The sequence below is a fragment of the Lithobates pipiens genome, unplaced genomic scaffold, assembly GCF_037356315.1.
Source record: "Lithobates pipiens isolate NorthernLeopardFrog02 unplaced genomic scaffold, aLitPip1_a1.2 Scaffold_8, whole genome shotgun sequence".
NCBI lineage: Eukaryota > Metazoa > Chordata > Amphibia > Anura > Ranidae > Lithobates > Lithobates pipiens.
The window spans coordinates 264,851,212-264,995,390 of NW_027507903.1; the positions used below are offsets into that span (position 1 = coordinate 264,851,212).

At 41.2% G+C, this 144,179-nt stretch overlaps 1 protein-coding gene across 1 annotated transcript; it reads left to right on the forward strand.

Annotated features, from left to right (window-relative positions):
• The first annotated feature begins 371 nt into the window (after positions 1-371).
• SLC6A15 (solute carrier family 6 member 15) lies at positions 372-87,181 on the forward strand. The gene is made up of 12 exons (XM_077471854.1): positions 372-475; positions 32,691-33,159; positions 39,779-39,936; positions 40,944-41,070; positions 45,184-45,365; positions 48,022-48,132; positions 64,881-65,122; positions 65,208-65,400; positions 69,329-69,521; positions 70,334-70,493; positions 76,363-76,525; positions 82,898-87,181. The coding sequence occupies exons 2-12, from the start codon at positions 32,871-32,873 to the stop codon at positions 83,273-83,275; spliced, it is 2,196 nt and encodes a 731-aa protein (XP_077327980.1). The 5' UTR covers positions 372-475; positions 32,691-32,870; the 3' UTR covers positions 83,276-87,181.
• The last annotated feature ends 56,998 nt before the right edge of the window (positions 87,182-144,179 follow it).

Here is a 144,179-nt window from a genome sequence, read left to right on the forward strand (position 1 = left end):
TTAAAATCAATATTAAAAAATACGCAGCCTCCCAGAGCCTTTCAGAGATGCGATTTCTGTGTATATACACCTTTCTGTACTGAACGGGTTAAAGTTTCCAAAGCTCAGTATATAAAATTATGTAAGCATAAACCTCCTTTATAATAACAAAAGAAGGTGTTTTTTTTTTTTTTTTTTTTTCTGTTGATTCCTCTTAACGTCATATTTTTATTAGATCATGGCAATAAGGCTGTAGATGTAAAGTGTATGGACCACTCCCTGGACCAGGATGATGCATACAGCTTGCTCCAGCTTGTACAGAGGTGGATTGGTATCAGACACACAGACTACAGTCTCCTCCCACCCATTCCTCCTCTTAACCCAGCTCTTGCATGTGCAAAGCCGTCATCATTACACAGTGTACACACAGCAGGCGTGCTCTCCCATCACATCACCGAGGGATCTTCAGCTTTTTTTTTTTTTTTTATGGCGAGAGGTAAGCAGCATTGATTGTGTCCTATCACTTAATTGATGTTTAGCTAATATTTGTGGTTAGCTGCGAAAAGGCATTTTTTTTTTTTTATTTTTTATTTTTTGTGTCTGGAAGGATGATGCTTGGTGCTTGCTTCTTCCAGCACAGCACCGCAGGCCTGTCTGATGCTCATGTGACTGTATACCTAGCTGGGCATAAATTATAACAGAGGATGGAGGATAGTGTGAGCCCAGGGCATGTGTGCGCCTCTTGGCATCGTGTTACACCACATATCAGCTTGCCAGTATCGGTGTAGACAGCATGCTTGGTATCTAAGGGGAAATAACACAGAGGCACACTTCCTTTATCCGTACAAATGAAAGATTTCCGCTGATAAGCCTCCAGCTCTGGTAATAGATCATATTATGCTGCTGAACACCTGCATTAAAAAGCACTGTGTATTTATATCTATAAAAAAAAATGGCAGTTAGTTGGCATATACTTATCTTTAGACATAGGTGAAGAATTTACAAATAAAATGAATGAACGTCGTAAAATGAATGTGTTAATTTCAGCCGGTTGTGTTTAGTAATACGCTTTCTCCCAATAAAAGATATATAATACCGGCAAGCAATTACGCTGCGTAATGTGTAAGAATCGCTCTTTACTGAGGGAGCGTGTGAAGGTCAGAACGCAGAAATGTGGTTAAATCTTGATGCCATTACCCCTTCGGATGGCCTTAAATCTCATTAGAATGATTCAGGACCTAATCTTATAAGCTGACAGGGCGGATGAAGGAATGAAGGTGGTGCTCCTGCTGCAACATCCACCTTCTTCATCTCCCAATAATTGGAATAAACGTACGCTAGTAAATGTCTTTTTATTTTCTTTGTCATGTGTGCGGTCATTTGGGAATGTAGGGAAGCTCGTAACAAGCATGCTCGGCACGGTGGCCATGCTTGTAGGTAGTGGATTTGTGTCCAAGGGCAGCCTGTGCCCCCCTTCCTCCATGTAAACTACGGTAGAGTAAAACCCAGCCTGGATGGTGCTGCACCGAGGCAGCTGTGTGCTTTGTAATACTCACAGCGCCCATCCCTCCTCCTACTTCTGTGAGTCTGTATTCTCTTCAATGACAAGGGTAGGCCTCTTTTATCTGGATTGCAACGCCCCGGATCATTGTATCCTTGTCATCTTTAAAACATGAACTCTGCTGCACTAGAACTTCAGCAGGTCAACATTTGCCTACTTAAAAAAAATAAAGAAACCTCTAAAATGGGGTTATTACATTTACTGTATTGCCTTGCCTAACTTGTTAAAATATGAATCATAAGTAAGAAGGAAAAGAAAGTTATGTTCTTGAAAATATAAAGAAATAATAGAGCTACTATAATTCATTCTTTTCCATCAGCTTTGTTTGTATTTCCAATGCTAAAGCTTTATTGGCTACAAAGGACCCAATTTCATATTGCTAGCAATTTTGCACAGCATGGGCTATTTTATCATTGCACAAGGTAAGTGTTATGATGTGTACACACGGCCGGACTTTTTGACAGCAAAGTTCAGACGGAACAAATCCGTCGGACAATTTGACCGTGTGTGGGCTTCATCGCACATTTGCTGTCTAAAAATCAGACGGACTTTAGATTTAGAACATGTTTCAAATCTTTCTGACTGACTCGAGTCTGGTCGGAAAATCCGTTCGTCTGTATGCTAGTCCGACGGACAAAAAACTACGCTAGGGCAGTTATTATAAAGTAATGGTCAAGTGCGGCGCTGTTAATGAAATATAGGTAAAGTGCTACAACCAATAAAAGACTATATGCAATAACAAAGTATCTGTATAAATATATACTGTGATAATCTAAATAAACAAAGAATCTGTGTAAATATAAACGGTGATAATCAAAATATGAATATAATTAAACAATAATAATGATATTGTGCAAATAATATAAAGTCCCACCTGTACACAGAAAATCCAAATAAGTGTTGGGGGGGCAGCTATTGGCTACTGGCAATGAACTTCCTTATTCTAGTCCGGTCATACGTCATCACGGTTGAATCTGTCGGACTTTGGTGTGATTGTGTGTGGCCAAGTCCGTTCATTCGGAAAGTCCGTCGGAAGTGTGTCAGGAAGACCGTCGGACCTAGTCTGCCAAAAAGTCCGGCCGTGTGTACATGGCATTAAACTCCACCGGGGTTGTCATCCATATACATACCTAACAAAAACAATGGGCATGGAATACACTGGGGGTAGGATTCTTAGAGATTACCCATCATTTTGTATAGACATCCTTTTAAAGCAGAGTTTTATCGAGGGGGGGGGGGGGGGGAATAAATAAATAACATTTCAGCAGCTACAAAAAGTGTAGCTGCTGACTCTTAATAATCGGACACTCACTTGTCCAGCTATGCGGGCATACAAATCCCATCTCCTCTCCCCCCTCCTTTTAGAGGCACTGGCACTCTTACTGTGGGCGCCCGGCTGTGGCTTCACAGCCGGGCATGCACTGCGCATGCGCGAGCCATGCTGTAAATGGCCAGGCACTCTTCTGGGACCTTTGACGTGTCCCAGAAGATTGCAGGGAGGAAGGGGGGAAAGGTGATCTTCCTTCCTGTGCTGCGGAGCCCCAGAGGAAGTTGGAGCTGGATCCGCTCCCTCCCCCCAAAAAAAAAAAAGCCAAATGTGACATGTCTGGGAAATCGCCTGCACTTAAAGCAGAAGTTCCATTTTTGGGTGGAACCCCGCTTTAAATCTCCATTCACACTTTGCAATTTTGGAATTGCGGACAGAATAACCACAGATCTGCCTGTGATTCCAAATCATGTGGCGATCGCTGTACAACAATGCGTGCTTGGGTGCCATTATCCCTTTAAAGCAGGGTTCCCACTTAAAAATAAAAAAAAATTAAAGTCAGCAGCTACAAATACTGCTGCTGCTGACTTTTAATATTTGGACACTTGCCTGTCCATGGGTCAAGTGTCCCAGATGATTGACAAGAGGGAGGAGGGAGAGGCGATCTCCCTTCCTGCGCCAAGGGAAGTGACTTCAGGAGGCAGACTACGAGGGACCCCCTAGCAACAGGCATTTAGAGGTGAGGAAATTTTTATTTATTTTTTTCTCCAAATGTTTAAAAAATAAAAATAAAAAAATTAAGCACGTTATTATTATCTTTTTGTGGTGGAACTCCACTTTAATGAAACCCCAAACGTGCTGCGATCATTACGTGACAGGACTGCACGCCAATTATAGCAAATCGCACATTTCAAAATTGTGTGTCACCCTAACAAGTGCAGGAGCTTCTTTTCGGGGGGACAAATTCGCACCACACTGCAGTACAAAACACATACGATGTTCGAGCAATGTGAATTCAGCCGTACAGATAGTATGGCTGAATTTGCATCGCATTTGGACCAAACTTACACAGGACCCTTTTTTTTGGTCCGCAGCAGAATCGGATTGTATGGGCGAATTTGCAGATGGCACTGCGATATGAAAACTGATTTGGGGTTGTGATTAATTTTTTAATTGACGCTCTCAGCAGTTTGCATAGGGCAATGTGAACTGCCGCCGGGAGACATGCAATGCGGGAACCCACAGTGGATTCGCAGGGTTCCTGCATCGCAGCAGTGTGACCCGAGCCTCAATCAGACTGAAAACTAATTCATTTGTAGGTGTATGCAATGTGAATACATATAACCATGCATTTTCTTCCTCAGTGCAAACTATTTGTTCTGTTCGTGGCAAGTGATGACTCAAGCCATACAGTACACACATATAATTAGAATTGATTAGACATCAATACACTAGGCTTAGCTGCATACATGATATACTGGAGTTTAGCAGCGTGTATGCCCTCTGGGGTTTTATGTCAGGTTCACTGTTGCCGTTGGATAATGCAGTTTGGCTAGACTATGAATCGCCCATCAACTTATTGACCACATTATCAGACATTGAACAAGTAGGTGAAGATGAGGAACTTTCACAAAACATTCAACTTTTAAGACTTTTTATAAGGAAAGTATTCTTAAAACAGAAAATGATTTTGTTTCTGCTTTTAAGAGGTTTCAGATGTAGTCTAACCAAAAATTGACCTGTCCGTAACTTTACAAGTCTGCAAGTATCAATAAAAAGCAAGTGTCAAGACTGATTAAATCTCTGCCTTTTGGCTTGTTCCACGCAGGCGTCAGTCTCTGAAAAGCATTCTGCGATGACTGGCTAACAAGCGGACAGGAGGTAATAATGTTGCATCCTGAACACCTATTTTTCGACACCAAGGGAGAATTTTCATTAAAATAAAATGCGGCATCTGCCATAGCTGTGCTTGCAGCACTGTTGAGGTATGGTTCCATTAACGTGCCATGTATAGGTAAAACTGACAGGGCAAACCGACATAAACATGCTAGTCTGAGCTGCCCAGCAGTAAGGTAAACAAAAGGCATGGGTGTCAATACAATGATGTGAGCCATGCTTGACTCCTGTTCAGTGATTTTGATTTAGCATAGGCTGGAATTATGTAATCTGCTGCAGGCAGTAAAAGCATTTCCCCACTCTCCTCTGAGTGACTAGCTTGCAACATTGTAATTTTGTAGTAAGTCACAAGGTGAGAGACTGCAGCGGGGGCTGATCTTTGCCAGAAATGTGTGATCTCAGCAAGGAATTACATGGCCATGTCATCTCTGAGCCAGCATCTCAGTCCAGCATGTAGATTTTGACCCTGGGTGATGCCTGAATAAATGAGGTGCTGCCTGCCTGGACAGAAAAGCAGATGAAAGTGTTGTTGAAGTAGTGTGATATCTTTGAGAGCTAATAAATACCTGGAAGTGTTACAATGACACATGGCTTGATTTATGCCACTTAAAATGATCATATACAGCAGGGGTCTCAAACCTTTCTAAACAAAGGGCCAGTTTACTACCCTTTAGACTTTAGGAGGGCCAGACTATGGTCAGTCAGAATAGAAAACTTTCCAGGCATTAGTTGAAGTGAACAGTGCCCCATCTTTGATAGTAGGGGCGAACTAGTGCCCCATTGGTGCCAGTGGCATGAATTATGTCCCATTTTTGGGGTCAGAAGGCAGAATAGTGTCTTACGTCAGTGGTATGCATAGTGCCTCGAGGGCCAGATAATGGCAGGCAAAGGGACGCAGTCTGGAGACCCCTGATATACAGTATATCTGATGTTAATTGCACTTTAATACAATCAGTGGCTTACAAACTGGGGGGGTGCCACACATCGGGGAGTGTCAGGCTGGTGTAGAAGCAACATTGGTATCTCGTGAAGACAGTATCCCCTGCTGCGACTGCAAAGCAAGCCAAGCCCAGAGCTGCTGCAGCCGAACACAGATGAGGTAAATTAACCCCTTACATGTTGAGTGATCGGCTGGAACATAGAGACACAGGCTGGGTGACAGGGGGCACAGGCTGGATAAGAGGGCGCACAGCGAGACACAGGCTGGTTGGGAGGAGGGGGCAGCAACAAGCTGTATCAGTGAGACGCAGGCTTCATCAGAGGGGACAGGGGCACAGGTTGGATGACGGGGACACAGGCTGTCGTCCAGCCTGTGCCCCCCTGTCGTCCAGCCCGTGTCCCCCTGTCCCTTCTGATGCAGATGCAGTTTGTTGCTGTGTCTTTCTGTGTCCCTCTGTCATCCCAGCATGTGTCTCAGTGTGTCTCTATGATCCAGCTAATCACTCGGCATGTAAGGGGTTAATTTATCTCAGCTGTGTTCAGCTGCAGCAGCTCTGGGGCCAGCTTGTCTTGCCTCAAATCGGCGCATGTGCATTTGCAGCAGGGGATACCATCTTTCACAGGATACCAATCTTGCTGCTACACCGGCACCACTTAGGGGTGTCAGGCAGGCTGGGACTGGCCATAGGGCACCCGGGCACTTGCCCAGTAGGTTGCTGGGCAGCTTCTGGGTCTGCTATCTGCAGGTGGAGCAGCAGCCATCCTTTAAAAAATAGTGCCACACGCCAACTTTGGAACTGCAGGCTGGTCGGGCAGAACTCAGAAGTTGGGTAGGCTTACAAGGGCTTGGACAGGGAGCAGGGCGCACAGTGATGTCACGGAGCGGCAGGACTCAGGAGTCAGTGTGGGCTGCTCTACCATTGGACTAACTGAGTGTTCAGTAGACATGTGCAGAGTAAAATATTTCGTTTCGGAATTTCGTTTTCGTCTGAAAACTTAATTTATTTAGTTACTCCCGAAATTAGTTTTTATTTATTTTGTTTTTCGTTCAAAAATTGCATTCGTCCGAAAATCCACATGAATTACGGTCGAATCTGTCTTTGAAGGCTTATGGTGTCTGTCGAATGTATAAAGAAGATTCGACGGAGCTAGTATATAGCATACTTTAGAACCCTATTAAAGTCTATGGGACTCCAACGTTCAAAATCTAAAGTGCTAATTTTAAAGGCTAATTTGCAAGTTACTGTCCTAAAAAGTGTTTGGGGACCCGGGTCCTGCCCCAGGGGACATGTATCAATGCAAAAAAAAGTTTTAAAAACGGCCGTTTTTTCGGGAGCAGTGATTTTAATAATGATTAAAGTGAAACAATAAAAGTGTAATATTCCTTTAAATTTCGTAGGGGGGGGTTGTCTATAGTATGCCTGTGAAGGGGCGCATGTTTCCCGTGCTTAGAATTGTCCCTGCACAAAGTGTCATTTATGCAGGAAAAAAAGTCCTTTTAAAATCACTCGCAGCTATAATGAATTGTCGGCTCCCGTAATACAGAGAACACTCATTGAAAGTCATTGATAAATAAATAAATAAATAAATAAATAAAAAAGCGTGGGGGTCCCCCAAATTCAATTACCAGGCCCTTCAGGTCTGGTATGGATATTAAGGAGAACCCTGCCTCAAATTTAAGAAAAAATTTGACGTGGGGTTCCCCCTAAATATCCATAACCAGACCCTTCAGGACTGGTATGGATATTCAGGGGAACCCCGCGTCAAATTAAAAAAAAATTGACGTGGGGTTCCCCCTAAAAATCCATACCAGACCCTTTATCCGAGCACGCAACCTGGCAGGCTGCAGGAAAAGAGGGGGGGACGAGAGAGCGGCCCCCCCTCCCTCCTGAACCGTACCAGGCCACATGCCCTCAACATTGGGAGGATGCTTTGGGGGTCCGTGACCCCTCAAAGCACCTTGTCCCCATGTTGATGAGGACAAGGGCCTCATCCCCACAACCCTGGCCGGTGGTTGTGGAGGTCTGCGGGCGGGGGGCTTATCAGAATCTGGAAGCCCCCTTTAACAAGGGGACCCCCAGATCCCGGCCCCCCCCTGTTTGAAATGGTAAGGGGGTACAAAAGTACCCCTACCATTTCACAAAGAAAGTGTAAAAAATGTTTAAATAAAACAAACGCACTTTTTAAAAATTCCTTTATTAAAAATAAAAAAAAAGATTCCAGCGGCGGTAATCCACTCTTGCTATCCAGCGACGGACGGTCATCTCTCCAGCGATGTCTAATGTCATCCAGCGCAGCGCAGCATCCTTCTTCTGTCTCCTCCACGGAGACACTGCAGGCATTCCGGCGGATGACGTTTCTTATATACGGAGGGCGGGGCCACCCGTCACCTGACCCCGCCCCCCTCTGACGCAAGGGGAAACCCGGGGTTCCCCGTGACGTATGGGTGACCCCGCCCCCCTCTGATGTAACGGAAACCTGCCTGTGTTACATCAGAGGGGTGCGGGTCACCCCTACGTCACAGGGAACCCCGGGTTTCCCCTTGCGTCAGAGGGGGGCGGGGTCAGGTGACGGGTGGCCCCGCCCTCCGTATATAAGAAACGTCACCCGCCGGAATCCTTGCAGTGTCTCCTCCACGGAGACAGAAGGACGGAGGATTCGCTGCGCTGGATGACATGAGACATCGCTGGAGAGATGATCGTCCGTCGCTGGATAGCAAGAGTGGATTACCGCCGCTGGAATCTTTTTTTTATTTTTTTATTTTTAATAAAGGAATTTTTAAAAAAGTGTGTTTGTTTTATTTAAACATTTTTTACACTTTCTTTGTGAAATGGTAGGGGTACTTTTGTACCCCCTTACCATTTCAAACAGGGGGGGGGGGCGGGATCTGGGGGTCCCCTTGTTAAAGGGGGCTTCCAGATTCTTATAAGCCCCCCGCCCGCAGACCTTCACAACCACCGGCCAGGGTTGTGGGGATGAGGCCCTTGTCCTCATCAACATGGGGACAAGGTGCTTTGAGGGGTCACGGACCCCCAAAGCATCCTCCCAATGTTGAGGGCATGTGGCCTGGTACGGTTCAGGAGGGAGGGGGGGCCGCTCTCTCGTCCCCCCCTCTTTTCCTGCGGCCTGCCAGGTTGCGTGCTCGGATAAAGGGTCTGGTATGGATTTTTAGGGGGAACCCCACGTCAAATTTTTTCTTAAATTTGAGGCAGGGTTCCCCTTAATATCCATACCAGACCTGAAGGGCCTGGTAATTGAATTTGGGGGACCCCCACGCTTTTTTTTAAATTTATTTATTTATCAATGACTTTCAATGAGTGTTCTCTGTATTACGGGAGCCGACAATTCATAATAGCTGCGAGTGATTTTAAAGGACTTTTTTTCCTGCATAAATGACACTTTGTGCAGGGACAATTCTAAGCACAGGAAACATGCGCCCCTTCACAGGCATACTATAGACAACCCCCCCCCCCTACGAAATTTAAAGGAATATTACACTTTTATTGTTTCACTTTAATCATTATTAAAATAACTGCTCCCGAAAAAACGGCCGTTTTTAAAACTTTTTTTTGCATTGATACATGTCCCCTGGGGCAGGACCCGGGTCCCCAAACACTTTTTAGGACAGTAACTTGCAGAATCTTTTCTCTCTGTCAAATCTTTTTTCTCTGTCGAATATTTTCTCTATATAATCTTGGACTAATAGAGGTAAGGTTAAGCACATTCGACCACAGGTTCTATAGACACAGATTGTTGTCAGAGTCATGTCGAATCTCCTATTCTATATCGAACTGTTGTAACAATGAAAACGAAAATAAAGCATTTATTTATGTCGGATCTTTCGTTTTTCGGATTTTGTGCTTTCGTTATCGTTTGTCAAAACGAAAACGAAAATAGCTGATATTCGGACGAAAATGCATTCGGACGAAAACGAATGCACATGTCTAGTGTTCGGCAGCTTTACCCTGGGCCCTGTCACACTGACCTTGAAAACCAACATCTGTGACGCAGACTGGGCTGGGGCAAGAAAATATCACATGTATATGTATACAAGAAAACTTCTAAATCAGAATTGATCTACAGAAGTTTTCTTCCCTGTGAGTTGAAACCTAATAATCCAGCGTAACATCAGAATGATCTTTTGTGAGAGACAGCCTGGAATGTCAATCTTTGACCATCTCTTTACAGTCTCTGACCATCTCCTGTATCATGTCTGCAGTCTGATCATCTCTTGTATCAAAATCTAAAGTTGGGGGGGTGCTTGTTGCCAGATATAGGATCCGCCCCGGGTGCCAAATGCTCTAGGTCTGCCCCTGAATACAAGTGTGAGGATTTTACATCTCACTAAATCCAGCCATAGAGGGTTCACATCTCGGCCTGTTCAGTAGGGACCGACCAAGATTTGAAGCATGCATGGGCAGGCTGATCATACCCAAATTGATTGATCTATCGACTTGGGTACAACTAGCCTGTTGGATTTTCCAAGGGCCGCTAGCAATAATCCCTGTATTTTCCCCCGGGAGGCACGGTTTCACCCACCCCCCCTACTTGAAGAACACAATGGCTCTGCAGAAGGCATTCTCTCATCAACCCTGACTGTGTTGATGGGGGGGAATCAAGAGATTTTCTTTTCTGTAATCCGTGGTTGCAGGAAAGAAAATCGCTTCATCTATGGCTGCCGTACGTTTTATTGGCATAAAGAATATTTTATACAGGCAGTCCTCAACTTACATACGACTTGTACTTAGGAACGGAGGCAGCAAGACGTCACGCTGGTCCCAGAAACCACCAGCCATCTTGTTGCTCACTACCTACTGCCACCTACTGTCCGGTAGGCCTGTCCACAATCCTACATCACTGCATGGCCAGTTAACCCTGCCCTATGCTTTTTTTATATTTATTTATTTTTTATTATTCTTTAAAGTCATTTTTAATAATCATACAGATGGTCCCCGAGTTACAAATATCCAACTTACATACAACTTCTACTTAAAAGAGAAGTATGGGTTCGGACTTTTTTTTTATTTATACTTATCTGGGTGGATGTTTTATCGCTCCGAATTTACCTAAGCCCGATCTCAATCCAGCGATGTGCACAAGACTCGAGGCTCTTTCGGGTCTCCCCCTAATGACTGGCTGAGATACAGCAGCAGGAGCCATTGGCTCCACTTGCTGTCAATCACAGCCAGCAGGGGCCGGACTGAGCCACACTCTGTCTTGTGGACACAGAGGCAGCTCAAGAGTGAGCAAGCACAAGTGCCCCCACAGCAAGCGGCTTGCTATTGGGGCACTCGGCAAGGGGGAGGGACCCAGATCGCTGGCTCATTTACAGAGGGAGTTATTCTATAGACAGACAGCCCTTTTATCAATCCTGCCACTGGTGATTTTAACAAATTGGTTATGGTAGGATCTCTAGCAGCATAATTCCTCATTAGACATCAGCCTAAAGCTGGCTAAAGCTGGCTATACATGTGTTCTTTTTTTTTTTTTTTTTTCTCATTCAGCCAGCTGACTGAATAGGAACAGTATCGCCAAAGCTTAATTGAACAAGGTTAAGTTAGAAGCTGATTGGCTACCATACACAGCCAACAAGGTTTTCCAGGATATCCCTTATACAGAAGTCAATCAAACGATCAACTCTTGTGCGGGGACGAACTCTCACCTACCAATTAGATTTTAGCTTGATTCTTGTATATAACTGTTGTTCATATTGTTCATTCATAGTGTATTCAGACATTTTAATTAAAACCATACTTTAAAACAAATTGGCTCTTTAAATATAGCCAGGGATACCAAACTATTTTGCAAATATAACCTCCTTAACTCCAGAAATTAGCTGATGTTTGTGCTGGGAATTGGATGCTAGTAGTTTGTGGTACGGGGCTTCATGGATTTAGCTCTCAAAAAAGTAATTCCGGTTCTCAGGGATAACATGTAAAGCTGGGTACACATGTAACGTTTTTTTTGTTCAACCTAGGGGGCTGTAATAATTAAGCTTTGTTAGTGCGGTGATCTCACCCACTGTACCTTTGTGCTCTGACAGGGGAACTGCCCCCCTGCCAGAACACACAGATCAGCACTTGCAGCCATTGGCTGCAAGCACTGATAGGATGCTGGTTTTCTAGCATGTCCCTTCAACAAAAGTCAGTAATAGACCAACTTCTGTCAGAAAGACCGCTGCACACACTGTCCGAATGTTGGCCTGTTTCTGTAGAAGAGACCGGAGCTGGCCAATATTAAATAATATTAAACCCTCATGTTTTTTCACCTTTAATGCAGCCTATCCTGTCACTGACCAGCTCCCCAGCCCCCGTTTTTACTCACCTGAGCCCCGTAATTCCAACACCAGAGATGCGCTCACCCTCTCTGCCTGTTGTCTTGGCTCTTGATTGGATAGATTGATGGCAGGGCAGCCATTGGCTCACGCTGCTGTCAATCAAATCCAATGACATGGGCGACGGGGCAAGGGCGAGTCCGGCATTCTGTCTATGGACGCAAATGTTGAACTCGGGAGCACGCCCGCATGGTTAGCCCCAGGAAGAGTGCTTCTCCTAGGTGGCTTCCCGACACAGTGAGGAGCTACTAGCGTCGTTGGGGGACCCAAAAAGACAAGGATCGGGGCCACTCTGTGCAAAATGAAATTGTACAATGGAGGTAAGTGTGATATGTTATTTCAAAAACAAAAAAAATGAGGGTTTAGTAACCCTTTAAGCCTGTGTGTACCCAACCTTACTGTTAAGCTGGCCATAGATGACTCAGTTAGTGGACTGATCAAAAAAAAGCTGAATGGATTTCCCCACCCACACAAGTGAAGTGGATGGAGGAATCCTCCACATTGTGATATTGTATTATGACAGCAAGAATCCTCCGCTGTCAGAATTCAATGATCAATGCTGCAACTCTAACCAAATGAAAATTTATCAACAGTCCCATTCAAGAGGAGTCGATGGTTAGGTCAACTCCTCTCAAATGGAAAGGCCATAGATGGATTTAAATTCATCTGATCCTTGCTGAACCAGACACCTTTTAAACCGTTTATGGGCAGCTTTAGAGTTGCGTTATGCTAAATTTAGGGTTAAGTGTTATGGTTAAGGGTCAAAGTTAGAGTCAACGTTTGTAGGGTTGAATGTTAGGATTGAACAGAACTATACTTTCAGCCTAGCAATGTGGCGTCCCACAGCTCTCCACCAGCCGCTGACATATTCAGATGGCCAGCTTCCGGGTCTCTATCGCTAGCCACTGTCACTGGCCGGGCCGAGATGACATCACTGATGCCCATGCACGGGAGTTCCATCAGCTTCAGCATTGCAGAATTTGTACAATGTGCTGCACATGTACTGTACAGGGGTGGACATGCAGGTAAAAAACATTTAAAGGTAGGAAAAGTAAAAAAAGGTTCACCCTGCAAGGCAATATCCTAATGTGTTGGTTGCATTACATTATAGCACATCATGAAAGACTTGCTTTAAAACAAAGCCCTCCAGTGGAGAGCTGTCACCGCTGCAGAGGCTTCCATCTTCACCTAGTCTTTTTTTTTTTTCTAGGTTCGTGGACTCCAGCCTTCTGACTAGGGATGGGCGAACAGTTTGGCCCAAGCATAAGTTCGGGCTGAACTTTCGTTGTTCGGTGAACAGCTGAACAATCGCGTCGTTCAACCGTTTGTTTGGCACCCCCGAACCGACCACAATGCATTGCAGCGCTGAACAGTACATTGCAAGCCCTGCTTGGCTAAAGCAGTGAAAGCTTCAGCCACTTAGGGTACAGAGCACCATCAGAGTCATGATTGGACACTGTTATCATGACTTTATCCAATCATGGCTCATTCCCGCTGCACAGTATAAAAGTATTCTTTCAATGGCAGCCATTTTCAGTGGGATTTTGGTGTGGAGAGAGAGCGATAGAACAGGGCTCTTTTCAGTGCTATTAGTGTGCTGTACTGTGCTGTTTTACTTAAATTTATCAGTGTAGAATATTAGTTTAGTGTCAATCTAGAGATAGTGTGAGTGTAGTGAGGAGGACTATCCTTCAGCTTTGCATAGTGTGCAGCTAGAGTAGGGACAGCTCAGATAGTTTCACTGTAGTGTAGTGAGACCATGTCATTTATATATACATTAGTGTAGAGCAGGGCGAGCTCATATAGTTTCAGTGTAGTGTAGTGAGACCGTGTCAGTAATCTTGACATTAGTGTATAGCTAGAGTAGGGACGGTTCAGATGGCGTCAGTAGTGACAGTCGAACTGTCTATTTGATCGCGTTACTGCCAGTTTAACGCTATTTGCTTCTGTGCGCATTACTGCCAGTTTAACACCAAATAGTTTTGTGCGTTACTGCCAGTTTAAAGCCATGTAGTTTTGTGCGTGTTAGTGCCAGTAAACGTGGTCCAGCAAGCATGAGCAGGGATGATATATTTTGTTTACAGCACACTGGGTAACGTTGCTTGAAACTCAAAAGGATGCAGGACAGGGCTCGGTGCTGCAGCTTGTTGTTCCCCCATGTCTCCATACAGCTGGTGGGGATGATGCCAGGCCTGTGAGCTCTACACTCTCCTCCTCCTCCACCTCCATGCCCGTCTCTGCAGAATTGTCCTATGAACATCAGGTACCCCTAAGCGTTCAAAGGGCTATTCCCAGAGTCGGGCTAAAAGGTGCCATGAAGTGCTTCAGCTGGTGTGGTTAGGGGACAGGAACCACACCAGAGCAGAGATTCTTGCAGCTCTGCAGGGACAGGCCCAGAGGTGGCTCACACCACGCCAGCTGGAGCCAGGAATGGTGGTGTCATATAATGGCTCAAACCTCCTGTCTGCCCTTAGACAGGGAAAGTTGACACATGTGCCATGCCTGTGCATCCAGTTGACACATGTGCTACGCATGTGCATCCAGCGTACTTTCAGAATGGGTATTCAGTGCTGCAGGAGGTTTCGTTACTGATCATAGAACGCATCTGTCCACAGACTCCGTGGACCGTTTGACTGTCCTGGATTACCAGCTATAAAGCCCCTGATGCCAATACCACTGATTAAGTCTTTTCGGGATGTGGAGTCTTTGCAGGACTTCGAGGATGTTCAATCAATTCATCTGGAAGAATGTTTTTGGTATAGGTTTCATGGGCACAATTAACACCCAAAGACCAATTTTTCTGCACATGTTTGACAGGTGCATATCATTGCAATTTTTTTACAGCAAGGCCAATTCTTGCTTTCATCAAGGGTACCTCTATAGGGTTATGGTTGGAAGGCGGCACCTACACAAATTTTTCTGCACCGATTACTTCAATCCAAAGTCAAAGCGACACCAGAATGTATCCAAAAAATCTTTAATCTTGTTCCAAATGCACTATATTGTGGACTCGTACACACTGGCTCCCCAGGTGTTGCTGAGCAAAATAAAGGCAGCTTGCAGGGAATTTTTTTTTTTTTGGCTTTATAAATGCAGCAGATTCTAGACATGATACAGACCTGCCACTTTACAGGTAGACTAAGGGGGACCCCCCCCCCCCCCGGCACTATATTGGAAGGAATTTTTAATTTTTATGCTTTCACTTTACAAATCAAAAATTCACTGCTCATATAAAAATGAAGTTTTTTATAAACTTTTTTTTTTTTTAATTGCTATATGTCCCCCAAGGCAGGACCCAGACCCCTTTTTAACCATTGTATGCCCAATTACTTGCATATAATCCTTGAAAATGGGCACTTTTATTTTTTTACATTCAGGTCCCATTGACTTTAATGGGGTTCATTATCTGGGTCCGAACTTTCACAGTGTTCGAAAGTTCTGGTGCTAACCAAACAGGGATCTGTTCGGCTTATCCCTACATCTGACTGGCGGAGCTGCGACACTCGGGGTATGCCATTCCTTCAGAGCACATACGCCGGTGACGTCACCAGCTGCTGCTTGCTAGACTATCTAGGAGATATTCATTTTACCTACAAGTAAGCTTTATTATAAGGTTACCTGTAAGTAAAAATAATAAAACAGAGTTTACTACCACTTTAATGCAGAAGAGACAATACAATAAAAATCCTGCTTGTTCGTCCATTTTTATGTTTCAGCATAAAGTCCTATTTTACCCTTTAGATTTAAAGTACAGAGTGGAGATGAATCAGAACACCTGTCAAGTTTCCACGGCTGTCTGTGCCCCATTAGTGAGATTCATCCTCTCTATTTGACTGGTTTTCTGTTATCATTGAAAGTAAAGGAAAACCCCAAATTTTGGGTTGTCCCCAGAAAAGTAATGGGGAAGATATAGTAAAATCCGATGTTCTATTAACACACCACCAATGAACACCCCTCTGCGCTTTATGGACAACTACCTGTTAGTTTTTATGAACACAATATAATATTAGCGATATAATCCCATATGAAGCTGCTGCTTCTTTTAATACAACATGTAAACTGGCAATATTTATGAAGAAAAAAAAAAAAAAAAAAAAGACAAGTCCTTTATAATACTGCAACAGCGCTTCCCATACACGTTCCAATATAAATTGTCAGTAGTTAAGACATGAACTGGTAAGAAAGATGTGTTTTATCGCTGTGCTGAAAAGCTTCCACCAAGGATCACCCTGTGCGATGGAATCTCCCCTTTGGGGATACACTCATCAAAACGCCAAGAAATCTGCACCTTTTAAGAGAATAATAATTCCTCCTTTCATCAGCTCTCACCATCCACCAGATGTCAGTATGCCATTTCAATAGGGCTCTTGTTCAGGGATGTGTTGGAGAAGGTGGATCTTCACATTCAGTTTGTCTAAGCCCACGTACACACGGTCGGAGATTTTGCCAACCAAATCCGTCAGATTTTGTCCGTCGGATTTAGTCCGACGGATTGTGTCCGAAACTGTTGCAAACACACGGTCGGGCCAAGTTGTCTGATTTAGCGGTTGCCAAGAACGCGGTGACGTAATTTCGTTACGATGGGACTACATTCAGGCTAGTAGCCAATAGCTTTGATGTAGGAATTTGATCTGAGCATGCGTGGCACTTGGTCCGATCAAGATTCGCTACACATGATCGGATTAGGTCCGACGGGCCCAGTTGGTCGGGAAATATTTCCAACATGTTGGAAAATTGGGTCCGACGGAGATTCGGACGGAATCAGTCCGATGCATACCACACACAGTCGGATTATCTGACGACACCGCCCGAAAAGACGCATTCCGACGGATTCTCCGACCATGTGTACGCGGCATAGGGGTACAATGGCCACCCTCCATCCAGCCATCACCATGGAACCAAACCAAGCTTTGTATATTATTTCAAGTTATACCATTCCAGCATATTGTAAAAGTTTAAAGCTTTGGCTTGCAACCTTGTCCCTATATCACCCTCTCCACATTGTGGCCATGAATTGCAAATGGGTAATGTGCACTTCAACAAACTCCACATTTAGATCACCACCTGTGTCTTTTGGACTGACTATCACCCTCTGTTTTACATCTTTTCTCATATGGGAATACCTTATGGAAGTTGTTCATAATAATTAATGACAGTAGCACTGCTATGATATAGATATATATGTATATGTGCCTATTGAGGTGCCTGCGGACGTTTACTATTTTTTATGTATCCAATTGTAGTTTAAACTGTGCTTACAAATGTATTTGAATTCAAAAGTGAATTGGTTGTAGAATAAATTATAATGTTTTTCAGTTTGGTGTAGGACATGCTGTATTGCAGTCCTTTATATAAAGCCTGCTTTTCGCAGTGACTGATTGTGTTACAATAAGGGTAATTGGCAGCAAGGCACAAACCAGACTGATGCAATGCATTGCTGGTGTTTCATGAGTTATACTGGTGCTGAAGTCTATCGTCTAGTAGCATCATCAGTATGCATCTCTTGTCAATGTATACAATCCAGTGTTTCTCAACCTTTTTTGCAGTCAAGGCACCCCATTCTAAAGTGTAAAAAATAAAATGAACGAATAGTTTTACATAACACAGCAACTTCCACACATGTAGTACATCCAACATTAGTAGTTATTTGTTTTCTCAAAGCAAATATACCTTTACACATTGCTACGGACTAGTATCCCAAAATTTCTCTGTTTCTCTCTCCCTCGCAAAGCTGAGGGGCAAAAAAGGATACTGTACAGGTGCCCACTATGCTCCTTATCAACTGGTGATGTCATTGGTTGTTAGGACACCAGTGGCCGACCTACATGGTACCCAAGGTTGTAATGATCCTAAAAAAAAACTGTGCCATTGTTTAGCCATGTGGACCGCCTGCCCACAATGTACTGCGGCCTGCACAGGTAAAGCGGCATACCCATACATCGCTGCCTGATCCCAGATTTGGGGTGCACGCATATGTATAATATGTATGCTTAGGAAGAGGTGGCACAGAGGTGCTGTTAGAAAGCCATGAGTGGGGGGGGGAGCCATCAGAGGTGCGGGCGATGGGGCTGTGAGGGGGGATCAGTGGGCACAAGTGGCTGCGTATGATGGGCACAAGTGGCTGCGTTTTGGTGGGAACAGTGAGGCTGCAATTGATGGGGGAGGGGGGGTTCAGTATTTTTTCAGTTTGTTTGTGACCCCCCAACATTTTGAGCACCAGCTGCCACTGGTATAGCATTATCACAGATCACTGTATTAATTTCTCTGGTGATGTCAGTGGCAGTTAGTCAGTTGCCCCCAGTGGCAGTCCCATTATAGGCTCATCGCCATTTAGACATGTGCAGAACGAAAAAATGGGTTTTGTTTTGTTTTGATTCGTCATTAAACAAATTTAACTAAACAAATTTATGTAAATCTATTTAATTCATTTTAGGAATTTGTTTAGTTTATTCGTATTTTTTTGGATCGATTTTTGAAATTTTCAAATCAATTTTAAATAGTTATCCAATTTCCAAAGAGAATAAAATAGAAAATAAAGGAATAGAAAAAAAAATAATACAATAGAAAAGAATATAATAGAAAATAAAAGAATATAATAGTAAAAGTAAAACAGAACAAAATAGGATAGAAAATAAAAGAACAGAATTGAATGTAATAGAACTGAGTGGAAAGGAATATAATAAAATAAAAAAAAGAATAGAATTAAATAGATCATAACCATCTTCTGAAATTTGAATAGAAAAGAATATAATTAAAAAATAGAATAGAAATAATATAACCATTTTCCAAAATTCTAATAGAATCAATTTGAATAGAAAAGAATAGAGTACAGTAGAGTAGAAAATTAACACAATAGTATAGAAAAAAAACAATATACTGAATATAACCACCTTCCTATTCTAATCTAATCTATTCTTTTCTATTGTATTCAAATTTGAATTGATTCTTTTTTAATTTTGGTAAATGGTTATATTCTTTCTATTCTATTTTATTGTATTCGTTTTCTATTATTTTCTTTTCTATTCAAACTTATTCTATACAAAATTTTAATTTCGGAAGATGGCTATATTTGTTTATACTTTTCTATTCTATTGTAATCTATTTTATTTTCTATTCAAATTGATTCTATTTGAATTTTGGGAAATGGATATATTATTTCTATTTTGTGAATTCTATTATTTTCCATTCTCTTTGAATTTCAGAAGATGATTATAATCTTTCTTGTAGCAGAAAGTAAAAAATTATGTTTTCTTTTCAAAGTTTTTTCAGTCTAAAGTCTAAAGCTTTATTTGTGCAAAACAAATTATATACATTTTGTTTGGGTACAGCGTTGCATGAGCACACAATTACCAGTTATAATAGCACAGTGCTAAAAATGGCCTTTTTATGCAGGGGGTAAAATCTTCCGGAGCTGAAGTGGTTAATGAAAAAAAAAGAAAGACCTGATCCATTCACTAGTTGACAATTTTGGGGTAATTTGGGGCAATTTTTAGGCATTTTGCCATACCAACCCGGAAGAACCCAAACAGCAACCTGGTTAAAAAAGGCGAATATAAATCCTTGACTGTTATACTTATGCATCATACTGCAAAAAGGATAATTACAAAACCATCACCAATTCACAATTTTATTTTTTTTTTTTTTAAAGAAGCACCATTATTTACATCAGGACCGTTCATCCAATAGACATGAGTTGCAGATTCTAGTTTGGTTGAAGTAAATGTGAACCCAATTATTTCTAAAATGGCATCATACGAAGAATACAGATTGATTAAAAAAAAAAAAAACATCCAGGTCTCCTTTTTTTTTTTTTTTTTTTTTTTTTTTTGAGTGTGGTGGATTGCGCAAATATCACTTCTTGTGATACAGTATACTTGGTTCAGGACTTGAAGCCCCATAAGGCCTTCCCACAAATGTCCACTGCTGTATAAGAGTAAAAGACAAATGGCTCCTTTAAGTTCTGCTTCCTAGTCTTCAGCGTTAAGATATTGGGCCAGTGTAGAGACCAAAGCTGGCCATACACCAGTAGAGGTGTGTGTGTGTGTGTGTGTGTGTGTGTGTGTGTGTGTGTGTGAAAAGTTTGATTTTTTTTGAAAATTTGTTAAATTTTCTAATATTTGGAGAGGTCAAATTCTCATTTTTCCCAACAGTGACAAAACAACCCAACTCATAAGAGCACAATGGAAAATATTTCTTGAACGAACAAAATTTTAATTGTGAATGTGGTTTTTAAACTTTTTTTTTTTTTTTTTTTTTTTTTTTTATGTATTTCTTTTTCATTTATATAACACTGACATATTCATCACCACTAGTAAGCCTTTGGAATTTAGCGGAAAACCAGAAATCTTGAGGAAGCCACACAAACACATGGAAAAATAAAATCCTTGCTGAGTTTGGTAATAAAATTCAAGACCCCACAGCTACAAGACAACAGAATTAACCACTGACAACATGCAGTCCAACCACTAAGCCTCACTGATTTTAATCCTTTCTGTGGTCTACAAGCGATTTAACTGCAGTTCATAAAGTCTTTTTTTTTATAAAAGACTATATAAGAGTTTACTCAGAACTTTGTTTTTGTCAGATATTCTTAGGAACCAGCTTCTATGTTCATAGTAAAAAAAGTTTAATCAGATTTAAATAAATGTCCATCAAAGTAATTTTTAAAGGGGTTTGAACCACTGCTGATTGTTTCTAAAGCCCACTGTAAAAAGGGGGCTGTGTAGAGTAATCAGTAAGTTTTAGATATAGTAAATAAAATTATTTTTTTTGTATACTGTGTGTTTTTTGATACCCAGAGTACAGTCAGTGTAAAAGGGCTCCCTTTACTTTGAAGGTCAGTGGAAAGGGGCTTCCTTAAAATGGTTGTAAACCCTTTCCAACCATTTTTACCTACAGGTAAGCCTAGATTAAGGCTTTACCTGTGGGTGCTCGAAATATCTCCTAAACCTACACGGTTTAGGAAATATTTGCAAAAGAGACGGGCACCGATGTCTACGGTGCATGCGCCATAGACAACGGCGCAGGCGCACTGTAGAAACATTTAGAAACGATGATCGTGCGCGCGCGAGTGACATCATCGTGGCTCCAGCCAATCACAAAAAAAGACGCTTCGTGGAGGCGAGGAAATTGGGGACATTGCAGGCTTCAGTGTCAGGAAGTGACACATAATGGGCTACTATGTGATGCATAAGTAGCCTATAGAGCTTTACCTTTGCAAAGAAACAGAGTAAGTAAAACCCATCAAGGTTTACTTCCTCTTTAAAATCAACATCTAGCTTAACCCCAACAACTCTTAAAAATGCCCCCTCCCCCTGTTTAACACCTATGCTTACTAAGTAAGAAAGATGTACATATTTACGTATTTTCAGGCCGCTGCAGTCCAGACATGCGCAGGGGACTGGAGGGAGTTTCGACAAAGGATGGACCATTAAAGTCTATGGGTAATGTCACCACTTCAGGCTTTACTAGTCATTGTTGGAGCTCTCTCCTGTCCCCTGTAGCCGCTGCTGGCTGACACAGGGGTGCTCATCTGACCAAACCAGATTGAGCTATAGATAGGTATATACATATTACTTACAGAGGTTAGTAAACATAGGTGTTTAGGATGGGTTGAGGGGATATTCTTTAAACTAGTTAGAGTTAAACTGGAATATCCATTTTAAAGATGAGGTCCAGCCTGTGTGAAAAAAAAAAAATAAGTCATCAGCTACAAATGCTGTAGCTGCTGACTTTTAATATTAGGGCACTTACCTGTCCATGTCAGCACCCCAGCCAATCTTCAGATTGACTCCAGGGTGCAGGAAGCCTTTCGGCTTCACAGCGGGTTCCCTACTGCTCATGTGCGAAGCACGCTTCACTTTCCAATCGGCCCAGCGGTGGGGGAAGAGGGGTGTGCCGAACCTTTTGGGCCATCGCCTGTCTCCAGAAGTGGGGAAGTGGATTCGTTAAAAACTGGTCCCGCGCATAAGCGAGCGTTCCACTTTTCGGTGGCATTCCACTTTAAACTTATGCTTTGCCAAAGAAGGCCCACCTTACATTGGTGGTCAATGTAATGCCTCTTTACATTGATGGTCGTCAGGAAGGATACACCGTTACACCTGGGTCAGTGGGGAAAAATGCTCCTTACATTGGCAGTCGGGGCTTGATTTTCCCATTACAGACAGCTAAAAATTGATGTCTAGTTTTTAGGGGATGAAAGGAGAGATTCCATTGGTTCCATATTGCTGGCTCTGCTGAGTGACATTGATGCCAGGACTATGAAGGTACCATCAGACCTGAAGTAAATCTAGCATTGTTACTGCTACAAAGAACCTCTAGCAGCCCCTGTGTTGAACCATAGGGTTAGGAAAAAAAAAAACCACACAAATTAATACAAGAGTTTCACTAGATAAACAATATATTAATGTAAATAATATATATATTGCACTTGTATACTGCACAAATAGAACGTATCTCCCACATGGATAGCCAGGAAAAAGTTGCCCATGGCATGTAGGAGATAAAACTTCCAGCCAGCAACTTCATTTAAACATAAATGCAAGCAAGCTGATTGGTGTTTACAGTACATGAACAGAAACATAACAAACTAATCATGTCTGAGGCTTCCTTCTCTTGGTTTTATGTTTGTGATGTACTGATGTAGTACTTACCCTGGGATACCAAACACGGAGCTGCAGGGAAAAGTTGCAAGTATCAACCCAGCCACATTCAAGGGTACCTCTTAAGTATTTTGTTATTAATTTTAGGCATCATCTAGTAAGCGCACACTTTTGTGTGTTTGTTTTATGGAACCTTAGTGCAAAAAAAAAAGTGGAGCTATATGGCATCAGAGCAACTCCTTGTGAGCTGCACTAAATGTAGAGAAATCATAATTAATATAAAATTCTTTAACTTGCACATGAGCTTTATGAAGGGTGTTATATTAAATAGTAGGCCAAAATGTAATCAATCTGTGCTAAGCCCTTGGCTGTGTTTACTGATTTAGGAAAAGCCTTCAAATTCCAACTGAAAATGGGACATTATTAATTCCCACAGAAGACATTAATGAAATAGCTAGCATATTGGCATTGTTATTATGATTGTTGTTGTTGTTATTCATAGAAGTGGTAGTAGTATAGTATTGGTATTTGAAGTAGAAGTAGTTGTGGTAGTAGCAGAAGTAGTGATATTAGTGAAAGCAGTGGTATAATATAAATAATACTAATATGTAATAATATGTACAGTATATGTTAGGTGCTGTGTAAATTGTGTTATAAGTACCTATAAATACATATTGATAATTATTATTATTACTTGCCAGTAGCTTACATGATGCTACAAAATATATCTAAAAGTCTAGAATATATTGTAAAGTAAAGCTCAGATGGAAGGTTAAAGAGCGTGGACCATCTAAAGGACAATATTAGCAAGGAATGCTTATAGTGAATAGTTAATACAAAAAAATAAATAAATAACTAGTAATAAATGGTTGATAAAACTCTGCCATGGAATGTAAGCATTGGCAGCACATTGCTATGACTACTGTAGAAGTCATATAAAATAATTAAGATGTTTTTGGTCTAATCCTCCAAAGATTGCTGTCACATGATGGGAACACCAGGACTGTTCCGTTTTTTTGGCAGGCTTCTCAGACAACTGTATCGATAGCTTTGAAGTTCTTTTTGGAAATGTCATGTGAATAAGATATTTTTGATTATTCAGAATACTTTGTCTTTTCAAATTATTTTCTCTTTTAAATCACTTTTGAAGCAGAAGATATGAGATGTGTGCTCATGTCAAAGGAAAAGTTTTGGTAAATGTTATAAAAGTATTAGGCTAATCTTCTATGAAGAACTGTGTTAAGGAATGTAGAGTGTAAAAACGTATAATAGTCTAACCAATTTTATTTGTATAATCCGTTTATAAACCACAGACGCAAAGTTTGGTCTTATGCACAATTGCTTTTTTATTGATCTGCTCTGTTTTTGCTTCACAGATGAAAGTGGATGGAGAGAAGAAATAAGCTCATATAGAGATCATTGACCTTAGACTCTATTCACATACATGATTATACCTTGAAATGCAGTGTTCCATCCTTTCCAGTAGTCCATCTTCACACTTGTATTCTCAGTCACTCTATGCTGTACATCCTATGTTCAAAATGGTACAGGAGTGTTTTGTGAAGTGTATTCAGGTTTTTTAAGCCTAATAGATGTGCCAGTAAATGCACATTACTCCTGTTTTAGCATGCATGTTTACATCTGAGGAAGCCTCTTCTCCTAAAGAATTGCTCTCCTCCCATTGCCCATCTCAGGAATCAAATTGTTGATGCTTTAAACATTGCAAACACATTTGTAAAACATCTAGTATATACCTGTAAAACCTCTAAAAAAAAAAAAAAAAAAAAAAAAAAAAAAAAGCTAAGACATTACCTGAAATACACTCTGCTCACTTGCGAATGCAGGCTTAGGGTTCTTACAAAAAGCCATCTACCATCAGATGAAATGTGTGCATGTTTAAATTTCCTCCTTTTTTCTTCTGCAATATCAGGACTTGATTTAAAAGTTCTTCTGAATAGAGGCTGCAGAGCTGTGACGTGTAAGCATTATTCTACTTCTGCCTGCAGCACAGACCTCCTGAACCGGAAGCACCCAAAGCTGGCTATACATTATAACATTTTCTTATTTATTTTTCTTTAGATTTACGATCAACTATGTAGTTCTAAGACCTGCCTTATTGCATACAAATTGAAAGTGTTTAGGTTTGACCTCATATTATGGGGTAAGGCGAAAGGAAAATTATTCAAGATAATTGTATAATGTATGGTCAGCCGAAGGCCACTTGACTTAAGTTTTTTTTTTTTTTTTAACAGTCCCACAATTCCTTGCCACACTTTACAGGATGTTTTTATCTTGTATATTTATGACCCTGACTAAGTCCTATAGCTGTGAAATGTAGGAAATCCTAGCAGAGGGAAAGTGTCTCAGACATTTGGCTGAAAATAGTTTTATATATAAGAATATACAGAAACAGATTTAAATAGAAGTATGAATAACACCTTAATAAGAAATGTAAACAGCTGGATAGCTTTGTGTTATGCTTAAGGTTATTTAGAAGCTCAGAGACAGTATGTGTTATCATCATGAATCCTAGTTCCAAGACTCATTCTCAGATAACCTAAATTAGGCTATATGGTGGGGGGGGGGGTGTTAAGTATAAATCTTTCACATGCAATCCTGTTGAATAGTAATAACACTAAATATTTCGATTTTTATTTTTGCAGAGGACCATTTATGGCTGGTCCTTTTTAAATAAATATAAAACATCAAGAAAAATTATAGTAAAATTACAGTGGAAGCCTACATGTAATTATTGGGTATGATCTGATTAAACACTTGGAAAATATTAAGGGTTGAATTTGCTTTGTGGTAAACCTGTGCTGAATGTATAGTTCTAAGGCAACGCATAAGGTTTAGCTACATCATGCTGTGGAAGAATTCAGCATATTCCACTACCTAAGATGTTCTAGAGTACGGGGGGTGTCCGATGAATAAAGGATTTATGCTTTTTTCACAATGAGAGAGTTAAAGTAAAATAATCCTCCCTAACCAAAATTACATTTGCTTTAATCCCAAGCTTGGAATTTACCAAGTAGTTATAAATATTCTGTGCAGTATGTTTTCATGATTACTGTAACGGCGTTAAAGCTGGTAAATGACTTTAAGAAGGTTTATGACTAGGTTCTCCATGTTTAACTTATATTGGGAATCCTGCTTCAAAATCATCTATGCTTTAACACTGAACATGCTTTATCTTCCTTTTATGTAACAATGAGAACTTGTGTCCTGCTTCTAGTTATATTCCATGATAGACTGACTCCATCCTTTAATATAGCTCAAACATTTATACTCCCATGTATGAGTGGGATTCCAGCTTATATTGACAGTAAAGGTTCGTTCACATGGATGGCCAGGGGTTGGTAAAAGCAAGAGGCCCCCCGGACCACCCACTTAAACAGAAATTCAGCCACTCAGTGCTATACCCATGGTGTGGTTGCAGCAAAAATCAGTCATGTTGCATTTAGTGGCCAGTACTGCTGTTTAACTTGACCCATTCATGTGAATGAGGCCAAGCCGCAACCGCCCTGCTGACCTACCGAGCAAATGTACAGAGAATATGCTGGATGTCCTAGGACTAAAAAAAATGGATTTTTGCATGCACACAATTAGATGATAGAAGTTAACACAACTTAACTTTACCCAAAGTGGGGGGCGTGACCGGATGTCAGGGTGAGAGGTTGCGGCGGGCTCAGACCTACCGCCCGCTCCAGCAGCTAATGCAGCCGAGGTAGAGTGGAGGAGGAGGAGGAAGGGAGAACCCAGGACATTGAGACGCTGAGACGACGGGACGCTGTGACGTGGTGACGCCGCAAAGTAACAGAGCGGCTGGTCAGCAGAGAGCGCAATAGCGGAGGAGTGTGGAGGCCGCCGTAGATAGCTCTCCCATAGAGGAACACCGATCCCTACGCAGAAAATCCCGGTGAGAGAGGGAAGAAAAGCGAAGGGAGGGATAGAGCACTATTCCCCCCCCCCCCCCCCCCGGTGGAAGAGACATCAGACCATAAGGTATGACCAGGAAAAGGGGGGTGGAGGAGGCGGCCGCACACAATGGGTCACAAACATTGCGCAGTGCTAAGGAGAAAGCGGGTCACTCGTCCGGGCCGACAGGCGCAGCTGCTGCAAATATAGCTTCTAAACTTGAGCGATATGCCCATACACCTAATCAGACTCCAAACCAAACACCTAAAAAGAATGTGCAAATGGGAGAGGGGCGGCAGCAGATTACAATGGCTGTACAAACAGCTGGAAGGAAGAGCCAGGGCTTGGTGACAAACATTGTCGGCAAGTTTAAATAAAACAGCAAACACAACAGCCCAACTAGACACCACAGTTGTAACAGGTGGAATATTGGGAGTACAGGAGTCCGTGAGCAATCTCTCCATAGAGAAGGGTGTTGAACAGCACTTTGAGATTGGTGTAGAAGGAGGAATTTTGATAAAAGGAAGAGAACCATCTTTAAAAGAAATTTTATCTGCGGTTAACACATGCAAATTATCATTGGATGAGGTATCAGATCAATTAAAACAGATAAGAGAAGATGTGTTAAACTTAAAAAACGAAGTACAGAAAGCTGCAGTTCGTATTACAGACCTGGAGGGGAGAGTCAGCCAGGTGGAGGATGATTTGTTTCCGTTAAAACAAGAGATGCAAGTGGTGAAGGGCCAGTTAAATGTGTGCATGGATAAAATGGACAATATGGAGAATATCATACGCAGAAAAAATATTAGAGTCTTAGGTCTCCCGGAGAAAAGTGAAGGCAATAGTCCTATTGAATTTATGGAAACATGGATAAAGGAAAAAGTGGGGAGCGAGAAGTTATCAAGAGTCTTTGCAATTGAAAAGGCGTATAGAATTCCGTTCAGGATGGTGGCAGGAAGAACCCAGCCCAGACCTATAATCATCCAATTATTGTCCTATAGAGATAAAATTGCCATCCTCCAAAGAGTAGGAGAACTGAGTAATCTTGAATATAATGGGATAAAGATCTCACTGTATCCGGATTTTTCCCCCGAACTACAGAGACAGAGAGCCAAGTTTATAGAGTGTAAAAGGAAATTGCAAAGTCTTAAAGTGAATTATGCACTACTCTATCCGGCAAAGTTGAGAGTATCAGCACTGGGGGAAACCGTATTCTTTAATAGTCCAGAAGAAGTTAAATTGTGGATGGAGAAAAATGAGTGCCAGCTTCAACAGAGGGGAATAATATAATATGAAAATAGAAAGAAAATAGACACCATTACCGGATGTTGATTTGGACTAAAAGGGGGAATGCTATTACTTTGCTCCCTTTTTTCTTTTTTTCTCCTCCCTCGGCTGCAAAAGGGAATATTTTTATGTCTTAGAAATAAGAGTAATAGGAGTGGGTTGGTAGGTTGGGTAGGTGGGAAGGATATATCACCTTGGGAGGCCATAACGGTCATTTTGGAAGCCCCTTAGAAGGGCCCCAAGTGGGGTATGGGGTGGGTGGGGAGGGGAAAGGGAAAGAAAAAAGGGATGGTGTGTTTGAATGGATGAATGATAGTGTGAGAAAGGAGGTTGAAGGGTTAAGAAAGGGAATTGGAAGGTACGGTAAAAGATTGTTATTAGCACAAAAAACACTTAAACACAGAGTGTATGAGTGGAATAGAAATAAAAATGGTGGTTGGCGAAAAGGTCACAAGAAAATGAAATTGAGTGAAGTACAAGGCAATAAATTGTTAAACGTTTATAAAATGTGTTAAAATGTGTACATGGAATATAGCAAATTCTAGAAATGAAATATGAGTGTGATCTAAATAGGGAGCACTGGAAAATAGTAGGGGGAAGACCATGGGTTAATGACACAGAGAGTGCACATAGAATGGAGAGCAGAAGTCTGACATTGTGACTTTGGGCTTAAGTATGGGAGTAAGAAGCAAAGTAGGGAATTTCACTAAAAGTGTAAAAATTTGTTCTTGGAACGTGCGGGGGGTGAAGGAACAGTTGAAGAGGCGTGCAATATTTTCTATGGGAAACACGGGGAATTATGGGATGCTCTGTTTGCAGGAGACCCACCTGGACCGAGATACAATTAGTGTGCTAAGACACAGGAAGTATAAGATACAATATCATTCTACGTACACCTCTTATTCAAGGGGAGTAAGTGTCCTGATAGATCCTGGGTCGGGTTTATCCTGCAGGCAGAGCAGCATAGATAATAAAGGGAGATATGTGTTTCTTTTTTGCGGTATAGAAAACCAAGTATGTGTGATTGCAAGTGTGTATATCCCACCACCATTTAATGCGGAAATATTAAATGAACTGTTGAAATTTATAATTGATAAGCCTGGAATCCCGGTTATAATAGCGGGGGATTTTAACATGATAATGGACCGGAAAATAGGTTCCCACAGAGGGCAGGTAGTAGGGAGGGACCCAGTGGGTTGCTATTCCAATTCTGTGAAGAAACAGGTTTTGTGGACATATGGAGAAGGTGGAACCCATTAAGGAAACAGTATTGCCATTCCAGGACGTACTCCACCTTGTCCAGGATCGATATGGTGCTATGTAATGAAGAAGCGCTGGGGATGGTGGAGAAGGTGGAGTACGAACCAAGGGGAATCTCAGACCATTCACCTGTAACTCTCTCAATGACAATAGGGAGAGGATGCAGTAGAAGGGAATGGAAAATAAATCCATTCTGGTTAGAATTAATGGATAACATGGAGGGGGTAAAAGCGAATTTAAAATAATTTTTGAGCTTAAATGTAGGTTCTACATCTTTGGGAATAATGTGGGATGCCCTGAAAGCCTTTCTAAGGGGGGAACTAATAAAAAAGATATCCCAGATTAAGAAAAATGGGACAGCTAAGGAAATAGAAGCAAAAGAGAAGATAAGGAGGTCAGAAGAAAGGTATTTAAGGTCCCCTTCAGAAGAGAGTTATAGAGATTGGGAGGAGAGTCAGGTAGACTATAAAAGACTTATATGGGAGAAAGAGGAGAAGAAAAGGCAGTTCCAGAAGCAGACCCTCTTTGGAGAAGGGGAGCAAGTGGGGAGGGTTTTATCATTAATTGCCAAATTAAATAGTTCATCCCCAATAATACCGGCGATCTTGGACAGGGAGGGAGGTATAAGGAAGTCAACATCTGAGATAGTGGAAGTGTTTAGAAAATATTACGAGGAATTATATAAAATCTCAAATCCCAATGTAGAAGGGGAAATGCAGGAATTTTTCGGGAAAATAACACTACCCAGTTTATCGGAGGAAGATAGGGAGGGTTTGGAGGCTCCATTGACTCTGGAGGAGTTGCAAAAAGTAACAGCAGAAATGATAAATCAGAAGGCCCCAGGTCCGGATGGACTACCGATTAGAGATTTATAAAAAATTTGGGGATATACTTTTACCTGCTCTCCTACAGGTGCTTAATGGGGCCTTTGAAGCAGGGAAGTTGCCGCCATCAATGATGGAAGCCACAGTGGTGGTCTTGGCAAAAGAAGGGAAAAATCAATTGGAGACTGCATCATATCGACCTATATCGTTACTGTGTTCAGATGTTAAGATTCTGGCAAAAGTACTTGCAACAAGGGTAAAAAATATAATTACAAAACTAGTACACCAGGACCAAACTGGGTTTATCCCAGGGCGGTCCACAAATATGAATGTGAGACGTGCCTATTTAAATATTCAGATTCCGTCAGAAAATGAAGGGAGCAGAGCAGTCATGTCCTTGGATGCGATGAAAGCCTTCGACAGTGTGGAATGGCATTATTTGAGGAAGGTGTTAACGGAATTCCAATTTGGGCCGAGATTTATGCATTGGATAAGAGTGCTGTATACAGGACCAAGGGCGAAAGTAAGGATAAATGGGGAATGCTCAGAGGGGTTCCACCTGGAGAGGGGGACAAGACAGGGGTGCCCTTTGTGGCCCCTGCTTTTCGCCCTCTCGGTGGAGCCTCTGGCCGTAGCCTTGAGAGAAGCGCAGGATATCAAGGGGTTTAAAAGGGGGAATGAAGAGGAAAAGGTCGCTATGTATGCAGATGACGTGCTACTGTTTTTGGGGGATACGGGGCCCTCATTGGTGGCGGCAATGACATTAATAAAAGAATTTGGATATTTTTCTGGACTTGTAATCAACTGGGAAAAATCAGTCCTCCTTCCAGTGGATCCCCTGAATACTCCATCGCCAGTACAGGTATCCCAAATTAAAATAGTTAAGCAAATGAAGTATTTGGGAGTTAACATGACGCCAGACCCGAGGCAGTACATAGCAGGGAATTTAGTACCACTTATGTCAAAATTAAAGCGGAAAATCAGAGTATGGAAGAACCTCCCCCTGTCAGTAGCTGGTAGGTGCAACTTAATAAAGATGGTATGGATGCCTCAAATATTGTATGTTATACAGAATTCACCAGTTTGGATTCCAAAATATTGGTTTAAAAAAATGGAAAGTTTGTTCAGAGAAGTAATATGGAAGAATGGAGTGGCAAGAATTAGTTTACAAGTATTACAGAGACCAAGGGAATTGGGAGGGTTGGCACTACCCAACATGAGATATTATTTTTTGGCTGCACAATTACAGTATATGAAAGGAGGTAATTTAGTAGTAATAGAGGAGAAGGGAGGTTGCCCCTTGGGGTGGGATACCCCACATGATACGGTTGTGGAAGCAGTGGAGGCCGATTCATTTAGGTCCAGATGCCCTACAGTTCAACTGATGGTCAAATGTTGGGAGGAGGTAAAAGTAATTTTGGGCTATAAAGGATATATGGAATTTTCCCCAATATGGGAAAATAAAAATTTAGAGGAAATTAAAAAAATGGGGAGATTAGTAGAATGGGATCGGAGGGGCGTCCACTTCTTGGCACAACTGTACAGGGATGGGAGGTTGAAAACATTCCAGGAACTAAGGGATTATTATGGGTTACCTGCCTATACCTTCTTCAATTATATACAAATAAAACATGCGTTAGAGGCACAATTCAGAGGAAGGGTTTTGGAGTGGAGCAAGATGCCAGTATTTAGGAGAATTATAAATAGTAATACATCGAAAGGAGTTATCTCAGATATTTATGGGTACCTAAAAAGAACAGAACAAGAAGGGGTGACAGAGGAAAAAAAAAAGGGTAAAATGGGAGGGAAACGTGGGCCCAATATCGGTTTAACAGTGGGAGAGGGTTTTGGCGCTGGGCGCGAAAGTTTCATTATCCCCATCACATATTATATCTCAAATGTATTTAATACATGGGGTATATTATACCCCCTTTAAGTTGTTTAGGTTTGGGAGTAGGCAAGATGCAGAATGTCCAAGATGTGGAGATCGAAGAGGGGATTTGATACACATGATCTGGCGATGCCCAAGATTATATAGATATTGGGAAGGAATAATAGGAAAAATAAATCAAGTGCTTGGGTTATCTTTAGAAGTAGAAGCCAAAATCTGTATAATGGGATTGATGGAAGAGGAGGAGGTCCTGGGGGATATCCAGATAGCTGTAATCAGATGCCTTTTTCAAGGGAGAAAACTAATCGCGTACAAATGGCAGAGGAGGGAAGCACCCACAGTAAAGGAATGGATGGAAGTAGTTAAAGACATAATAAAAAAGGAGGAATACATATATAGGAAAAGAGGTAATTATAGGAAATTTGTTAAAATTTGGGGAAAGTGGTGTGAATAGAGAGCAAGAGTGAAAGGGATGTAAGTGTTATGAATGAAGGAGAGAGTGAAAATGGGGAGGGGAGGAGGGAGGGAGAAAGGAAAAACCAGAATGTTTAATTTTGTATTTATTTATATTTTTTTAGATAAGTTGTTGTTTATAATGGGTATCTAATATAATTGGGTGGGGGGAATTGGAGGTGGAGAGGTTTGGAGGGGTGGAGGGATATGGGTGGGGGAAGGAAAAGAAATAAGTATGTTTGGGGAACTATTGAATGTATTTGTTCTATAGTTGTATATGTGAATTTAAATATATTAAATAAAATAAAAAGAAGATTTGAAATAAAAATAAAAAACTTTACCCAAAGTAAAGGTCACTTTACTAAGTGAGTAGCCTATAATTCTTTAGTAAATCGACCCCAATGCACTGCAAGAATATAGTTGTTGTTAAATATTTTCAAGATCTTTTTCAAAGTAATGAAATATATTCTTCTTTTCTAGGTTCCCAGTTACTATGGATCTCTAAAAAAAACATATTTTTGGTGACACTTTAGAACTGAAAGCAGCAGTGAACATTTTTACAACACTTCTTTACCAAAATTGACTTTGATAGAAAGTGGTTCTTGAGGACTTCAAATCTTAATATCTTAAGCAAACTCAGAAACTGTCTCATTACTTCAGATGCCTAAGAACAGTAAAGTAGCAAAGAGAGAGTTGGACGATGATGTTGTGGAATCAGTTAAAGATTTGTTATCCAATGAGGATTCATGTGAAGAAAATTTCAAAAAGAGCGAGTTAATGGTCCAAGATGAGATAGATAAAGACCAAGACATTGAAGAAGGCTCCGATATTGAAGATGAGAGACCTGCATGGAACAGCAAACTCCAGTACATTCTTGCACAAGTGGGATTTTCAGTTGGCTTGGGAAATGTGTGGAGATTCCCATATCTATGCCAGAAAAATGGAGGAGGTAAGAAACTGAGTTTGGGTTATTTTTTACTTAGCTTGCATATATATTTTATGAGGCACTGGCTGGCAAGATTGTGGATGGTGGAAACTGAAATTACGGTAATTGCTCTAGGGAGGAACAGTTCAATAATGTCAAGGCCATAGTGATTGAGAAATTATACTTTGGGCAATTAATTCCAATTGATTCCAGACCATTCATCTCTACAAGGGATGGCTTGGAACAAAGATAGCTATGCAAGAGTCACAAGATGATTTCTGCCTCTACAAAAAGACAGTCCAGAGCCCAAGCTAAGGAATTGTGATGAACTGTCACATGTTCACTGTTTGTTGGCAATATGTGTTTCCTCCCACATGTCTGAGAATAGAGACAGGGAAAAAGAGAGATTGGGTGGCAGTATTGTGGAAAATTAGATTGTCACCCAGGTATCTCACATGGTGAGGGGCTCCAGAGTTTATGGCTGTTTGTGAGCTCTAACAGTACTAAATACAATCAGTAAGAAAGAAGAGACATACGACAACAGATCATCGCCAAGGATCTATTCAATAATTACCATTAAACTGTTTGTGAGGGTCTCATTCTGTTATCTGGTGTTCCAAAAGTTACTCCTAATTTCTTATTTTAACTTCTCTCAATTGCATACAGCAAACCAGATTGGTCAGTTTCACAAGCACACATATTTAGCATAAATCATCCCCCTTAGCACAATCTTTTTGGAAGGAAAATTTAAGTATGTAAGTTCCCAACCTTTTTGGAGGGAAAAATAAGTATTCATGAAAGCATGGCCATCCTCATTGAATATCTTTTGGAGCGACCTTTTTGAAGTAGATATATGTAAAACAAAGAAATTTACGTCCCACTGTTCAGATAAATTAACCTGGTCCAAAATTGTCTGCAATAAGCCTTCTAACATACAGTATGACTGGTAAATAATAGATTACTTTTGGCAGGACAGCTTACATTTGGATGAACGCATTCTCAGCTATTTTCAGGGACATATAAGGACCCACATGGATACACCTTTAACTAAAATACACTCATTACAATATTTACATTTGTTACTGGAGATTTCAAATAAACTCATACTGTAACATCGCTCATGTGTAAAAAACAAACAAAAAAAAAACAAAAAAAAAAACGCCTTTTTGTTTAATTAAATCTTAAAGTGGTTGTTAACCCACAAGGTTAAATTTACATTATCCTCTCGGCTGATTCATATAATGTCCCCCCTGTGACTGTGCCTTATAAAAAAAAAAAAAAAAAAAACTGCAGCTATATCCCTTTTTACAGAGCACAGATCAGTGCTCACATGACCCGCTGGCTCTCAACTCTCTCTCCTACTGCAGTAGGCAGGGGCCAAGGATCCCCCGCTGACATCTTTCAGGAAGGAAGGAGGAGAGAGGTGGCACTGCCTGCTGCAGCTGTCATGCAAGAGGGGAGAGAGGCAGCAGGTCTCATGAGCATTGCTCTGTGCTCTGTAAACGGGTATATAGCTGCATTTATTTTATTTTTTTTAATATAAAGCACAGTCTCAGGGGGGACATTACATGAATCCACCAAGAGGGTATTGTAAATGTAACCCTAATTTGACCAGCAGGGGAGGGGGAGGGCACGGACAAAGGGGAGGGCAGAACCAGGTAGGATCAGCCAGGTATTTCAGGTGATACAGGAGGCCAAATGACACAGCACAAGCACTGTGCTTTATAACATGCTTTAAAGGAACAGGATCTTTATTTTTTCATTTTTTTTAGGTTAACAAACACTTTAATACACTTGGCCCTGAGGGAGATAAAGCCTCCATATATAGGTCCACACCTTACCTGGTAGCCAGACCTAATTATTAGTCTCAGATGTCTATAGGAATTTATAAATATGAGCTGACTGATGTCATGGACACTCTCTCTTGTTCTCTCTGCTGTGGTAGCCTGCTGCTAGTGATTGTAAAGGCTTATATATATATTTTTTTTAAATAACAAACATGTCATATTTACCTCCACTGTGCAGCTCGTTTGGCACAGAATGGCCCCGATCCTTGACTTCTGGGGTCCCTTGAGGGCTCTTCCACACTTCAGGTAAACCCCTAGGAGAAGCGCTCTCCCGGGGAGGTTACCTTGCGGGTGCGCTCCTGAGTTCTGCATTTGGCATCCATAGACACGCCTCACCCCTCCAGTGCCCGTGTCATTGGATTTGATTGACAGCAACTGGAGCCAATGGCTGTGCTGCTATCAATCTATCCAATCAAGAGCTGGGACCCCATGCAGAGAGGGACAGCATGTCTCTGACATGGGAATTATGGGGCTCAGGTAAGTAAAATGGGGGGGCTGAGGGTCTGTTGACTGCCAGATGTTTTTTCACCTTAATGCATAGGATGCACTAAGGTGAAAAAACATGACAGTTTACAACCCCTTTAAGTTAGTGGCTCAGATGGGCAAATTTGTTTGTTTTATGCTTTACTGTGCAAAGTCCTCCTGCATTAAAACTTTGTTTGCTGCATTACTGAATAGAAGTGCAGGACAAAGCTGCTTGGACTATTCCTGGATGTCGCTTTCTCATCCATGGTTAACTGCTGCCAGTACCGGTTACAATACATACAAATGTATAAACTTTGTTTTACAAAAAACATTTAACATGTGAAAAAAAGTTCTTAAAGCACTATAGGTTAGATAAAGATACAGCACAGCAGATAAGACTTGCTTCTTAGCCCCCTTTGTCCAGTTAAATTATTGTACTGAGCCATCTATGATGAGTCATTTAAGCACTCTTAATAAATGGGCTTCTTTCAGCAAAGCTGAAATATAATCAGGCTAAATATAGAAAAAGGAGACTAGAGCACCACTGCTGGCTGGATAGAGTATTGAATATTAATATGCTATATTATCATATTTACATGGCTAAAAAAAATGTATTTTTAAAAACTATTTGATAGTCCTGACCATAATAAAGAAAATATTTACAGGACTACTAAGCATTCCTTTTTAAAATCAAACATGCATATTGTAATCACTTATTCAAGCAGCAATATACAGTATCTCACAAAAGTGAGTACACCCCTCCCATTTTTGTGAATATTTTATTATATATTTTCATGAGACAATACTGAAAAAAATGACACTGTTACAATGTAAAGTAGTGAGTGTACAGCTTGTATAACAATGTAAATTTGCTGTCTCCTCAAAATAACTCAACACACAGCCATTAATGTATAAACCGCTGGCAACAAAAGTGAGTACACCCCTAAGTGAAAATGTCCAAATTGGGCCCAATTAGCCATTTTTCCCTCCTACAAGGTCTCAGGTGTGTTAAATTTGGTATTATCGCTCTCTCTCATACTGGTCACTGGAAGTTCAACATGTCAACTCGTGGCAAAGAACTCTCTTGGGATCTGAAAAAAATAATTTTTGCTCTACATAAAGATGGCCTAAGCTAAAAGAAGATTGCCAAGACCCTGAAACTTGGCTGCAGTACCGTGGCCAAGATCATACAGAGGTTTAACAGGCCTTGCCATGGTCAACCAAAAGTTGAGTGCATGTGCTCTGAGTCATATCCAGTGGTTGTCTTTGGGAAATAGATGTATGAGTGCTGCCAGCATTGCTGCAGAGGTTGAAGGGGTGGACAGTCAGCCAGCCAGTGCTCAGACACTGCACACTGCATTAAATTGGTCTGCATAGCTGTCGTCCCAGAAGGAAGCCTCTTCTAAAGATGATGCACAAGAAAGCCTGCAAATAGTTTACTTAAGGCAAGCAGACTAAGGACATGGATTACTGGAACCATGTCCTGTGGTCTCTTGAGACCAAGATAAACTTATTTGGTTCAGATGGTGTCAAGCGTGTGTGGCAGCAACCAGGGGAGGAGTACAAAGACAAGTATGTCTTGCCTACAGTCAAGCATGGTGGTGGGAGTATCATGGTCTGGGGCTGCATGAGTGCTGCCGGCACTGGGGAGCTACAGTTCATTGAGGGAATCATGAATGCCAACATGTAATGTGACATACTGAATCAGAGCATGATCCTCTCCCTTTGGAGACTGGGCCGCAGGGTAGAATTCCAATGACCCCAAACACCTCCAAGACGATCACTGCCTTGCTAAAGAAGCTGAGGGTAAAGGTGATGGACTGGCCAAGCATGTGTCCAGACCTAAACGCTATTGAGCATCTGTCGGGCATCCTTAATGGAAGGTGGAGGAGCACAAGGTCGCTAACATCCACCAGCTTTGTGATTTCACCATGGAATAGTGGAAGAGGACTCCTGTGGCAACCTGTGAAGCTCTGAGGAACTCCATGCCCAAGAGGTTTAAGGCAGTGCTGGAAAATAATGCTGGCCACACAAAATATTGACACTTTGGGCCCAATCTGGAAATTTTCACTTAGGGGTGTACTCACTTTTGTTGCCAGCAGTTTAGACATTGTGTTGTTACTCAATACTTTACAATGTAGCAAAGTGCCATTTCTTCAGGGTTATCACATGAAAAGATATAATAAAATATTTACAAAATGTGAAGGGTGTACTCACTTTTGTGAGATACTGTATATTGCCAGAAAAATGAGTCCATGCCAATACTTTAAAGCAATTACTGGCTAAAAAAATAAATATCCGCTGCTGTGGATGTTTAAAAGACAATTACTGCATAATTATAACTTGGTACACACGGGCCAAATGTCGGACCACATTGGCCGGTTCAATAGAAACTGGCCAGCATTCGGCCCCTGTTTTTAAAGTGGTATTCTGCCCCCCCCCCCAAAAAAAAGCCAGCAGCTACACATACTGCAGCTGCTGGCTTTTAACAATAGGAAACGTACCTGTCCTGGAGTCCAGCAATGTCAGCACCGCAGCTGATGTTTCCATCAGATGTCGGGTGCTGCCACTGCCATTGAGGGTAATGGTACCCGGCAGTGTAGCCTTACGGATCCATTCCGGGAACCTTACTGCAAATGTGCGAGGCCCCGTTCTTCTCTCCTACTAGCCTGGCTGACAGGGAGAGGAGGAGCGAAGAGGGAGGAGAGGGGAGCCCTGCGGTGATTTCACGGGCTGCAGTCCGGACTCCTGGAAGTGGGAACAGAATATCTGTCAGACAGGTATCCTGTCCCCCCTTCCCCCCCCCCCCCCCCCGAAAGTTGCCAATTGTGGCACCGGAGGGGGAGAGGAGACAAATGAGTGGAAGTTACACTTTTGGGTGGAACTCTGCTATAAGGGAGCTAGTACGACAGAAGTTGGCCGAAGGCTCGTGACCAAAAAAGGTCTGCCGACCAGCTCCCAGTGGCTGATGGCGCTGACCAGAGTGTTCTGGCAGGGGGGCCGTTCCCTTGTCAGAACACAATAGCTCAGCAGGGGAGATTGCTGTACTAACTTTAGATTATTAAAACCGCAGCTCCAACCTGAGCTGTCAGTTGTGTACAAGACTAAAGGCTCATAGAGACATGTACTGTTCAAGTACACAGCAACAGAAAAATTGCAAAAAGCCTCTGTACAGAAAATTGTCAGGGCCTCTATTCTACTCCACCGTGTTTAAGTCACATGGCAGTATTTTCATTGAAGCTTCTGTACTCATTCAGTATTCATTCAAAATAGCTCCAATAGATCAGATTTAGATATGCATAGAAACATTTGCCTCTGCATGCCTCTCTGATTTAATTTTACCTTGGTATAGAAGTGTGCCCTTAGAGCTAAGCCGTGACCAATTTCCATTTACCAGGATCATTGGAAGCACTTCATTGGTCATTAAGGACGTTCCTATTAAATGGGGAGCAGGCAGATGAGGTTGGTTGTCAGAAGTTGAAAATGTCAGACTCCTGGAACAAATTTAAAGTTTTGCTCAAAGGAAGGGGTTTCTGGCTTAAAGAGGAAGTAAACCCTGATGAGTTTACTTCCTCTTTAATTTCCTGCAAAGGCAAAGCATAATGGACTACTATGCATCGCATAGTAGCCCATTATGTGTCACTTACCTGACACAGGAGCCAGCGATGTCACCGCTGTCCCCTGTAGTCCGGCGCATCCATCTTTTCGGTGGGGTCTCGCAGCTCCGCCGCTGTCATTCGGCGGAGCAGCGATGACGTCACTCCCACGCATCTGCACGGGAGCCGACACGCGCAGCTCCGTTGTTGGCAATGCCGCGCTCAGTGCGCCTGCGCGCCGCTGTCTACGGCATATGCGCCGTAGACAGCGGTGCCTGTCTTCGGGCAAATATCTCCTAAACCGTATAGGTTTAGGAGATATTTCTTGGACCTACAGGTAAGCCTTAATCTAGGCTTACCTGTAGGTCACAGTGGTTTGTAAGGGTTTACAACCACTTTAAAGATATCCACTTTTAAGAATACGTTTTAATGATAAATCTGTAAACTAGATGAAAGGTTCAGTTAAATTCTTTTAGTATGGCGCACACATCCATAGTTTTTCTTTTATTATTAACGTAGTATTGTAGTTACTCAAATAAAATAAAAAAAAATCTGGTAAAAACTTAGTCTATATTCAGCTAATCAGTTATAAGGAAAATAAACTATACAATAGGATGGGTTCTTCTGGTGGGTATATTTGTAAAAAAATTGATAATTCTTTCTTGTCTTTTACATTAGCTATGACCTTTCAGGGACATAGATGAAGTTATATTAAACCTAATGTATTCATTTTAGGTGCATACCTGGTGCCATATTTAATCCTCCTTCTGGTTATCGGAATTCCACTGTTTTTCTTGGAGCTGTCTGTAGGACAGAGAATACGAAGAGGAAGTATTGGTGTTTGGAATTACATTAGCCCTAAAATGGGTGGAATTGGATTTTCAAGCTGTATTGTAAGTCATCATATGTGTATACTCCTTGCTAATATAGAACAGTATCAATTTTCATTCCAACATAGCTAAAGAATTTCATGATTTGTCTCATTTGACCATTTATCTGATCTTAAATTTTGATTCTTCTTTGGAGCTGGTGTTTTAAAGCCACCATTTAATAAAACCTCATCTTGTGCATCATTATGAAATGAAGGTCATTGCTTGCTAAAGTATAATTGCTTTCATTGGTAGCAGTAAGATACTTTTAAAATGTGTTGATTTTGTGTGATAACATGGTGTCAACATTAATTGATGTAAAAATATGTATCTGCTGTATTATTTGAATAGAAGCATCTGGCCAGTAGTTATTTTCCTGGAACTTATTTGCAAAAGCCATATGCTATGTAAATTGATTGTCACATGCATAAAGAACACGAGGAACTTGAAGCACAATCATTTATAAGAGCATATCAAATCTAAGAAGGGGACCATAATAAACTTTCTAAAACTAAAAATGAATACTTCTTTTGTTAAATGTTCATTTCTTTTAGATATAGTCTGAGTTGACTTAGTGTTGGCTTTTCTGTTTTCTTATCTCATCTACTACAAAAACCTGAGAAGTTAGATTTTTTTTGATTACCCACCCAGTATTAAAACCTATAACTGCATATCTAATGATTTATATTTCTAGAAGATATACAAATAGAATTAGAAATATTTTAAGCCAGATACAGGACAACAGTGCAGGCACTTGGTGGCCTCTGTATGTACAGAGCACTGCAGTTTGCAATTATTTTCACTTTCAATTTCACTAATGGCTAGTCTGATCCTCTTGTCTTCTATACTTTCTAACCATCAACATGATCAGCAGCCTTACTGTCCTTTCGCAGCTCAGCTCAGATATGCTCATTAAAAATTTAAACAAAACCTGTCATGAGAAGCATAGGGACTAAAATTGCTGGACTGTCTCAAAATACTGTTTGCCTGGCTTAATGATGACTCACTAGTTTTTTTTTTTTGTTTTACAGGTTTGTTTGTTTGTGGCACTTTACTACAATGTCATCATTGGATGGAGTCTGTTTTATTTTTCGCAGTCCTTCCAGCATCCGCTCCCCTGGGATCAGTGCCCTTTGGTGAAAAATGGTTCTAACACCTGTGAGCTTTTAATATAATACCTATTTATAATTTTAATTCGGATAAAGTAAAAATATAGTGACAGTAAAGTATATTAGGATTTTGATTTAATGTTTGAAGAGACATATTGTGCAAACAAAGTATTGCGTCCCAAAAGATTGGGGAACAGGGTAGTGCCTGACTGAACCCTCCAGCACAGTCCAATTAAGGGGCAGCTTGGTATCTAGATATTTTAGTTTTTAGTTTTTTTTTTTTGTTTTTTTTTTGTTTTTTTTGTTAGCTTTTTGCTTATTTACTGCTATTAGCCTTAAGCCTCTGTGAAAACATACTGATGGGTCCATATGAGAGGTAGTAATTTTAAGTGATCCTCGTGTTACCACTTTTTTAACCTAGGTGCTTCACCATGTATTATAATGAAAAGAGAACGCCTAATAACTTCTCAGCAAAGATGACCAAACTTATGCTGGCACGATTGTATTCATCTGTGTTTTGTTGCCAAAGGCAGCACTATAATGTTACACCATCCATTGTGCAAAGTCCAGCACTAGAGATAAGCGTATTAATTTACCTGATTTAGGATGCAAGTTGACTCTGACTCTCTGTGAAATCTTCAGCCAAGATGAGTTGACGACAGATGCACAGGAAGAGTCTTAAGGATATCTAGTAGTCATGGCACTCCCATGTTTTCTCTGTGTAGCAAAGAGCAGTTATTTATCTGCTGGAATGGCCTTTGGGCTTCTTGCACACTGGTTTAAAAATCGCTGCTTCTACAGCAGTTTTGTGTTTTGCCTGTAGAAGACGCTCAATGTTATCCTATGTGTCCATGAATATTAGTGATTACAGGCATATTTTGAATTCGGCATGTAGAGGCTGGAAAAAAAAAACCCTTCTTGTTTGTGTTTCTGATTGGAGCTTTCTGGCAGAAATTCACCTAAGCTCACTTACACTGTGTACAAAAATGCTCTATATAAGTTTTTTTTTTTTTTTAATTTGTTTTTCTGCCAAGGGAACTGGCTTTTTTTTTTAGTTTTTTTTTTTTTTAAGCCCAGTGTGCATGGAGCCCAAGGCCGGCCATACACGGTTTGAATGCTGTACCGGTCAAGATTCGAACTGTTAATGGGCAAGCTGAATGTACCAAGTTGATAGATCAATCACCTTGGATACAACCAACCTGCCAGATTCTCTTAAGATTATCACTAGTGGCTGCTATAGCTGCTAGCGATAATCTCTGTTTTCTGCCAAGCAGAACATTGCTCGGCAGGAGGGATTTGCCTGTCAGCACTGTCTGTGTTGATGTGGGAATCGTGTGGATTTCTTTCCTGTAACCTATGGTTGCAGCAAAGAAATGTGCACTGTGTATAGTCTGCCCAAGGCTGTAAGGGCTATGAATAACAAAATCTAGTCCTCTCCCAGGAGTAGATTAATTGGCTTATCACGGCCTATCCAGGCACTCTAAAATTAACCCTGTATACCTAACATAGTCTATCTGGGGCTGTAAAAAAAATACAGCTGTATTTTCTCAGCTACAAACTGGCAATACAGTTGAAGCTTAACAATTTAAATACATTTGTTTTATGATTATGGAGTAATTGTGTGCAGGAACGCTAAACCACAATGCTCAGCGGTGATGAAAAAGCATAGAATATGCATCAAGTCCTGAGATTCAATACATCATTTGATGTTGAAAAAAGCCTTGGGAGCTGAGGAAGGCAGAATAGTTAGATGGAAAATTACAGTAAAATGTTAATTTCCGGCTCTGCTGCCCTCTCTTCTGTGGCAGCTTCTATCCACAGCACTGATCCCAAGGAATGTACTGATCATGCTGACAGCTATTCTGCTACCTGTTTTTGATTTATACATATTTTATTTTACCATGAATCTTGTTCTTTAAGCAAGGTCCACTTACAGTATTTGGTGTACCCCACTACCCCACTTCAAACTGTTGCTGCAAAAAAAGGGGAAACACCTGTAGGGGGAAGTTTTCCTGGACTTACACCGAGTAAAGTTATAAACGCAACACTTTTGTGTTTGCCCCTATTTATCATGAGCTGAACTTAAAGATCTACGACTTTTTGTATGTACGGTACACAAAAGCCCTATTTCTCTCTAACAATGTTTACAAATCTGTCAACATCTGTGCAAGGCTACTTTCACACTGGGGTGGTGGCCTAGTTGCTAGTTTTAGCGGCGATTTACCACTGTTATAGAGACGCTTTTCAGCTGTTAGCTGGGTGCTTTTAACCCTTGTTAACAGCCGTTAACAAAGGGTTAAAAGCGCCGCTGCTGAAGTGCCCTTGGATCAGTTCAGACAGTGTTCGATGAAGAGTTAGGATGATGCCGAACCCATTAAAATCAATGGAAGGTGCATATGTCAAATAGAAAATGCCCATTTTCTGAGCTTATAGGCAAAGGCTTGTGAAGAAGATGGGCAGTGCTCTGGGGAACATGTACCAGTGCAAAACAATTCTTTACAAAATTCAGTTTGGCCGGGGCCAGTCATTTTGTAGCCACCCTGGCGGTATGATTATGTCAGATGTTTGCTTCTCAAAGCAGTACATTGTTTTACATAGAAATTTGGCCTAAAATTCTTAGGAATACCACACTTAAATCTGTCCAAACAAGAGTCTAGTAGACATCCCGGGTATAATAACGTTCGAAACACGAAATCGTAAATTATAATATAATAACTATAAATATAAAAAATAATGATATAATAATAATAAAATTTATTTCCCCAAGAATCACTATCGCTCAATTCTGCAAGTGATTCTAATTTGTTAGCGCTGTTTTCTAGCTGGTCTAAAACCACTTTTGATTCAAAGGGACACTTTTTGGTTGCCATGGGCAATCTCAAGTTTACAGGTAGAAAGAACTGTATATATAATATAAAACTGCATGTAGGGCACTGGACAAAGCACTAGAGGCAAACGGGATGTGAAATTATTTGATACACTAATGTAATCTGTAAGATCACAGTGTACTGTATGTGTTATGTTTAGTGTACATTTTGAATTTGCCACCGGGCTCGGCCCCATGAGTCGTGACACTTGCTGGAACGAAGCCTGGAACACAGAGCTTCGGGCGGAGGACAGAGCCCGCAGACACAGTGGGGGACATTGCAGGATCCTGGTGACAAGGTAAGTAAGCTGTACCAGGATTCTGCAATGCAATCCCAAGTGTCGCTCAGGGTTACCAATGGTACTGAAATGTAACTCCAGGCTACACTCGGGATTACCGCCAGGGAGGTTAAATTGCCCGTAAATGACATTTCCTTTCTGGCTTCTATTTTTTTTATAAAGCCATATAGACTTCTCCAAAGGAACTCCAAAATATTTGGGATCTATATGGGGGAAGAGTTGGGGATAGTAGTGACCTCATTGATAAAATATTGTTATGGCCATAACTGTTCAATGGCATTGCTCAAATATGGCCAGTGACCATGTTTGGGTGGTGATATCACTGTTGTTCCTGCCCTTTTGCTTAGGCCTGGTAATGGCGGCAGTTGCTAGGGATACAGTCATTGAAAGTGAGAAGCTGAGTATATATCATATATAGAAGTAGAATTTCTATGTATATGTATATGTATATGTATATGTATATGTGTGTGTGTGTGTGTGTGTATGAACAGATATATTTGAGCATCTATATGAACAGAAGCCAAACAGACACAGTTTGTTCTGAGCCTAATAGTGACATCACCCTCACCTAGGTACAAGCTAGGGTATGGTAAACATAATACCTAACGTTTTTTATTTTTCTCTTACAGATGTTGTTCACTTTTGTTTTTTGCAGCATTTTAAGATGGGGAAGAGGAATAAAAATAAGCAGTCCTTGCAAGTTTGGTCCTCAGAGAGAGGCTGCTAGGGCGATACCCTATCAAAACTTTGCTATGGGTCCTGATGGTTTATAGTTATGCCCCAAGTTAATGGGAAATGTTGAAAACCCTCTATATAAGTCTACAGTGCACCCTAGTTGCAATTGTTTTTTTTATTAAAAAACAAAACAAAAACAACTTACAGTATGTTTGTAGTGGTCAATTACACAGTAATTTTCTGTATATCAATACTTTAAATTAATGATGACTTTACTTTCATATTAGCTGTTAATTTCACAAGTGTTTTATTGTTCATTTAGTTGTTGAGCCGGAATGTGAGAAAAGTTCTGCAACTACTTATTACTGGTACAGAGAAGCCTTAAATATATCCAACTCAATCACAGAAGGTGGAGGACTGAACTGGAAAATGACTCTTTGTTTACTTGTCGCTTGGATATTTGTATGCCTTGCCATGATTAAAGGCATTCAGTCTTCTGGCAAGGTTTGTATATATTAGCATTTTAAATTACAAAGTATAACATAAACTGTGTATGAGAGAGAGGGAGAGAGAGATCAAATATTATATATATATATATATATATATATATATATATATATATATATATATATATATATATATATATATTATATTGTAGCACTTACCTCCGAAAGAGCAGCTGGTTTGATTGCTTGGGCTTACCGTTACCTTCTTCTCCTCGATTTGTGTCTAGGGGTTCCCGTGGTAGATGGCCCAGTAAATTCAGAGACTGATGACAGATCCGCATAAAGGGATTTTTATTTGCAAAAACGTAGTCAACGAACAGTCTCTTAAAATAGGATCAGAGGGTTAGGAAGAAAGTTCAGGTACTCGTAGTGTCAACGTCAATAATGAAGGACTTGCTTACTTTGACTAAATCCAGAGAGTAGCCATTCACAACTGGATATTCACAACTGGATGTTCACTCAAGTTGGATAGTCCCTCTCTCACAAGGCCTAGCAGCAAACAAGGTGCTTAATTCGGGAACAAGTCTCTGCCACAGACTTTTTTGTAGAACATGCAGGAAAGTAAAACTTGTAGAACACTCGTGCGATACCTGGATCTTTCAGCCAGTTTGACGATACCCACGAGACTGGATTCACTTAGGTACTTCAGCCCCACCAGGCTCTTGCTAAGAAGCCAACCCGTACGTGGCCTTCTTCTGAAGAGTCCTCCCCTGGATAGCTATGATAGCTATAGTTACTGGGCCTCTCCCCGAGCGGAGATGGCACCCAAAACACCTCAAAATCCTCTTTAGTTTCCTTGCCTCGGGCTAGCCAGCCCCGAGACATAAAGTCAGGTGGATCTGCACCCCAGGCCATAGCCTTCCTGGGGGCTGGTCAGGAAGACCAGGACCATGGAGTCAGAACATACTTCTGGACCGGAACCCTGAACCACGTGACATCCGCATCTTAAGTACCCTCTCCCAGAAAGCACAGCAAGAGTCACATTCCCACTAGGCAGGCTACAAGAGAAAGTAACATTAAAGCACCCAACCAGACTGTGGTTCCATGCCTGCCAGAAGAGACAGTGTCCCCTATGGCCAGGCTGGACATCCTATAGTCTGGTCAGACTGATGCTGAGGCCCAAATTTAGAACAATTGTACCCAAACCAAACTGCAGTTTAGGTTATATATATATATGAGATAGATAGAGAGATATATATATCTCCTGTTTCCCCGAAAATAAGACCTAGCGTGATTGTTGGTGATGGCTGCAATATAAAGCCCTACCCCCCAAATAAGATTTACAAGGACTTTAACTAGGGCTTATTTTTGGGGAAACAGGGTAGGGCTTATTTGGGGGGGGGGCAAGGCTTATATTATATTTTCAGGGAAACAGGATATATATATAGATATATATATATATATATAAATTTTTTTTGTTTTTTTTTAGGTAAAATGTACAAATTTTATATGCTGTATTTTAAAGCTGAGATTTGGTCTGCTTTATATTCTTTCTTTTTTTCCTTCCCCCTCTCATCAACATGGTACTGATATTATTAGGTAAAACATTTCTGTTTTTTCATCACATGCCTTATTTTGAACCCAGTGACATTCACGCTAGGTCACTGTGCTTCTCTATGCAATGCAGGCAAATCATGGGTGATATTAGGGGCCAGTAGGGTGCTGTAGATAGCTTCCTGAAATCAGGAAGCTGTGTTAACTCCCACATGTAATGCTTAGCCTCCAATAAATGAAAAGTGTGGGCAAGTGACAGTTCAGCAGGGAAGCAAAGTGCTAGATGATTCTGGGTGTCCCCTAGCCAGGAAAAGAGGCAGGCTCTCTCTTAGACCCCTTTCACACCACACCGCCCATAGTGTGGGCGGTAAAACACCGATATTTTTAGCGGCGTTTTACCGTCGGATTTGCGGCGCATTTCGGCCGCTAGCGGGGTGCTTTTACCCCCCGCTAGCGGCCAAGAAAGGGTTAAAACCGCCAGCAATACGCCGCAATAGCGGCGTTTTGCCAGCGGTATTGCAGCGCTGCCACATTGATTTCAATGGGGAGCAGTGGTGGAGAAGCGGTAAACACACCGCTCCTTCACCGCTCCAAAGAAGCTACTGGCAGGACTTTTCCCTGATGTCCTGCCAGCACACCGCTGTAGTGTGAAAGCCCTCGGGCTTTCACACTACAGACAATGGTGCAGCTTTTTTAGGGCGGATTGCAGGCGCTATTTCTAACGCTATAGCGCCTGCAGAACGCCCTGGTGTGAAAGGGGTCTTACTTGCTGCAGCTTCAAATGTACCCTCTGAAAAGCTAAGTGTGCATTGAAATTGGAATGAGCAATGTTATCACAAGAGAGAAGTCTGTAAAACTGTGCAAGAAGAAAGGTAAGGCTACAGTTCAGCTATGTGTATTTAAAATGATATGCTATTTGGGAAAGTATTTTAAACAAGATCAAGCAATAAACATACCAAATATATAGGCCCTTGCACTTGCATAGCTCTAAAGGAGATTGTACAGTCAGATTGTAATATGTTGTGAGCTTATTAATGATAGCCTATTAAGAAGCATGAGAATGTATATGTATCTATTGATCATTACTATACTTTCATACCTGTGAAATCTTGGCTTATATCTAGAGATTGTTCCATGTGTTTTTTTTTTTTCCCCCCAAGGTCATGTACTTCAGCTCTCTTTTTCCATATGTGGTCCTCACCTGTTTCCTTGTGCGGGCTTTGCTTTTGAATGGCTCCATTGATGGCATCCGTCACATGTTCACGCCAAATGTAAGAACTAAGAAATTCTATTTTAAATCAGACTAATCAAAATGTATTAAAACAATATACAGCAAAAATATAAAATGTTGTGTTAACACAATTTGTAATCATGTACACAAACTGTCTAAACATATGATTCACAATGAAATAATTAGTAGCTTTCTGATGGTATCTGCAAGTCGTTACTACTTAATGTTCTTCTTACGGAAGTCAGAACTCTAAAACCTGTTTTTTACTGTTATCAGTGAGGGCACTCTGCATACTGCTCTTTGCTGCATTAATCATTTATTGTCAATAGAACCTTATGTATAAACCCAATGCAGGATTACTGTGCGTTGTGGTGTGCTGCTTCAGAACAAATGGTGCAAATCCGATTTTTGGTCTGTTCTGGTGTGTTAGTAAAAAAATAATTTTTTGCACTTGGTATCTAAATAAATAAACTAGTAGAATGCAGCAAAGTGTCGGCTTGAAAATGCAACTGCAATCAAATGCTGAAACAAATAAGTTCACAATCTGGAAAAGATTTTAAGCCATCATCCTTCAATGAAAAGAGACCTAAAACTATATTTTTTTAAATTGTTAGCAAGTACAGTGAAACAAGGTGTCTTCCCTTTTAAGAAAGTGTATCCTCTTAGTGCACAACAGTTCACAAAGTCTGTAAAGAGACTGTGCAATCCAGTGCTTTACCCAACATCACACAACACCCAGTGGCCAGGTGTCTTACCAGATGGTAAGTACATGGTAACAGGGTCGTTTATGGTCTTGTCTAGGCAGTTGAGTTTAGAAGCATTTTTTCGAACTTAGAAAAATGGATTTAGGACAGGTGTCCTAAAGGCATTTGAAACGCATTTTTAGCGCCTTGAAACGTAAAAGTGTCAAGTTAAATCGTTCAGGAGAGGTTGTAAAAATGTCCCGTGTATATGAAGCATTAGATATTCGAACTAGCAACTCCAAACAAGCACTTAATCATGTAATCCTCAGTGTGGCAGCAGTATCACCCAGCTCATCCTTCCACCAATGGGATCATAAATATCCTTAGGGCGCATAAAAAAGGACAGAGACAAACTCCATAGTGTAATACTAATTTCAATGTGCATCATATTTATTTTGTATGAAAGGGTACTCTCACAAACAGCAAGGAATGCATGAGGCTAGAAAATGCTGCCCCCGCTTGGCAGTTGGCGGGCGAGATGATGTCAAACGCCAGGTCCCTCACTACACATTTATCCTATGTCAGACCTCATCAGGGGAACAGGAGCTCCTGTTACAATGCACATTTTAACAGTATTAAGCGATGGAGTTTGCCCTTTGTATCTTTTCTGCCTGTTTCTTAACTGGGTGTTTTTTTTTTTTTTATGCACCTTAAGAATATTTACAGTATGATCCTATTGGTGGAAGAATGAGCTGAATTGCACTGGATTGCACAGTTTTGTTACAGTCTCTTTACAGACTTTGTGAAGTGTTGTGCACTAAGAGGATACACTTACTTAAATATGAAGGTACCTTGTTTCACTGTAATAGCAAACAATTTTTTCTTATTTTTATGTCACTTTTCTAGTGTGAAGGAAGCCCTTTTATATAAATAGGCCATCCTTAATCAAACACACATTAACACAAAAAAAGATGCATGAACATGTGTGCATTAACGCAATGCACCAGAATGAACAAGTTCCAATTTGCCCTAAACTTGATTATTACGAATATTATTTTTAAAGTAAATTTAGCTTCTCATTCGCATAGCTAAGTGAAAATTCACTTTGCAAATCAACCCCATTATATCCACATTTTCATAGTGTTGGACAAGATTTCACGTGTAATGCCGCGTACACACGATCGGACATTCCGAAATCCTGGGATTTGTTTCCGATGGATGTTGGCTCAAACTTGTCTTGCATACACACGGTTGCACAAATGTTTGAAATTCCGATCGCCAAGAACACGATGACGTATAACACGTACGACAAGCCGAGAAAAATGAAGTTCAATAGCCAGTGCGGCTCTATTGCTTGATTCCGAGCATACGTGGAATTTCCAACAACGGATTTTGTTGTCGGAAAATTTGAGAACCAGCTCTCAAATTTTTGTTGTCGGAAATTCAGACAAAAAATGTCCAATGGAGCCTACACGCGGTCGGATTTTCCGACAACAAGCTCCTATCAAACATTTTTTGTCGGAAAATCTGTACGTGTGTACGGTGCATAACAATGCAGCATAGGTTGGACTTGATGGCCTTGTGTCTTTTTTCAACCTCACCTGCTATGTTGAAGATTTTTTTGGGGAAAAGACAAGGGGAATTCATACATGGAACATCATCATCATCAACCTCACCTGCTATGTATCTATACTATGTGAAACTTCCATAACTAGCATGTTTATCAGACTTAGCATTGTCTATATTACAGTGGACCTTTCATGAATATTGCTTCCCTGCCCACCAGTTATCAGCCAGATTTCAAGTAGAAAGACAATTAAACAAATCACGGCAGCCTATTACCAATAAATTCAACTGTTTTACTATTTTGACAGAAACTGTTGCTTGTAGAATGTCTCCAACAGTTCATTGCTTACATCTTTCTATCACTTGTCTCTCTCTTTTGTTTGTAAATTCTCATGAGCAGGGCCTTCGCACACCTCTTGTATTTAATTGTATTGTAACTGTACTGTTGCCATTCATAATATTAATACATAGTTTGTTATAGCCACCACCATTGGTTCTCGCATAGGGCTTGCTAAAATTGCAGTTTTACTCAGGCTAAAAAGAGCCACATAAAAATACAATACTTGTGCCCTTTTCTGCTGCCTTTTTTTAAAAATTACAATTCAAGTGTGTAGGTATTCTGTTTACAGTAAGAAAAAGAAACAAGAAGTATTCATAACTGGATGCAATATACATTTCTAATAATATTATCATGGCTTCTTTAAGAATCCTTGAAGATGTATTTTTATAGCAGTCATGATGAAGACATAATAGTATACAAACTGTTCTGCATTCAAGATAAATAACTGAGAAACGATAAATGGGTGACTGTGATGGAACCTTGACCTTCTCTGACAAAACTGATAATTGTGAGTTTATGACTAGTCTGACATATGAATTGCAAGCAAAACAATTTGGGCTTGCATTCCATTTTTTATTTTTGCATACAAAATGCTAATTTGTCATTTGTGAGTTTTAAATAATCCACTTTTATGGAAGCTCTTATGCCCCATACACGATCAGACTTTCCAATGACAAAACCATAGATTTTTGTTTGAAGGCTGTTGGCTCCAACTTGTCTTGCATACACACGGTCACACAAATGTTGGCCAACAATTACCAACTTGGTGACCCAAAGACGTACGATGAGCCGAGAAAAGAACAATAGCCAGTGCGGCTCCTTCTGCTTGATTCCGAACATGCATGAAATTTTGTGCGTCGGACTTGTGTACACGCGATCGGAAATTCTGACAACAATGTTTTGTTAGCGGAAAATTTGAGAACCTGTTTTTTTTAAACATTTGTTGGCAGAAAGTCCAACAGCAAATGTTCGATGGAACATACACATTAGAGGTCGACCGATATATCGGCCGATATTTGCAGTTTTTTTATTAATCAGCATCGGCCGATTGAGCTGATAAAAGGGCTGATTTAGAACTACAGCGCAACTTGTAAATGATTTCTGTAATAGAAGTCAGTGTAAGTTGCCTGAGTCTTCATAGAAGGGACTTGTCTCCTCTCTGGGCAGGCTGCCAAGAAAAGAACAAAAAGATACAATGTTTACACTTGAATGAATGAACTCATCTCTGTGTGTAGAGTTCTCAGTTTAACCATTTAAAGACAATCTTTTCTGACACTTGTTGCTTACAAGTAAAAATCCTGCATTTTCTGCCAGAAAATCACTTAGACCCCCAAAAAATTATATATTTTTTTAGCAGAGACCCTAGAGAATAAAATGGCGGTTGTTGCAATATTTTATGTCACACGGCATTTGCACAGAGGTCTTTCAAATGCAATTTTTTTGGGAAAAAAATACACTAAATGATTTAAAGAAAAAAAAAACTAAAAAACAGTAAAGTTAGCCCATTTTTTTTTTTCATCCAAAAGTTTTGACTACCTGTTTTTATTTTATAGGCTGCTTTCACACTGGAGTGGGCAGGCGTTGATGGTAAAATGCTGCTAGTTTTAGCAGCGCTTCACCATCATTTTAGCGGTGCTATTCGGCTGCTAGTGGGGCGCATATAATCCAGCTAGCGGCCGAAGAAGAGGTTAAATGCGCCCGTGAAGCACCGCTGCCAAATCGCATTGCATGCACTTCGGCAGTGGTGCCCATTAATATCAATGGGCAGGAGTGGTGGAGGAGGGGTATACACCACTCCAAACGTGCTGCTTGCAGGACTTTTTTTTAACATTCTGCCAGCGCAACGCCTCCGTGTGAAAGCACTATGCTTTCACACAGACTGCAGGGGAGCCATTTTGCAGGCACTTTTCAGGTGCTATTTTTAGCCCAAAAGCGCCTAAAAAAACGCCCCAGTGGGAAAGGTGTCTGTTAGGTTTTATGAGATGAAGGGGGATAAAAAAAATCGGCCTAACATATCGGCCCAAAAAAATCGGCATCATATATCGGCCGCCATGATTTCTAAATATCGGCATAGGCATCGGCCAGAGAAAAACCCATATCGGTCGACCTCTAATACACATGGCCGGACTTTCTGCCACCAAGCTTACATCCAACATTTGTTTTGGAAAATTCGGTCGTGTGTACATGTGTACAGGGCAGAAGACCTCATAATACCCCACCTGACAGTATACTTCCAGCTTTTATCACCAAGATGAAATGTTGGGTGGATAAAAAATTGCATTCAGATGACCACTTTAACAAGGGGGCCCCCAGATCCTACCCCCTATGTGAATGAGTAGGGGTAAAAAAAGTGTCAGACAAAAAAAACACATGCAGTTTTTAACAAATCCTTTATTGGCAGGACCAGTGGCGGGGGGAAAAATACCAAAATGCCAAAAATGCACCCCCCCCCCCCCCGGAAGCAGAGCAGGGGTCGGACCTAGTAGAAGTATTTGCAGCACACAAAAACATATGTGGTGGTTGCAGAGTGCACCAGTATTTACATTTGTGGTTGGTCATCACAATGATCACAAAGTACACAGTCAATTAGATTGCTTTGATGGCGCAGCTAATAATGAGTAAACTGGCTGTCTAAGCCCTTGTACACACAGTCTGAGAATCCGTCGGAATGTGTCCTATCGGACCGTGTCGTCGGATAATCCGACTGTGTGTGGTATGCATCGGACTCATTCCGTTGGAATATCCGTCGGACCCAATTTTCCAACATGTTGGAAATATTTCCCAACCAACTGGGCCGATCGGACATACTCTGATCATGTGTAGAGAATTTTGATCGGACCAAGTGCCACGCATGCTCAGATCAAATTCCTACATCAAAGCTATTGGCTACTAGCCTGAATGTAGTCCCATCGTAACAAAATTACGTCATCACGTTCTGAAAGATCGGATTTTTCGCCAACTTTGTTCGACCGTGTGTATGCAACAGTTTCGGACAAGATCCGACGGACAAGATCCGACGGATTTGGTTGTGGAAATCTCCGACCGTGTGTACAGGGGCTTGGGGTGATTTCTGAAGATTGTAAATGGTGCTCTAAAACTAGCTAAAGCTGATCTTGGTCCTGCTGGAAAACCTTGTTTGATCTGTGGGCTGCTGCACTGATCATTGTATTCTGACAGTGGAGGATCCTGCTGTCAGAGTACTATAGCACAGAGGGGGGGATATCTAAAACCAATACTTTCCTATACGATTTGAGATGAAACAAAATGAGTGGGCTCAAATCACACTGTAAAGAATCGCATGTGAGTTGAAAATTAATGTGGTGCGATTTCTGTCTGAATCAAATGCGGTTTCCCACACCACTGCTGTGTGAACCCAGGCTTGTCATAGTGACTTTAGTCTGGGTTCACACAGGAGTGGTGAGGGAAACCACCAATCGCACCACATTCCTGTTCAAATCACATGTGATTTTTTTTTTTTTTTTTTTATACAGTGCAGTTTGAGCCCACTCATTTTGTATGAGCTCAAATCGCACCACAAAGGTATCGACAATTGGTATCAGCAAGTACTTGAGCACAAGCATTGTTGGTACAAAAAAGATATTGGCACAACCCTAGTGTGTATCTAGCTTTAGACAATGTGTCAGGGTGTTTAATGGACTCAAAGACGAAGATCCTGGGCAAACTAATCTGCATAGATGAGAGTAAAGATAACGGAGAAAACATTTGTTATTACTCATGCACAAGAACACTAGACTGTGAGTATAGCATGCACTATACAATCTGATTGTACAATCTCTGCACAATCTCCTTTAAATTTACGTTGTATTATATGTGTATTATATGTATTATACGTTGTAATATATGGACAAACCTATACAATTAATTTAACATCTAGAGATCCCCGCTATAGCCGAATGATGGCTACAGCGCGGACCTGCTTTGCCGGGACTACGTCTATTGACGTCGTCCCGTGCACGAGCGGCCTGTGTGCCCCCTGAGGGGCGCGCGTGGCGCGATCTGTGATCAGCGAGTCTGAGACTCGTCTGATCACGGATCGGAGCAAGGGGTCGATCCCGACCCCTTACCATGTGATCAGCTGTCAGCCAACACAGCTGATCATGTGGCACAACAGAGCTGGTAATCGGCTATTATTCCTCCTCGCACTGACAGCGCGAGGAGAAAAAAAGCCGATCACTGGCGGACATGATCGGGACATCAGTCCCGATCACGCACGGCCAGCGTATCAGTGTCCACCTGCCCCCTGACAGTGCCACCTATGTAATAAAATAAGTGCCCCCCATCAGTGCCACCCATCAGTGCCCACAATCTGCCTCAACAGTGCTGCCACCCATCCGTGCCACCCATCCGTGCCACCCATCCATGCCCATCTTTGCCTATCAGTGCCACCTTATCTGTGCCCATCAGTACTGCCTTATCTGTGCCTATCGGTGCAGCCTATCAGTGCCCACCAGTGCCGCCTCATCAGCGCATTTCAATGAAGGAGAAAAATGACCTGTTTGCTAAATTTTATAACAAACTATGAAACATGATTTATTTTTATTTTTATTTTTTTGCATCTTTTTTTGTTTGTTTAGCAAAAAATAAAACTCCCAGCTGTAATTAAATACCACCAAAAGAAAGCTCTATTTGTGGGAAAAAAATAAAAATTTCATCTGGGTACAGTGTTGTATGACCGCGCAATTTGTCATTCAAAGTGCATCAGCGCTGAAAGCTGAAAATTGGTCTGGGCAGGAGGGGAGTTTAAGTGCCCAGTAAGCAAGTGGTTAAGTAGTATCCAATCGGGCAGGTATTTGTACTACATAGCTGGTGGTAGATCCAAAAGATATTGTACAATCAGATTGCATAATGTATAGTAAGTTGGAGGCTGGCCATAGATGTATTTTTTTTTTTTTTATCAGTCAGTGTCTGAAAAAAACTGAGTGGATCCCCCAATCCACACAACTAAGGTGGATGAGGGAATCCTTTCTGCTGAGATATCTATGTCAGTGCTGCAGATTGAAGGAAACGTTTCTGCTGAATTGAGAGAAGTTGATCATTAAACTGACTTCTCTTTAACAAGAATAACTATAGAAGGATTGAAACGTATCCCATTCCCTGCTGGACCAATTGAATTTCAATCCATCTATGGCCAGGTTTAGCAGCTCCTGTTGTTTTCTTATGCCTGGGGAGCTCACTAAGCCTCGATGTACAGGGGTTCTGTAGGGCACATTCACATGTGGTGCAGACGTGTGTCCTGTGCAGGGCTCTCTTTTATTAGTTTAGGGATGTACGGCATTGTGTGCATATCCCTGTGCCAGTGTCCTATTCAATTCTATTGGAATCCGCACCTGTATGTCATATTAGGATACAGAGGTTGTGTCCATGCAGCCTCATCTCCCAGTGCATATGAATGGGATGCTGACATGGGGATGTGCACAAAACCTAAACGTACCTACCAACTGTTCCTGATTTTGAAGGACTGTCCCTCCGTCCCCCCCCCTCATTTGTCCCTCATTTTTGCCAGGTCCATATAGGTGTATATAAAGTGCACTTTTTATCTTTCAAAAAGTTCTTCCCAGTGCTAAACCTTTCATCCAATTTATAAATTGCTGTATTTGTACATTTTAAAAGCCAATATAAAGGAATAGTAGTGGTAAAAAAAGGTCCTTGTGGATTAAATTAATCTTCTTCCTCCCTCTTCCTCCCTCTTCCTCCCTCTTCCTCCCTCTTCCTCCCTCTTCCTCCCTCTTCCTCCCTCTTCCTCCCTCTTCCTCCCTCTTCTTCCCTCTTCCTCCTTCCCTCATTCCCATCTTAAAATGTTGGGAGGTATGACTATGTAACCCCATGCTGATAAACTATAGCCCTGCATAGGGGACACATTTTTTGCACCCCTTGTGAATAGGCCCTTACTAAAAATAGAATGTGAAATAACAGCAATTAACAGTGATATGAAGCCTGAAAGTATGTTACTGTTGCCTGTTAACCTCAGCAGCACAGAGACAGAGGAGAGAACACCACTCAGTTTGGCTGTGCAGGTAGAGAGGAAGGGCACAGGAGGGGGCCACTATACAGAGGAAGAATAGGCTCTGGGGGAGCAATAACAGGAGGCTGGGGGGGGGGGGCAGAGGTGGTGATTTCCCACAGACATCGGGATAGTTACAGATAAAGCAGTAGATAAAGAAATGAGTGGAGAGGAAGGAGAGAAGCCGCTGTCCAGGAGAGGGAAAGTTGTATACATGTAGAATGAATCAGTAAGCACTGATAGCCGATGCCTGCCCAACCTCACGTGCCCGCCTGCTCCACTCTACTGTTACTGAAGGACAGAACTAGTACTGTGCAGACAGCAGAGGCGGATGTAGTGCTATGATCAACATGCGGGGGCAAAGCTGCTCTCTGCCTGCGTTACATTCAGGAGCATATTCTATCCTGGGAACGGTTGTACCCGGCAAACTGCGCCCTCTTCTCACATGAAATCATTCTGCCCAGGGCAGATGTCCCTCCCGCCCAACCCTAGTACTAGCCCTGCCCCCACCCCTTACCTATTTAAGAATGGATTAGCGAGCAGTTGGTAGCCTTTTTTCGAGTGCAGAACTTTTTTTTTGTGGAACCTGTAGTGTGGCAGGAGGAATGATTGACGAGGGATCTACATCAGGGGACATTGTTTTTTTATTTTTAATTAAACGCCTGTCTTTACACGCACAGTCAAGTTGCTCGACCCCAAACTCGCTCATCCATGTCTCTATGAACCTTGCTTTGTGCACTGGTCAAAATCATTTGGTGGAGGGGGGATTATGGTGTGGGGTTGTTTTTCAGGGGTTGGGCTTGGCCCCTCAGTTCCAGTGAAGGTGTCAGCATACCAAGACTTTTTGGACAATTTCATGCTCCCAACTCTGTGGAAACAGTTTGGAGATGGCCCCTTCCTGTTCCAACATGACTGAGCACCAGTGCACAAACAAGTATACAAGTAGACATAAAGACATGGACATGGCAAGTTTGGGGTGGAGGAACTTGACTGGCCTGCACAGAGTTCTGACCTCAAACCTTAAGGCCGCGTACACACGAGAGGATTGTCCGTCCAACTTGGTCCGCTGAAACGTGTTTCAGCGGACAATCCGCTCGTGTGTGGGCTTCAGCGGACTTTTTCAGCGGACAGTCTGGCGGACTAAGTCTTTCGGAATTTCCGTAATATTGTCTGTCCAAACTTGGTTTCAGCGGACAGTCGGCTCGTGAGTAGGCTAGTTCGACGGACTAAGTATGGCGCATGCTCAGAAAGGATTTACACGGCCGAAGGTTGCATTGCAGTGTATTGGACGTCGAATTTCTAGTCCCGTCGTACATGCCGTACACGTCATCGCGCAAGCTTTCAGCGGACTGTCTGTTTGTCGTGTGTGGTCAAGTCCGTTCATTCAAAAGTAGGACAGACTGTCTGTCGGATTGTCTGACGAACTTAGTTGGCCAGACAATCCGCCCGTGTGTACGCGGCCTAAGGAACACCTTTGGGATGAATTGGCATGGAGACTGTGAGCCACGCCTTCACGTTCATATCGGTGCTTCACATCTGTGCACATCAGACTTCACAAATGTGCTGTGGGAATGGTCAAACATTCCCATAGTCACACTCCTAAACCATGTGGACAGCCTTCCCAGAAGAGCTGAAGCTGTTATAGCTGCAAAGGGTGGGCCAACTCAATATTGAACCCTATGGACTAAGACTGGAATTTTATTAAAGTTCATGTGCATGTAAAGGCAGGTGTCCCAATACTTTTGCTAATATAGTGTATGTCAAGTCTGTATTCTTTCTGGAAATCTCTGAGCTCTATTGGAACCCATGAAAATATTATTACATAATTGACAATTTTTATCTAGCCATATTATATAAAAGTGAATGTGAGGATATATGGTGATTTTAGATTATTTCTTCTTTCTCCAGCTGCATTAGAAAAGTGAGAACAACACTCTTGTTGCTATGGACACCCTTCTTGCATTATTTTGCATGATAATAAAGTTAACTGCCTCTCTTATTTTACTGATATAACCTTTATAATTTCAGTGTTAGTCCAATTAAAGCTAATTGTTACATTTTTGGTAAATATCAGAAACAACATATAGTTTTATATCGCAAAAAAAACTCTATAGAAATGAATCAACACATCTAACGATAAATTCATCCATCAAAACAGAGTAAAAACAGCGCATAATATTATATTTACGTTTATAGACAATAACATTAGAGTGCAATAAATGATAAGATACTCCTCATTAAAGTTGTATAAATTCACAATATATATGTAGTCAGTGGATTCAAACGCTGTATCTCATTTTGTCCATCTTCAATTTTAAGTTATTAGCACTTGATGGTGAGATTTCAAATCTTACAGCAATTTAACATAGTTTGTTAATCTCTTGACATATATTGCACCATTGCCCGGAAAACACCTCCACGCGTGCACGCATACAAACACAAAAAAAAAAAACAGTGCTGGTGACAAGTCCCCCTTTGGTATTCCTCTTACCAGACTCGGCTGGTTTCACAGGCCTTATCAAGGATCCCTGTTGGATGTTAATTCAGGTTTCCTTCACCTTCGTATATCACACCGCTCGATCTCAGAAAGGGGGATAATCACAAAAAACGCATATAGTGTAATTCTATCACACAAAAAAAGATACTTTATTCAATTTAAAAACCATCAACTATTGCACTCGCAAACAACAAATCTTTCAAAGCATTGGTTCAAAGCACAGCTTGTTGGATCAGCTATGTTAAAGGATAGTCCTACCGCCCTCAGCAATAGATCACTCTCCGCTGATATCTCCCGGCTCGGACCCTTCTCCTCTGTCTCTCCTATCAGTCCTGCTGTGTTCAACTCGTATGGTTCCACCCTGACGCGTTTCGTCGTATTGACATCATCTGAGGGTGGGGCCATACGTTCCCATCACCTTTTTATACCGCTGGGGTGAATTTTATTATTAACCCTTCATAAACCATTAACATTTCTCTTTCTATATACCACTATACTGAGTGTGCCGCTCTAACATTCAGTAACACCAACAGGCTGTTCTAAGCATGTTCTAATCACCGCTACTATTTCTATATCTCGCTCACCCCCCCCCCCCCCTCCCTCTTTAGTGCATGTCATCTGCAAACGCAATCCCATTAATATTACACCTATAAAGAGAAAGTGTAAAAGTATAAAAACCCTATCCCAAAGACACTATCCCATTAATAATAATGATAATATTACGTCTATAAAAAGGAAGTATGGAAGGAGGATAAAATACATATATATTGTACAACAAACTGAGAACACTTAACAGTGCTCATCAGTGGATGGGATGATGAATATTACTCCCAAAACATCCCCTGCTTCTTCATTCTTAATAGGGGTCTCGCCGAGATTCATTTACATACCCAGTTCGCCGCTCCAGGTGCTATCCTTACAGTACTGATCTATTCAGCCTCGTATTGTCCTCAAACTGGCTGGTGTCTAGAGCCATCCCTCCTCGCTCGGTGGATGGCTCGGAGATCCCCACCTGTTGGCATATAAATGATCCTATGCCTATACCGTACCCCTTCCGATGGCCGGGCATGTACCTTATCCTCATGTGATCACACACTGCCCGATCTTAATCGTCAGTGAAAACTTCGCTATGTAATCATACACTGCTCGATCTTAATCGTCAGTTAAAACTTCACTATTGTAATCTGTTTTGTCCTAGATATAATTTTATCCATATTTAAGAGGACATATTTTATAAAAACCTATTTAAAATTATATCCTAAGAATGCTTAGTAAAAATCCATAAAACGGCATATACCACACCTCCCCAACTAACAGATCGGTCACAGACTAATCACATATTTATCTAGCTAAGGCTATTTAAATATACAGACTCTCTATTCTTGTATAAATAATAGAGTACATAAATACAAATACAGCGAGAATCTCAAATGGTATAATGAATAAGAGGGATAAAGAGATGCAATGAATAAAATTGCATAAAAATCACCATCATAAATAACACACATAAAATAAACCTGAAATCTCCAAGGTATATCCGTTATCTAGCATATTAATCTCTATATCTCACTACCCTATCTATACTCCTTTTCCTTACTTCAAAAATGACCATTTTAGGGGGCAAGAGAATAAATCATCTTAAATACGATTTTAACTATATTGACACATAACTTCTTATAAAATAGTATAAACCTAAAAAAATATATTATTATTATTTTAAAAATCACTGATAAAACAATTCACGTCTAATTCAACGTTCAATCCACTAGGCGTGAGGGTGTTCATTCGGTATATCCATTGGGATTCGTTCTTAGAAATTTCTCGGACCATATTTGATCCTCTCCAATTGGTGTACACCCTATCTACTCCCCAAAATTTTAGTAAAGATGGGTCTTGATTGTGGTGTTTCTTAAAATGCAGGGACACACTGTGATCTTTGTATCCTACTTCTATATTATACATATGTTCCGATATGCGCTTCTTCAGAGTCCTCTTTGTTCTTCCCACATACATCAAGTTGCATGGGCACTGTAACACATATACCACATGTGTAGAATTACATGTGATAAATTCTTTCATTTCGAATTTTCTATTATTACCTGTTGAGATAAACTCTACTAGGCCTCTGATCGCGTGATTGCTTCTGATGCAAGGTTGACGCCTTCTACATGAGAAAAAAAAACATTTATCCCAAAAGGTTTCCAATTTTTTTTGGGGGGGGGGGGGGGGGTTCAATACCTTTTTTACCACCTGGTCCCCAAAATTGGGCGCCTTTCTATAAATAAACAGCAGGGCGGCGCTAGCTGTAATAAAGTTGGGGATATAGTTTTATATATCGCCGAGGGAATTGTTTAGGTCATTTTGAGGACTTTTTATCACTATATTGGATTTTTACACGATTATTTGTTTATTTATTACAGGCACTATAGAAGGCTGACAATTTATGCAGCTCTTTACATATATAATGTACAATTTACATCAGTCTCTGCCCTCAAGGAGCTTACAATCAAAGGTCCCTAACTCTCATTCACGCATACATATACGAGGGCCAATTTAGACAGCAGCCAATTAACCCACCAGCTTGTTTTTGGAGTGTGGGAGGGAATCCGAGTCCCTGAAGAAAACCTACGAAGGCACAGACAGTGCATATAAACTCCAGTCAGCTATTTCTGTGGTTTGGGATTCGTGACCCTTGTGCTGGACAATACAACAAAGTTGTCCAGGAGTCTTAAAGGGATATAAGAATACAAGGCGTGATTTGGCTCCCCAGATTCAGCTTGTAACTTAAATGACCACTTTTGGTGAACTTAGTCTTTAGTGAGAAAAAAAAAATCTGTTTATTGATTCATGCAAATCAATCAAATAATCTTTTAGTGCTTCTAATGCAGACATCTGGGGAGTTTCTAGAGACAGCTGGCATTACTGCTGAGCTCTTTGCTCAGCTATCATACAGACTGATGTCGTTCTGGTATTTCTACTACTCTAACGGTAAAGTCATCTGAGAGATGCATATAATGCCATCTTGTGTCGTAAATTTGAATTGCATTTCTGCCTTGTATGACTGAAGATTCATTTACATCTAACCAATTATAGATTGTTATCTGCATACATTTTTATATTTCATTTAACAATATTTGCATACAATTTAAAACTGTATTAACACATTGGGGTGGATTTACTTAACCTCCCTGGCGGTACGATTATTTCGGATTTTAGGTGCTAAAAGCGGTACCATTATTTTGCATGAAAATTTGGCGTTTTATATTGTAGTCCTGTAATTCTTAGGAATAACTCTCTTAAATCTGTCCAAACTAGAGTCTAGCAGACATCCCGGGTATAATAAAGTTTGAAAAATGAAATCATAAATTATAATATAATAAATAATTATAAATAATTGTACCAAATAATATAACAATAATAAAAATTATTCAATAATGTAATCAAATTAAAAAACGAAGAAATTTGCTCAGTTGCAGAATTGTCACTGTCATTACTTTTCAGTATTTGATGAGGGATAGCGATTTGTGGGGAGATCCGTCAATTCTGCGAGTGATTCCAATTTATTATCGCTGTTTTCTAGCTGGTCTAAAACCATTTTTGCTGTAAAGGGACAGTTTTGGTTGCTATAGACAATCTCCAGTTTCCAGGCATAAAGAGCAGTTTTTATTATATAAAACTGCATGCAGGACACTGGACAGAACACTAGGGACAATAGGGATGTGAAATAATTACATACAGCAATGTAATCTGTAAGATTACATTATACTGTATGTATACTGTGTGTTTCACTTTTAGAATTTGGCACCGATCTCCGTCCCCATGCATCGCAACGCTCACAGGGAACAGAGATCGGCGATGTGATAGATCGAGCGAGACACGGCTCGCTCGTACAGTGGGGAGACAACGCTGGATCCGAGGGAGAAGGTAAGTAAACCTCCTCCTGGATCCAGCGATGCGGTCCCGGGTCTGGCTCGGGGTTACCGCTTTTGGTATAAAAATTCCACCCCGAGCCAGACTCTGGAATACCGTCAGGGGGGGTTAAAGCACATATACTATGCACTTTGCAAGTGCAATTGCACAAATTTTCCCCAGAGCTTAGTAAATGTGGTAAAGCTCTGCTGAGTTCCATCATCCAATCATGCGTAAGAAAAAAATATATTTTAATACATTTTTTTTAACCTCCCTGGCGGTATGCCCGAGTGTGGCTCGGGGTCAATTTTTCAGTACCAAAAGCTGTAACCCTGAGCCACACTCGGGATCGCATCGCAGGATCCTGGGAAAGTTACTTACCTTGTCTCCCAGGATCCTGCGATGTCCCCCCACTGTGTGTGTGAGCTGTGTCCTCTGCTCGATCTATCACAGTAACAGGCTCCGTTCCCTGCGAGCATCGCTACGTATGGAGACGGAATCTGGCGCCAAATTCAAAAAGGGAAAAACATAGAGTACACTGTAATCTTGCAGATTACCTTACTGTATGAATTCATTTCACATCTGCCTGGAAACTTGAGATTGTCCATAGCAACCAAAAAGTGTCCCTTTACGTCAAAAGCGGTTTTAGTGACAGTAAATTTAAAATCGCTTGCAGAATTGTGGGGAAATTCGTCCTCAAACACAGAAAGTAACGACAGCGACAATTCTGCAACTGAGCAAATTTCTGTGTGTTTTTTTTTTTATTTGATTCAATTATTGAATACATTTTATTATGTTATAACTATTTCTAGTTATTAATTATATTATAATTTATGATTTCATGTTTCAAACATTATCATACCCGGGATGTCTACTAGACTCTGGTTTGGACAGATTTAAGTGAGTTATTCCTAAGAATTACAGGCCTACAATATAAAATGCCAAATTTCTATGCAAAACAATGTACCGCTTTCAGCATCAAAAATGTGACGTGACATAATCATACCATCAGGGAGGTTAATTTGTAAATTTTCCTTGCCCCCGATTTGTATGTTCTTTACAAAGTGAAGCTTTACGACATTACATTTTCTAAGAAAAATTAGTGCAAAACTGCACTTGCAAAATGAACTATTTGCCTTTAGTAAATCAATCCTGTCAATCCTCAGCAATGCTAATAGGAGTGGAGATGTGCTAATATGGCGCAACTTCTCATGATTCTTAATTAAAATGTACAAAACGGTTACTTGAAAACCTATTTCATAAATGACATCTTTACCAAATGTAGCTTAAATTCCAGGTCTGGAAACTGAAGTTAGTTGATTATTTATGGGTTGGCCATTTTCTTACAGAGCTGTGTAGGGCTATCAGATAATACAGTGAACATGTGTATATATATTGTGCTCCTCAGTAAGCTGAGTTTGCTATGAATAGTAATGCATGTCTTGAAAGCATCGGTTACCTGGGAGTTAAAAACGATCAAGCTTTTTGACAATTAAATTTGTATTTATTTTTTTATTTAATGGCTCAACGGCTTTTACATTACAATACTAAGGGCTAAAATGAAAAGTATATCGAATTATGTTGGCATTTTATTAATAAAAGGGCTAGCTCAGTCAGGGGAATGTACAAGCTTTGATAGTAAATCTATAATCAAACACAGTGGCCCTTTTAGTCAATGTCAGATTGCCAGTTCAGACCTGCATTGTCAATATTCTTAATGTAATAAACACAGCTAACATTTTCTTATTGTATTTATTATGTCTGATTGCAGCTTGAAATAATGCTGGAGCCAAAGGTTTGGAGAGAAGCTGCGACACAGGTGTTTTTTGCTCTGGGGCTTGGATTCGGTGGGGTCATTGCCTTCTCCAGCTACAACAAGAGAGACAACAACTGTCATTTTGATGCTGTTTTGGTTTCATTTATCAACTTTTTCACTTCGGTTTTGGCAACATTGGTCGTATTTGCTGTGTTAGGATTTAAAGCAAACATTATGAATGAGAGCTGCATTACAGAGTAAGATTCCCAGTTCTTAGTTATTTTAATGGTAACTTACACATATCATTTTTAAAACTCTCCCTTGAATACTTTCCTATTGCAGAAATGCTGGGAAGGTGGTCAGACTTCTGGAAGCTGGAAATGTCAGCTGGGATATCATACCTCACCATGTCAATTTCTCAAGAATCACAGTGCAAGATTACCAGCTAGTTTATGACATCGTTAAAAAGGTTAAGGAAGAAGAATTTGATGGCCTTGGATTGGCTGCTTGTCAGATAGAAGATGAATTAAACAAGGTAAGACTTATTCAAGGCATCATTAATACTATTTCTGTCTTTTCTTTGCTTGTATTTTATGTTTATTCCTTAATCATTAAAATAGAGTAGATACTTAGATTTCAGTTTTCTTCAAAGGCTATTAGCTGAAAATCTGATGATGTTTGTTGGAAAGTGGTACAAGGTAAAGGGTACATTCACAATTAAACCATGAATATATTCAGCTTGACCAAAAAGACCATAGAGTACATAGTACATTTTACTGTGATATCCTCTGAGTCAGTTACTGATGGGAATAATATATCTTACGTAAAGAAGCAAAGAAATTTTTGCTAGGGCCCAAATGTGCTTATATGTGTGTGTGTGTGTGTGTGTGTGTGTATATATATATGTATATATATGTATATATATATAGCAGCTAACAAGATACAAAGCACATACAATTTAAAAACCAAACAGTGTAGCGCTACATCCAAAGTTGCAATAAACCCTGCAACATGATACAATAAATGGTGCAAATTAATAAGATAAAGTGCTCAAAGTGTATACTTCAATATGTAATAATTAAGTTAATTCATATTAACATGTGCAATAAACAAATGAAAAGTGACACTTCATATACAGTATCTCACAAAAGTGAGTACGCCCCTTACATTTTTGAAAATATTTTATATCTTTTTATGTGACAACACTGAAGAAAAGGCACTTTGCTGCAATGTAAAGTAGTGAGTGTACAGCTTGTATAACAGTGTAAATTTTCTGTCCCCTCAAAATAACTCAACACACAGCCATTCATGTCTAAAACGCTGGCAACAAAAGTGAGTACACCCCTAAGTAAAAATGTCCAAATTGGGTCCAATTAGCCATTTTCCCTCCCTCCCTGGTGTCATGTGACTCGTTAATGTTACAAGGTCTCAGGTGTGAATGGGGAGCAGGTGTGTTAAATTTGGTGTTATCGCTCTCACTTTCCCATACTGGTCACTGGAAGTTCAACATGGTACCTCATGGCAAAGAACACTCTAAAGGATCTGGAAAAAAAAAGAATTGTTGCTCTACATGAAGATGGCTTAGGCTATAAGAAGATTGCCAAGACCCTGAAAATGAGCTGCAGACAGTGGCCAAGACCATACAGCAGTTTAACAGGACAGGTTCCACTCAGAACAGGCCTCATTATGGTCGACCAAAGAAGTTGAGTGCACATGCTCAGCGTCATATGCAGAGGTTGTCTTTGGGAAATAGATGTATGAGTGCTGCCAGCATTGCTACAAAGGTTGAAGGGATTGGGAGTCAGCTTGTCAGTGCTCAGACCATACACCACATCAAACTGGTCTGCATGGCTATCATCCCAGAAGGAACCCTCTTTTAAAGATGATGCACAAGAAAGCCTGCAAACAGTTTGCTGAAGACAAGCAGACTAAGGACATGGACTACTGGATTCATATCCTGTGGTCTGATGAGACCAAGATAAACCTATGTGGTTCAGATGGTGTCAAGTGTGTGTGGCGGCAACCAGATGAGGAGTACAAAGACAAGTTTGTCTCGCCTACAGTCAAGCATGGTGGTGGGAGTGTCATGGTCTGGGGTTGCATGAGTGCTTCCGGCAGTGGGGAGCTACAGTTCATTGAGGGAACCATGAATGCCAACATGTGCTGTGACATACTGAAGCAGAGCATGATCCCCTCCCTTCTGAGACTGGGGCCCAGGGCAGTATTCCAACATAACAACCCCAAACACACCTCCAAGACGCCCACTGCCTTGCTAAAGAAGCTGAGGGTAAAGGGGAGCATTGCTCAAGACCTAAACCATATGCTCTGTGATGTCGTCATGTAGGAGTGGAAGAGGACTCCAGTGGCAACCTGTGAAGCTCTGGTGAACTCCATGCCCAAGAGCAGTGCTGAAAAAACATGGTGACCGCCCAAAATACTGACACTTTGGGCCCAATTTGGACATTTTCACTTAGGGGTGTACTCACTTTTGTTGCTAGCAGTTTAGACATTAATGGCTGTGTGTTGAGTTATTTTGAGGGGATAGAAAAATTACACTGTTATAAAAGCTGTACACTCACTAATTTACATTGTAGAAAAGTGTAATTTCTTCAGTGTTGTCACATGAAAAGGTATAATATAATATTTACAAAAATGTGAGGGGTGTACTCACTTTTGTGAGATACTTTATATACAGAAACATCCATAAGAAAACCCATAAAAAAAAAAAAAGAATCCAATGGCATGCAAATTCCCAAAGAGAGGAGGGGGAATTTCTTCATAGCCCACCACCTCAGTGAAAGCAGATGGGGCTTACCAGAACTTAAAGAATAAGCCAGCATAATGGTCAAAACACGTGACACTCTGGGGAAATAACACAGCACCATGGTCATCGTAATGAGATGGGATGTTATCACAAACAACCTGTCACTCCTCAAACGCCAATGCCCTTACATGTAAACCTTGAAAATACTTGCATATCACAGCACCTTTAGACGTCTCTCAGGAGAAGGTATCATGGCTGACTGCAAAGTTGTTTGAATAATGTCAGAACAATTTCTGACAATTTAAATACATAGATGAAACGCATATATGAGAGCTGTTTTACTTGCCAGGTGACTTGCATTTCTATCCATTTATTCCTTGATAGAAATGTACTATGCTTGACCGCAAGGCTGACAACCTACCCCACAGCCAGGATTGATGAATTTCTCTGTCAGAGTGCTTCCTCCTACTACCAGCATGCTCATTGTTAACACATGAGCACTGCAGCACACTTCATTGGTTCTTTGAGCTGCTTCTCCCTCTTCCACTCTGATCTGTGATATACAAGAAACTAACAATAAGCAGTCCAACCGCAATAGCAGAGACAACAAATGATTAACAGGCCTGTGGAGCCACTATGCATAAAGCAGCCTGGATCCTCACACAATGTAAACAAGATTTATCAAAATAAATCCCGCATTGCTCATACAAAGCCTAAATATAGTAACTAGTTAAACACATCTGGTTCAACCTTTTTGACAATATATCAAACACTCACTGTATGTTGCTGCTTGCAGCATCCTTCTGGAGTTTGACAGGTATAGCCTCAGGATATGGTGTCCAAACCACCTAAACTGCACACCATATCCCAAGGACACAGTGGCAAGAAAAAGTATGTGACATAGAAAAGATGTAGCTGGATAGCTGCACTCTGAATTATTCAACTTTATTTCAAAAATGTATTTAAAATCATAGCATCTAGGCTGGTAAACAGACTAACTGCACAGCCGCTGACATGTTTCACACCGAACACGGTGCTTAGTCATAGCTAAACGTATACATAAAAAGTATGTGACCCTTTGGAATTAACTGGTTTTATCAATCTAAGTAGCTCTAAACCACACCCCCAGACTCATTTTATTAATTTGACCCCAGGCGTGCAAACTACTGACTCCAATTTGCATTTAGTTGAAGTAATTAATTCATCAGTTTAAGCACATTGTGCTTGTCTATTGTTATGACTCAGCTGAGGATAAGATTATATTTTACGGAAAATTACTGAAGAAATCCAGTTCATTTCAAAGGGGTTGACAGGATCACATACATTTCCTTGCCACTTTATATACCTGTTGCTTTTAATTGGTTGCTGTGTTTAGGCTTTGTGTGAGCACTGCAGGGTTTGTTTTAGCATTTCTGCTGTACAAGAGATAGGAAAAGGCTGATACCAAGTTGAAATCAGGTTCTTACACCAACAACTTTTAAAAATGCACTTAATACTTTTAAATATACTAATCTTGTTTATGAACTTTTTATGAGAACGTTTTCATATGTTCAAAGTTTAAATTATAAAGTCATAAAAACTCATATTTAGCATATGTGGATTATTGGAATTTTTATTGTGTGCAGATGACTTGACTAGCAACATAACTTGAGAATTACAGGATAACATATTCCATCTTAATACCTTCTTCTCTCCACAGTCTGTCCAAGGGACTGGTTTGGCTTTCATTGCATTTACCGAAGCTATGACACATTTTCCAGCATCCCCATTTTGGTCAGTGATGTTTTTCCTCATGTTAGTAAATTTGGGCCTTGGCAGCATGTTTGGAACAATTGAAGGAATTACAACTCCCTTAGTGGACACATTTAAAATAAGAAAGGAGCCTCTCACTGGTAAGTTCACCTTCATTTTGTGAGTATGTGTAAGTGGTTTCCTACTGAACACACATATATGCCAAAGCATAAACTTAAGACGTTATTCAAATCGCTGTTTACATACCTATTATCCATTTATTAGGGTTCATACACACACACACCACAATACAGTCGTGCTGTGGCTGTGTCCTGGCAGAATTATGTTTGTTCAGCCCAAACTTTCTTTTAATTTTGCATAGAGCGGGGAAAAGAGGGAAAGTGGGCACCAGTAGAGAGATTTACTCTTACCGTCATGATGACAACATTGTCACCATACAGTGACATCTGTAGAGTCTGGGAAATCTAGAAACCCTGTGTCTCTTTTGCAGTTTATCCCTCAGTTCCTGTCTAGCGTGACAGTTAATGAGGGGAAATCTTTCTAACAAACTCCTTTTGATGACAAAAAAACAAAATGGTTTCTAATTCTTAATTCTTTCCAAAATATGTCCAAAATGTAATGGCTGTACATGATACTGAAAGCTAATATAATGAATTGCTTTCCGGAATAGAGATGAATAGAAGAAGTTTACTCCTGTGTAGGCAAATTATAGTTTAATCTTCCCATCTCTCATCATTGCTAAGACGTTATCTTTAGGTACTTACACAAACACTACAGAATTATTTGCAATGATCACGCTATTGGTAATATGATTTCAGTTACTATGTATTCAACTCTCATACATGTTAGGTTTAACATTCAAGATAACACTAAACTGCAAACAGGTGGATTCATATAGTACAACACGAATAGATTTGATTTTAATGCTTATGCTTTTTTATCTTCCTTTAAGTTGGATGTTGCCTGCTTGCATTCTGCATTGGCCTCCTCTTTGTGCAGCGGTCAGGAAATTACTTTGTTACTATGTTTGATGATTACTCTGCTACTTTGCCCCTTCTTGTTGTGGTCATCTTGGAGAATATCACTATTTCCTGGATATATGGAATTGACAAGTAAGTGCTGAAATCTTTTGACTAGCAGTATGTTTTCTTAAATTTGTTATGATCAATTGCTTCTGCTAATACTGCTGATCTATGAAACGGCAACCACGGTTTAGAGTTTTATATATCAGAAGTCATCAAGTAGACCTGGAATAAAATAGAAGTTGGGCAGCACAGTGGCTAAGTGGTGAGCACTTCTGCCTAGCAGCACTAGAGTTGTCAATTTGAATCCCAACCACCACACTTCCTGTCTGGAGTTTGCATGTTTCTGCCTGTGTGGGTTTCCTTTGGATACTCTGGTTTCCTCCCACACTCCAAAGACATGCGGGTAGGTTAATTGGCTCCTGTCTAAGTTGGCCCTAGTATGTGTATGTATGATTGTGAGTCAGGGACCTTAGATTGTAAGCTCCTTGAGGACAGGCACTCATGTGAATGTACAATATGTATACTGTGTGTGTGTGTGTGTGTGTGTATATATGTATATATATATATATATATATATTATAAATGTGTACATTCACATGAGTCCCTGCCCTCAAGGAGCTTACAATCTAAGGTCCCTGACTCACATTCATACATACACATACTGGAGCCAATAAATTTTTTTAAAGCACTGCATAAATTGATGTTGCTAAATAAGTACCTGTAATAAATAAGTATATGGCATTTTTCTTTTGAGGATTCAAATCTATGACATAAAAACTGCATTCTCTGTTCTGAAGCATCTTCTCAAATGCACAATAAAATAAGAAAATAAATTATAGTCAAAGCTGAACTATTTTCATGAATATTTGCAGAAATGATTATAATAAATGTTGTACTTTGAAAATCATATTGTTCAATGCAGATGTACATATAGTTGATTTATGCGCAAATAGCACAACTTCTGGTACCCCACAGTACCCATTTCCCACAGTAAATAATAAAGAAAATGTTGGCATACATACAATACCTAAATTCTTGGTGTCATGTTTCATGGCAAGAAGGGTCTTCTTTCTGTTCTTTGGGCCTCTTCTTTTCACCAGCATGTCTCCCGCCCCATAAGGGGCCAAGAGAGAAATTGCATGCAAACACTCTGTCACATTCTCACATACCTTTTTCTGTGTGACATTGCAGGTGAGCATCTTCCTCTTTCCCTGAAACTTGAACATGTGGCATTATGAGATGGTAATGTAGAACATGTCATCAGCCTATTATGCCCCATACACACGATCGGAATTATCGTTGGAAAAATCTTGGATGGTTTTTCCGACGGAATTCCACTCAAGCTTGGCTTGCATACACATGGTTATACATACGTTTGCTCAACTTTCAAGTGTCAAGAACACGGTGGTGTACAACACTACGACAAGCTGAGAAAATGAAGTTCAATGCTTCTGAGCATGCGTCGAATTGTTTCCGAGCATGCATAGGAATTTTGCGCATCAAAAAATTGGTACAGACGATCGTAATTTCTGATCTCAATTTTTCGGTCGGAAAAAGTTGCGGACATGCTCTCAAGCTTTTGTTTGGTGGAAATTCGGCCAGAAAAAGCCAGATGGAGCATACACACAGTCACATTTTCCAACCAAAAGCTCTCATCTGTCTTTTGCTGGGCGAATTTCCGATCATGTGTACGGGCATAAGTCATCACTTTCCCTAGTGATACTACTGATACCCACTTTTCTCCACAATTGATAGGATTTTCCCTTAGGTCTACCAGGAAGCTAACACCGTAGTTCTTAAGGCATCCCACCTGCGAATCTTAGGTCAAGTCCCTAAGAAGGCTCCGTACTGCAGCTAATCCCAGGATGGGATCCATGCTGTTGAGGGAAGAAACCTGAAAAACATTGGTCCCTTCACTATCAGGGCTCTCTTCCATGTCACCTGCTTCCCTACAGGCTGTCTACTATCTTCTCTGTAGTTATGTTTACTGAATGTCTTCAACTATGACACCACCCACAAGGGTTAACTTAGCCATATATTCATGCTACAGAGTTCTCCTTCTCTAACCCAGAGGGATAATGTGATCTTTTTCTCCAGAATAATGTTGATAGAATACACTGTAATGCACCACTTATTGACCCTATTACCAGGAAGCTAAAGCCTCGTACACACGATCGGATTTTTTGACAGGAATTGTGTGATGACAGGTTGTTGTTGGAATCCGACCCTTTTTACGCTCCATCAGACAATTGTTGGCCAACTTTCCATGGACAAATGTTTGATGGCAGCTTTATAGATTTTCCATGGACAAATGTCTGTTGTCAGATTTTACGAGTGTGTGCACATAAGTCCGTCAGACAAAAGTTCAACATGCAAACATGCATGCCCAGAAGCAAGGACGAGCCGTAAGTAGACATGTGCAGAGTAAAATATTTTGTTTCGGAATTTCGTTTTCGTCCGAAAAATTAATTTATTTTGTTACTCCCGAAATTCGTTTTTATTTATTTAGTTTTCATTCAAAAATTGCATTAGTCCGAAAATCCACATGAATTATGGTCGAATCTATCTTTGAAGGCTTATGGTGTCTGTCGAATGTATAAAGAAGATTTGACGGAGCTAGTATATAGCATACTTCGTGTGAACTTTAGAACCCTATTAAAGTCTATAGGACTCCAACATTCAAAATCTAAATTTTAGTGCTAATTTTAAAGGCTAATATGCAAGTTACTGTCCTAAAAAGTGTTTAGTGACCCGGGTCCTGCCCCAGGGGACATGTATCAATGCAAAAAAAAAGTTTTAAAAACGGACGTTTTTTCTGGAGCAGTGATTTTAATAATGATTAAAGTGAAACAATAAAAGTGTAATATTCCTTTAAATTTCATACCTGGGGGGGTGTCTATAGTATGCCTGTGAAGGGGCGCATGTTTCTGGTGCTTAGAACTGTCCCTGCACAAAATGTCATTTATGCAGGAAATAAAATCCTTATTTATTAAGTATTATTCTACTCAATTTAAAAAAAGAAAACAAATAAAATTGGACATACTATCTGCCAATAGAATTTAACCAAAAAGTGCATTTCATGCATCCAAAAATATAGAAAATATACCAAATCATTATCCAAGCAAAAAATAAAATAAAGCCTCATGCATGTGTCCTGCTTCTTAATATAGGAGGTCAACAATGCAAAGAGTTGGTGAAAGCAGGGGTCCGTTATCCGGACACAATTCTGAAAATTATCTGGATTATTCTCCTGGAGCCCCCGCAACAAAGGCACATGACCTAATTTGTCACGATTTAATAAAGCAACCAATTTTTGGCCCAAGAAATCCTCCTCCTCCTGTTCCTGGACTGGACCTGGGTCAAAGCAATAACTCCAAGGCCAATAAGAAATAACATGTTATCTCCTCCAATTCCGCAACATGGCTGGTTGACAAACGGCCATTCAGATCCTAACTGAAAAGCACAAAATGAAAAGCGCAAATCAACACTCACGCAAATTAGCAGAAGGTGCCCAAAGGGTGGAGCATGAAAATTGAACTTCCTCTCTATAGTCTCGTAGCACGGCTAATATGTCACTGCGTTCGCGTTTGTTGGCTGACAATTGCTTGCCGTTTGCATGCAAGACAAGTTTTTAGCCAACACCCTTCGGACGAAAGTCCGAGGCTTTGTCTGTGGAAAATCTGATTGTGTGTATGAGGCTTAACATTGTACTTCTCCTTAAAGCATCCCACCCACGTCTTAGGCGAGGTCCCCAAGAAGGCCCCTTACTGCAGCTGACTCCAAGTTGGGATCTATGCTGTTGAGTAAAGAAACACAAAACAAACTGGTTTCTTCGCTTTCAGGGCCCTCCGTCACCCCAATGAAGTCACCTGCTTTCCTACAGACTGTCTGCTATCTTTTCTGTAGTCATATTTTCTGAATGTCTTCCACTATGACACCACCCACAAGGGTTAACTTGGCTATACACTCCTGTTAAAGAGTTCTCCTTCCTTAATCCAGAGGGTTAATGGGACCTTTTCCCCTCAGTATAATGTTGATGGAATACACCAAAATATACTACTTATTGACATTACATTCCCCTTTAGAGGCTCAGACCAGGCAAAGACTCTTCTTTAACTTTAATACTTTTCTGGATAATTCTTCATACGATGCAGATCGAGCACATCATCAATTCTTAACATAGACTGGAGGTGCTGCACCTGGTGCCCCTGGTACCCTTCTCTGTTGTCTGGTCATAAATATCCGGAGAGTTATGCCCCATACACATGGTCAGAAATTCGGACTGAAAAAGTCAGATCGGATTATGATGTCGGAAAATCTGATCGATCGTATGTGGGCTGTAACAGACTTTTTCTGCTGGAATTTCCGACAGAAAAAGTTTGAGAGTAGGATCTAAAATTTTACGACAACAAAATCCAATCAGACTTTTTCAGATCATGTGTAGAGAATTCCGACGCGCAAAGTGGCACGCATGCTGAGAAAAAAATTTGGAGATGAAAGCTATTGGCTACTGGCCTCTTCTTAGTCCCGTCATACGGTTTGTACGTCACTTCGTTCCGAATGATCAGATTTTCCGCCAACTTTGTGCGACCGTGTGTATGCAAGACTAGTTTCGGTCAAAATCTGTCTGAAAAATTCAGATGGATTTTGTGGTTGGAATGTCTGACCGTGTGTATGGGGCATTAGACTGTTAGAAATGTCCATTAAGAGAACTAGCCTTATCTGCTTAAGGCCTGCCTCTCTGGATTTATGTCCTCTCAGATTTGGCAGGGCCATGAACATCAGGGACGAGGCTGTCGAGGGCTCTTAACCACCCTAACAACCAGAATGCACTAGACAAAAGATACAATTACAGTATACAATACAGAATAGGTACAAAACATAAGAAACGTGGCAAATGGGAAGCAGTACCCTAATAGGCACCTGCCTACAAACAGTATTTAGTGTGTTTGCATTTACCTATGAACTTAAGCTGCATGAAGACAAACCCTCAGGTCTGTCCATGACAGACAAGGCTCGCTGGAAGTTGGTTGAATGACACTGGGCATCATTTAACCCAGAAGAGGACCTGTAGCAAGCAAAGAGGTCAGTGTTGGAGTGTGGATAGGGTGAGTAGTGATAAAAGGGCTGCACTGAATATTTAACAACCAAAAACATAAAATTGGGGTTGGGCTTTAAAATGACCCTGTCACCAAACTAAAAGTATTTTCAAAAGATGTAATTGTAGTATAAAAGTAAATACTCACCTTCTGCATGCCTGTGCCATCAAATATCTTTTTGTGTAAAAGGAACCCCCGTGTAAAGTTTCTTCTGAAACTGATATAAAGATTTAATAATTTAATAATAAATATTTTTACCAGGTAAAAGTCTATTATGTCTATATTGACTATTTCATGGAAATAGTGAACAAAATATACAAAATGTAAATAACTCAGTGCTTTTGTATAGACATTACACACACTTCCTCACACTTTTTAGTTATGTTGCTGTTTTAAGCTATCAGGTACCTGAGATTTTCAGATACATTTAATACACAGATAAGAATAAATGTGCTATTATTGGACTGCTTGACCTTGCTATACTGACCCATGAGTAAATACAGTTCCACATTACAGTTGATATTGATCTCTTGTTGTATTGTGTCATGATTGTCCATAAGAGGTCTCCAGGTTATTGTCTAAATAGATTTTTTTTTTTCTTGCAGCTTGCCATTATTCAGTGTTTATCATTTTATCTAAGACCCTGTATACACTCTGATTTCCTTTAGATTTACCAAAACCATGTAGCGCAAGAGCCTGCCTAATTGCATACAAATTGAAACTCTTAAGGTTTGACCTCTTATTATATGGTTTTGGTAAATCTGCAGGAAAAAAATATACAGAAGATTGTATAGCTTTAGTCACAATCCCTTGTTTCTATTTAATTATATGTAACCTTACCATTTTTATCTTTTCAGATTCATGGATGATTTAAGGGATATGCTTGGATTCATGCCCTTAAAATACTATTATTATATGTGGAAATACATCTCTCCAATTCTGTTATCTATTTTGCTTGTGGCAAGTATTGTTCAAATGGGAATTACCCCACCAGGTTACTATGCATGGATTGCTGAAAAGGTAAGCAGTGCATGAAAATGTGATTTGATTCACAAGCTATGTCTGAAACAATAAATCTGAGAGAGTGAAAAAAATGTACAGGGAACTGAAGAAATATCTTATTTAATGAAGAGTTTGTATTCCTAAAGTAAGCAATGAGAATGCGGCAAAATTGAAAGTCAATTTAGTTTAGTGCACTGGGTAATGATTGTTTTCAATATGCAGAAACCCATAAAAAAAAATGGTCAGAAATCTGTTCATTAACCCAACTGCTAACTGGTTGCTGTGGATTCTTTTTCTCTATCCACTGCAATCTGCATAGCTTTATTAAAATTGATCTAAAGCCAAAACTTTAGGTTTTGTATAGTGTAAGGAAGGGTTAGACTTATTGCCATCTGTGTCCCCACATTTTTCCAATTATGACTAGAACGGTAGGTGATATGAAATCCTCCACTGGGGACACGTGTTTTGGTGACAACTGTCAAAGAGGCAATTTACTTTGCTTTGAGATTTCCCCTAAATTTCTGTAGTGTCTTTGGAACAGAATATGAAGGAAATTTCTTAAATAACTAATAGACAGCAAAAAGGAGCTGTGTTAACCTTAGCTTCCTTCATTCAAAACTAAAGTATGGGCTTTAGATATACTTGCTCCAGCAGGTTTTTATACTGATAGTTTGGTCTACTTTCAGGCTTTTACTACTGCCTGTGTCTCCATTGGGGATAGTTTTCCTTCATCTCTCGTGGCAAGGTGAATACCAAGACAGGAAGTGAGGAAAAATCACATGATTAGGGATAAAAAATATTAGTACAGTGGGGAAGGGATGGAACCTCAGTCAGGTTTGATATCCTGTGTGCATGTTTACTGAAAACTAGACTCCTACATTATATTGGATATATTGGAGATATTGGTTGCTTACACATGTACAATTGAACAAATCAATGTGTGTGAGTCAGATCACCTCAGAATTTATCTTATTCACTTCTGGGTCATGTTTCCCAGGAAGGAAGAAAGAGAGGTAGATTTAGCTGTGTCATTGAGCCCTATAGAGAGACCACCTACTAGTTCACTTCCAGTGAAGAGCATGCAGTCCCTACACACACACACACACACACACACACACACACACACACGCCGTTTTCCAAGGAAAAAAGAGGGGGGAAATTGTGGGACTTTATATGAAGCAGACAGCTGGGAATGAACGAACCAATGATTATGTAGTAATGCATGTTTAATATTGCATAGGAGCAAACATAACACATAGGACAGTAAAAAATAATATATAACAACCATGACTTAAACAGTCTGTGTTACTAGTTCTCCACAACGTAACAGCACACCTATGGGCTATAACGAGTATTAGGGGTATGGAATGTCTCATGAGCCCGGGGGGGAAATGTCAAGTGGTGTCTGACTGTGCTTACAGTGAGTCTTTTTTTTTTTTTTTTGCTCTTTTGGCATCTACACTCTCTCACGCGATAATACCAGCACAAATATGGCACCCCTGGCTCCCGAGATATTATCTTCAACGTTTTTTAAATGCCAAGAACAATTATAGTACATCCTAGGCTCCCGGTTAACCTTTATAAAGCGCATGAACCTCCTGGACAGCAGGGAAACAAAGAGCATATCATTGCAGTAGTGCTTTATGTTATCATAGGCTTCCCCAGGCCCCCTCCCACCCTCCCGCCCTATCCATACCCTCCAACCAATACCTTCCTTCCCCTCCTCACCTCTGTCCTCCCCCCTCCCTTTTCCCCCTCTTCCCCCTCCCCCCCCCCTTTTTTTTGTTTTGTTATTCTGCTTACCTTTACAATGTACAAATGTACATCCTTGCATGGTCAATAGGTACTAAGCTTTCTGCCTTGCCTGAATAATTACAATTTGTTGGGATATTCTGATTAGGCAGAGCTATCCGATGGCTGACTGACTTATTATTAACGTTAATGTTTTTGTGTTTTACACTCTGGAGAATAACTGGTTAAATAAATCCCCCCCCCCCCCCACAGCGGTCCTTGTGGACTCTTGCTGACACCCCTGGCATTTCCCTCTATAGGTGGAGTAGCTGGTCTGCTACCACCTCTGGTGTTTTTCTATTTCATCTTTCTGTCCCTCCTACATGACCCCCACTGCTCTTTCTTTTCTTTTACCCCCTCTTCCCCAGCACCTCTATCTAACCCCACACGCTCCTCCTTTCTCCCCTTCCCATATTGCTCCTTACACTAATTGCCTCCTTTTGCTGTGGTTTTGCCCCCACTCAATTGTCCCTCCTCCCCGTCTCCGGCTCACCCCTTTCTCAGACACCCAATAACCTACATCTGAACACTGCATCTACACATTATCATGCAAAGTAAGTCATCGCCTCACCTCCCCTGACCCTGAAGTATTCATCGCTAAATGCAAAAGGCCTTAATCTCCAAGAAAAAAGATCACAAGTACTGTCCTTCCTTACAAAATACAAGGCCCACTTAATTTATTTGCAAGAAATGCACTTTCGCTCGGACTCAATACCTAAATACCTAGTCCAAGACTAAAGGGTTTTCTATCCCAGTATCTAAACACGCAGACTTTCACCTCTGATTCCCTCATTGACCCTGAAGATGGGTTTATCTTTCTCAAGGGCACTTGCGCTTCAAAACTAACACTGGCTAACATATACTGTCCAAACAAGCACCATGTCACTTTCTTTAGGAAAACCTGCAAACTTCTATCGTCATTCCAGAAGGGACTCCTTGGTGGGGACTTTAATGTCCCTTTGAGTCCTGTTCTAGATTCCTCCTCGGGCACATCTAACCTACCCTATAAAGCCCTCCGCCAGATTAAATTTAAACTCCAGAAACTTGCCTTACATGACGCTTGGCGTACTTTGTCTCCCTCTGTCAAAGACTACACTTTTTTCTCTGCCCCTCATTAGAAATACTCCAGGATTGACTATTTCTTCCTTTCTTAAACAGACCTATCCTGCCTACAACAGTCCACAATAGAACCAGTGTTTCTTTCCGATCATCACCCGATCACAATCACCCTCTCCTTCCCTGAGACTTGCACTAAAATAGAAACCTGGCATCTAAACCCTTCCCTTTTTAAAAGACCCTGCAACTATTGACCACGTACGTACGCACATCCACCTATACTTCCAGAAATTAGCCCAGAAGTGTCCCCTATCTCTCTTTGGGAAGCACATAAACGTGTGATCCGAGGCGAACTACTGGCCGTAGCCGCAAAACACAGTAGCCTTAACAAAGACTATCAAATTGCTAGAATTAACTCATAAACAAACACAGGCCCAGTCTACCCTTCAGGCATTCATTCAAGCCCGTTCCCTACTCCTGGAGGAATTAGGTAAACTCGCTAGGCTGCAATACATCCTTGGCCAGAGGATCTTCTACGAGCATGGAAATAAATGTGGGCATTTATTTGCTCGTTCATTCGGTCTCCACATCTGTGGGATTGCGATAAAATGCAACCCTTCTGGAAAGAGGTCCATAACCTTATGGCCCATGTTACTACATTCGCCTTAAATTATTCTCCTGCACAATTCCTCCTTCATCACACATCTTTAGGGGAAAAAAAGTATTACAAATCTTTAGCCATGCATATGGTGAACGCGGCTAAGCACTGCATACTGAATCATTGACGTTCTAACAATGCTCAGATGATTAGGGAATGGTTGGCGAGGATCTCAAACATAAAAAACATGGAAGAATGAATCCATATTTCTCAAGATAGAATACATTCACTTGGGCATGTTGGAACCATTTTAAAACATATGACTGATGCCACCAATATGTTCCATAGAATGGACCTGCAAAAGAAATCTCTGGCCTCTTTGGTGGACTGGGGGAGATGGGGGGGGGGGGGGATTTTGGGGGTGGAGGCACATGAGAATGATCTACTAATACCTCCTCTTCTCCTACACCCCCAGCACATTTATATCTACTCCCCCTTTCTCTTTTTTTTTTTTTTTTCACTCTCGACCAAGCCCTTTCCTACCCCCTCCCACCCTGCTGCTTCCTCTGCCCTTTTTTCCACCTCTCTCACTTTTTTTTTTTTCTTGTTCCTCACCCCCTCCTTCTTCACACATTGCTTCATCCTATTTCCCTCCCCCTCTTGTGGTCGAATGCCTTGAATTGGACCGGAACCTTTTCAATACCCCCCACCCCCTCCCTCCCTATGCTTATCCTGTTATCACTAAGTACGTCTCCTCAGGTTACAATACATTCGCAATCCTGATCTGGAGCGAACCCCTAAGCTACCTCCTGTCTTTGATTGCTCCAGGGGGGAGGGAGGAGGAGGTGAAAATGAAAGAAAGATCCTCCACCTAATGGTGCTCTGTTTTATGCACAAGTTGTGTTCCTGGTCGATTTATCCCAGGCTGTTCTATTAAGCTGTATTCTAAGACTGTATATCCATTCTGATGTTAATGATGTGACTTTATTGACTTTCTGTATTGCTTTCTTTGTATACCCGCTCTTTACTGAATACAATAAAATAAAACTTTTATGGAAAAAAAATATATAATAAATCTTAGTATAAAACATCATATATATATATATATATATATATATATATATATCTATCTCTATCTCACACATATTCATCACACATATTCCAACGTGATAACATAGAAATGAGCCTAGTGTATGTGTACCCAGATTCAATAGGCATGGTAGCATATCAACATAATTGATTGGAACAGTTCATTATAATAAAAAATATTGAATAAAATGTTGCACATGACTACTGTGACAGAGCATCAAAATGCATTTCGTGGACAACATGCCACTCATCAGGAGCAGATGCAGATGAAAAATGTCTAAAATAAAATAAATACCAGAATAGTAAGATCTTAAATGAAAAAAGGAAGGAAAAAGAGGGGGGGACAACAAGAGATCTCAACCACTTACCTAATCATAGTATAAAGATATTGATAACAATGCTGGAGGCACTGTGGGAAACTTCATGAATTTGATGGATGTTTTATATTGAGATGTATTATATATTATTTTTTACTGTCCTATGTGTGCTCCTATGCAATATTAAACAAGCAGTACTATATAATCATTGGTTCGTTCATTCCCAGCTCTACGCTTCATATAAAGTCCCACAATTTTCCCCCTCTTTTCCCATATGTACTAGAGATAAATGTATATGAACATACCAGTCATTTCCTCATATAAAGTCACAATCTCTCCCCCCCCCCCCTTTTTTTTTTTTTTTTTTTTTTTTCAAGAAAGATGCATTTCATTTGAAATCACTGTCCTTAAAAAGGATAATATTCCTCTTTATTAGGATTTTAATGAAAAATATGCCAACTATCTTATCGGGACATCAGTGGGAGGGGGATCCCCTTTAGCAATACATGCTAGGTTCCCATTAGATACCTGTTTGGGGGACATTTTGCATGCAGGGTTTGGTTTTTCATATCCTTATAGATAAATTACCTGTTTGCAACTAAATGTGCATGATCTTGGCCAAGGACAGGTAGCATGAGGTTTTGCATTTTTTGGGGTATTTTAAGATGTGTTGATCTAAATTACTAGTGACATTACAAGCACATACCCTTTTAGGAGTTTGACACATCTCCAACTTGTATGCCTATACAATAAATGGCAGAGATGTGCTCAGATTAACTTGCAGTCTATTGCAGAGGTAGAAACCATGCCCACTTGCTTGCTACATGGAGATGATTGTTGCAGAAAGGCAACGATGGACTCCAAAGAGCTGCCTGCATTAAAGGCAGCTTGCATCTGTAACAAAGACCTGCTCTATGCTTGCTTTGCTTTAGCACTTTAGCTGCAATCTAAACCTTGCAAGGGACTATGTAATACAATATTGATGTTTGTATAGTAATACACATGGAACTCCTACAGCTACATTATTATTGGATCTCGGTTTACACATTTTTCAATGGCACTGATACTTGTTACAGGACAGTTTTTACAGTTATACTTCTTTACTCCTACTATTTCTATAATTATGTTTTAATACATGAATTACATGAATATTGACCAGTTGTAATAAATACAGGCATACCCCACTTTTAAGGAAGCAATGGGGTTTATTTACTAAAGCTGGAAAGGGCAAAATAAGGCTCACTTCTGCATAAAAACCAATAAGCTTCTAACCCCAGCTTGTTCAATTAAGCTTTGGTTATAAAACCTGGAAGCTCATTGGTTTCTATGCAGAAGTGAGCCTGATTTTGCACTTTACAGCTTTAGTAAATAAACCCCATTGTGTAGTTAAAGGTGGGGTATGCCTGTACTGTTTGTTTCAGGTGCCATCAATGTATTTTATAATGATTTTTACATTTTTATAAACAATGAAAAATAGAATACAAAACATGCAATAGATAACTAATTCCCTCACAATATGCTCTTTTTTTACTTTTTTAGGCTACAGAAGAACGCCTCAGTTATCCAACCTGGGGACTTGTTGTTTGTGTGTCACTTATAGTTGTCGCTCTTCTGCCAGTTCCCCTGGTGTTTATTGTTCGCTTCTTCAATCTCATTGATGATACCACTGGAAGCTTGGCCTCTGTCTCCTATAAAAGAGGACGCATTATCAAGGAACTGTCCAATATAGAAGAAGACGATGCCAGTCTAATCCATGAGAAGATTCAAAGCGAGATGCCGTCTCCAAATATTGGAAATAGCATCTACAGAAAGCAAAGTGGATCACCAACTTTAAAAGTGGACACTGCTCCCAATGGACGTTATGGCATTGGGTATCTAATGGCAGATATGCCAGACATGCCTGAATCAGACTTATAATGGGGATGATAAAATCACAATTCTTTTTCCTTGGCAATGCACACTATCTCTTCTTCAATGAAGAGGTTGGCTTTAATGCTTATGAAGCACTGACAGCTGAATAATGTTTCAGGACTGAGAACACACAGTTTGAGAGGGTGAAGGGCATTGTGGGTTGTTACCGGATGGCATAAGACTTTTGTGTTCTGGATCTGGCTTTAGCCCTTAGAACTTTTCTAGGACCTTAACTACTGTATGTGTCTTACCTCTCTGTGCCTAATTTTGTCCTGAGATCAAGTGACAACTAAGTTTGTGACAATAGTCTGTACACACATTGAATATTTCTTGACACTATCAATACAATCGACCAATAAGGGCAAGTGAAATCTAGATGGCTCAATCAGATAAATGATTGCACAAAGAAGTAAAGTTGCTGGTCCCTGTATTTCCTTTAAGCCATATGAATGGTTAGTATATGAGCTGCAGTATTATCATGAATTATGGATGTTTCAGTATCCTTATTAGTACTAAATCTTTTTTGACTTGATTAGTCAGCTGAAGCTCAGGGCTACAAAGCAACTGACTTATTTTCACATCTTTAAATAAGAAAAGTCCATTTTGTGTGATTATATTTTGGTTAATTTTTTTTGGCTCCCTCATCAGTGTTATTTAAATTCATGTCAGGGTCACAACGTGATCAAAATACAGTGGAATGTTTTTATCCTTTATTTTTAATGTGTTCACATGTTATTAGAATTGGCTTATATACGCAAAAAACGGTGGCTCACGGTTGCCAAAAACTCAATTCATTTAATGATGATAACCATACTGGGCCTGTTATGAATGTATTGTATGTGGATGTTCATCAGAAGAAAGGTTATATCAGGACAATTCTATGTGTGCCAAAATAGCTTCAAAGTAGATATAAGCACTTATGTATTTACCAATTTTCAAATCCAAAATGTATTCTTATTACTGTTAAATCCATGTCCAGATTAAAGAATGACTAAACGTCAATTAAAATTTTATTTATGTAAGGAACTTTTAATAACACCCATGTATACACATTTACTTGTTTTTAATAGGTCTCAGAACTGGCAATATTCAAAATGAATATGCCATAATAGGGGCTTCCTGTCTGTTAGTGTCCTTTTTTGACTAGTGATGCATATAACTATAGATATTGGTGAGAGCAAAAAGTAGCTCTGTTAAGTAGAGCAACACTTTATTTGCCGCCAAATACTATAGCAGAAGCTTATACTTCTGCCATTCTTCATGTATGTCCAATTTAGAAAGGGCACATTTATAAGCATACTACAAATAGTTTCTTTTATGCAAACTCCAGTTTGTCACATGACAGTACCATGCAATAACAATGGTCAAGAATGTAACTTGTTAGGTGCTTACATTTTTAATACTAAATATTACAGCTACAAATAAAAGTCGCCACAAATGCATTGTTTAATAACACCTGCACTGTTGCGCGTTACATAAATAGATTACACATAGATATATGGCACTTAGGTTAAATGTATCTCGGAGAGATACAGAATGTTTTAGTTGGTTTATAATTAAAGTATGACCTTATTCATCCACCAGTTTGAGATAGAAACACTATATACACATTATTTTAGCAATGTGTTTTATAGACTGTTGGGACTGAATTCCAATCGGTGCAAAAAACACTGTTAAAGTCATTTAAACTTATGAGCACTTAGATTTTTTTTTTTTATTATTATTTCCAAAAAATAATTAATTTAAAAAGTAACTAAACATCAGTTGCAAGTCAAAACTGTATATTGATTTGCAATGAGAAGCATATGTAAGACCCCCACTGTCACTAAAATACTAAGGAGTAAAATATGTTCAGTAAGCTACAGGAATTTGCACTTAGCTTAGTTAATGAGGTGAAGCTATGTCGACTTCAACCATCCAACCATGTTTAATCAAAAATACAGTTTTTATTTATTTTGTATTTTTGCAAAGTACATTTTTACTTCTCGTTACCTCATTCACTAAACTAAGTGAAAATTTTCTTTGCAAAGTAAATACGCTCTACTTAGTAAATCAACTCCATAATGTACATTGACTAGTTGTATCTACTGTTGCATAAGAAAGCCAATGTCAGTGGAAGACTTTTGTACATGAAGTATGCAACATTTCAGTTTATCTAAGAGCAAAAAGCAGACAATGATACAACGATCTGCCAAACATACTGTATAGTCGCTAGAACAGTTTTCTTTTACCTGGAATTCTTTTCTGAACTAGTCTTGCATGAAGTAGAACTGAAGAAGGGTATAGAAGGATGACTGCTGGCCACAATAATATATGGAACAAGTCTCTCTGAAATGTATTTTGTATTTTGAATATATTAGGTTCCATTCATACATTGATGCTGTGCTGAGCTTTATATAAGGCCATTCTTACCATAAGATAAGGTGACAATGATGCATATGTATGTTGTTTCTAAACAGTGCAGAAAACCTAAAGTGGCAGATTTCAGTGCCAGCAGGAAAGTAGGGTCACCCTTCATGTATTTGCCCTTCACTGTCTTTAACAACAAGTAATCAAGCAAGACGTGTACTACTAAACCCTCTCACCGTGTACATTTGAATTCGTAGGGCATCGCTGTTATGAGGTTAGCAACAAAAGTACTTGCTCTATGCCCTTTCAAATCCAGTTAAATATAATACCATGTCAAGAATGAATTTGAAGCCACAGTTGGAATTCATCAGATACTAAGGGATTGATTTATTAAAGCCAAATTGTCTGTTCACTTTTCAAAAATAGTTGCACTTTGCAAGGGAATTTGCAACAGAGCTAGGAATGAGATGAAGCTTTTTACAACTTCCATCATAAAATCATATGCAAGCGAAAATGCATTTTTTTTTTTATTCTCCTTGTACATGATTAAGTATCTTTTGAAAAGTGAGACTTTGCTTTGTTCGATAAGCACTGGGGCAGATTCCCTGGATTCCCTGGAAAAGCGTATTTCTCTCTAGTAAATCAATCCCAAAAGTCAGAAATTTGAATAAAGTCTTATTTTGTAAGCAACATGCTCCATAAAATGTATAGTAGGTTGAGCTGAGTTTGAGATTGTAGGTTATTTCTCATTCTTGCTTCTCAAAGACTACCCTAAAATGTTTTGTTTTACTGATTTCCCAAAAAAGTGGATAATTTTAATGATATATACATGCACTTGATTGTACTGTACAAAATATAAAGCCACTAGGGCACTTTTATTTTACTAGCCCTGATAGCGTTTGGGCTTTTAGTTTCAAATAAATCTGCGTGCTTTTTATTTTCATATATATTAGCTGTATAAATAATTAGTGGTAATAATGAAAGTATAGCACTTAAAGTCATGGGATGTCATTGGCGCCCCTTATTTGCTGTGGATGTATGACATAAAGTTGTATATTTTGAGTAACAGGCTTGATGTTAACTACAAAAATATGTTTTCTACAATCAGGTTACAGTGTGTGGTTATGGTGGGGATTCAAGGAAAGTATGCATTGTGCAGTTATTTTCCCATGTTGTAACAAACTCCTTAATTGATATTTATTGTGGTTACATCAGTATATTTATACGATCTCTATGTACTGTAAATATGTACATTATACTCTGTCTGAAAGCTAAATGACTTGTTTAAGCTAGCTGTGGAAGCAAAATTTCTCTTTCTCTAAAAGAGCATATTTTTGATTTCTTGCGCAAGCATATACCATGTAACATACATACATTTAATACATGTATTTTTTCAATGTTTTTTTTTTTTTTCTTCTAGGCTGAAATATAATACTAAATTCTGTTATTCAGCCATGCATTTATTAATTTTGCATAACAATCATGTTCCTCTATACCAGGTTTGTTTCTCCAATCCTAATTTGTACTGTAATGTATGTGTTATTAAACATAAATTATAACATGGTACTGCCTACATTTTTATTATTATAATTCTTATGTGTATTTTCTTTTATTGTTCATTCCAAACAAAATTATAATTGGGTTTTAAGTAGAATACAAATGCTCAAAGTGAATCTGTGCTCATGCCTGTTCAAGTGGTAGGGGAACAAGGTAAAGCACATGATTGCTTTCAATTGCCTAAATTACTTTTAAAGTGTACCTGGTATCACATAAATGTTTTTTTTTACTGAGTGCACACATGGCTTCCCACTGCTGACTTTCAATCTGTACTAAACTAGTATAAAAATCAATCATACTCATACAACTCTGCGGGAGCAAAAATTGAGAAAATTGTTCATCCAACCATAGCATGCTCCTCTCAGTCTAAATCACTTGACTGTTTGTTTTGTTTTTTTGTTTTTGTTTTTTCTTCTTAATTTATGCTGTTACTGCATTTTGTTGTGAATTTATTCATACTGACTTGTACAGTTACCACTAGAGCCTCTTTAACTTTTGCTGTTTGGGTCTAAGCTTCTTTTCTTCTCCATAAGAGTCAATTGGAATGCAAAACCAACTCAATGCAGCTTTCAGAAGTTCAGAAGCACCTAGAACCACATTTCATCAGACTGACTTCAGGGTCTGATGCTTAAATTAACCTTAATTCTGGTTATTACTATTTGTAAATCCCAGGTTTAATGCTTTTCTGTCTTCAATGGATGGAGGTGAGACAAAATAGAAGTAAAAATAACAAGTTTATGGAGGTGTTTAGGGAAATATGCATGCATTTATTGTACAAAGTCAACTGCACTTGCAACACTACCCACAAGGAAATATGATATTCATATTTGGCTCAGAAAAAAATGTGTGCTATATTAAGCATGACTGGTGAATTTTGTAAAAAAAAAAAAAAAAGAGACTTGGAAATAATAGTGGGAAGAATGCTCTATCATTGTTTTGAGAGTCAATGTGGCAAAGCTATCCAATCTCTCTGCTTTAATTCATGGCTATAGATTGTGATTCAATACACATATATATCAATCTTGTAGGGAAAGTTCTGAGAAACAATATAAAATGAAAGGGGTAAATTTACTAATGGCAAGTAGGTTCACATTGCAAGGTAAGTTGCATTTTGCAAGGAAATTTTCCCCAGAGCTCAATGGAGGAGAGGAAGCTCTGCTAAAGTCCATTCTCCAATCATATGCAAGCATAAATGCAATTTTTTTTTTTATTGTCCTTGCATATGATTGGGTATCCTTTTGCAAAGTAAAAAAAAATACCACATTCACTAAGCTCTGAAGAAAGTTCTCTTGCACAGTGCATCTTCCCTTGCAAACTGAACAGCCTAACAACCCCCCAAATCTTCAACAGCTAAGCATTATGGTAAGTTGTTGGCATCCAGCAGTAAGGCTTTTAAAATATTATTATTATTATACAGGATTTATGTAGCACCAACAGTTTGCACAGAGCTTTAAAATGTAGGAGGGGACAGTACAATTACAATACAGCTAAATACAGAAAGGATGGGAGGACCTTGATCATGGAGCTTACAATCTAAAGGAAGCGGAGAAGGTACCAAAGTTAATTGCTACGAGGGAAGTTCTGATGGAGGTGGCTTGAGTACAGTTCATGGGTGGACGTGGGATAGTCTTCCCTGAATAAATGAGTTTTCAGGGATCGCCTAAAGGTGGCCAGGGTAGGGGCTGACCAGACATACTAGGACAGGGAGACCCAGCAGATGGGAGAGGCGCTGGAGAAGTCCTGGAGGCGAGCTTGGGAGGAGTTCACAAGGGAGCTAGAGAGCAGGAGATCTTGGGAGGAGTGGAGAGGATGCTTTTGGCGATATCTGCACATTAGGTTGGCGATGTAGCTGGGGGGAAAGTTTGTGGATGGCCTTGTATGTCATGGTTAGGATTTAGAATTTTATACGGTGGGCTAGTGGAAGCCAGTGAAGGGATTGGCAGAGAGGCAGCAGTCAGAGATAGGTTAGTAAGGTCTATTAGTCTAGCAGCAGCATTCATAATAGACTGAAGGGGGAATAGCCTGCATAAGGGTAGGCCGTTGAGGAGAGAATTGCAGTAGTCAAGACGAGAAATAAACAAGCAGTGAATAAGTTGTTTTGTGTTGTCATTAGTCAGAAAGGGGCAAATTCTGGAAATGTTGAAGTTAAGGCAGCAAGATGTAGCCACTGATTGGATGTGGGGCTGAAGGCCCCCACATACAATTTCAATGTTGCTTGCATTGTTGTAATTGTTTGATAACACTTAACTATTAAATCATAAATTGTGATTGGTTGCAAAGGGTTACAGGAACCCCTTGCTCTTTCCATCTTGCAATTCTTAAATAAGAACAATCCAAGATATTGGGGTAATTTACTACATGTACATAGACTGTTCACTTTGCAAGGGAGGTTGCACTCTGCAAAGGGAGTTTTACACAGAGCATGGTGAATAAGGTGAAACTTCACCTAACAAAGAATTAAAAAAAAAAACAGCATTTTTTTAATTGCACATGATTGGATGATGGAAGCCAACAGTGCTTTACCTCATTCATTGGGCTCAACTTCCCTTGTAAAGCAAATAGTCTATTTACATGGAGTAAATCAACCAGATGATCTTTATCTAAAACATCCCAAGATGCACTTTTTCTATGTTGAGAAATTCTTCCATTACTAGTGATGTATAATATTTACTGTTACATAGTATTAAAATGCTGTATCTGGTACACTAAAGCACAGCACATAGAAATTCCTTATTGGAATACACAAGAATAAAAGCAGAATTCAGATTCAAAATGAGTTGTGTTCATAAAAAATTACAGTAGCTGCTTTTTTTTTTTTTTTAATAGGCTGAATGATTCACACTCTTCTGTCATTAGATACATTTACAGTCACTTTAACAAAACGCAATGTGCTTGCTTATTGGAGTATATGCAAGTAAAACCATTTTATGTGTGATTTCAAGTATGCCAATTGTTAATTTTTAGTTATGTTGAGGCCACCACACATATTAGGAGTTTTGTAAATGTTAAAGCTTGCAACAAACAAAATTAAACAAAGTATATAAAAAATTAATTTATAAAATGAAAGGAAATCGTTTTTGCTTCTGTAATTTAGTAACTATCCACTAGATGGCATGCATGTGTAATTCATCAATGTTTTTTTTTTTTCACCAAGTACGCCATCTGGTGAGGTTACATGTTCTGTGGAACAATCTGCAGAGTGCACACATTTTCTTTAATTGATACGTAGTACACCACAGAAGTTAAATCCACATCATTCATAATATTTATAAACTTTCAAATCTGAACAATGTTCCCCCAAAAATGATCACAGAGGGTTCATTTTATCAGGTAAACTAAAAGCATGGAAGCTGAGTGACTCACAAATAATGGCCCCTGTCGAAGTAATATTCTGCTCATTACTTTTCTATTTCCTTTGATGCTATAGACTAGGCTGAGCTGTGTGTGCCTGGGCAGGCTTGAACAGCCAGCTGCTGCATTCTGATAAATTTGATTCTGGATGTGACCGGAATAACTGAGGTTCATTGTGTAATATTACACCTACTCTGCTGCAAGACTTAACTTGTCACAAAGACTCAAGACCGTAATGTGGCCGCCTGCCTTTTTTTCCCCCTTCTGAAACATTTCATAAGTCTTCTCTTTGCATTCTGATTCAATCCAACATCACATTTTTAGTATCTCTACTGTAGAACATTTAAAAACTTTTTATAAAGTTTACTTTAATGATGCTATTTGAATACATTTGCTCTGTATTTTTGCTTGCACCTGATTGGAATTTGGAAGCAAACCTTCACTTTGTTCACTAAGCTAAAAGAAAATTCCTTGCAAAGTGAAAATTCTGTGAAAAGAGAACTTATAAATGTGAACGTAAAAAAAAAGGATGCTGAACAGGTATTGAAAGTTGTGCAGTGCATTTAGTGAACAGATACCAAAAATCAACTCAAAGCTGACCATTGCCCCTTTTACAAGTTTTTCTTGATGTGAAATCAGTTTAACTTGACTTAAAGAGAAAGTAAACCCTGATGGGTTTTACTGCCTCTTTATTCCCCTGCAAAGTAAAAGCATAATGGGCTAGTATATCAATCGCCAAGGAGGCACCAGGAGCATGGATCTCCAAAAGGAGGTGAATCACATTTTTTTTCTGGGCAGAAAGGCACATTCCTTGCCTGTCTGTGGTCTTTATTTCGGGGGTAGAAAATTGGCAGGCAGATTTTATAAGCCGCCAGCAGCTGTCCAGGAGAATGTTCTCTACACCCCGACATATTTCAGACCATATGTCAAAATTGGGGTACCCCGGATGTAGACCTGTTTGCGTCAAGGTTCAACAGAAAACTGGACAGCTTTGTGTCAAGAACAAAGGATCTGCTAGCACAAGGGTCAGACACCTTAACGATTCCTTGGGATCGATATTCTCTGATCTATGCCTTCCCTCCAATTCTGCTTATTCCGCGGTTCCTTCGGAGAGTCAAAAGGGAAGCAAATTTGTTCATTCTGGTGGCCCTGACTTGGCCCAGGTGACCTTGGTATGCAGAGATCGTAAAGATGGCAGTGGGGAGACCTTGGGCTCTTCCGCTGCATCCATATCTACTCTCACAAGGTCCAATATTCCATCCTGCCTTATGAAGTCTGAATTTGACAGTTTGGCTGCTGAGACCCACATTCTAAACAGCCGTGGGCTCTTGGAATCAGTCCTTTCTACTCTGGTTAATGCTAGGAAGCCGACCTCCAGGCTCATCTACTACAGAATCTGGAAGATATATGTTTCCTGGTGTGAACCCAGGGGGTGGCATCCCAGAAAGTATGCCATTAGCAGGATTCTTGCCTATCTTCAATTAGGCATTGAAGTGGGGCTGGCCTTTGTTCAGGGGGCACTGTGCCTGAATCCGCCAGTCAAAACTTTTGTGACCATGGGATCTGAATTTGGTTTTGTGCGTTTTGCAAGGACAACTTTTTGAACCATTGCACCATGCTTCTTTAGTTCTTCTGAAAAAGAAACTGGTCTTTTTGGTAGCCATTTCCTCAGCTAGAAGGTTATCAGAATTAGCGACTCTTTCTTGTAAAGAGCCATATTTGATTATTCACAAAGACGTGGTGGTGTTGTGTACTCACCCGAATTTTCTACCTAAGGTAGTTTCAGGATTCCATCTAAATCAAGATGTGGTCCTACTGTCCTTTTTTCCAGATCCACAGTCCACGGAAGACTAGTTTTTACACTCTCTAGATGTTGTAAGAGCAGTCAGTATCTACTGTATCTGCAGGCAACCGCTCAGATACGAAAGACTGATTATCTGTTTATTCTCGCAGAAGGCCCCAGAAAGTGCCAGGCTGCGTCGCAATCCAGTATTTCTAGATGAATTTGGCAAGTTATTATTCAGGCCTATGGTATAAAGAAAAATATTCTTCCTTTTCAGGTTAAGATACACACAACTAGAGCGGTTAGTATTTCATGGGCAGTGCATCACCAGGCCTCCATGGCTCAGATCTGCAGGGCTGCAACTTGGTCTTCAGTCCATACATTCACTAGATTCTATCAGATGGATGTAAGAGGGCATGAGGATGCTGCCTTTGGGCGCAGTGTGCTGCAGGCAGCAATATAGATCCTCTTGTCTGTTGGCATAGATACTCTTGTCTATGTATCTTCTGATCTGTGTCTCCCAGCCCTCAATTTGGGCATTGCTTTAGGACATCCCACTAAGTAAATACTAAGCTTCTGTGTCCCCTGATGTATGAACAAGAAAATAGGATTTTAATATACATCTTACCTGTAAAATCCTTTTCTTGGGAATATATCACGGGACACAGAGCTCCCGCCCCTCTTCGGGATTATACGTGGGGTGCATATTGCTTTGCTACAAAACGAATGCACTCTCCATATGGGGGGGGGGGGCATTATATAGGGGAGGAACTCACTTTGAAATGAGGGTTACCAGTGTCCAATCACCTGAAGGTACTATATAACCCACTAAGTAATTACCAAGCCTCTGTGTCCCGTGATGTATTCCCAAGAAAAGGATTTTACAGGTAAGCTGTATTTAAAAATCCTATTTTTCTACACATATATTTACATGTCAGGATTATTTTTTACAATATAGGAGATCTGGAAGCCATACAGGGAAGAGGGCTGAGTCAGAGGAATCAAAGAAATCCAGCGTAATTTCTACATCCCACAAGATGACAGGGTGAGAAGGACAAAAAGCTGGGTGATTCACTAGATTTTAGAGTGAGTTGACAAAGCAAATGTTATCCTTTCCATTCCTAGAATACAAAGTCAGATAAAACTATCTTTAGAATGCCTTTAAAGTGGAAGTAACTGTATCTGATCACCACAAACTGAAATGCTATTTAATTCATTTTTAATATTCAAAACAAACTCACTCATCCATTTGTGTCTCTATGCTTTATCTTGTTAAGAAATCACTTTAAAAAATACTCTTGAGCATTTCTAGCCATGGCCATCCTGAGTAAAGGCAGATGATTCATGCATCATTTACTTCCTGGAATCTATCTACACTTAGCTCAGTCAAGCAGGGGACTGTGCTCAGCTGAGAAAACCCCTTCTTCTCTCCTCCAGATGAAAGAAAAAAATTCCCATAAAGACCCCTGGGATGTATGACATCAATTTGAACTAGGCCAGAATACAGGAAGTGTCATGTATCAGATAAGACCAGAACTGTGTGGACTGCAACAGAGGAAACCCAAACGTGTATAAGTGAAATATGATTTATTAAAGAAAGTGAATAATATAAATACAACCACACAGTGCAATAAACCAACCAACAAGACCCCCAAACAACAACAGACAGATATGTACAATAAATGGAAAATGCAAGGACCGTAAACGATAGGCAGGCCAGGGTCATACACAGAGGATCAGCAAATAAACAAGGACAGTCCAGAATCAGAGTCACAAGCCAGGCCAAGGTCATACACGGGGAGATCAGCAAATGGGGTAAGGAACACAGGACAGGGAGAGGATGGACGGATCAGACTGCGGGACAGGGATAATGGTAACAGGTGGGACAGGGTAGGGACCAGGACAGGGAAACAGGATCAGAACCACGGGTCACAGGTTCAGGGCACAGGAATAGGTTCAGAATCAGGAACGCCAGCAGCAGGTCAGGGCACAAGGAACAATACCAAGGCGAGGTGTGTGTGCACCGGCCGGGTATTTATAATGGCTGCTGTCAGTCATGTGATGCCTGACTGTAGAAGGCAAAACCTGCTCCACACTGCCAGGATCCCTCCGCTGGTGGACACCAGTACTGCAGACCAAAGATTACATAATTCCAGCAGGAGACACCTGCTGGTGGATCGCAGTACTGCATGCCAAATGATTGATATTACCAGCGGAGGGAACCTTTCCTGACAGTATCCCCCCTCAAAGGAGCGACCTTTGGACGCTCCAACTAGCAGTTGCTGGGGAAAGTCCATTGTGTCAAGCTGGGCTATGAGCAAAGTCACATCAAGTTGGGTAACGGGCACTTCAAGCAGGGCAGCAGACAGAAGCACATCGGACCGGGAAGCTGGCACATCGGGCTGGAAGGCAGGCAGCGACACGTCAGGCTGGAAGGTGGGCAGTGGCACGTCAGGCTGGAAGGCAGGCAGCGACACGTCAGGCTGGAAGGCAGGCAGCGCACATCAGGCTGGAAGGCGGGCAGCGGCACGTCAGGCTGGAAGGCGGGCACTGGGACGTCAGGCACATCAGGCTGGACAGCAGGCACATCAGACTGGAAGGCATCGGACTGCAAGGCCGGGACATCTGACTGGAAGGCGTCGGACTGCAAGGCCGGGACCTCAGACTGGAAGGAATCGGACTGCAAGGCCGGGACATCAGACTGGAAGGAATCGGACTGCGAGGCCGGGACATCTGACTGGAAGGCGTCGGACTGCAAGGCCGGGACCTCAGACTGGAAGGAATCGGACTGCAAGGCCGGGACATCAGACTGGAAGGAATCGGACTGCGAGGCCGGGACATCAGACTGGAAGGAATCGAACTGCGAGGCCGGGACATCAGACTGGAAGGAATCGGACTGTGAGGCCGGGACATCAGACCGCGAGGCCGGGACATCAGACCGCGAGGCCGGGACATCAGACTGGAAGGCATCAGACTGCAAGGCCGGGACATCAGACTGGAAGGCATCAGACTGCAAGGCCGGGACATCAGACCGGAAGGCCGGGACATCAGACTGGAAGGCCGGGGCATCAGACTGGAAGGCATCAGACTTGAAGGCCGGGGCATCAGACTGGAAGGCGGGACATCAGACTGGAAGGCATCAGACTGGAAGGCCCGGGGCATCAGACTGGAAGGCCGGGGCATCAGACTGGAAGGCCGGGACATCAGACTGCAAGACATCAGACTGGAAGGCCGGGACATCAGACTGCAAGACATCAGGCTGGAAGGCCGGGACATCAGACTGCAAGACATCAGACTGGAAGGCCGGGACATCAGACTGCAAGACATCAGACTGGAAGGCCGGGACATCAGACTGCAAGACATCAGACTGGAAGGCCGGGACATCAGACTGCAAGACATCAGACTGGAAGGCCGGGACATCAGACTGCAAGACATCAGACTGGAAGGCCGGGACATCAGACTGCAAGACATCAGACTGGAAGGCCGGGACATCAGGCTGGAAGGCGTCTGGCTGGAAGGCCGGGACATCAGGCTGGAAGGCGTCTGGCTGGAAGGCCGGGACATCAGGCTGGAAGGCGTCTGCCTGGAAGGCCGGGACATCAGGCTGGAAGGCAGGCAGCGACACGTCAGGCTGGAAGGTGGGCAGTGGCACGTCAGGCTGGAAGGCAGGCAGCGACACGTCAGGCTGGAAGGCAGGCAGCGCACATCAGGCTGGAAGGCGGGCAGCGGCACGTCAGGCTGGAAGGCGGGCACTGGGACGTCAGGCACATCAGGCTGGACAGCAGGCACATCAGACTGGAAGGCATCGGACTGCAAGGCCGGGACATCTGACTGGAAGGCGTCGGACTGCAAGGCCGGGACCTCAGACTGGAAGGAATCGGACTGCAAGGCCGGGACATCAGACTGGAAGGAATCGGACTGCGAGGCCGGGACATCAGACTGGAAGGAATCGAACTGCGAGGCCGGGACATCAGACTGGAAGGAATCGGACTGTGAGGCCGGGACATCAGACCGCGAGGCCGGGACATCAGACCGCGAGGCCGGGACATCAGACTGGAAGGCATCAGACTGCAAGGCCGGGACATCAGACTGGAAGGCATCAGACTGCAAGGCCGGGACATCAGACCGGAAGGCCGGGACATCAGACTGGAAGGCCGGGGCATCAGACTGGAAGGCATCAGACTTGAAGGCCGGGGCATCAGACTGGAAGGCGGGACATCAGACTGGAAGGCATCAGACTGGAAGGCCCGGGGCATCAGACTGGAAGGCCGGGGCATCAGACTGGAAGGCCGGGACATCAGACTGCAAGACATCAGACTGGAAGGCCGGGACATCAGACTGCAAGACATCAGGCTGGAAGGCCGGGACATCAGACTGCAAGACATCAGACTGGAAGGCCGGGACATCAGACTGCAAGACATCAGACTGGAAGGCCGGGACATCAGACTGCAAGACATCAGACTGGAAGGCCGGGACATCAGACTGCAAGACATCAGACTGGAAGGCCGGGACATCAGACTGCAAGACATCAGACTGGAAGGCCGGGACATCAGACTGCAAGACATCAGACTGGAAGGCCGGGACATCAGGCTGGAAGGCGTCTGGCTGGAAGGCCGGGACATCAGGCTGGAAGGCGTCTGGCTGGAAGGCCGGGACATCAGGCTGGAAGGCGTCTGCCTGGAAGGCCGGGACATCAGGCTGGAAGGCGTCTGGCTGGAAGGTCGGGACATCAGGCTGGAAGGCGTCTGGCTGGAAGGCCGGGACATCAGGCTGGAAGGCATCTGGCTGGATAGCAGGCAGATGATTGGCAGAATCAGGTGGGTGATCAGGTTCAGCTGGCATGCAGGCAGACTGGAGCAGGTTGGTTGATGTGGAGGCAGGTTGCGTTACTGGCAGGATCAAATGGGAAGGAAAGAACTTCCGTCTCTTTTTTAGATTTAGCTGCTGAAGTCCTGTAGGTAGCTGCAGATCTATAGGTAGGGGATGAAGCAGACTGAAGAGAAGGGTTGGAATATGGCAGGGAAGAGGTAACAGTGGCTGGGGGAAGTTCTTGAGGGATAGTAGGCCACGGGAAAGAGGCAGTTGGATTAAAGGCAGGATATGTGCAGCAGGAAGAAACAGGGTATTGATATTTGGTGGGGGGTAGAGTATATTGGGCTGAAACTGAGGTTGCCATAGGTGATGGAGGAAGAGACTCTTGGGCAGGCAGGTGTTTGGTAGCAGAGATGGTTTGTTGTGGGCTGACTGTGGCTGATTGCAAAATACCAGACCATGCTAAAAGTAGTGGTTGTACAAACTGCGGGTTACATACTGCCTGTCTAACAAGGGATTGTACGGAATCAACACATTCTATTATCATCTGTTGGGAACAGGCTGTGTAATGCTCAAAAAAGTAACGGGAATCATCTTCCAGAAGCCATACCAGTGATGTGACTTGATTAATACTGAAAGGGGGAGAAAAATCATCCTGGCCCCCCGGGATGCAGGGCAGGGCCAGCTCTGTGCAGATTTGAATTAACGGCTGAACATCCCCAAACAACATACCGCCCTGATCAATCCAGGAGTGAGCTAAACGAATGGTTTCCAACAGCTGATCACTGGTCCACCCTTTCAGTGTCTGGCGGAGATAGTCACCACTCTCAGACGCCAGCAAAGCATAATAACGAATCACTTCTAAATTAATTTCAGTAAGCAACCTGAACCAAGATGGTTCCTCTGTGTAGCCACTTCTGGTCAGGGATGGCCTTGGTATTCTGTCATGTATCAGATAAGACCAGAACTGTGTGGACTGCAACAGAGGAAACCCAAACGTGTATAAGTGAAATATGATTTATTAAAGAAAGTGAATAATATAAATACAACCACACAGTGCAATAAACCAACCAACAAGACCCCCAAACAACAACAGACAGATATGTACAATAAATGGGAAATGCAAGGACCGTAAACGATAGGCAGGCCAGGGTCATACACAGAGGATCAGCAAATAAACAAGGGCAGTCCAGAATCAGAGTCACAAGCAAGGCACGGGGAGATCAGCAAATGGGGTAAGGAACACAGGACAGGGAGAGGATGGACGGATCAGACTGCGGGACAGGGATAATGGTAACAGGTGGGACAGGGTAGGGACCAGGACAGGGAAACAGGATCAGAACCACGGGTCACAGGTTCAGGGCACAGGAATAGGTTCAGAATCAGGAACGCCAGCAGCAGGTCAGGGCACAAGGAACAATACCAAGGCGAGGTGTGTGTGCACCTGCCGGGTATTTATATTGGCTGCTGTCAGTCATGTGACGCCTGACTGTAGAAGGCAAAACCTGCTCCACACTGCCAGGATCCCTCCGCTGGTGGACACCAGTACTGCGGACCAAAGATTACATATTCAGCAGGAAGAGACCTGCTGGTGGATCGCAGTACTGCACGCCAAATGATTGATATTACCAGCGGAGGGAACCTTTCCTGACAGGAAGCAAGCAGCTGAAAAAATGTAAAAAAAAATATATATAAATGTAAATATGCTACACTTTCTATCTATTTACTAATGCAAGCAGCATAAGGATTAACAATTGTTAGTTCTTATTGAGAGAGTATGTTTCACTTTATTGTATATTAACCAGGAGTTAGATTGATCCCTGTAGGGATAAAAGGGACTGTTTGAGGTAAATCCACTGTGACAATATCATAAATTATATCCAATGTGTTTTAAAACCATTTATACGTATTAGTTAATAGCATTGGTTATTAGTTCAGTTGTGTTGGCTCAGTAAACTTTAGAAAGAAAGTCCAGATATGATATTTTTTACACAGTTACATTGGTCCAGCTTGGACTAATGTATTTATATACCATACCTGTAGGATCCTGCTAAAAGCTGGAAATCACTGTAGCAGACACTGGAAGTTGACCACTCAGCGTGGGCGAAATTCTAAGATTGTTTTGCACTTTCTCAATCAATGTAAAGCACTCTCTGATTGAAGAGGACTGAGACAGGGCAGTGACATCAAACTCTATACCTTGTCCAATCAGAGAATGCTTTGCATTGAGAAAATGCAAAGCATTCTTTGATTTGCCAAGTCAAATGCTCTTCTTTAGCATTTACACAACCCCCCAAAAAAAAAAAAAAAAAAAAAACATAAAATGGTTTCTAGCCATCATATCACTGGGCATGTGTAATTCCTGCGTGCTAATCTTCTGCAGCATTTATACATCGGCAATGCAGTGACCCCGCCCCCTCTGAAAACACGGGGAAAGCCATAGGGAAGTCCTTATTTAAGCAGTGTCAGAAGAATTGAATCTTCACTCGGCTGAAAACTCCCACTGAGGCAGATCATGTGGATGGAGCGGAGAAGAAGCCGGAGCAAGATGAGGGACGAGAAGAGAGGAGGAAGAAGAAGATGAAGAAGAAGATGGAGAAGAAGAAGTTAAAGGAACAAGAAGAACACTGAAAGAAGACCAGAAGAAAGAAGATGAAAGAAGAAATGGAAAGAAGAAGAAATTAATAAAGGACTTGTCAAAAACAGTCTCTTGTGGTTTTTAACCTTTTTGTCACTCTTTTTGTGAAATGGTAGGGGTACATTTGTACCCCATTACCAATTCACACAGGGGGGCGGGATCTGGGGGTCCCCTTGTTAAAGGGGGCTTCCAGATTCCAATAAACACCCCGCCCACTGACCCCCAAGGCAAGGGTTGTGGGGATGAGGCACTTCTCCCCATCAACATGGGGACAAGGTGGTTTGGGGGGCTACCCCAAAGCACCCTCCCAATGTTGAGGGCATGTGGCCTGGTATGGTTCAGGAGGGGGGTTTTTATCAATGAACTTTTATGTGTATTGCAGTCCAACAATTCATTTTTGCCACGAGTAGTTTTAAATGACGTTTTTTTCCTTTTAGAAATGGCATTTTGCTGTCAGACTGTTCTAAACATGAGAAACATGCGCCCCTTTACAGGCATACTATAGACACCCCCCAGGTACAAAATTTAAAGTAATATAACACTTTTATTGTTTCACTTTAAGCATTATTAAAATCATTGCTCCCGAAAAAAAGGCAGTTTTTAAAACTTTTGTTTGCATTGATACATGTCCCCTGGAGCAGGACCCAGGTCCCCAAACACTTTTTATGACAATACCATGCATATAAGTTAAATAAGTTTAATAATTTAAAATTAGCACTTTTGATTTCCCCCAAAGACTTTTAAAGGGTGTTCCGTGGCTTTTGAATTTGCTGTGAACACCCAAAATTGTTCGCTGTTCGGCGAACAGGCGAACAGCCAATGTTCGAGTCGAACATGAGTTCCACTCAAACATAAAGCTCATCCCTGGTGATAATACCTACTTTGTAATTTTTTTATGTTCCAATTAAAATGAAATAATTTTTTTTTTTTTTTATAATTACAGCTTACCTTTTTTAGATGCTCCATTCTGGACCCTTCTGCTAGTTCTCTTTATTTATGAGGGGAATGGGCAGTTGTGTTTGCCATAATTCACTCTGTCTGTACTGTGCAGGTAGATCTTCATTTAAATTTGTAATTAGATTTAACAAGCGTTAAAAGTATAAATGCTGGGCTTTTTCATTGTATGGTAATGAGGACAGATTTGGAACAGACATTATTAAAAACACCTTGGAGTCAGGAATACACTTCCTCTTGAGAAACATCTGAAAGAAAAGAAATATAAAAAAAAATAGGCATGCTTGTGAATGGGGGCACATGACACACATATAGTGAGGCGTTCCCTAATTTGACTTTGCAGGTGTAAATAGGCTTCAAAGTTCATGGAATTCTCCAGATAGTTCAGATTTGGTCCTATGTGTACATGGAAAAAAAAAAGTTACTCAACTCCAACCAAATTGATTATTATTGCCTCCTGCATTTAAACAAATCACTTTTCAGAAATTCTCTTTCAGCTTTTTTTTTCTGTACAGTGAACAGAAATGAATTGACGATTATCTGAACAGTGTGTTCAAATGAACAATCTGTTGCTAACCTGTAAATCTAGCATTCTGACAGCGCTTTACATAAAACATGATGCATAAATTGCAATCCAAGAATATCCTGTTGGCTATTTTCCATGAATACTTCACTATGACTTCTGGCTTATTTCAATATTTAAAATATTTATGCTATTATCTCATATGCTTTTTAATTAATTTCCTGTATTATCTTCCTGTAACTCTCCTGGGAACAGGAAAGTGTTTTAAGAATATATTTCAGTGAAAAAGAATTTCCTTTATGTCCTGAAGCTTGTGTGTTTTTTCATTATTCCTGATCACAATTCTGAATTCTAACACTGGCAATAGATGGAAGCCAGTGCAGCAGCTGCATGATGTAATTTCCATCATATGTTTATACCCAATTGTCAGAGCTATTAGGACTCCGTTCTTGTTCAAGAGTCCAACTTGTTTTATGTAGACTCTAAGCAAGCCTGTATTCAGTGGCGTTTTCGATAGCCCACCAAAGCTGTGGGGATATTTAAATATTCCTAACCCTTTTTTTTTATTACCAAAGGATAGGTAAAAAAAGAAAAATGGCTGTAAAAGGTAGAAGATACTCTTGTCCCAATTCTTTTTTTTTCCCAATAGGTTGCTAGCTGTATAGCTGTTATGACAATGCTTTTACTTTAACAATGTATATGCCTTTGTATAAGCATAGAGTGAAGAAATTCAGAACTTTCGGTGGCTTTTGTTTACTACATACTTGTTCCGGATCCATGATTCACAAGTATTAAAACCAGACACAGCCAAGCAGCTAAACAAAAATGGCAACTGCCCCAATTTAAGGAAGACTGGGCTCCCTTCAGATGTATGTGCCCTTAATTTATTTGTTTCCATGTTCAAGGTTGAGGCTCTTATATACTAGAGTTAGGACCACACTATACAGTAGGGCCATGAAGAAGCACTGCAGCTTCCAAATGCATTAGGAAATGTTATATAGTTACATAGTTGGTAAGGTTGAATAAAGACAGTTCAGCCTGTGTTTGTGTGTGTGTGCATATGTTTATGTCACTACCATTTCAACTATCCCTGTGTATTGCATTCATTAGGATGCCCATCTAAAAATGTCTTGCTAATACCACCAACTGTAGAATCATCCTTTCTGCTCTAAAGAACCCTTTACTCAATTTAAGATTAACCTCTTGACATCCACGCTATAGCCGAATGACGGCCACAGCGCAGACTTGAAATCTTGGGAGGCCGTCATAAGACGGCCTCCCCTGTGCACGCTCCCTCCCTCCCTCCATCAGTGACACTCGTGTGATCACCACTCCGAGCAAAGGGCCGGTCCTGGCCCCTTACCATGTGATCAGCTGTAAGCCAGTGACAGCTGATCACATGATCAAAACAAAAGCTTGTTGATCTTTTTTTTGTCTCCTCACGCTGACAGCGGAGGAGAAAAAAATGCTGATCACTGGCTCATCTGAAAGGGACATCGGTGCCTCATCTTTGCCACCTGCCATTGCCACCTGACAGTGCCCACAGTGGCCACAAGTGCCACCTATCAATGCCCAATGCCAATCAGTGCCACCTAGAAGTGCTGCCTATTAGTGTAACCGATCAGTGCCCATCACTGCCAACTATCAATGCCCATCACTGCCACCCATCAGTGCCCATCACTGCCACCTATCGCTGCCCATCAGTGCCGCCTCATCAGCGTACATCAATGACGGACAAAAATTACCTGTATTAAAATGTTATAACAAAATAAAAAATACATTTATTTTTAATTCGGTCTTTTTAAAACATTTTAACAAAAAATAAAAATCGCAGAGGTGATCAAATACCACCAAAAGAAAGCTCTATTTGTCTGGATAGGAGGGGGGTTTATATACCAACAGACCTCAATTTGTAAATGAAGCATTTGCGGGAATTGTAACTAATGTTTTGGCAGAATTCTACAGGCCTTCCTCTATCCAGATTACAGTTTACGCCCTCATAGAATGTGAACAGGTTGATTTGGCAAGGACAATCTTTCATGAATCCATGCTGGTTACTACTAATGATATCATCTTCAACAGCAAACTCTTGGACATGGTCGCTTATCACCTCCTCAAATAGTTTGGATACTGTTGGCTGACTGGGTCAGTGATGTCACAAGGGGGCGGTGCCAGAAGCTAAGGTCACCCGGAGGCCCCATTCCTTACATACATAAGAACTATCAAACAGAGGAGCCTGCAGTTGGCAGTTAGCCTTTGTCATGGGCGGAAGTTTTTTTCATGTCCGGGTGTGGCAGCGGGAATTATGATTGATGATGTACGATCGGCGGACATTATTTTTTATTTTTAAGAAGGGAATTGCCAAAAACTATGTCTGAGTTTGTTTTTTTTTTGGCACTTTTTTTGAGAATGGGTAGGGGCACAATGTACCCCATACTCATTCAAATGGGAGGGGGGTGGGATCTTGGTGCCTCCCTGTTAAAGTGGACTTCCAGGTTCCATAAATCCCCTGCCCACAGACCCCCACAACCACAGCTCAGGGTTGTGGGGAAAATCTCCCCCTGCCCCAAAGCACCCCCAATGTTGAGGGCATGTAGCCTGGTGTGATTTTGGAGGGGTGTGCTCGCTCATCCCTCCTTTCCTGGCCTGCGAGGCTGCATACTCAGATGAGGATCTGGTATGGATTTTGGGGATACCTCACACCATTTTTTATTTTGGTGTGGGGGTTCTCCTCAAAATACATACCAGACCCAAAGGGCCTGGTATGGATTGGGGGGACCCCTACACTGTTTTTTTAAACATTTTTATATTGCGGGCAATGTTTTTTTTGCTTTCATTCAGCTGTCAGCAGGGAAGCCCGTTGACAGCTGATGGCTCATCTGTAGTTAAGGACGCCGTGGGTATTCACTGTGCCCGGGTAGGGGAAAGCTTTGCAAAATCAGGGCTTAGCATTGTGGGATGCTCGGCGAACGAACATCCTGCCAAGGACCCTGCAAATTTGGGTGTTCACCGAACGGGTGAACAGGAGATGTTCTGGCCGAACATTTGGCTCAAACTGTTTGCCCAACTCTAGCGTACACCAAGACGTAACCAGAATCAGAGTCAGGAACAATCAGGCAGCGAGGTACAGAGTATCTAGGCAGAAGCATTGTCAGCAGTCCAGGCTGGGGTCAGTTGGGGGGGCAGACAGCAAACACGAGCAGGTAAGAATGATCCAAGAGCAAAATCAGAGGGGAAGTCAGGTTGGTAACAGGGTCACAGATAGTCATTAAGACTAGATCACAAGGACAAGGCTGAAGACCATACAGTACAGGACCAGTGCAGGATTCAGGGTTAAATAGCTTTGCTGAATACTGGGCTTGCCTTAAAAAGGCATAGTTCTTAAAGGTGCTGTAAAGGCAGAAGGTTTTTTTTATCTTAATGCATTCTTTGCTGATACCAGGGCCCCCTCACCATTGGCTCCCGCTGCTGTCAATTAAACTCAGTTAGCCAATCAGGAGAGTAGGAGGCAGGGCCGGGTTGGGGCTCCGTGTCTGAATGGATACACAGAGTGAAACTTGGCTTGGGTTCCCCCATAGCAAGCTGCTTGCTGTGGGGGCACTCAACAGGAGGGAGAGGTCAGGAGCTCCAGCCAGGGACCAGAAAAGAGGAGGGCCCAGGCTGCTCAATGCAAAACCATTACACAGAGCAGGTATGTGTGACATAAAGTGAATTATAGGTAACTTCTGCACTTGCTATGTGCAATAAACGTGAACACGTGTAAAAATAGACTAAAAACAAAATCAAAAAATATATCTAGAGAGGTGCTGCTCAACAGTGAATGTGTTCCCACATATAAAAAGGCAAAAAAAGGTATTGTGAAGCACTACCTCACCCAGCTGCTCCCTGTTAGGCTCTAATTAGTGAGTATATGTCAGGGATGTGCAGTAAGGTCAGTGGCTGGTGAGGCACTGGCTAGTATCAGAGCCAGATACACACAGGTTACATAAGCTACAATTGTTAGAGCAAGAGAAATAATTCTAACACTAGACCTCCTCTGTAACTCCAAACATGTAATCTGTAAAAAAAAATTAAAGCATCAGCTATTTTTTTAAGATTTTTAAGTACTGACGTTTGGTGTCATTCCACAAATGTGCACTATTTTAAAGTGTGACATGTTAGGTATATATTTACTTGGCGTAACCTCATCGTTCACATTATACAAAAAATTAATACAAAAAAGAAGAAGAAGAACGGAAGGCGGCGGCGACAGCGGCGACAGAAGACCGGGCCACCGCCTGTAAAAGAAGGCGCGGTGGCCCGGCAGAAGAACCGAAGAGGGGGACAAGACCCCCGAAGTCGGGAGAAGAGGCCGGCGGCGGGGAGGAAGAAAGCCGGACTCCTCCGCTAGCAAAAGAGCTACAAGAAGATAGCGGAGGAGTCCGGCGAGAAGACCCCCGAAGACGGAAGACCCCCGGAGCTGTGCAATAAAATATTTTATCTTGTGTGTTGTGTTTTTTTGGGGTACTTTTATTTTACAGGTGAATGGGTAGGGGTACATTGTACCCCATACTCATTCACATAGGGTGGGGGGCCGGTATCCGGGGGCCCCCTTATTAAAGGGGGCTCCCGGATTCCGATAAGCCCCCCGCCCGCAGACCCCGACAACCAACGGCCAGGGTTGTCGGGAAGAGGCCCTTGTTCTCATCAACATGGGGACAAGGTGCTTTGGGGTGGGGGGGCCCCGCGGCCCCCCCTTCCCCAAGGCACCCCCCATGTTGAGGGCACGCGGCCTGGTACGGCTCAGGGTGGGGGGGGGGGCGCTCGCTCGCCCCCCTTTCCTGGCCGGCCGGGTAGCGTGCTCGGACAAGGGTCTGTTGTGGACTTGGGGGGGACCCCCACGCCGATTTTTTTCGGCGTTGGGGTTCCCCTTTAAGTCCATTCCAGGCTCCGTCGCGGGCCCCGCCTACCTGGATAGCCGCTCGAAATGAGCGGACTTTTCTCCGGGCGGGAAAAGTCCACTCATTTCGAAAGTACGGCGGACTGGCACACACACGGGCGGATTGTCCGCTGAAACCAAGTTTGGACGGACAATCTTACGGAAATTCCGTAAGACTTAGTCCGCCAGACTGTCCGCTGAAAAAGTCCGCTGAAGCCCACACACGAGCGGACTGTCCGCTAAAATGTGTTTTTCGGCGGACTAAGTTGGGCAGACAGTCTGCCCGTGTGTACGCGGCCTAAGGTGGCTGGGCTGGAAGAGAGAATTTGTCTTTTATGCCGCGTACACACGATCAAACAATCGGGTGGAAAAGTCCAGCAAACTCAAGTCCGCCGGACATTCCCCCCATGTGTAGCCTCCGGCATACTTTTTTGACCCGAAAGTACGGCGGACTTAGAAAGTAGTTTTGCACTCCAATCTTCCCGCCGGACTCGCATTTCGGAGGACAATCCAGCCGTGTGTGTGCCAGTCCGCCCTACTTTTGAAATGAACTGACTTTTCCCGCTCGGAGAAAAGTCCGCTCATTTCGAGCGGGTCTCCAGGTAGGCGGGGCCCGCAAAGGAGACGTCGCTGGCCCCGCCACCTGGTATGGACTTAAAGGGGAACCCCAACGGTGAAAAAAATCGGAGTGGGGGTCCCCCCAGGTCCACATCAGACCCTTGTCCGAGCACGCTACCCGGCTGGCCAGGAAAGGGGGGACGAGCGAGCGCCCCCTCCCCCCTCCTGAACCGTACCAGGCCGCGTGCCCTCAACATGGGGCGTGCCTTGGGGAAGGGAGGGCTGTTCGGCCCCCCCACCCCAAGGAACCTTGTCCCCATGTTGATGAGGACAAGGGCCTCTTCCCAACAACCCTGGCCATTGCTTTAAGGGGTCTGCGGGCGGGGGGCTTATCGGAATCCGGGAGCCCCCTTTAATAAGGGGGGCCCCCGGATACCGGCCCCCCACCCTATGTGAATGAGTATGGGGTACAATGTACCCCTACCCATTCACCTGTAAAATAAAGTACAAAAAAAACACAACACACAAGATAAAATAGTTTATTGCACAGCTCCGGGGGTCTTCCGTCTTCGGGGGTCTTCTCGCCGGACTCCTCCGCTATCTTCTTCTAGCTCTTTTGCTATCGGAGGAGCCCGGCTTTCTTCCTCGCCGCCGCCGCCCTTCTTCCGACTTCAGAGGTCTTGTCCCCCTTCTCGGTTCTTCTGCCGGGCCACCACGCCTTTTTATAGCTCTTTTACAGGCTCCCGGATTCTGATAAGCCCCCCGCCCGCAGACCCCGACAACCCTGGCCATTGGTTGTCGGGGTCTGCGGGCGAGGGGCTTATCAGAATCAGACCTTGTCCTCATCAACATGGGGACAAGGTGCTTGGGGTGGGGGGCCACGCGGCCCCCCTTCCCCAAGGCACCCCCATGTTGAGGGCACGCGGCTTGGTACGGCTCGGAGGGGGGGGGGCGCTCGCTCGTCCCCCCTTTCCTGGCCGGCCGGGTAGCGTGCTCGGACAAGGGTCTGATGTGGACCTGGGGGGGACCCCCACGCTGATTTTTTTCGGCGTTGGAGTTCCCCTTTAAGTCCATACCAGGTGGCGGGGCCTGCGACGTCTCCTTTGCGGGCCCCGCCTACCTGGAGACGCGCTCGAAATGAGCGGACTTTCCTCCGCGTGTGTGGGCGAGTCCGTTCATTTCAAAAGTACGCCGTATAGTACGGCGGACTTAGTATACCGTATTAGTCCGCTGAAAAAGTGCCGTGTGTGGGCAAGTAGCCCGTTCGGACTAAGTCCGTCAGATAGTCGGCTACGTGTTTATGCGGCATTAGACACATTGCCCCTTCGATGACACTGCAGTGAGAGGCGTGCCTCCACTGCAGCATTTTTATTGGACAGCTGGGTCTAATGGTACTTTACAATTGGTCCAAGACTCCAAGCTGTCCACTGAGCTCAGTGCCCCTAAGTGAGAAGAGGCACTGTGAGCTCAACCTCTCAGTCTGCTGCAACAGAGTGTGCCAGCTTGTATTTAAACTGACCATTCTGTATGGAGCTTATGACAGGCTGCGCGAGGAGCCCCGTATCTCCGTAAATATAGGTTGTAGAAGCCCTACATTTTTTACCAGTGGTGGGGTAGAACTTAGTGGGGTCCCTGTGACCTCAGATCGCCAAGCTATGACCCTCGAAGCTTGATTTTTTCTTTTTTTAATGTTCATGACTCTGTCTCACCTGCCTCCCCTGACTGCACGTTCCTGATGTATATGTTAAACAGTGAAAACCAAAAAAACTCTTTCTAGTAACCAATACGGAATCACAACAATGTCGCTATGTGCTGAAAGGAGCAAATACATTTAAGTCCAAAAATTAATATCAGTTGGTACAGGTGAAAAGCTTGATATGTTGATTCATCTATTCCATTCAGTAAGTACTCTCGTCTATTTACTTTGTGCAGGTGTCTATATATCCAATAGTAACAGTCCAGATACAACAAACTGCTGTGCACACACAAGTGCCCTCCACTGGTCACCCTATGTGCTCACCTCCCAGGGATATCCGCAAAAAACAGGATCTAGTAACGCTTTCCCCTTAGGGGTATCAATCCTACAATCTGCCCTTCCTCTGGCTGTGTTAGGGCTCCTTTCCCTTAAATGGTGCTCCTCATATATTGGTATCAAAAGAGTAAGACAAAAACTAACATAGTTTTTTCCATAAAAAACGGCTCACCGTACAAAAAGTGGGCGTCCCTAGAGGAAAGTGTGAGTAAAGTTGCTTTGGGTCAGATTATTTGGATTCCGAAGCAATACAGGGGGCTCTCAGGAGAAATAGCACCAATCACTATAGAAACATTTAGAGTATGGGATAAATTACTTAATAGCATTTCATGGCAGTATAATCGTCCCCTGACCCCCTTGACTGGGAATAACATTTACCGCTGGGGAAAGATAATAACCAATATCTAAAATGGACTCTATCAGACCACCTGAGGCTTAAGGATGTCTTGAAGGGGAACGCTTTGTGCTCATTAGTGGAGCTGTGAGAGAGGTATGGCATGACCCCATGGGATGTGTGGAGATATAGACAGCTCCAACATTTTGTGAATTCTCTTCCAAAACCACTCCGCAATGCTTCTAGGTTAAACTCTGGGGAAGATTAATTGATCAAGGGGGAATAAATAGACAGGGGATCTCAAATATCTATAGGAGATTGATATCCCCTATGGATGATGGAGCCGCATGCCCTTTTGGGAAAAGAAAAGAAATGAACTATAAATTATTGGTCAAATGGTACTACGTGCCAAAAAATACATAGAATTAACCCTCACATTTATCCTTTATGTTGGAGGGGATGTGGGGAGGTTGGGACACATGCTCACATGTGGTGGCAGTGCCACCTGATTCAATCATACTGGATGGAAATAATAGATTTAATTGAAAAAAATTGTGGAAATGAAATTGGGCTGGATCCTTGGCAATGTTTGTTCCATGCTGGTTGGGACACATGCTCACATGTGGTGGCAGTGCCACCTGATTCAATCATACTGGATGAAAATAATAGATTTAATCCCAAAAAATTGTGGAAATGAAATTGGGCTGGATCCTTGGCAATGTTTCTTCCATGCAATAAATTCCACAAGGAAGAAATATAGAACAGCAATTATTCCTTTTTTGCTGAATGCAGCAACGGCGCTGATCCCCAAACATTGGGGGTCTAAGAAGGCCCCGACAATAAAGGAGTGGCTTAGGGAGGTAGATAAGACTAGGTTTATGGAGAAAGTAATCCACTTGCAAAATGATTCTGAAGCAAGACTTGCTAGTATTTGGAAAGGATGGCCAGATTTTAAACAATCTCCAGTTTACACGAGTTATATGGGAATTGAGGGTGGGCTTTCCCACTGGAGACAATGGTGCAGCAGTTTGAGGGCAGATTGCAGGCGCTATTTCTAACACTACAGCACCTACAAAATGCCCTCGGTGTGAAAGAGGTCTAAAGGGTTCATGAAAGCTGCCTAAAGCTTACTTGCCAATATGTTTGTAGCCTTTACAAGCTGAGGTGAATCCATGCTCATGTGTTTATGATCTCGATTATAATGTAATGTGTGTGTTTCACTTTTGAATATGGCGCCGTTCTCTGTCACCGTGCGTCGCAACGCTCGCGGGGAGCGGAGCTCGGCTCCGTGATACATCGAGCGGAGGACGAGCCGCTCACACGGTGGGGGGGACATCGCTGGATCCAGGGGATAAGGTAAGCACACTCTTCCTGGATCCTGCGATGCAATCCCAAGTCTGGCTCAGGGATACCGCTTTTGGTTCTGAAATTCCACCCCGAGCCATACCCGGGAATACCGCCAGGGGGGTTAATGCATAGAATGCATTAAGATAAAAAAAACTTCTGACTTTACAATCACTTTAAATACCTACTAATATGGCAATAGTGAAAAGAACTATTGACTAATTTAATTGAATAAGGGTAGTTTTAAAACAAAATTAAGTTCCCTGGTTATTAAAATGGTGGCAGTTGTGATTTTTATGTCTCAGGATACTTGTGAAACTGTTTATCAAATCTTTATTTTCTACAGATAATGGACTAAAATGCATTTCATTTTCCACAAACACAATATAATACCTAGTTTTTTGGTAAAATATAAAATATGGGGTTGCGTTGAATGCAAAAAATACTAAACATGTCAAGCCTTAAAACTATTTATGCCTGTGGAATGGCAAAAAACTATGGTACCCAAAATTGTCCATAAGCGACACTTTAAATGTCTTTACAGATTATCAGTTTAGAGTTAACAGAGAATGACGGTCCTAGAATTATTGCTCTCTTGGAGATGTCTGAACAGAACTGCTGTTTAATGAGCTGTTTTACCGCATTGCTCATTAACGTGTGTTGCAGCACGCACCAATGCACTGCAATGCATTGTGAATGGTCCCTAAGGACAAAATAACCTTATTTATAAAATCCTAAGTGTATATCTGGTCCATTTGTCAATATTCACTTGACAATGCGCAACATAATTATTAAATATGATGTTTTTCAGGATAGGTCATTATTTAAATTCTAGTATTTTACACTATAATATAGTCTCAAAATGATTTGCAAATCCTGGAGGTAATGCAATATTTTCCATGCTGCATGATCATTTCCTAGTCCTTGAGACACTGGCAAAATAGTCCCCTTAATATGAAGATGACTTTAGGTGGGACACACATGGGGAATGCATTGATCCATCTTTCCTGTTGAAAGCATGCTTTGAAGATTTTATTTATTTTTTCTTTTAAATGCATAATTCTCAGAATGTAGCTCACTAGGGGATGTTTACAGCTATTTGAGATAAGGAAAAAGCCTCTGCAACTAAAGAATACAATAGAAGCCTAACGCTCTTTAAACCTTTCTATCAATAATATATTGTATATGTGGTTTACTTATTTTTTTCTCTCTATTTGCATCTTCCATTGTGAAGAAAAATTTATTCTATAAACTGTTCAAATAATAAAACCATAAGCCTTATTGATCCACTAGTCTTGAAATTGCTAGTGCAGTCATTGGAAATCTGAGGGGTATATCTGAAATGAGGGGAAGCTCTGCTGATTTTATTATCCAATCATGTGCAAGTTAAAATGCTGTTTTTTATTCTCCTTGCATGTCCCCCTCAGATCTACAGCGACTGCACTTCCAAATGCACTTTCAGTGCAATTTCAAGTGCACTTTGCACTTGTAGTTTGCACTTGTAGTGCAAAGTGGATTTGCCTTTAGTAAATAACCCCCTTGTCTCACAGCAGTATGCAAAATCATACCTGCACTGGCAAATGACAGCTGAAGACTGATGTTCTGAATCTGAGCTTCAGGGCCGGTTCACACTATGGCGATGGCAGACATTGCATGTAATTCGCAGCTCACTGCTGTTCACATTACATGCGATGTCTGTGCCGGTGCGATGTCAGCTATGCAGATAGTATGGTTGATATCACACCGCATTCGGTGAAAACACGCACAGGACCCTTTTTTCTGTTTGGACCATGTGTTTCACACATATGAGATCTGATTCATGTCTGAACTGTCAGTTCGAAGTGCGATACGCGAGCTGAAATGGGGGTGTCATTAACATATAATGACACTCCCCAGCAGTTCACATATGGCAGTGTGAACTGCCGTGCATGCCGGGTGCGATGCGGGAACCCGCAGTTGATTTGCAGGGTTCTCGCATCGCAATAGTGTGAGCCGGCCCTTACCTGTGGATCAACAAAATTAGTTCTCATTGAGGCTCCATGCACACTGAAGCTTATAAACTGCTGTTTTTGGGAGCTTGGGTGTTTTTTTTTAACTGCCCATAAACTGCCCTCAATGTAATCCTATGTGTCCACACATGGATGTTTTTGGATGTTTATCAACAGTGGAGTTTATGGGGAGTTTTCTGAATGCCATAAAATCTCGTTCAGGAGTCGTTTTTCTGACCACAAAAAACGACAAATGCTCATAAAAGTCGATAAATGATCAAAAATGTGGCTCACCAGTGGTTTTTAAAGTTTTTGATCCATTGGGAAAAAAAATAATTAAAAGAAAAAAAGACTCTAAAAAGTGCTAAAGCAGAAAAACAAAAAACACTAATAAACACTATTGCATTGCGTTGAAAGACTACTGGCATTTTCATAACGTTATTTTAACGTCCAGTGTGCATGGAGCTTAAACAAAAAAAAAAGCTTGCCCCTTTTATCATAACTTTTTTTTATCATATTCTCCAAAATTTTAGTAGTAGCATTTATGTATTAGTTAGAGATGGGTAAGTCAATAAAAAACCCATAAAGCAAGCTACATGCAGTAGTGAAATCATTGTTTTCCTTTTTATTTTTGTACAATAAAAAGAGTGATATTTAACAACATAAAAATGCTAGTCTGTTGGTTTAGTATTTTTGCTTGGAAATGGTGGAGGGAGTTAGTGCAAAGTAGAAATCCACTTTTACAAAGGATTTTCATAGTATAATATTTTCATAGTATAATATTACTTATATGTCCTTCTGGAAGGTTCACCCCCCCCCCCCCCTTTCATTACTAGGCCATTTTTTGTGATATGGCACTGCATTCATTTAACTGAAAACTGCTGAGAAGTGCAGAATCACGCACAGGTATGTGATTTTGCACAGGAGAGCCACCTTGCTGCCATATATATATATATATATATATATATATATATATATATATACACACACAGTATACAGCCAGCAAGCGTAAACCCTCACATATACAGAGTGAAGTGAATAGCCTTAGATGATAGACAGAGATAAACAAACATTGTTTACATATGACTGTATTCCCATACAAATGTCAAATATTATAGTGACTCTCAAACCGTAAAAAAGCTGGTGTCATAACTGATCTCTTGTGTAGCACCATGGCACCTTCAGATCAAACAGAGACTAAGATGGCAATTTCTTTGTCTGTAAATGATAGGAGGGTTTAGTTCCACTTTAAGTAATGGCAAACGTATTAACAATTCAAAATACCCATAGAAAAAATTGTAAAAAGCGTCCTAGTCTATAGGGGTGTACAGGAGTGGGATCTGAAGTATGCCTACCAGTACTAGTATGTTACCAGAGCTATATTTGCAGCACCATGCTCCCCAGCAACCCGAGAGAGAGAGAGAATTCATGCACTGTGTCAGATGTCTCTATGAAGAGTATGGGAAAGATGAAAGTACAAGACAGATACCATATGCAAGAGTGACCAGGACCAGTGGCTGGAAGGATGCTAAAAAGTCAGTGGTCAGGACTGGTAAGCAGCATGCAGAGACATGTAAGCAAGGATTATGGCAGGCAGTAGCTAGTGGTGTATCTGTTGTCCAACGTGGGTCAGGGCAGGGGCAATCAGAGAAAAATATGTTATCCGAGCAAGATTCAGGGCAAGTGGCAATCAGAGGGAGTAATAAATTATCAAAGGGGTCAGGAACTTGATTGTCCAGAGATGACAAGGCAAGGCTTACAGATACACAGGGCTTTTTTTCTCAAAGAATAGGTGTAGGAACTCAACCATGCCCGCCACACACACATGCCTGCCAAATTACGTGAAATAGTAGCTCTTCCCTCTGCATACAACCCCCTCCCTCCTTAAAATCTCCACCATCTGTCATATGTCTTACCTTTGTTGCAATATTAAGCTGAAACACCTATCCAGCTGTAGTACCTCCAGCATACTATACTATATTACATTCACTTGCAAGGGAGATGATGCAGTAGGAGCATCAATAACTGGTCACCAGAAAAAAAAAATGGAGACCACAGAGGATGTCGCCTATCACACACCCTCTCCTGCCCATGACTGCGCTGAACCCTAGGTACCTGTTCTCCCTTGTCCCTGTCCTCAATGGGATCTGAGAAGGAGATCTGACCTGTGGGAGCTAATGGGAGATACGCTATCACTTCTAAATGAAGAAGCTGGACCTCAGTGTTACCAAGTGATAGGGGTGAGCAGGGAGCAGAAGTCCTGAGCCAGAGGTGGTGGAACTGAGTTCCCCCTAGTTCCTGCTGAAAAAAAAGCCCTGCAGATAAAGGGAAAACAGGTAGTGAATCTATCACAAGCCCAGAGCTTAAGATGCTCAAATAGATTGCAGCAGGCAATGTGAAGGAGGCTAGGCAGATGGAGCCACCTGCATAGCATTGAGGACACCCTCCAAGTGCAGTTCTCTCGCCAGCCAATAGGAGTGGAGGATTTACACAGCTCTGCTGCACAGCCAGCCTAGTCACTTGAATCTTTTATGTTGCAGGTAAAGTGGAACTTCACCCTAAAGAGGAAGTTCCGCTTTATGCCCTCCTTGCCCCCCCCCTTCTGTTTGGCACTTTTTTTTTTGGGGGGGGGGGGAGACGTGGGTATATGGTTTGACAAGTACTAGCTCCCACTTTCGATCAGATCCACCGGAAGTACTTTCCCCTCCCCCGCCCTCAACATTCTGGGACACATCACAGGTCCTAGAAGGCTGCAGGACTATCCACAAAGCCTGGCGATGCTCACAAATGTGCAGTGGGAAGCCAGCTGTGAAGCTGCAAGGATCACAGCTGGCAGCCCACAGTAAACATGCCAGCAGCGGGGACCCAAAGACTGGCAAAGAACCAATTTGTGTGAGCATGATACTGGACCTCTGGATAGGTGATTGTCCTTTTACTAAAAGTCAGCAGCTACAATATTGTAGCTGCTGACTTTTATTTTTTTTTCTAACAGGGTGAAGAACCACTTTAAGCGACATAGCTGGGACATTATCCTACCCTTAACTAATGCATGGATGTGAAGGTGCAGCAACAGATTGATAAGATCATGTGTATATTATATGCATTTTTCTTCTATGAGTGTGTTCACATTGTGTATTTTATAATAGTCTCATTTTCATGTGCAGTACTTATTCCTTCTGAAGTACCTGATTGGTCTTGCCAATACATTTTTTCCTTGTTCAAAAGTGTCCACAAAAAGCACAGAAGTTGATCTGCGCTTCCATGGGCAGTTTTCTTTTTTTTTTTTTTCTCTCATAAATTTTATTTGGAATATGACATTACAATCACATTGAAAATTGAACAGGTGTTTATGACAAGCGATACAGCTCGGAATCAAAGAAATCTCCGGTATGAGTTCAGAGACAATTAATAACAATGTCTAACAAACAAAAAAACATGAACACTTTTGTTGACGTGAAGTGGTTGAGTCTTCTGAGGTTGTGGACCCGTCACTATGGCATCTAACTTCGTGCCATGAATAATTACTTAGATTATCTGGTAAGATTGAATATTCCAGTGCTTCTAGGGTCAAGTATACATTTGATGGTATCCGTGTTGGTATGGATCTTAGGTTATGGTAATATCATAATACGCAATATTTATGGAGTTATTCTGTGGTTAGGTAATATTTGAATAGGTCACGTATACAACTTTTATGAGGTTTTATTTTCTAAGTTTCCTATCTTCCGAGTTCAGTGTGGGTATTTGCCGGCCCATTAGGATGTTATATTCTATAAACCATTATGGCGTCAGTGGTTAAAGTATTACTGCGGGTATGTATTATGTCCTAAGAAGGACTGAAGGGGGGGGGGGAGGGGGGGTCTCTCAGTTCCATGATCTCATAAGGGGGGAAGGGGGTAGGGTTGAGATTTGTCCGCTGCTCTCTTCCCAGTATTAAAACAGTATGTACTAATAGAAGGGTTGTTGGTGTAGTGTGGTTAATCTAGACCCTGGGTTAATTTATCTTAGCCAATGAATTGAGTTAGATCAGCCAGGTAGGTTCTGAATGCGATCGTATTCTGCTGCCGTCTTAAAAGTTTTCCATGTTGCCCATTTCATTCCGTATTTATGTGGAGTGTCTCTGGATATGTGAATCAATTCCTCCAGTTCTGCTATCTTGTTTATTTTGTGGAGCCATTCTTTGACAGAGGGTGGATTTGAGGTTGCCCAGTGCATTGGGATGCACTGTTTTGCGGCATTGATTAAATGTATCGCTAAGGATTTGCGGTATGAATTATGCTGATTAGTAGTATGGTGAAGAAGAAATTGAGCTAGATTGAAAGGTAGGTCTCGGGTTGTGATCAGCGATATTATTCTGTGTACTTCCGACCAATATGATTGAATGACAGGGCATGACCACCAAATGTGGAACATAGTGCCACAGTCTCGCCGACAGCGCCAGCAAGTGTCAGGATTTGCGGGGTTCCATTTATGAAGTAAGGCTGGTGTGCGATACCAGCGAGACTGTATTTTGTACCCATTTTCCTGGGTTGATACATTCAAGGAGCCCTTATGAATGTTGAGAAAAATATTTTCCCATTCGTCTTGCGTCAGTGTTGTGCCCAGATCTTTTTCCCACGCAGCACAGGCTTTTGAGGTATTAGATTTGCATTCCCTAAATAGAAGGGAGTGGGTGTGGGATATGAGATGGGTTTGGGGTGTTTTTGAGAGGCACAGCTGTTCAAAGGGTGTTAGTTGTCATGAACAGTTTTTTTGTTTCTCAGTCACTTTGATGTAGTGAGTTATCTGTTGAAAAGTCCATGTCAATAAAAACTTTTGAACGAGAAAAGTCCATGTCAGTATGGGTGGTTTTTGCATTGTTTTGGCTAGTTGTGTAGCTGTTTGTAGACGTCCTTTGTCGTAAAAGTGTGTCAGTAAGATTTTCTCCTGTGACCAATGCATTTGAAGGAAGTGTTCATGCATTCCAGGAGGGAAGTCGGGGTTTAGTTTTAAAGGTGTTAGCGGTCCCGGGGTGGATGAAAGGAAAGAGTGCGCACAGATATTATGGAAACATTGCAGTGTAGGTGCTATGAGAGGATGTGTTTTGATTTCTGGATGGCTGTAAGAATTCTGAATCCAGGGTAGGGAGCCAAGTGGTAGTTTTGTAAAGGAGTTTTCTAAGTTTAGACAATCTTTGATGGAAACATGAATGTTCCAGTCTATAATCCTGGTTAAATGGCTAGCTTTATAATACTTGAATAAATCTGGTAGGCCTATGCCACCCAGATGTTTGGGTAGAGAGAGTTGGGAGTAATTGATTCTTGGTCTTTGAGTGCCCCATAGAAATTTACAGCAAAGACTCTTGTAAGACTTAAAAAAAGCTTGGGGGAGACCTATTGGTAGGGTTTGTAGAATGTAGAGCATTCGTGGAAGGACATTCATTTTAAGTATCACAGCTCTGTCGAACCAAGAGAAGATTGGTTTGTCCCATTTTTTTAGATCACTGGATAGTTTTTGGAGAATAGGGGGATAAGTTTTTGCATATAGATCTTTCAGTCTAGCATTCAGTTTGATGCCCAAGTAAGTTATGTCTTTGCTGTTCCACTGGAATGGGAAATTAGTTTTGCAGTGTGTTACCGAATCGGGGGAAAGGGAGATGTTCAAGGCGTAAGATTTAGCAAAGTTTATTTTAAGGTTTGATAGTAGGTTGAATGTGCGGAATTCTTTTAAGAGGATCGGGAGTGTCGTGTGTGGATTTGAGAGAAATAGTAAAATATTGTCTGCGAATGCTGCCAGTTTATATTCTTTTTTGGCCAAATGGATACCTTTTATGTCAGCGTTTTGTCGCAAACTGTTTAAGAAGGGTTCGAGAGTCAATATGAATAAAATTGGGGACAGGGGGCACCCCTGTCTAGTCCCATTTCGTATGGAGAAGGCGCTCGACAGGGTGTTGTTAACTCTAATTTTTGCTGAAGGGTTGTGGTATAGGGATTGTATAAAGGTGAGGAGCCGTGGTCCCAAACCAATGGCTTGTAGCACTGCGTGCCTATAGTCCCAAGCAACCCTGTCGAACGCCTTCTCCGCATCCAGGGACAGAAAGAAGCCCTTCTGTTTTGTATCCATCCAGATGGTGTAAATTGATTACCTTGATGGTGTTGTCCCTGGCTTTATGGCCAGGGACAAAACCAACCTGGTCATTCGAGATAAGTATGGGTAAAAGTGGTAGCAGTCTGTTGGCTAGGATTTTAGAGAAAATTTTGATATCTACATTGAGTAGAGATATTGGCCTATAGTTCGCAGCTTATGTTGGGTCTTTGTCGGTTTTGGGTAAGACAACTATATGGGCCTTTAACATATCAGGTTTAAAGGGGTTGGTGTTAGTTAAAGAGTTAAATGCTTTTTGGAAAGGTATCCGTAGAATTTCGGCAAAGGACTTATAATATGCTGCAGTCAATCCATCTGGTCCTGGGCTTTTGCCCGTTTTTGTTTGTTTAAGTGCTCTGTCCCATTCCTCCTGAGTAATAGGACCCTCTATTTCATTAGAGAGATCTTGGTTTTGGAATCTGGGACAAAAATTTTCTCAGGAAGTCCGTAATTTTCTGTGTTCTCGATTGCTGGTGTTGTGTGGGGGTGTCCCCCTCTTTTAGATTATATAGATTTGTATAGAATCTCTCAAATTCCTGTGCAATTTCTTTGTTTTTTGTAATCAATTCCCCTGTCGGGGTGTGTAGGCCGTGTATGGTGGTCTTTGCTCTCTTGGATTGGAGGGCTTTAGCTAATAGGTGGCCGCTTTTATTGCCAAATTCATAGAATTGTTTCTGTGAGAGCATAAAATTTCTTCTGGTGTTGGTTCCTATCTCGGTTTGTATTGAGGTGCGGACTTCCTGAAGTTCCTGGAGAGTTTGAGAGGCTAGGATTTGTTTGTGTGCGGTTTCTAAAATTTTATGTTTATCGAATAGGTTCGCGAGGTGTTGTTTTTTTTCTTTTTTGATTTTGGCGTCTAACGAGATGAGTTTCCCTCTTATCACGCATTTGTGTGCCGCCCATTGTGTCATGTATGTCGTGTCTGGGGTGTCATTTTCCTGAAAGTACTCTAGGAGACACTTACTTAGTTCTGTCATGTGTGTCAGGTCAGTGAGTATTTGGGGATTGAGTCTCCAAACGTGTGTACATTCCTGCATTTCTGGGAGAGTTAGAGTTATCGAGATTGGATGGTGGTCAGATAAGGTCATGGGCTCAATAGTCGCTGTGATTAGGATTGGGAGGTCGTTTTGGGTGATGAATAAATAGTCTAGTCTTGAATATTTATTGTGGGGAGCGGAAAAGAAGGTGAAGTCTTTCTCCTTGGGGTGAAGGGTACGCCATGTGTCATGGAGGAGGAGTCGTTGTAGGGTAAATTTTATCTGGCGGAGGGCTCTGTATGGTAGGTGAGAGGTTCCATTTGATGTGTCCGTGAGTGAATCTAGTGGGGCATTGAAGTCGCCTCCGAAAAGTAGCAACCCGGATTGAAATGTGGTCAGCTGTTTTGTTACCTCCCTAAAGAATGGTACTTGTGCTTTATTAGGGCTATACATGTTAGCTAGAGTTATTGGTCTGTTATGCCATGTTCCTTTAAGGAAGATATATCTGCCTTGTTCATCTATCATTGTGTCCGATATTTGGATAGGGGCGTGTTTAGATATTAAAATCGAGACTCCTTTTGTTTTGGAGTTGGAGTTGTCGCATTGTAGCTATGAGGGTAGTAGTCATTGGATAGTTTTGGTGTCGCTCTAGAGCTGAAGTGTGTCTCCTGTAAGAAGACCACATCAGCTTTCATGCTTTTCATACTGAGTAAGACGCGTGTCCTTTTCTCTGGTATGTTCAATCCTTTTGCATTTAGAGATATTATTTTTAGTTTTTGGAGTTTGGCTTTAGGTGTTAGGAGAGCCATGTTGTGTGAGTGTGGTAACATTACGATGTTACTGGAAGAGAGCAGCGGAGTGCCGATGTCCCCACCTAGAGAGGCGGATGGGTACGGATATCAGATGGGGTAGGATGGGGGTTAGGGAACTGAGAGTGGTGACAAGGTATGAGGTAAGTTTTATATATTAGCACTTCGCCAATATGGGGAAGTGTGGTTGTGCAAGCGGGTAATATTTGGGGAGAAAGGGTAGATGTCTACTGGGGTCGGGTTAGGAAGGCCAGCCTTACCCGACAAATTGTTATCCAGTAGATGTCAGGACGTTCTCAAAGAAATTGGCCAGTTTTCATCCTTTGGCTGGCCATTCATAGGTACAGGACACTCACTGTACAGACACACAATATGCCAGTATGCCATGCCTGTAATGGGTAGTTTGTTCAGCAACCACACTCTGACTAACCATAGCCTGTCTCTGGCAGACACCCCCTCCCAATCACAGCCTTCCTCTTAAACATGCCCTCTACTCAAGCACTGCCTGCAACTTGCCTCAGGCTTAAGACACTATTAAATACAGGCATTCTGACTGCACAGTGTCCTGTAACCCCACCCAGATGCATGGTCACACAACAGAACTTTTTAACCTTGTAAAGGCAGTTAGGGTGCTTGCATAAGTATTAGTGTATTAGAAAATGTTTATAACATAGTATGTCCACAATTACTTTAGCAGAATTGCAACTCAATTGGCATTTACAACAGTGTACAATTTTAAAAGATGTACTGTAGTCCTCAAGTAGGTTATAGTATTATTAATTACGCTGCTAAAGAAAAATTAGGAAATATAAATTCATATATTTTTGTTATTTATGAAGTTAAAGTAGAACTCCGGCTACATTGTTTTTTTTTCTCCCTCTAGAGCTAAAAAAGTCCCCAACCTTACTTATTCTCTCCATGCTCCAGGTCCATCTCAACGTTCATAGCAAAAGAAAAAAACTGCGCTGGACAATAAACTAAACTAAGTAGCTGCAACACAAAATACAATACACACAAAATACAATAAAAACAAAGAAGGTTGCACTCTTGTGACCTTAATAAAACCTCAGTGAATAGGTATTAATCTCATATATAAACTTCAAAATAAGTGGAAATTATTTATTTGAAAAATATTATATATCATTGGTGATCAATAATGCCGCGTACACACGATCAAATTGTCCGGCGGACTTGGTCCGGCAAACAATCTGGCAAACAATCCGCTGGACTTTATAACGAACGGACTTGGTGACACAGGGACACTCCGAAAGTCCGGTGATTTCTAACGCGATGACGTACAGCACGTACGACGCAACTAGAAAAAGGAAGTTCAATAGCCAGTAGCCAATAGCTTCCTTCTAGTACTTGCTTCAGAGCATGCGCCATTCTTAGTCTGCCGGACTAGCACACTTACGAACGGATTGTCCGCTGAAAGGCGGACAAATTCTGAGTCAAAACTACTTTCTAAGTCCGCCGGACTTTACAATGAAAAAGTCTGCTGGAGCCCACACACGATCGAATTGTCCAGCGTACTGTGGTCTGGCGGACCAAGTCCGCCGGACAATTCGATCGTGTGTACGTGGCATAATACTGTATTAGTGTCCAAAAGAATATGTGATAAAAGCTTAAAAATGCTATAGCAGAGGTCCTGTTGTCTGCCTAGAGGAAGAAGCATCTCAGCACTCCTGACACAGCATGCTCTCTCAGCGTGAGGTGGTTCTTAACGTTCCTCTTTGGTCCAGTGCTGCCAGGCCAGCCCTTTTCATTCAGAAATCACTCATGTGAGTTCAGCCTGTCATTGAATCACTACGTCATTGTGCAGGCTTGGATTTATGCGCTCCAGTGGCACTCACATGTAATGTTATTCTAGGATTGCATTTCCCCCACTTCCACCAAATATGAAGAGGAAGGACCCTTGATGTCACTAGATTGACTAGAAGACTGCAGAACAAAGGCATGTATATGGTTTTTTAAGACCTAGGGTGCTTTGGGGATAGGATGGGGTGCAGGATGCACACCCAAAGCTGGAGTTTTACTTGATGTATCTGCTTCTACATGTAAGAAATCAGTGCTCCAACGTAGCCCAAAACAGAATAAAGCAAACTATTTGTCTAAAATCTTGGAGCATCTGTTATAACTATAGAATATAATTTATTGATTGTTTTCTTCTGGAATATTTCATACAACTGGGTTTCTTAATAGATGTTTACTTTATAGTCTCTGGTTTTGCTTCTGCATGTCTTAAAAATGTGAAAGTCTTTTTTTTTGTTATTAAAAACTCAGATAAGCTGATTTCAAACGAAGTTTCAAAGTGTTTAAACCATATGTTAGAAGCCCTTGAATGGCAGTTCCATGAATGCATAAAACGACAGGATAGCATTTGAACTTGAAACTGTATGCTATAAAAAAAAAAAAAATATCCATCTTCAAAATCTTAAACTTTCAGACAGCAAAAACAGATGCATGTGATTTTATGGATGTTTAATGAAAATTGCGTCTGAAATTGTTAAAAGAAATTGCAAGCATCAACATACTCTGGAATTAAAATGACTTTACCGTATATGTGCAAGGCACAAAATAATTAATGCTTTCCATTCGTGTATGTTTAACATGAATGAGATAACCGGAAAAAAAGCATGATTATAAATTATTTCTGAGTATTAAAGAAAATTATACATGGAATGTTTGAATGAGTTTGCTGGAGCCCTTGTAAACCTATATCTTTGAACTTTAGCAGAAATGTTAAGCATTTTAATGTTCATCTTTCTTTTGTATTGTTGAAACAAAAAACATGTTGTAATGCTTAGATTTATTTTACAATTTATTTTCTACTAATAAATCTACCATTTGATTAGTGACAATAGATGCTGTATTTTGACAACCTGCAGGCATATTCTATTATAGTATAATATCATTGAGTTTAAAGGGCCAGTTCCATACATAGTGTCAATACATAGTGTCAACAGTTTGCGCAGTGATTTACAATGTAAATGGTCTGATGGGGATGGCTTAGGTACAATTCTTAGGTGGGTGAATCACAGAGACAAAAGGCAAAAGATTCAGGCAGAGTTACATACCAGATAGCTGCAGCCCTGGTGTCACCTCTGGGAACAGAAATGCATTTAGTGGGGCATCAATCCCAATGCCAGACGTAACACCCACATAAGAAGCCTATTTAAGGGTTCATACCTGGGGAGCAACAGTTGGACAGCCACAAGTTTATTGCAGCCAGGTAAGGGGTGCTTGGTCCTACTAGGTGAGGAGGAAAAGAGAGGAATGCGGGCCTGAGGGCAGGAGTCAAATTTATGAGATTGTTTCTGCAGATGCGGGGTATGGGTAGATCATACCCAGTAGTAGGCCGACATGGAGCTGTCAGCAAACATCCATTCCCCAATCTTCCCTGTGCGTAATAAAACTAGAAATGCACTTTATGCACTTCCAGGTTCACAGCTTTCAGATACCGGCTGCCTGTTGGGAACTCTCTAGACTTAGCGCAAGGAAGTCATTATTCATATTCATATCAGGGTGTTGTAATAGTAATAATGTTGAGTTCAAATAATAATAATGAATAAAAATTAAAAACGTAAAGACTCTCAAAAGCATGCTGATTGCACAGGTTTTCCTGCACACATCAAAGTGAGAGGAAAAATTTTAGTGCCATCATTTTTTATTAACGCTACATTGTTGAGCTGAAAAGGTTTGTAATACATGTTTGGTCGTTTTTTCTGCCATTTCACGGGTACACACAATTTTGAGACTTTTAAATATAACTACCATTGCTTTCAATTGTTTCATGTTATGATATCATGTTATGATATGACTAAGCCAAGAGGTTTCCTTATATAACTCACACGCTAATTTCTATTATTGGAAAGAATGACTAAAAGATTCTCACTACTTTTATTGTGTGTTTCATTTCTTGCTTCACTGAGTCACAGACTGTAACATAATGTTTTTCTTTTTTCTTTGTGGTATGGTGATAAAAGAACAATGGTCAGCATGCATGCAGCAATCCAACATTTCCTTGTATGGAGAATTATTTCTTACGCGGTGATCACATGACAGTTTATTTGGGTTATTCTCAAAGTCTGTATAATGTTATTTTAAAAGAGCTAAATATTGGTATGAAAACTCCTTTAATTGTTAATGTATAGGATCGACGTTCAATGTTCAAATCATTCATTCTTAATAGTTATTAAAAAGGGTTGCCAGCTGGATCCTATTTGGAATTGTGTTTTAAAAGAGACCTATACTTAAAATCTAAAGCTTTGCTGTCTAACAGGGCTTCATCATTAACACATTTTAACACAACTAAATATTAAAAAATGTACTTCATAATATCTGATTTGAAGCAGCAGAGAACTTCTGACACGTGACAATGCCTGTAGGCACATTCTGTTCTTTTAGCCTTAAAGAAGCCTTTGAGGGATTTGATAGGAATACCCTGCTCACCCATTAAAGAGTTTGTTAACCCCCCAAAAAATTGGATCCTGTTCCTTTAAAGCATGTTATACAGCACAGTGCTTGTGCTGTGTCATTTGGCCCCATGTATCACCTGAAATACCTGGCTGATCCTGCCAGTTTCTGCCCTCCCTCTGTAAACTGACCCCGGTTCATCTTGGCTGCTGAGCCTGACACTGTAGTCAGTTCCCATGCCTCTGTCAGCCACAGCTCTCCTGTCCTCCTATGTGCTCCTGTGTGCTCCTCCCCACCTCCCCTCCGTGCCTGCCTGCCCCTGTGTCAGTGCCACCACCGCAACTGTTAAAGTTTATATAATCCTGTTGGTTCTCTAATGCCAGCTGCTCCTGTCTCTGTGTTTTAATAAAAAAGGCCTCTCTTACCGTGTTTCAGAGGGGTTCCCCACGATCACATGATCGGCCAGTTTTGTGCTGAAAAAGATCCCTTGGTGGATAATGCCCCCCCCCCCCCCCGTACTGTGCAGACGCATCGCATGTGCAGTACTAACCACAACGGAGCCACCAAAAATAGTCGAAGATGAACAGCTGTGAGTCAGTTTTACATGGAGCCTGTGCAATGATGACGACATTGTGCCAGATGCTGCCACATGCTCCTGATGCTTGTGCAACTCTGCAGGGGCGGGTGTATTACTGTTTTCTCGTGTTATCTTCTGTAGTCACCTGCTACAATTATACACAATAGTAATACAGCCGCATCTTGTAGAGTAGCACAGGCATCGGGAGCGTGCATGCGGCAGCATCTGGCACAATGTCGTGGTCATTGCGGCGGCTCCATTGTGGTTGTGGTACTCCGTTGTGGTTCATACAGCATAAGTGCTGCGCCTGCGCAGTACAGGGGGGACATTATCCGCCGGGGGACCTATTTCGGCAGGACACCGGCTCACTCTCTCCTCACGCTTCGGCTGATGTCAGCAGAAGAATCTCGGCCCCGCCCACTGCATCTGTCAACAGAGCGGAGGAGACAGCCGGCTGGTGACGTGATTGCAAGGAGCTGCTCTGAAACACAGTAAATGAGGCATTTAAAAAAAAATAAAACACACGGACAGGAGCAGCTGTCATTATGGAACCAGCAGGATTATGAAAAATGGTAAAGTGGGTTAACAACCACTTTAATTGACAGCATTAATAATTGTCATGTCTCAAAAATTGTCATGTCATGTCTGAAAGCTTGACTGAGTTTCTGTTAACATTTTCACCATATTTTTTTCCAAGCAACAGCGCTCCTGATCTTGTAATCACTATCACACAGTAATCACATGCAGGTTGAAGATTTCAAAATAAGCCGTAAGGCGGTGGATGGCATTGTAGATGACACTGTGGCCATGAAGGTAGCATTAAGCAATGCTGTCATTGTTAGTATATATATACAGTATATAAAAAAAAGTTAACACATTAATGTATATATATATATATATATATATATATATATATATATATATATATATATATATATATATATATATATATATATATATACACATACATACAGTATCTCACAAAAGTGAGCACACCTCTCACATTTATAAATATTTTATTATATATTTCCATGTAACAACACTGAATAAATTACACTTTGCTACAGTGTAAGCAGCTTGTATAACAGTATCTATAAAAAAGGAGGTAAAACTCAAGCTGGGAGAGAAGGCAAGGGAGAAAGAGAAAAACACTGAGAAGGAAGAAGAAATTCCCCATAGATGGCACGACCGCGGCTGGGCATTGAGCTTGACATGTTAAGTGGGACTATCTAACATGGTTGAAGCACTGTCTCATCAAAGTCTGGTGGTGTTTTAAACTAAATCCCTAACTATTGAAGATGTGCTTTGGTGTAATCCCTAAAACACACATAAACCCAACATATGTAATGCATTCATGCATTTAATGAATTACACATTATCATATTTTATGAATAAAATCATCTAAAACGTGGCTTTTGATCCCCTTTTACTATCCCTTTTTCCTTTCCCTCATCCCTTATTGATATCAGTAGTTTTTATATTTGAGCATGCATATTGTATAATCACATTCAGCATACACTGGACAATGATAAAAATATAAATGATAACTAAACTAAATATGAGGTGCTACATTCTGTCTGATTGGAATCCAAAATCACATAATGGAATCTAAACTGGGAACTTTATTGGCACCCCAGGTAGTGTCATACGGTAAAGAAAGCAGTCATAAGCAAAATGATGTGCAACAAAACAGCCAATACATTTTGGGGTTAAGAGAAATCCACAAGCATCAGAGATAAGACTACAGCACACCTCCTCTATATGTTATCTGGTTGCAATGTAACTGCTTAAGTGAGATTTTCATTTAGTCTTCATTAACCACTTCAGCCCCGGAAGAATTGGCTGCTCAATGACCAGGCCATTGTTTGAGATATGGCACTGCATCGCATCGCTTTAATTAATTCAATTGCACAGTTGTGCGATGTTGTACCCAAACAAAATTGACGTCCTTTTTTCCCACAAATAGAGCTTTCTTTTGGTGTATTTTATCATTGCTGCAGTTTTTATTTTTTGAGCTATAAACAAAAAAAGAGAGTCAATTTTGAAAAAAAATACAATATTTTGTACTTTTTGCTGTAATAAAAATCCCCAATTTTTTTTTTTTTAAAGTTAATTTTTTCCTCGGTTTAGGCTGATATGTATTCTTCTACATATTTTTGGTAAAATCACAAAAGGGCGTATATTGATTGCTTTGTGCAAAAGTTATAGCATTTACAAAATAGGGGGATAGATTTATGGCATTATTTTTTTTTTTACTAGTAATGGTGGTGATCTGCGATTTTTATCAGGACTGCGACATTATGGAAGACATATTGGACCCTTTGGACACATTTTTGGGACCATTGGCATTTATGCAGCGATCAGTGCTATAAAAATGTACTGATTACTGTGTAAATGTCACTGGCAGGGAAGGGGTTAACACTAGGGGCCGGTCAAGGGGTTAACTGTGTTCCCTATGTGTGTGTTCTAACTGTGGGGATGGGACTGACTATAGGAGATGACAAATTGTGGTTCCCAGCTCATAGGAACTCAAAATCTCTCTCCTGTCCTCACAGAATTGGGATGTGTGTGTTTACACACACATGTCCCTGTCCTGCCTCTCATGCCTGTGATCGCTCATGGCCAGCGGTCATCGCGTGCACCTGCTATCCTGCTTAAAGGGACCGATGTATAACTACAATGGTTCGTGGGATCGTGCCAACCTGCCGCCGTATAATGACGACGGCTGGTCGGCAAGTGGTTAAAGTATAACTAAAGGCAAAACTTTTTCTTTAGTTTTGGATAGAATGCAAAGAGATAAGAACACCTGTCAGTTTGTATTGCTGTCTGTGCCCCCAGTAAGGAGATTCATCTTCTCTATTTGTCCTGTTTACCATTAGGATTGAAAGTGAAAGTAAAAGAAAATCACACATTTTAGGTTGTCCCCAGAAAAGTAATAGAGCGGAGATCTTCCAATGGGGACACTCTATTGGCCTGGAGGTCCCTACATGATTCCCTTAATTTGCAGGAATTTCCTCTCACTTCCTGTTTTGGCTATGGGACAGGAAGTGAAGGTAATTTCCCCAATGGGGTACAGAGGGCAAAATATTAAACACACCTGGGTTATAACCCTCCCTTACTCTATCTAAAATTAAATAAAAACGTTTTGCCTATAGTTCTACTTTAAGTTCATTCTAAGTTTTACCAACATCATCTAGATTCTAAAGGTGTATGGGTGAATGGGCCTGCTTCCTCAAGAAGATGCTTTGTCATGTTCCTCTGTTTCCTGTTTATCAGTCATTTTTAAATTCCCATGGCAGGTTAAGATCTAATTGTAATTTTACATTAAAGCAATACTCTGTTTCTGTAAAAGCCAGCTTGGAGGCAGCACCGGATGTTCTCTGGAAATCTCCCCTGCAATAATATGAAAGAATTAAGGGGTTCTCGGGTCAGTGTTATGGGCTGGTACACTAAAACAACCCCTGGGGGAAAGACTGAAACCCTTAAGAAGGTAGCCTGATTTTCATGTATGCAAGGTTTCACTTCATTTCTGTTTTGCTAGGGTGTACCTTTAATAAGCCTAAACAGTTTTAAAAATGAGAACTATAGATTACCTCCATCTCTTACTTTGCTTCTATTGCTACCAAGTACCTGCTGGATGAGTATTCGAGTTTTTCTTATTTCATCATCATTCAGTTTATTGTGATCTGCTCAGCCTCAGTCACACACCAGTGTTTTCCCCACTGAAAGCAGTTTATGAAGACCAGTTGGCAAACTATGCAGATGTTTGGAAGGAGCTGTCCTCTCTTCATATCTACCTAATAACTCACACAAACATATTATTTTATGTAGATAGAATGCATTCTTTGGGGTTATTGGGTAGACCACAGCGCAAACCAGAGAATAGTTCTGGTTTTTGAATGCAGTAATATGAAGTGTTTGCAGACCACCTGTTTTCCATAGAGAAATCTGTGACCACTAAATACCTGTATTGAGGAACTGGTTTTGGCCAATTTCATGACTTTGTGTAAATAAATATGAAATCGGAGATGACTTGTTTCACTTGAGTGCAATCTTAGTTTGAAAATAATTCCCCATCATATTACTGCATAATGTAGTATTTTGTAGTATGTCTTGAACTGCAACAAAAATGACTTCATTTGTAGTATATCCATTTTGTTTCACCAAAAAGAAGGTTTTTTATTTTGCTATTATATTGTTAGAGTTCAAATTCATCTATGACTAATGTCAAGTTAAAAAAAATATATTAGCATTGCATAGTCATGTTTCTTTCTGATCCTATTACACCATTTTAAATGGTTTTATATCTATTTCACTATCTTACTTACAAAAGTATATTAACAAGGTGAATGTTCATGTGTCAACAAAGCTCCATTTACTATAGTACCACAATGAGAAAAATGATTTTTGAATTATATCAGTCCTCCTTCTTTATACTAAAGTTGTAATGTTGACTCATTAATCAGTGAGTGTTATTTATATGTATAAAAATAAATTCAAAAAACATTATTTTTATTCGTATACAAACAATAAATTCCAGGCACCAATCCTTGATCCAGGAAAAAAAATGTGTATATAACAAATTTTAATTGACATTTTTTATTTGCAGTATTTTTCTCACAATTGCTTTCATTGAGTTGGTATGTTCCTGTAGATATCATTTCAGGGGTTTATTTATATACTGTCTAGTGTACTTTTTTTGAGGTTTGTCCTAACAGAAAATCAATTAAAGCAGTGTCCCCACTTAAGAAAAAAAAATAATCTGTCAAATACTGCAGCTGCTGACTTTTAATAATCAGACACTCGCCAGTCCCAGGGTCCAGCGATGCGGGGGATCGTAGACCCACTCGTCCCCCCCTCCGCTTGCCAGCTCCAGTATTTTAACTGTGGGCACCTGGCTGTGGCTTCACTGGCCGCGCAATCATCTGGGACCAGTCACGTGTCCCAGATGATTGACAAGAGGGAGGGGGGAGAGGCGATCTCCCTTTCTGCTCAGAGAGAAGGAACGTCAGGAGCCAGGCGCTGAAGGAGGCAGACTATGAGGGACCACATAGCAACAGGCATTTAGAGATGAGTAAAAAAATAAAATTCTCCAAATTTTTTTTTTCATTTTCTTTAAGCACATTAATAAATGTTTTTTTTTTGGGGTGGAACTCCACTTTAAGTAGGTAGGTTCAATGAAACAGGGTGCATACTTGTTGTGAGTGCTTTTCAACATTGGCATATTCATTCCAGGGCAATATTTAGAAAAGTAGGTCTAGAATTAGACACCTATAAGCCTGATGTTATTGTTTTTTATGACTTAATGGCATCAATAGCATAGAATAGAAATGAATCATATAATCACAAACAATGAGCACCACTGATATTGTGGACAAACCAGCTTTGTCTCATTAGGAAACCACCATTTGTTATCTATCCTTAGTGTTACTAAACCTTGCACTCACTATGTGTGGTCTCCCACAGTACACAGAACATGGAAATGCAATTATTTAGTAAATATAAATTGCTAAATACCTTTTCTAATTAGTAGTATATAGCAGTCTTGGGGCTTCTATGAGTGTGAATAGTGGTAAAACAGCGATGTCTATTAATCCTAAAAAATAAATAATAATAAACAAATACAAGAATTATATATATAAAAAATAGATTTCTGCTGCAACTTAATGTGAGATACACACACTACAATACTGTTCAAAAGAAAAAGCTGCACTGAAAAATCATAGGTGTGCGTGATATACTACACACTTATATTACTATAAGTGCTACAAATGGGGGGGGGGCGTGGCTACTGAGCTACTGCATGGTCGCCTAGTCAGTTAGCTCCGTGCTAGACCAAGGAAAAAAGCCACTACGGAGGTGTTCGACCAAGCAGATCTCACCCTGCCACACCGCTACAAGACCCTTTCACACTCCGGCATGGCCAGGAAGAGGAAAGGAGCTTCGCAGCTCCAAAAACTCCCTCAATTCTTCTCGTGGAAGGAACGCGGCCGGAGCAAAGATGGCGACGGCGAGGCCTCGCCAACCTCACCCAGCGGCTCCGACACCACAACACCCAGCCCGAGCTCCCGCAGAGCACTGGACCGGCAGACGGATGGGATCTCTACCCCGCTATCCGGGAGCCCAGCAAAGTCAAAGCCGAGATTGTCTATCCACAACGATGGTGACCAGGTGAGCGATGACCGGAAAGGCCTAGACGACACCAGGGAACTGGCGGAGTCTCTTACAAAGTTCCCCACGACTGATCAGCCGGTGTCAGACACCACATTGCGGGACATGCTTGTCTCGCTCCGCAGCTCACTCCATGCGGACATCATGGATTGTATGAAAGGCTTTAAAGCAGACATGGGCGAGCTGGGAGAGAGGGTGGAACACGTGGAGCACAAGATGGGGGAATTTGCTTCCTTGTATAACTCCCTAGTTGACGCACACAATGAACAATCTGAGGAGGTGACATGGCTTAAGGCTAAGGTCGCAGACCTTGAAGATAGGTCTAGAAGAAACAACTTAAAAATTAGAGGGGTTCCTGAATCAATCCTACCCGGGCAGCTGCTTCAATATGCACAAGAGCTAATGAAGGCCTATTTACCAGACCTGGCAGAGCCTGATGTGGTAGTAGACAGAATTCATAGACTCCCCAAGCCCTCTCACTTGCCTGAAAACATTCCTAGAGATGTACTTATGAGAATACATTTTTATCATATTAAAGAACGCTTTATGTCAGCATTCAGGAAAAACAGACAACCACCTGAAAAATACATGTCTATACAACTCTTTGCTGACCTATCACAACACACCATGCAAAGACGCAAAACTCTCCTTCCCATCACTAAGGCATGGAGTAATCATGCCATTGTATATCGCTGGGGATACCCTTCAAAGCTAACTATCTCAAGGGATGATCATACTGAAGTAGTGAATACACTAGAAGAAGGGCTTGCTCTATTGCTGACATGGGACATCATCCCTGAATCCACAACCGCTACCACAGCTTCCACTGCAAAATTGAGCGCGACAACTCCTGGCAAACGGTTTCCCGTAAGCATAAAGCTAAGAAATGAACATACTTTGGTCGAACACCCTACGCTACCACTGCACCGCAACGCTTTGGTTTCCTTGGTCACATGGATGGCTAAGACATTATACTTCACCCCAAATATTGTTGGGCAGTTCTACTGCCTCAGGATTCAACCCGTAATCCCTTTTTTTACTTCTATTGTCTGAGATACAGACCTTCACATGTTTCTAAACTGTTTCTTTTGTTAGTTTTTTTTTTTTTTTACTCCTCTACTCCCTCCAGGATGGACCCCGACATCAAGCATGCTCGCCTCTCATCACTCTGCAACACTGTACCCTCGAACATGGACTCGTGGACCTTTTGGAGTCATAATCACATCCAATACCAAGCAACTACCATCATCTGATAGTAAGGTAAAATGCTGAACATAACCTCTTTTAACACTCACGGCTTAAACCACCCTGTAAAAAGAACTGCACTATGGAAGGAAGAGCTGAAACTGAAAGCTGATATAATGTGCATCCAGGAGTCCCATCTCCTGCCTTCTGATCAGTTCAGATTAAAGCACCCCAGATATCCCCAAATCTTTTTTGCTTCTGCTACACAGAAAAATAGAGGAGTTGCCATCGCCATTAGAGACTCTGTCTCTTTTAAAATGCTGGAGACAATCCCAGATAAGGAAGGGAGGTATTTGATTCTAATAGGAGACATAAACAACAAGACCTACACGATAGTTTGTCTATATGCTCCGAATTTCCACCAGTTGTGTTTCTTGAAACGGCTTTTAAAGAAAGTATCCACTATTAAGAAGGGGACATTGGTGGTATGCGGAGATTTTAACCTTACCGCAGACTATACTATTGACACAACCACTAAATCCAGACGACCTTTATCTTCTCTACAAACACTCTTCCACTCAGAGGAGCTATACGATGCCTGGAGGTGCCAACATCCAGGAGAAAGAGACTTTTCGTTTCACTCTGCCAGACATAATTCCTACTCCCGTATTGATATGATTTTGGTAGATCGAGCTCTACTTCAACAGCTGTCCTCCTCTGCCATCCTCGACATTTCATGGTCTGACCACGCCCCAGTATCAATCGCGGTGGCAGAGGGGAACACTTATTTGGGAGATTTTGTGGGGAGGGCCAATTCCAATCTGCTCAGAGCACCCGAACATGCGACCTACATATCAAATAAATTAAAGGAATTTTTTGACATTAATTATTCCTCGGTCTCTGACCCGTCAGTTCTGTGGTGTGCACATAAGGCATACATAAGGGGCATATTGATACAACTAAACTCGAGAATTAATAGACAAAAAACTAAACAACTTGATCTCCTATTACAGGACAGGCAGATAAATTGACCAAACTCCGTTGCGACCTTAGACGTATGCTTTTAGACTGTTATGATAAATATATTACAGCTATCAAGGTCAATCACTACGCGATGGGTAATAGAGCGAGTAAATTGCTGGCATATAGATTGAAAGAACAAAGAACCCGTACCAGAATCCCTTATATTAAATGCTCGGCAATGGCAAGATCATTGATCCCAGGGGTATTGCTGATGCCTTCGCTAATTATTATTCCACTTTATATAATCTCCAACAAGATAGCAACACTTACCAACCCTCTGAATCAGACATACAAGCCTTTCTAAAAGAGATAGCTCTCCCGGCCCTATCCCAGAAACAACTTCAATCTTTAAATGCTCCAATCTCATCATTAGAAATGCAGAAAGCAATCCAATCTTTACTGATTGGCAAATCTCCAGGCCCAGATGGACTACCCAACGACTACTACAAAACATTTGCCTCCACTCTAATGTCCCCTTTAAAAGATACATTCACTCATGCAATACAGACATCTTAATGCTTAAGGCATACATTGTCACCATACCCAAACCGGGGAAAAGCCCTGATCAACCTGCCAATTTCCGCCCGATTTCTCTGTTAAACACAGATGTCAAACTATACGCTAAAATAATCGCCCAGAGACTAGCTCAAATTATCCCATTTCTGATTAATCCTGACCAATCAGGTTTCACTCCTGGTAGACAACCGTCGGACGCAACTCGCAGGGTGGTAGATATCCTACACTGTGCAAATTCCTGTTGGGCGCCTTCTCTGCTCCTATCTTTGGATGCGGAGAAGGCGTTCCACAGGATTCACTGGGAGTACATGGTTCAGACCCTTAGGAAGTTTGGCCTTGGGGGACCTATATTATCAGCCATACTAGCCTTATACTCCTCACCGTCTGCACAAGTATACACATCCAATACACTTTCGCGATCCTTTACAATCTCCAACGGGACTAGACAGGGATGCCCTCTTTCCCCTTTTATATTCAACCTTCTTATGGAACCCCTAGCAGAAAAAATGAGATCCCATTCAAATATAACAGGTTTCTCTTTCCCCAATCATACTCGTAAAATAAATCTATTTGCCAATGATGTTATCTTATTCCTTACCTCCCCGTCACATTCCTTAAACAATGCCCACACAGTCCTTAACGAATTTAGTAAAATCTCCTACTATAAAATTAATTTCACCAAATCACTAATTCTCCCTATCCATGTCCCACCCACTCTTCAAACTCGACTACAACTTCAATTCCCCTACTCATGGACAGCAGAACAAATTACTTACCTTGGCCTTCAAATTACCAAGGATCCCTCTAAATTAGCTGATACTAACTATCAAGCCCTTTTACAGAAACTAACCTTACAAACCGCGCGACTTGCCAAATCGGAATTGACATGGTCTGGACGCCTAGCATCTTTTAAGATGTTACTTCTTCCTCAAATCTTATATATCTTTCGCACCCTCCCAATCCCCCTCAAAACCACCCATCTAAAAGCACTAGATTTTATACTGACGAAATATATCTGGAATTAAAAAAAAACGAGATGTAATAGAGCCATATTGGCCAAACATAGAGGAGCAGGAGGCACGGGATACCCAGTCCTGCTGGACTACTACCGTGCATCCCTGCTCACTCAACTTAGAACTTGGTTTCTAAGTGGAGCAGACATTCCGTGGAGCAAACTAGAACAGACTTTAAGCCCCACCAGAGATCTTTCTCACCTTCCTTTGCTTGACAGTTGGAGTCACGTCCCTTTGCAAAACTTACCCATGACCCTCCGGGCATCATTGCAAGCTTGGAGGGATTTATGTGGTACCTTAACCCCGTCGGATAAACAAATAGAAATACCAATACCCCTGGTTACAATTGAAGGTGCTATTCCTAATATAAGACTTATTAATTGGACTTCCAGGGGGCTTACAAGGTTAGGTGATCTGTTCCATAACGACTCCCTAAAAACATTCCCACAGCTACAGGAACAATATGGTCTTTCAGGTAGCGAGCGTTACACCTATGATCAGATCTCCCATCTCTTGAAACCGCTGGGGGCTCAGCATTTATATATTCATGAAGCTGCCTGGAAATTTCTCACAGCCCTGGCTGCCACCCCAAAAGGGATCTCTATTTTTTACACACGGTTTCAACACAAAACCACCTTTATTAAATCATTGCCGTTTCAGAAGTGGGAAACAGAAAGGCAGGCCACATTCACACCTCAACAGCACTAAACTCTGTGTATAAATCTTCAAAATGTGTTAATCACTGGGAATTGACTCAGAAAATCGTGTTGAGATGGTACCTGACCCCATATCAACTCCATAAGTTTTTTCCCGGTCACTCCTCCCTATGCTGGAGGGGATGTGGGGAGGTGGGTAACATTATGCATATAATGTGGTCTTGCAAACATATAACTAGTTTTTGGAATGCTGTGTTTCGATTAATATCCTCTATTACTGGAATGATTACATATCCAAAGAACAGCATGGCTCTATTAAACCTAGAAATTGGGATATTTCCGCCGGATTATCGCACAGTGGTTACACACATACTGATTGCGGCTAGATTACGTATTACCAGGAAGTGGAAAAGTGATGTTCCCCCAAACATTTCGGATATATACCCGATCATACAAACACACTACATATGGGAAGCCCTATGGGCTATAAAATCAGGTTCCAAGAGACGTATTGAGGGAAGATGGAAATGCTGGCTGGAAAAATGTCCACAGTAGTTGTGAGATTATGCTGGTTAATGCTGATTACTACTAAGTTTTGGCCAAAAGAGTGAGTCCAATAATTCAAGAGACAGGATGGGAGGCTACCTATGCTGTACCATAACGGCTACATACCTATAGGTCCATACTGGAGGTTCATATTGCTATTATATTGCTCTTTAGATTATATTTTGTTAGAGGATTTGTTACCAGACCACCCAAACCCTGGTCTTAGTTTTACCCAGTTCTTTTTTTTCTTTCTGATTTTCTTTTCCTTTACATTCTCCATATATCTGCTTCCCTAACTTAGAAGTTTATATATCCTTCTATGGATACGGGAAAGTCTACGATTGTTTAGTTCCACATCAATCACATGTAATATCTTTTTTTTTTTTATTATTACTGACGACTATTGAACTAAATATTCCATGTTAAATATATATACACTGTCTCAAGATTTAATGTTGATTGTGGTTTCTATCAAGATATTCTGGAATTCTACGCACCTATAACAGGTTCTTGTAATGAATATGTATGGGAATGTATACTTTGTTATGTTCTAAAAAATTTCTAATAAAAACTAAACTGAAAAAAAATAAATAAATAAAAAATAAGTGCTACAAATTACAGTATAATTAACCACTACTGCTGTGCAAAAATATTGATTAATCCAAATCACATTTGTATCAATTATTTCAATAACTCATTTCAATGAAAAGAGCTGTGTAAATAAATTTCAAAAAATTATACTTTAAAATGAAAGTGAATAACAAGTGCACATAGTCCACAGATTAATGGAAAGTCCACAATTGAAGTGAAAGAGATGCAAAGATAGATCTTCAATCCTCTCAGGTGACACTGCACACAACACCCTCAAGACGTGATAGAATACACCAAGGGGAAGATCCTCCACCAATAGATCTACTGCAGCTTACCAGCTAGCTAGATCTCTTTTTAGGGAGACCCAACATGGCTTATCCCCCAGCCTGGGTCTTTGTACTGGAATGCATACGATGGTCCATTCAGATCCAATTACCTCCTCCTTTAATTTCTCATCCCAGCCACATTACTAAATGGTCATTGGGGCAGATAAAAACAGAAAAGGTCCCATAGCATAACTCCGCAAATAATTTTATTAAAAACTATTATCTTTAGAGGGGCTCCCTCCCTTAGAGATAGGATAGCACAAATGTGGTAGACCCTCCAACTAAGAAAGTTTCCTTTTCTGGTTTTTTTTCTTGCTAGGGTGCATGCAATCAGCACAGGCACAACCAGCACTGTCAAGGGTCCTATAGCCTCATAGGACAGTCAGAGTAGAATGAAAACTCCTCCAACAAGCTTTAACCAGTGCTCCACTGGACACTGATAGAAGTCACAAGATTTCTATATACTGCTGATGAGAAAAGGTATTTAGCAGTTTATATATACTAAAATTATTACATTTCCATGTTCTGTGTACTGTGGGAGACCAGATATAGTGAATGCAGGGTGCTGGGTTTAGCAACACTTTAATCATACTATACCTTTATGCTCTATTATAGAGAGAAAACATATCAAAGGGAGGGGCCTATGTAGTCTGAACCTTGACTCCTTGCCAATAAAATTGTATATGTTATTGAAGCCTGGTGTGGCTCACAAGTTATTGTATGCATGAAGATACTCATTATCATGGAAGGCCAAGAGAACAAGAAAACATTAGCTATTTGCTGCCAGTAAAAAGTTACCGTATATACTCGAGTATAAGCCGAGATTTTCAGCCCCTTTTTTGAGGCTGAAAGTGCCCCCCTCGGCTTATACTCGAGTCACCGCCGTCTGTCTACCCAATCAGCGTGTCGAGCAGACAGACGGCGGCCATTCCACAATTCAAAAGCCGCGCCTCCCTGTCTGTGATAGGCAGAACACTCAATTTCCCAGCAGTCAGTGGTCCGCCTATCACGGACATCCGCTCATCCTCGTACTACAGACGAGGATGAGAGGATGTCCGTGATAGGCGGACCACTGACTGCTGGGAAATTGAGTGTTCCGCCTATCACAGACGGAGGCGCGGCTTTTGAACAGTGGAATGGCCGCCGTCTGTCACAGACAAGAAGAGGTGCGGCGATCCTGGCATGTTTTTACATGCAGATCGACACAGGCTGCAGAAGGACAAAGGCACAGGACACAGGTAGGATGGACACACAGGGATAGACGGACACACAGGGATGGACGGACACACAGGGATGGACGGACACACAGGGATGGATGGACACACAGGGATGGACAGGCATGTCTCACCCTCGACTTATACACGAGTCAATAAGTTTTCCCATTTTGTTTGTGGTAAATTAGGGGCCTCGGCTTATATTCGGATCGACCTATACTCGAGTATATACGGTATATAGCTTCTTGTTGTGAATATATGATACAGAATGATGCAAAATGGCACACATTGTAAAAGTGTAGATTTATTAGTATTGTTTTTTTTTTCCTAATTGGTTTAAGGATCATCTGTGGCTAATTGAAAATGTGTACCACTAAAGCAAACATTTTCCCAGAGCAATAAAATGCATAAAGCATGGAAAACATTTTATTTTGTCTTGTTTCCAGATTTTACAATATGTGATTCACACAAATAAATCTAGTTATAATGATTATTTGATGAGCATAGCAAAGCATCTGGACAGCTTGTGCTCTGCATATGTATTATGGCATGCAATAGCATTTTTTTTGGCTTCCTTTTATTTTTATATATTGATAAATCTTTTCCATTTTTTCGATTGAACATTATTTATTGTGTTTATTCAATTGCTGATTGTTCACTTGTAAATAAATGTTCAGTTTTTATAACTACATTTGGACGACACATCTAAATGCATTCTGTGCTCACTTTAGAAAGCTACCACTTACAAAATGTATCATATTTTATCATAAAGCAAGAAGCCTAAACCTTACTGCTTGTATTTTTAGGCTGCTCCTCTATTTTTGTTGTATTGTAGAAAGAACCAAACTAGCCTGATACTTGAGATGATATTCAAGCTGACCCATGTGAAACGAAATCTCAGCATAGCTAAATAGATGACTCTAGTGGGAATCAGTTATAATCATTTGCCTGAAATTAGGTGCAGCAGCTAATCAAGCTACAAAAAAATAAATAAATACTATAATCATTTATATTTATTTATATAGAGTATCAAACCATTAAAATACATTTATGCAAAAAAAAAAAAAACCCTAACCTCTAATAAAGAACTTTAGCGGTACTATTAAAATAAAATATCAATAAATATATTGTACAAAGATTAAAACAATTTAAATGACATAGAAAAACATGTTGATACATAGCACAATCGTAGAAAAAAAATTCTGTGATAATGTTAGAAATTTATCATGCGTTTCATGGGTACAAAAAGCCTGCTTCTTCGGGAAAATAGGGCTACAATGCAAGCTCTAAATGCAAAGTGTATATAAAACAGTTTTTGTGATCATTTGACGTGGTATGAAAACCCTTAATAGGGAATAGATACATACCTGAAAAATTGTAAATAGAAATAACAATGGCCAGTTTACAATCATTTGTCACCGAATCCCCCAGTCTATGGAATAGTCCACATGGGTTCACTTTAAGTCCGCCATAACCAAATATAGTCACAAAAAGCTTATAAATGAGCAATAATCTATAAAAAGAGAAATTGTAGTGATAGTCCTCGATTACTAGGATTTGTCAAAGAGTGTGTTCATGGCTATGAATTCATAGTGCACCATAAACACAATATAAAGAAAAAAAATTATATACGCTGGTTTATAATTTATTGATTTGGGGCCCTAAGTATTTCCAACTTCAACCCTACTTCCCATGCAGAGAATTGTAAATATGGGATATGTAAAATTAATAAAAATAAGCATGATTCTGAAGGCAGTGCACAATGCCAACCAGATCAGCACTTAAACTATTATCACATAATAAATGCAGGAAAAAAACGCTATAAGAATCTCCATGAAGATTAATTACCTCATGTCTCTTGAATGCTGCTGCAGTAAAAATGCTTCACCAAGTAAATGGGATAGTTGAGCAGTGAGGAGTGGTGAAAATAGGATAGCATCCTGCCCTAGTTGCGTATGCCTTTGGGCGGCGGTGGTGAAGTCTGGCACAATGAGCTGATCTGACATCTGAGTGGGTGGGATGTCAGCCACCTCCAGCCCTATAAATGAAGCTAGGGGACATATAATGGCTAGGAGCTACCCTCCCTCCATCTTGCAGTGAGGGTGGCTCATAGCCATTACACGCCATTACATGTCCTCCAGCTCTATGTATAGGGCTGCGGGCGGCTGACATCCCACCCACTCAGATGTCAGATCCGCTCATTGCACCAGACATCACCACCACCACCCACAGTCATACGCAACTGGGGCAGGATGCACATCACCATCCCAAGAAGAAACCCATCTCTGAGGCTAAGTGCCCAGCACTACTGCGCATGCGCCCATGTTGGCTCCAGATTCCAGTAGCCAAAACAAACAGAGAATGAAGATAGGCTAGATGAAAACAACCTCCACAACTCAAATCACCCACTGCCCATTAGAATCACTCCAAACAAGGAGCAGCGTCCATATAGTGCAGGGCTATGCAATTAGCGCACCTCCAGCTGTTGCAAAACTACAAGTCCCATCATGCTCTGCCTCTGGGTGTCATGCTTGTGGCTGTCAGACTCTCGCTATGCCTCATGGGACTTGTAGTTCTGCAACAGCTGGATGTCCGCTAATTGCATATCCCTGATATAGTGGAAAGGGGATCCAAAGGGACCAATATCGCAACTCAAGTGGCCAGGGGTTTAGTCTTGATGGCATAGTAACTCCCGCATACACATGTCATCAGGTAAACAACCCCCATTGTTTGACTATTTACAAAGTGCTTTGTCTGGTGTATGTAAAAAACATTGCAGTGCTAATAATGAATTCATACAAGTGCAAAAACAGTGATTAAAATTGATTCAAATAAAACATTAAGGTTTTATAAGTAATGCATGACAGAGTGTATGACTAAAACATGGACAAGTGAAAGTCACACAAATTGATAAAAACAGTGAACTGAAAAATGAAAGTCCAGTTATGGTGAACAAGTCCATATAACATATGTGTTAAATGAAAACATGAGCCAAGTTATGATGAGTGGATCCCAAAGTAAAAAAAGAAAAACATTTCTGCTTTATCCTGGATTCAACCCGCTACCTGTGGTAGAATAAGGTCCTCCCTACTATTTTCATTGGCTCTTTGATATACGTTTTAAAGAGTTTTTTTTAGAGTAACCTCGGGCCAATAATCTATTTTTTAATTCATCACTCAGCTTGTTTCTGGAAATCCTGTGATAACCAATCGCTTTTATATACGCAAATACAGAATGTACTTCACTAGGATTGTAGGATGTTCACTATTTGCTCTCAAAATAGTATTCCCTTCTGTGGGTTTACGGAACAGGGTAGTTCCCAGCGTGAGGTCCGTCTTCACGAAAATTTTAATCTAAAAATGAGATTCTTTTTTGATCACATGTCATTGTGAATGACATGTTGAAATCATTTTTATTTAATGTTTGAATAAAAGTATCCAGCAGATCCCTCCATCTGCCTCTGCCCTTAGGGAAAGGATTTGGAAAAAGGTTATGCCCCTTGTGTGTTGGATCAAGCACTTTTAGGTGCTAGTGAACTGGACAGAAATGAGTTGTTGGTCCCTAGAATTAAATAACTCAATGAGGCTTTTCGGCGTGCATTTTTTTAATACCTATTCCACTCAACAATATGCAATAAAACAAAATCTATATAAGCATTGGATTGTGTTACAGAATGACAGGCTTCCAGGGCCAGTACTCCCATAGCATTCTATGGTGGTGTACAGAGCCCCCCCCCCCCCTTTGAGGCTCCAAGTAGCACCTAACGTTATAGATCCCCCTAATAGGGGATGTTTTTTTCACAATATAGGGGTTTCTTCCCCTGTAGGAAGTTTACTGTCTGTAATATTAACAACCCAATTCTACTCAGGAGGTTTTTCCCATTAAACCATTCATCACTTGCACCAGCAAGCATGTAGTCTATCTCATCAGGTGTCCATGAGGGCTGGAATATATAGGCTGGACGGTCCGTATGCTCCAAGTCTGGCTGAAGGAATACATTGCGAATATTAAAAAGGGCTTTGCCAAGCACAGCCTCTCGAAACATAATGACTTTTGTCATAATCAAAACCCCAAGGGAACTTTGTTTCTGGGTGTTGACAAATTTACGGGTAATTGGAGAGGGAGTCACATGACTAGAGGTGTGTCCAGGCTCGAAACTGAGTGGATTTATAAGGCCAAGGCCTATAGTCCATTCAGTTTGAATGTAGAGTGGGACATGAATGCATTCATTAGTAATGCATAGGGTTTCCTCCTCATGCTTTAAAAATCAGTTTATATGAATTTTTGGTGGTGGTACTGTTCTTGCTGTTTTTTCCTTTATTATGTTTTTTTCCTTAGAATTATTTTTAAGTTAGAAACCAAAAAGTATAAAAGTGGTGTTGCACTCCTTAATTAACTAAATCAATAAATATGTGAAGTACACAGTGTACAAAAAATTAAAAGTGAATATTCCTACAAATGCTTAACTATAAACACATAATTTAACATCCAAAAAGTGCATTAAATAAAGTGCATTTAGGTGCCAGGGTAGATATATAATATATCCAAAGTGCACAGAATCACAGTGATAACAGGATCTACAGCGTGACTAAAAACACTTGATAGTGTAATATCCAAAAGGTGCAACAAGGAAAAAAATATATATATATATATATATATATAGCAATAAAGATATAAAAAGTATAAAAATTAAATATATAAAAAATAATAATAAAAAATATTATATAAAGTATGTTCCACAGTCCATATTGAATCATGCACTGAAAGAAATCCACTCTGTGTGCAAATATCTGATAATCCCGTGAGTGAATCGTTATTCCATAAGTGATAGCGTGCAAGGTGTCCACACACTGGTAGCAATGGCTACCTTACCTTACTGCTGTAAGGTAACAGCATACATCCTTTTGAGCAGATGTTAGATGTAAACAACACTGGGTGCCCCCCTCTCTAGGTCCTCAGTCACAGGTAGCATATACATCCATAGGAGAAGAGAAAGTACCAATAGTGAAGTATGTAATGCAATCCGAACTTTATTTTTAAAAAGGACACAGTCCAGGGTACTCACATTTTAGCATAAACCATAAATGCAAAAAACTTTACTCGAAGCGACAGCATCAAACGAACGAGCAGGTAGTGTGTACTACGACCGTCACTTCCGGTATCCTCCTAGTCCAATCCTACGCGTATCGTCACTTGGACATGTGACTTCATCAGGGAATAAACTATAGGAGGACGCTGCCCCTTAAATACCGGGTACAGATCGCGGCCATTTTCTTGTAGCCCGCTAACTACTATAATTGCATTTGAATGGCAATCACCTTCGGCCATCTTGCTATAGTCAGTGTATACGAACGCTGTGGTCGTCGTTTCCCAAGACCTAATACGTATTACCAAGTAGAGGGGGAAAGGATACGTCACGACAAACCTCATATGATTTACCACTAAGTGCAGTCCGAGCCTTTCGGAAAAAACGAGCGTTTTAGTGGCCATCTTTCCGAAGCCCGCTCCGTCTTGTTATGAGTCGTGGCGGCCATCTTCCCATAGCTCAAAGGACAGCAATACAAAACACTAACTATACTCGTAACAGCGGACGGAACAGAATATAAGCTATCAAACGTAGACCCCA

Excerpts from the sequence above, each read along its gene's own strand:
- SLC6A15 (XM_077471854.1), top strand. The coding sequence starts at position 32,871 with ATGCCTAAGAACAGTAAAGTAGCAAAGAGAGAGTTGGACGATGATGTT. Across the intron at positions 65,401-69,328 it reads TAGAAGATGAATTAAACAAG|TCTGTCCAAGGGACTGGTTT; the intron begins GTAAGACTTATT and ends TTCTCTCCACAG. Across the intron at positions 69,522-70,333 it reads AAGAAAGGAGCCTCTCACTG|TTGGATGTTGCCTGCTTGCA; the intron begins GTAAGTTCACCT and ends TCTTCCTTTAAG.